Raw genomic sequence first — 144,179 nt, forward strand, 5'->3', positions numbered from 1 at the left:
TGGAATTTGCCTGCCGTCCAGAGAGAGCGCGAGATATTCGCAATTTGCGTGTTCAAAGCAGAAGGGATTCCAGCTGTATCCTCCCGAAAACGCAATTTGATTTACGACCGCCAATACTAGAGTTTTTGGTAAATTTCCGAGGAAAAGATTTTCTTGATTGCACACGCGGCTTCCTTGAGCTAAGGTGAAGGACTTGATCACCGTTCTCGTGAGTGGATAGATGGCGTTAGCCTTTAGCAGAGCGGCTGAGTGCCCCAGACGTACGGCCGGTGAAACTTCTACTTTTTTAACAAACAGAGAAGCTCCCAATATATTAAGTTTAAAGGTTGCATCATGCGCTCCCATCAAACAAAACTCATTTTTGGCTCTAATGAGTTTGACTCTTAAATCTACACCGTTCAACAAAAGCCTATCGCAAAAAAACAGGTCTGCGTGCAACGGCCCCAGCAATTCAAACTCTCTGGAGCGTGCTGAAACTGCCATTCCTTTCTGAAGTCCCTTGTTCTCTCCGTCCGCCGTAATAGCCTGCATTTTTCCCGCAGTATCGAGATAAAACAATCCTCCGGTGAACTGGCTCTGAAGAGAAGCTTTTGAGAAGGATAATAGACATTCCAATAGGGCTCTGTAAGGATGGGTTGCGCTCGATTGACTAATTAATCTATCTCCCAAGGTAACATCGCATTGTGAAAATATGGTATTGAGAGGATAGTTGATTAGCCCTACGCTGTCTTGTTTGGTGATGTTTAGTCGTAAGTAAAGCAGTACATTATTAAGATCTGTGTACTTTTGCGAATCGGACGGTATAAAAAATTCCAAGGGGCCCGTCTCTGAAATGGCTGCCAGGGGGCCGATTTCCACATAGCTAGCATCTTCGATAGACATTTGTGTGAAAGGGGCCGAAAACAAGTCCAGTTCAGGTTTGGTGCATTCCGGTGATAAATGATGTAACTGAGCCATTGTTTGGTTTGTACGTCCGTTGTAGGTTCCTTGTACGTTCGTTGCACGTCCGTGTGTTTTCTAAAAGATATCGGGTAAAATATTTTTTCTTCCCGCTCTTCTCCTTCTACGAGAGGTGCGAGCTTTAGCACTGCTTCTCCGTACTGAAGCTCTACGTCTCTTTACGGCTCCCTTTTTAATCCTTCTGCCGCGTCGTAGACCCGGGGGCCTCCTTCTAAAACCTTTAGACAGCACCATTAATCCGCCTCCTGTTTGTTCGTCGGAACTCTGAGAGGTTATCCTTTTTATAGCAGAAGTAGCCATCTCCGAAGCAATGTTTTTAGCAGCTTCTTTTAAGTGAGGTTTGGCTACATTGAAACCTTTTTTAGCTAAAGGCATGACAAATCTTAGCATGTGTTTTAGTATAGAGCCTATACCTCTTCCATACAGCACGGCAGAACCGCTGAAACCGGGCAGACTCCCTCCAGCCTGCGCCTGATAGTAATTTATCAGACGTCTGGGGTCTTGGTGGTGGAGTTGCATAGTTCTCATGTTTTTTTTTTTTGTTCCGCTTGACGTCTTCACAGAGAAAGAATAGGTTTTATCGGTCGAAAGTGGAGCTTCACAATGACCTTCCCGTAGGAAAAGTTGACGTATTTATTTTGATCCGTTTTGATTTCGATCCTTATGTTTTCTATGTGAGACTGGCTGATCGGTATGTAGTGAGGACAATCGTATTGAATGTTGACGATGTCGTCCTTTTATTTCTACGGTTCTCAAAAGAGGAACGTGGCTGTCGCCCACACGGTGGCATTCTACAATGTCGGAATACACAAATAAATGATAGACTCCGGCATTAATATCGCATGGATATTCTCCATCGGCACCCCCTGTATTCGTTATACGGGTTTTCATTCCTAGAATGTACTGCAGGGGTTGAGAGACTTGTAGGAAGAGATCGTCGCTCCCCTGAAAATGAACTTTGTTCTTTATCGGGCAATAGCCCACTCTAATGTTTAAGCTCTGCTTTTGAAATGTAGTGTTAAGTTCATCCAGCACGTTGTGAATGTTGGGGTAATGACCCGGGGTAATACCAATCTGTTTGGTCACATGATCCAGGCCGTCCGGTATCCCTGCCTTTAGCTTGGCTTTTAAGACGTAAAGCACCTCAAGCCCGCTTTCCCAACTTTCAATTAACCTCCAGGTTCTCGGGTAACTAATCTCGCACAAACCAACCTCCCATCGTTCTGTTCCAAAGTCTATAGGTTGAGAGAGATGCATTTTATTTTCTCCGAGCGTGTCCTTCAGCTTATACATGGGAGGGAAACGGGGTAGGGTCTGTTCCACCTCAAATACCTCATCGGAAAAGCTTTGTAGATACCCCTTAGAAAATATTCCTTGAACTTTAGAAATTCGAACAGTGTCCCCTTTTTGAAAATTGAATTTTGTGCCTTTTTTGATTTTGCCGGAGCTCTTATTCCCGTACAAATTATAAAATACCTCTAGAGCATTTTCTGCATTGACCTCAGCAGGTCTCATGCGAATACTCTTGTGATAACTGCTATTATAACTCGCTAACAAATCAGCCAGCACATCGATATAACGATGAGTGTTTTGTGCTGTAAAATACCGCCACATGCGAGTTTTTAGCGTTCTGTTAAATCTCTCCACGACCGAAGCCTTCAAATTCGAAGCGGTGGAAAAATGTTTAATCCCATGTTTCTCAACCAATTGAGCAAAATGCTTATTGAAAAATTCTCGACCGTCATCCGTCTGTAATTTCTCTGGGATTCCTGACTCTTTTAAAACAGATTCAAACGCCTTAGCCACCTCATCCCCTGATTTGGTTTTTAACATTCTGGCATAGGCCTTTTTACTAAATACATCAATAACCGTTAACATATATTTGACACCATCGTTGTCTTGTTTCAGCATTTGCATATCACATAAATCTGCTTGAAATTGATACAAGGGGCGAGGAACAAATACTCTGTTTCTGAGATAGCGGAGACGCATGGGCTTATGCAGAGTGTATGCATCCTGCTTTGATAACCAATCCTCAGCTTTTTCTTTGTCCACTTTTTGCCCTAATTTTTCCTGCACAACCTTCAATAAACGTTCCTTCCCTCCTAAAGATCCTGGATCTGAGGGGTTATAATAAGTCTCCATCACTTTTTCCCAACGTGGTAGCACATTCTTGTTTTCCTTATAACCATGTTGAAGGTCGAGTATAAAATGATGTAAGAAACAAAAGTCTTTTTTTTTATGATGCTGTCACACTTTATTATATATATATATAAAATGATTACACTTCAAACATTGAATATAGTTCACACTTTCATGCATAAATGATTGAAACAATGAATATGGTTCACTCTCTCATGCTTAAAAAAGTTGGTTTCAAAAACAGATCCAGACGTACAAACACTTCAGGAGTGCATCTGATGGCAATGTACTCATGTACAGGATCAGGCACTTCATTTACATTCACGCATTCACCTTGACTAAATTGAAAAACCACTACATCTACTAACACTTTATAAATATAAAAATATATATGCGTCCCATGTTAAGCTCCCCTAAAACATCAATCACCTTTTCCAAACTCCTCACCAACTCTATACCTCTTTGGGATTTCAAATATTCAATGTGTTTTCCCCACCCTCCTTCACAATTTCTCTCTATAAGAGCCAATGTATTTTTTAACCGTAGCACAGTATCATGTTCGTTATGCATATAGTCTAAAGGATGGTACACTGTAACATTATTGATCTTATCAGCTATCACAGTCTTTAACAAACAAGACATTCGATTTGTGACATAGAAACCAATAGCCCTACCCTCGCTGTCTGAAGGTTTTAGAAGAGACCCAGACCCCCCCATTTTCTAGAATAATCAGAATCAAAGTAGGGAGGGTTTATCGGGGCAATATTCTCTTTGTCCTCAAATTTATCTGCAGAAGTAGTTTTAGAAATGTCAGCGGCTGCGGCAATAGCAGCATCAAAGTCCTCGGTGGTAGCTGGAGGAGCTGGAGGAGAGGAGACAGTGGCGGGAGCAGCAGGGTGAGAAGAATCAGTCGTTGGAGCAGGAGTCTCGCAGCATTGCAAGTGATATGTAGATTCCCAGATAATCTTAATGGCTGGTGTATTTGCGTCACGGAAAAAACCTAGACGTTCCAAATTCTCTTGAATAACCGCATCAATGTCTTCAGCCTCGCGGAAATCGTACAGAAACCCTTCGATGATCCCTTGAAGCCGTTGTCGCTCGATGGTCATCCCCTGGTTTTTCAACAGTTTCTCCAGCGTTGGGAAGAAGCCCCAAAAGTCGGACATCAATTCTTCATGGTGATTATAGAAAAAAAAATTCGGTGCAGGGTAGAGGCAGGGGTGCCTGATCTGCAAAGGATGGTTTTGTTCACATCCTTCACAGTGTTCTCTGATATAGCGTTTAATCAGGCTGTTCAAAACGGTGATTACTGCTGCTTTGACGCTATCCAATATAGGTTGACTAAACACATGATTCAGCAGTAAATGAGTTAACAATTTGGAATCCTCCTTCTCGGCAGCAGCGGCTGCGGGACCGTCAGGAGATGTTGTAGGGGGTGAGTTGGAGGCCTGCATTTTATTTCTTCAGAGTAGAGTGGGTGAAGGAGGAGTTAAAACAGAGGATTTTATACTTAACTCCGCCTCTTTCCTCTCCAGATCCTCCTCCGAATTAAATATGCATCTTCTCACTTTGACCACCGAACGATGCATTTTACTTTTTCGAAAGAGGTGATGAATCCGATCTGAGTGCCTCATCATCATTTGACACCAAAGTATCAAAGGGATGTGTATGTCATTTTCTTTAGCCTTTTCCTTATCCTCACCCACTTGGCGAGAGAGTGTAATGAAAGACAGATGTGTTTCATTCTTCAGGCAGCAAAAACATCTGAAATACACGTTCTCATCATCTGTAGGTACAGAGCACCACGCCGCAGAGGTACTCTCTTCAGCCCCCGATTTAGCTTTCAAACAGTTACCGATAATCTCTTGACACGTTTTAAAGTCGTAAGATCTCAAAATGATGGGGTCCTTTGGAGGAGACCCCTCAATCTGTTCCGTCATAGTATACATACTCAGCTGCCCCAACTGGAAATAAAAGTCGTAGCCTAAAATGACATTACACCATCTCTCTTTTCCTCCTAACTCGTTGGGAGGAGGATCTTGATATCTGGAGGTAAAAATAGGCTTCGTTTTTTTCCTTGCTGGAGCGTTCGCCAAGCCTTCGTGAGGTTTAGAAATCCTGTTTTGAGGAGTGACTACTTCGCTAGACGGCCCCGCAACAACATCCATATCAATAATGAGCGCATCTTCATCACTGCCACTAGCATTGCCACTAGCACTGCTGCTAGCACTAGCACTGTCAGTACCGCTCATTCTCTCAGCCATGTTTACTCTTTCTCTCTAGCTAAAACATAGAAGACTGTATCTGCTCTTTTATCCTCTCACTATCCGACTCTCTATTTTTACAACCCATCGGCGCTTGATGGCCTAGAGTGTCTTAATGCTTAAGGAATGCCTGTGTTTGCAACATAGGCTACATGTATGTCATCCTACACCATCCCCTCCTATTGTGCTTGAACTTTCAACCGCATGCCATAAGGCTTAAAGGAGAATTTTAAAAAGGTTACCCGGACCCGATTGCATCTGCTCCTTTTATCCTCTCTGTGTTTACGACCCTCGTCCTTGATGGCCCAGCGTGACTTAATGCTTAAGGAATGCCTGTGTTTTCAACATACATGTGCACGTGCAAGTTCAACCCCTATCTGCTGTGCTTGTTTTTCACATTTTTTGATTCCTCCCATTTGTTTAATCACGCCCCCTCCACATCTCCCGTTTTTCAGTCATTTGCAGCCAAACCATCCGAGGGAGAAGACGTGCGACTATAGGAGCTCCAGGCTCTGAACTCAGACTCTCTCGCAGGCATCCCCAGGACTCTGCCTGCCTGCCTCTACCGCTACTAGGCCCAGGCTCTGAACTCAGACTCTCTCGCAGGCATCCCCAGGACTCTGCATGCCTGCCTCTACCGCTACTACTACTACTACTAGGCCCAGGCTCTGAACTCAGAGCCCTCGCAAGTCACGCACGCCACACAGGCTCCACACAAATTCTGTTCAACTCTGTTGCCTCACACTCAGGTTGTGCTTTACAGACTTTTATTTTAATTTCTATTTTATTTTTCAATAATACATTTTAAAAAAGTATTACTACTTTTTATACATTTTAAAAAAAGTTTAAACTTTTTAAGGTTTTAAGGTACCAGAGGGAAAGAGAGAGAGAGACACACAGAAAAAACAAAAAAACAAAGTTACATCAAAGTTCCAGAAAGTTCCAGACGTCCAAAAGTTCCCCTTCGCACGACGTCATAAGACACGCCTAGAGAAAGTAAGACCTCCCATCATGACGTCATAAGATACGCCTACCTCACGTGATCAAGAATGATCTGGAAGGTAACGCCCCTGGCCCCTAGCCCCGCCCCCTGAATCAGCACATTTTTGATTTAATTAAGACCATCCATCATCTTGACATAAGGTGGATTATATATCTCTCTTACAGTCTCACAAGCAGACTCCTTCAAATGCGCTGTTGACTGTCAAACACTTTGACGTCGCACTTTGCGCCATTAAAGGGAATGACAGAGGTCATTCTCATTTGTTTAAATGATGTACGCCCCAACCACACCCATGACTGATTAAGAAACCTAGGAACACCTTGTTGCGCCAAGCGCTCGACATTACATAACGAAAACACTCCCTATGTGCTGGACATCCTAATAAATTTGAATAAACTTTTGACTAGTGACTGTGCGCTTTAGACTGTCATGATAGTCAAGTCAAGTTTATTTATATAGCGCATTTCATACACAGAGGTCATTCAACATGCTTTACATAAACAAAAGCAAATAGTAATACAAAGTCAATAGTGAAAGAATAGTTTAAAAGATAATAATAATAATAATAATAATAATAATAATAAAAAAAAAAACGTCAAAAGCACAAGGTAAAATCATTTAAAAATAGAGAATGATTAAAAAGACAAAACAAAAGACACAAGGTAGAATAATTTTCAAGGCAGATTCAGAATTTGTTACTCAGTGCAGTTAGCAGAAAGCATCTGAGAACAGTTTGGTCTTAAGTCTAGATTTTTTCTTAAGTCTAGATTTCATGGCTACAGTTGGGGCCTTTTTAATGTCATCTGAAAGTTGTTTCCAGAGCTGAGCCGCATAGCAGCTAAAAGCTGCTTCGCCATGGTAAGTTCTAACAGCAGGTTTTACTAACAGGTTTTTCTCCTGAGACCTGAGAAGTCTGGAGGGTGTGTACTGCTGAAGCATGTCAGAGGTATTTAGGTCCTGCTCCATTTAGTGATTTATAAACAAGCAGTAGTGCTTTAAAGTCAATTATGTGACTTACTGGAAGCCAGTGTAGGGACTTGGAAAGAAAGAATTGGAGTAATGTGGTCAGTTCATTTAGTTTTTGTGAGAACCCTAGCTTCTGAATTTTGTATCACCTGAAGCTGTTTGATAGTCTTTTTTAGGTAGGCCTGTGAACAGTCCTTTGCAGTAATCAACCCTGCTGGAGATAAACGGATGAATGAGTTTTTCTAAATCATCTTTTGACATCAGCCCTCTAAGTTTGGCAATATTTTTGAGGTGGTAAAAAGCTGATTTAGTTATTGCTTTCATGTGGCTGTTGAAATTTAGATCACTGTCAATTAATACACTAAGGTTTTTAACAGTATCCTTTACTTTCAACCCTTTTGTGTCAAGGACAGTGGCAACCCTAAGTCTTTCTTCCTTTTTACCACACACATTCAAGATTCCAGGGGACCATAGTCATTTGGTGACAGAGCTAAGTAAATTTGTGTGTCATCTGCATAGCTATGATATGAAATCAAATTATTTTCGATGATTTGTCCAAGTTACATTACATTACATTACATTACATTACATTTGGCTGACACATGTTTAACCAAAGCGACTAACAACATGGTAAACAGTTTTAAAGCAAGTGGGAGAATATAGAGGTTGAATAATAATGGCCCCAAGATCGACCCCTGGGGAACACCTCAGGTCAAGGAAGTTGGTGTTGAGGTACAGTTTCCAATGGCAACAAAGAAACAAAGAAACTCCTTTCTTGTAGATATGATTTCAGCCAGTTGATAACTATGCCTGTAAATCCAACCCAGTGTTCTAGTCTAAAATATTGTGATCAACAGTGTCAAATGCTGCACTAGGGTCCAGTAGCACTAGGACTGAAGGTTTTACCTGAATCTGTACTGAGGTGTATGTCATCGTGATTTGCCCAAAAACCCGACAGAAAGTAATCAAAATACCCATTTGATGTTAGGAAGGTGGTTAGTTGATATAAGTACTTTTTCAATAATTTTGCCAATAAAAGGTAGATTAGATATGGGCCTGTAATTGTTTATGTCCAGGTTATTCTTCTTGAGAAGTGGTTTTACAACAGCTGTTTTCAGTGACTTAGGAAAAATGCCAGACAGCAGTGATGAATTTACCATGCGAAGGACATCTGCTGCTATAAGGTGAAAAACGGTTTTAAAGAAATTGGTTGGTAAATGTCTAAGCCACACATGGAATAGCTGAGATTCTGTACCATTTTTTTCAAATGTGTCGTAGTCTATCAAGCCAGGCGAGGGGAGGGAGGGGGGGTGAGACCAGGGGAATAAGCACAAACAGCACAATTTCCCGTATGCTGTCAATTCGCGGGACATCTCACATGGGAATGTGTAAAATGCGTGATTTCCGTGCAAACAAGTAGCCTAATGATGTGCTGGTAACGTTTGCAAAATAGCGATTTTTGAAAATGTTCATATGAAGAACAGGACCTTCAATATATGGCCACGAGATTGAGTGTAACATAAAACAATAAAACAATGATCGTTTAATTTTAGAATCCTTATTAATGCCAAAATAATGAGCCCTTGCTCTGTGCTTGTAGTTCTGTTAGGCTTCCTGGGGGAGTGGCTTGGGAGAGCAGCGAAGAGCGGTGAAAGGCAGGGACTTATGGGAGCTGTTAGCTTTCACCCACATGAGCAAAAAACACTTTTTTTGGCTTTTTCTCCTTTAAAAAGACACTGACTTCACATATGACTCCGCATTTCTACTACAGATGGGCTCCCCCTATTAAGTCAGGTTCTGCTCAAGGTTTCTTCCTGGAATATGGGAGTTTTTCCTTGCCACAGTTGCCATATGGCGTGCTTGTGGGGGGTAAGAGGGTTAAGGCTGCCAGTCTTATGACATGTCATTTTCTGTATTTTTGATATGTTGCTGAGTGGATCATAAACGGCCCCAGCAATGAAGAAAAGTGATTGATAATGACTGACTATTATTGTGTTACATGCTTCAAATGTAAAGCACTTTGAGCTGCATTCTGTGTATGAAAGGTGCTATACAAATAAAGCTTATTATTATTATTATTATTATTATTATTATTATTATTATTATTATTACATAAATGACCCAAATTAAATACACATGCATCTTCCCAGCGGTGAAACGTTCCTTTAAGTGTTGTTCTCATTGACGCCTGTAATAAGGAAACTCCATCGAGGACTTCTTCGAGGGTTCTTAATCGATTTAGGTTTGTAAAACTCACCCCGCCCCAACTCTATTAAATGTATTAATGTCTGACCTGTAGCAAGTTCACCAAGCTCCCGATCTCATTCCACAAGCCTTGATCACCCTCTCGCACGGTAATGTTTCATGTAGGGTTTATGTCTGTTCATACTGACTAACATTTATGTTAAATTATACATATATTTTCATATGTAAGTCGCACGACCAGCCAAACTATGAAAAAGAGTGCTACTTATAGTCCGGAAAATATGGTAGTCAACTTTTCTGTTTCAAAAACGTTTAGCAATCTATGATTGTCTGATTGCTAACATTAGCAAACTATTGGGGAAGCAAACTAGCCCAAAACCTCAAAGTTGGCCACTGCATGAAAAACAATATTTTCACCTGCGGTGTCCCAACTTAAGGCATATGCAGCACCAAAGTAAGCATAAATCAGCAGCATAGGAAACAATGGATTTGCGACACACAACAATTCCTATGCCTGCCACTATGAAGTTCAGCGGGGTTATCCATGATGCAAACAGGTAGGCAGTTTTATCACAGTAGTTCTTTTCAGCTGGATTGTAATTGGGCTGGTATATTGAATAGATCCACACACTGCCTGCAGACAGATAGACCATATTAATTATACAGAAACAATCATCATCTGTTGATATACACCAATGGAAATGTCTTCTATGCATAGATAATAGAACAGCTTAAGTTACAATATTAAATATGTCACCTTGTATCTTGTACATCTTGTGGATAACATCATAATGGATTTACATCATAATGGATTTACAATTTCTTACCGGCAATGACCCAACAAAGGAGGAAGAGGGAAATGATGAAGTGCCATACGCTGCAGATGCAGCAGATGCAAACATTCGGGACCTCATCTGCCAACCTGTCAACATCTTGTGAGATGTCGATGTCATGGCGGGGACGACAGGCCAAGAACACCAGGGACAAGGTGAATACCCCTGTCACCACCAGGTAGATAGGTATGTACCTCTGTATCGGACAGCTATCCAAGTACAGTGCACCTTAGGATGGGAACAGAGGGTGAGGCCATGTAGATTATGCACGTTTACATATTCAAATATTGCTTAGCAGCAACTGAAGTACTGTATTTTCCGGACTATAAAGTCACACTTTTTTTATAGTTTGGATGGTCCTGTGACTCAGGTGCAACATATATATATTTATATATATGTTTTTCCACTTGATGACACATTTTTTGACTGGTGCGACTTATACTCCGGTTCGACTAATGGCGGCCTTACATTGTACGATTTTGGTCTGTTTTCACAGTCGACGACTACATTTCCGAAGTCGGACAGAAATCATGGGAGTTGTACTGCAATTGCGGCACGCTCCCGTCAACTAGATCGTTAAGTGTAAGGTGCCAATCTTAGCGGTTTTAAATCAGTCGGAGTCAGTCTTTTTCTAGTTTTGCCATTACGACAATATCAAACATGTTTGATATTATCGCAAGTCTTTTGAGTCGTGGTTTATGCAAATAGTGATGTGAACAATTTCAAAACCAATAGTGACCTCTCTCCAACACCAAACAGGAAGGGGCAAAGTAGGCGACAGCTGTAGCCTATATGATTATTTGCTATTCTTATAATATTTGTCATTTCTTATACATATTTAGTTGGCTCTTCCACGTGACAGAACTCTATATCGGTTAGGGATGTCACGCATGAAACAATGCTGCAGAAACACTAAAATATTACTGAGTTTAGTAGGCTATCATTTCAGTTCCTGTTTATCTATTGCACGATGGGTAATAATTTAAAGGAATCTAGTTGCAGTCTTGTAAATAGTGACCCTGCAAGATCCCTAGTCATTGCAAAATCATAGTCTGTGACTTAAAACTCTACTACTTGTCTTTAGATGTGAGGGGGTCTGAGACTGTAGTCTTTCAAAAATCTTTTCCAAATCTTTCCAAAGTCTGTCAGTGCAAGGAGGGCTTTATAGTCCGGAAAATATGGTAAATTAATGAGACTTAAAGGCACTCACCAATTACAATCTCTGCAATGGATATTTGGAACACTAGAAGCTCAAGAGATACTGTTGGGGAACAGAACTTATAATTAAAGACATGTTGTATCTACCCATAATTCTGGAGGTTGAAACAAGAATGAATGAATGGTCTGAGAAAAATGCAACAGCAGGTGAAACCTTGTGGCCTACAGTACCTAGCACAGGTGTATTGATTACATGGCAGGTTAAACCTTGTGGCCTACAGTACCTAGCACAGGTGTACTGATTATATGGCCTACCTGACACAGGTGTATTGATTTACATGGCCTACCTAGCACAGGTGTACTGATTACATGGCAGGGGAAACCTTGTGACCTACCTAACACAGGTGTATTGATTACATGGCCTACCTAGCACAGGTGTACTAGTTACATGGCAGGTGAAACCTTGTGGCCTACCTGACACAGGTGTACTGATTATATGGCCTACCTAACACAGGTGTACTGGATAAATAGGAGATTATTCTTCCCAGTACAGCATCGGAATCCATGGTCTCTGATACTACAATGGTAAAAAAAAACACAAGTTGGGAACAAACAATGAAACCAGTAAGGAGAGGGCAACCAAACTTACTCTAAACATCACAAAAAGAATGTTCATTATTGACACAAGAAAACCAGAGTAGGAGTGACTATGTCAAGCCAGGTGTAAGTAATTCAGGATGTGTGCACGTTCTCGTTTCTGCTCCAAAGTGCCTACGGGTGGAATAAAAAAACCCGGAAAATAGTGTCATTTACACAAAGTGAACAACCGCTTTTGATATAGACTAACAATGTAACAAAGTAAAGTTGTTCTTTTTGGAATGGGGAATCATGGCTATTTCTGTAAAACAGCAGAAGTAGGCGTGGTAGACCAACTGAATGCAAATTTACGTATGCACCCACGTGTGAGTGCTTCCTTGTCTCGGCACGCAACGTCATTAAGAAAGCGCTTGCCACTGCAAAGATGCACATAGTATGATATACCTTAATATTATAATTGAAAATACCTTCGAAAACTTGCCCCTCCACTTCCAATCAACTACAGTAGGCTATTCATCAAACGTCTATCAATAAAATAAGCAAACAATGAGTACCTAGGCCTATGTTAATAATCATAAGGCTATCACAATTAAAATAACAACCATATGGTAGTAGGCAGACGATCTGTTTTGTTTTGCGAGAAAATACATTTAGCAAATAGCTCCTTAAAAATTAGCATGGAGGTCTGATGTGAATGACAGCTAGCTGAACCAATAAGACGACATAATTACCGTTACAATTAACTTAGCTTGGCTGTTAGCCTGGTCGGGACCAGGCTAGGTGCAGAGAATAAATCCCCATGGTAACTTGCCATCTCTTTTGTGAAACCAAGTCAAGGCTAAATTCATCCAGGATAACCTAAAAATCCCAGCTTAATCCCTTATCTAGGTTTTGTGAAATACCCCTCTGGTCTCTTGCCGCACAACACTTGCCACTACACCTCAGTCCAGCAGATGGTGGTAAACATAAACACATCAAAACATGAGTCAACCATCATGATTCTGCCTCTCTCCTCTCCTTAATATTTATGTTTAATGTACATTACCATCACATACATACAAATTCATCTGTATTTCACACTTATACAAGTTCTAACTAGATGTACCGCAGAGCGGTACAAAATATGACCGCCGCCCAGTCCAGCACATTTTTTCCACAAAAATAAATCCCGCTGAAAGGCATATATGATTCTAACTGTCTCACTAAATTGCATTATGCACACTCAATTCTCACTGGTATCTGCTAGACAACAAGTACCAAAACATGATTAGTTCATAGATTTCACTAGCCTGGTTTACGAATGCCCAGAGCCGTTTATTGGGCGCTACGAATGTCTATCAAATGCGTCTGTACGTAGCTCATAACTGCTTCAGTGTGTCATCGTCTTGCTGCCCTCCCTCCGTTCTGTGATTGGTCCCCTAACTGAGGCGAAAATTTTCTCCATGGAATCCAGGCTGCCTAGCAGCGTGAATAAAATCGCACGCGTAAGGCAGCATGGGAAAACCCAGGCTAAGATTTCACATGTAAAATTCATTTTATACAACCCCACCCCCATCTTGCCTGTTCATAATTCTGAGAAATTCTTGAATTGTGTGCATGTGTGCATGTACATGTTTATGTGTGTGGGTGTGTGTGTGTGTGTGTGTGCTTGTGTTGGTGCCTGCGTATGTGCCTGTGTGTGTGCAGGGCCGGCGGAAGGCAATCCTGCGCCCTGGGCGAAATAGGAATATGTCACCCCCATGTTCATAGACTGTGTGCCACTTTCGACTGTGTGCTACCTTCACAGAAGCCCCTGGCTGCAGCGTGCAGATCTGGGCTGGTTTCAATGTGGGGGAGCTCAACGTTGCTACTTTGCAGCGCTACTGGACCGCAAGGAAAAATAAAATAAAAATTGTGGGACAATTGCTACCAGGCCTCACGGAAAAAATGGTAGCCTACAATAAAGCAATTAGGCTTTTCACGTAACATAAACATATTATTATTACAGGCTATTATACAGAAATCGGACTACCTATTTAATATGATGATGCCATATGTTAGGTGTGCATTTAAACGTGACATTAGGAACGCACTTCGAGTGTCGCTGTCTCATATCACCCCCTCGATAGGACCATCTTATTGCGGGGAAACAAGCTCATTGCTCCCCTGATTCGGTGGCATGGTGAGATTCAGATTTTACCTTATTACATTGTCGTCCCTCTGCTACATCCCACTGCTAGCAACCTGACGATTCAGGCTGAAGATCAGCACCCATGCGCGGGAGAAAAGTTGTTCAACCTGTGCACTTTTCTGTATTCTGCAGCACTATGCTTTGAACGTCTCATTCATGACTGTAATATAACCGATATCACTGAAAATGAATATGAAAATGAAAATGAACTGCTCCCGCATTTAAACCGTCTATGTCTTTATTTGACAATCAATGTGTTTTCAATGTTGTAGCCTATAGCTCGCCACGCTGTGGCGCCCCTGGTAGTTTGGCGCCCTGGGCAATTGCCCAGAATGCCCATGCCTTCCGCCGGCCCTGTGTGTGTGCATGTGCATGCATGCGTACATATGTCTACTGTGTGAGTATGTGTCATACATATGATTACTGTGAATGTATGTGTGTGCGTGTGTATCTGTTTATGCACATGTGTGCATATGGAATGGGTTAACATGACCCCTGGAGGCAAACATACGCAAAAAATTGGTCATCCTAGGCCCTACGGTTCTCAAGATATTCACATAAAACTCTGTTGGTGTACGATCACTAAATGTACACATAAATTATTGTATTGTAAGGCCCCCCAAGAACGAAAGTTCACGAAACTTGGCATGCATTCGGAGGGTGTCATAATGATCGTACACTTTCAATTTCGTGCAGTTTTGACCATGTCAGCCAGAGATATTGTGATTAAAACACCTAATTTTTAGCTTTTTAATTGTTAACTAGGTGGCGCTATACATGAAACAAGTGGTAATGGGATGGGTTGACATGGCCCCTTAAGACCAACATACAAAAAAAAGGTGATCCTCCTAGGCCCTACGGTTCTCAAGATATTCACAGAAAACTGTCTCCGGCCACCTACAGGCCAGTTGGTGTACAGTAACATAAATTAATTTATTGTGTGGCCCCCCATGAATGGAATTCCACGAAACTTGGCGTGCATTCAGAGGGTGTCATAATGATCCCAAACTTCCAATTTCGTGCAGTTTTGACTATGTTAGGTCACAGATACCTGCGATTACAACACCTCATTTTTACTTTTTTGTGTTTAACTAGGTGGCGCTATACATGAAATGAGTGGTTATGGAATGGGTTGACATGGCCCCTTAAGATCAACATACCAAAAAAAGGTGGTCCTCCTAAACCCTACGGTTCTCGAGATATTCACAGAAAACTGTGTCTGCCCTACCCTCCTTTCGGGGGTCCAGTCCAGCGGGGGGGCTACAGATCAAAATGAAAAACGATGGTTCCATGCTATCCATGTGGGGTTACAATAAATTGTTTAACTCAAAGGGAGGTGGAAAATGAGTAATTCGCCAAATGGTGGAATATCCCTTTAAGTAATCTATACAAAAATGCTTTTCAATACACAAAACATAAAACCAAATTAAAATAATTGATTTTAACTCATTGAGTGCCAAAAACGTAATATTACGTTTTTCCTTCCCATGCGTTGAGTGCCAAAAACGTAATATTACGTTTTTAGCTTTTTTTTTAAATTACGAAACTAGACACTCTAATACACCTTATATGTGATTTTGGGAACTGTGATGAATAGAAATGAACTATATGACGATCGTGAAACTCATGAAAACGGACAATCTGGACATTTTATCTGGACATTTTATCATAACTCGGTTGCCGCTTTGGGTCGAATCAGTGACGCATGCACGTCAGGTCAAAACCAGGCCATTTTCGTGGGTCTATCACGAGGTGGCAGTCTCGCCAGGTCTCACTGATCACTTCCCGGAATGTTTACACGAGTAAGTAACAGGCAACACTTTATATTTCATGAAAGACGTTTATCTCCATTTCTAGAAAAAAACAGCGATTTTGATAAACTAGCCACTGTTTAGCTTGGGATTTCTCAGGAACGGAGGCGTGTAGAAATACACGGTTTGCACGCACTGAGAGCTTAAAGTCTTACCTTTTAATCGAGCTATTGTACGTGTTCATAGCTATAACACAGAATATGCTGTGGCTGTACACAAATCATCAGCAATGGTCTGGATTGCTGGCACTCTAGGACAAAGCTCCCAAAAACAGCTTGGCATTCAATGAGTTAAATATTCAAGTATCACATGAAACCAAATTAGCATTCAGGTCATGAAAAACGGAAGAAACTTCACAAGAATGAATAGCGGGAACAGCAGTTGGATAAACTTGTGTTCGTTCCATGGTTTGATGTCTAGACGCATCTCTTCAGCACATGTTACTGGCCTAGCCTTTGCCAACCTAACAGGGAAGTGAATCCCCTGATCTGTCTGCGGCTTGCTTGCCAGCCTTTCCCTGTCACGGTTCAAAGTTGCATGTCCTGTTTTTTGAATGCAGGCGACTGGCTACATTAAAAAAAAAAAAAAAACTCATCTTTCGTGCTCAACGTGCAGCTCAGGATGAAACTAGCTAACCCTGTTGACACCAGACCCTTCTCAGTTGTAACTACTGTAAGAGTGAGTCTGGGGAAGATTAATTCACAGCCCATTTCCAAAGGGCGTTCCCAAACGGACGGCAATCAAAATGCCCCCGTACGCAATAGGAAAGTAGGAAAGGCCAATTACCAATCAGAGCAACGAAAGAGACAGAGTGACGGGAACACACAATTTGCAACAGTTTACTGTCTGGTTGTAGGGAGAAGCAGGAAGAATTAAACACTTTTTTTAATTAAACTTAGGCTAATTTACAAAGATATCGTACCATACTGAAAGCAAATATTTTGTCACTAGCAACCTACATCTGGCTTCTGTCAAACACAATTGCATTTTCAGCTCTGAACAAACTGTTCACATTTAAACGAGCATTTTGTTTCATTCGTCCCCACTGGCCCACCGAGACATAATTATAACACAGGAATGGGGGACGAAAGACTGAAACATTCAGAGCAATTATGCCAGAATTGTTTCAAGGCAAACACTGAAGTGTAGCTTAATGCAGATAGTGGTCTGTAAATAATTTTCTTCCCATAAAAACTCTCGATGTTGCAATGTTTAAGCTAGCCTAGGCCTATTTCATTTTTTGAGCAAAACCAATGTGATAACAGCTTCAAACAAGTGGCAGCAGCCATTGTTGATATTTTCTTTAAAAAAATCTGGCTTCTTCGACAGGTGCTCTATCGTCAAGGTGTAAAGCCCGCCTCAACGGTTCTGATTGGTGCCTAGATCTAGGAAAATTGGAAATGGGCTTGAATGCTTGAATGGGCTCTTGGCCAGACGGCCATGCAAAGCAAATCTCAAATTTGCCGCAAGTTCGTCCAGGTTTTTCCCATGTTAAAAATGAGCAGTTTTTCAGCAGAAACATGCGGACCCGTCGAAAGTAATCTGTGATTTCACTCTTACATTTAAAAAAAGATACATTTTAAAAAAGAAGTAAATGTTTACAATATTTCAGTCAAGCTTTAGTTGGTTTACAACTGAACGTATGTAAAATGGAAAGTAGCCTAATGTAGGCTATTAAGTTTGATTCTCTGTGCTGCATGGGCAATAGATGCATATCGTAAATTAGGCCTATATGAAGTATTAAAATTATTGTTTAAAATAGTCTATGTTTGAAAAAATATTGAAGGGAATCAGAGGAGCCAGTTTAGTAGCTATGTCTTTGGCAAGTAGCCTATTACAGACACACAGGTGAAGAACAGTCAGCCTCAACCAGTAGGCTACTAGCACAACCAGACCCTTACAAAAAAATAACTGCATTGCTTCAAGTGTCAAACTGCATATTTCTGAGTATCAAACTGCATATTTCTGTATCAAAACCGCAGTTTGAGGAAATATTTACAGTTCTCATGCAGGTAATGCAGTATTTTGGACACAAAAAAAACTGCATTGTACTGCATAGTAGCCTACTGTAATTCACTACAGAAATGCAGTATTTTGGACATGAAAATACTAAGCTACTGCACTGTAGCTTGCTATAACTGAACTGTACTTTGAAAAAACTGCAGTTAGTTTTTGTAAGGGGTTATGTACAGCAAGCATCAAAAGCAAACAGCCCAGACCCTAAAACTGGGCCTTTACAGCTGTGAAGGTCCTTTATGGGGGAAAACACTATATTTGGTAACTTCTGTAGACATCCAAAATGGGGTGGAATGATTGTATTGGGAGCACTGAGGTGTCAGATGATATATAAAAAAATGGTTACATTTTGTCCCTTAGAGTTCAGGTAGGAGGACCCCTTAGCGCGGAGGTCATAATAATACGAATTCGGATAACAGTAGAGTGCATTTTCCACTGTAAAAATAGAACAACTTAAAGGTGCGATTTGTAGGATTGTTACCGAACGTTCTGCAGGCCATAATCAAAACACTGGTGAACGTTCTCCAGACTACCAGACGCGAGCCTCTTCTGGGTTGCCAGATGTAATGAAGACTTAGCTAACATTAGTTGACCTGCAGCTGCTTAACGTTTCTCCAACCATGACCCAGCTACACATTACGGAAACAGTGAAAACAAAAAATACCTCTCTAACCAACGTAACATATTTAGCTGAAGTTAGCGATGCAGACGAAGTTTAGCCTAGGCTACATGTTGTGGAGAAATATGGCCAGCTCTGCGTCAGACTTGATATTCTTTGTTTGACGAAGACGTCACCATCTCAGAAAGCTTCTCCGATGTCCACTTAATTTGTTTCTTGTTTTAATTTTGGAAATTTGCCTGCCTCTCGTAGGCGTTCATGACTACAACTGACAGCTGTTGACAGTTGGCCTTTGCTAATTTGGCAACCCAAATAGGACGACGCGCTAGCCCATTATTAATACGCTATTCTAGAATTAATCGTTCAAAACATAAACGAAAATTCCAAGAGATTCCGCCCCGTAACCCTTTTTTTCCATGGGTTTTACGGGTTAGAGTAATGTTGTCAAATAAGCCATTACTTCAATTTATCGTGTTTCCTTACTCTCTGACAACATATGGTGATCATTTTTGGAATGGTTACAGTTTATTTTCCATTATTTCATACATACTGGTCCTTTAAGTTACAATATTAAATATGTCATCTTGTATTACTCCTGTATTAATTCCTACATCTTATGTATGACATAATGGATTTACGTCATAATGGATTTACGTGTCCATTCGTATGCTGTAGGGTTGACTTGCAATTTCTTACCAGCAATGAACCAACAGCCAAGAGGAAGAGGGAGACCATGGAGTTCCGTACATTGCAGATGCACCATTCATCTGAGCTGGGCAGGGAGGTCAGAAACACCAGACAGGGTCGGTTCTCCCTATACGCACATTGCGTAGGGCTCCACAAGTTAATGAAGGCCCCCTCCCCCGTCTCCCCTTGAGTCAAGCTAGTAACAGACAGCCTAGCCTAGGCCTACCTAACAGGGAAGTGAATCTCCTGATCTGTCTGTGGCTTGCTTGCCAGCCTTTCCCGGTCACGGTTCAAAGTTGCATGTCCTGTTTTTTGAATGTGGGCGACTGGCTATATTTAAAAAAAAAACCTCATCTTTCGCACTCATGATAACGTACAGCTTGAAAGGGATGAAACTAGCAGTATATCAGCAGAAACATGTGAGAACCCGTCAAAACTAATCTGTGATTTCACTCTCCCCATACATTTAAAAAAAAGAAGTAAATGTTCACAAAATTTCAGTCAAGCTTTAGTTGATTTAGATACAACTGAACATATGCAAAATGGAAAGTAGCCTAATGTACAGTGGGCAGTGCTTCGACTTGGCCAGCTTCACTCGCGGTCCGCGCGTGGGATCACGCGGTGTCACGCACTTTAATTTGTATTTTCCCAGTGAGACGCTGCAACAACCCAAACAACCGGTAGATGGCTCAAGTGAGCAGGGTGTCTCGTAAAAAGAAATGGAGCCTGGAAAACCCTACACAGACTTCACTACAGACTTTAGCAGACTGGTTTAGAAATAATTTAATAGCCAGAAATATGCCTGCCCTGCCCTAATAAAGAAATATTTGGTTAACTGCGAGTGAATCCCGTTTGCAGCTGTAGAAGAAACGCAGGACAAATTAAACATTCTGGTTTTCTCTGAGTGCAACGATGATAGACAGACATCATTTGGACAAAATATAGAGCATATTAACCTCCGTTGCTCAGCCAAATGCCTTCCTGTTACGTCCTGTTATCACGGAGTTACAGGCGATAAACGATTTTTGATGGTCACAAGTTTACTTCATTAGCGGTTTATTTTTTTGATTATTAAAGTGTTTCATTTAAAGGTTTGACTTCGTGCTTATTCAGAGCATTTAGTGCTCTTCCCAATCCCAGACGTTCACATTGCATGTTTGTTTGTAATGGATGCAACCGTGAGATACGCTTGTCATAGGCGCCGATACCGTGGGTGCTCCGTCTCTCGGGCACCCACTGAAAACATTGAGCACCCACGTGTGCCAGCTTACAGTCCCGGCTAAATTTATATTAATTTAAAATCAAACATCGCAGTTTATGTTAAATTCAGCATCTCTCATGTGATTGGATATGTTGCTGTCAATTCCCTATACTAACCAACAATGAGAACGTCTCTTGTATGAAAATTCCTGACACTTCCCATCTGAAGAATTAACGCAAGGCTTTGTCGGGTCTTCAGCCCCGAATGTTTAAAATGTATATAGCCCTGAATATCATTTTAAAAGTAATAAGTAAGTCTGACAAAGCTTATTGTTTTGTGACACAGCTAAACACTGGTACCTCATAGAACGTCTATAACATAGCCTAGGTGGTCGCAACTCACAAAAGTAAAGCAGATAGAAAGAACTCACGCAAATCTAGCCTACAACACGCAGACAGCTTCATGCGCAGTGGAGAGAGCGCGCCCGCGGCAACAGGTGCTTTATGTTTTTTGGCTTCTGATGGTATCTTGCTAATTCACTGAACTGCATTAGGTGACACAAATGGTATTGCCTTTATCTTATAACTCCTTGTCTGAGCGACTACCAGGCCTATGGTTTTTAAAAGTCAGATGTTCCCTGACAAATACATTCGAAAATTAAGAATGTTTATTGACTTGAAAAATACTTTTAATAATTTTTTGCAAACTCCCTTCATTCAACCCTTGAAGACATCGCGGTCTGGTGCAGTGTTGCGTGGGTTTGGTCACAAGCGGCCCGCGGTCGCCCGATATTTTAATCAACCCGACCGCAACTCGGACCGCGAATATTAATTAGGACAACATTATACCCGACCCGCGATCCGACCCGCTTATTTACAAAATGTGTGCTTTTGGTTATAGCCTGCATGCAGTGTGACAGTAGGCCATTTCTGTAAAACGAACTAATTTATTTGCGAAACTTTATGCAGTAGAACTACACGCAGTAGGCATGCAGGACATAATGTTTGCGCAGGAGAGAGAATGAGAATAAGAGCGCAAGCACGCACGCAACCACCAAGGATTAGAACACTATAGGATACGATTTGAAGGCCATGGACATACATCTTTCTTTCGAAAACAGAAATGGTGAGGCAAGGTATAGGCAAGACTGAGATACATTGCTGGTCAAAACGTTAGCGTAAGAACTGGTTTATAATGCTGAATGAAGCACAAAGCACATCCACTGTTTAAAGTCACAAACACAACGAACTAAGGTAACTTTTATGCATGCGCGAACCTATACATACCGGTAGATTTATTCCTGCAGGCTGCCCGTTTTGGCTGTCATACTTTTAAATGGCTTCGCAAGAAGTAGGCCTACATAGACCATAACTTGTACTACTGTCATCTTCTTTAAGAACTTTTCCCAATATTTCCCATAGCCTATATCGCTTTTCCTGAAGGGGTGTCTTTATTATTTTAACTCGCGTCTTCAGCTTCTTTACTGTTGACTTTACTGTATTGATGCTTTACTGTATTGATGCTAATTTCGGGCAGACCGCGCAACACTGTGCGCTATGTAGATCGTTTCTCGTACCCTTTAATTTCTCAGAATTTAGGTCTACTAGGCCTACAATAACGTCATCACCAAATACATATTTTATTTTTAGTTGATCAACCACAAAGAGCATAGGCCTACTGTGCACAGTGCACTGACGACTGTAGTAGCCCAAGGTAACCAGTTGTTGTAGATGGCGTATGAAAAGCGACTTCAAACCGCCTAAAACAACTTGTTTGTGAATGTCTGACAACTGCTGCAGCGCATGCACGCACAAGGAAACCAGTAGGTGGAGAAACCAGAAGGCACACAACACCGGAACGATTTTAAAGCTATTTCGCATACTCAATGGTGCTATTTCACACGCATTATAGCGACCCCCACTCACCGGGGTTAGGTGGAAGGTGTTAATAGACGATTGGCGTAGCCTACAGTGGACTATGGCTGTCAAAATTGCTCAAAAATGACGTTCGAATATCCCCTCTAAAATAAACACATGTATTCGAATATATTGGAATATCTAGGCTATATTATTTGCGCATTATGTCAGTGACGTGCATCATGTCATCTGTTTTTAACTTTTTGTATGGTTATTGCTTGACAGGGGGGGATCCCAAGCAGCTTTCAGCCATAAGGCATTTCCTAATTCACCCGACACTGATATTCTAAATGTTGAAACTATTTCGGCATAGCATAAGCAGTTTAATTAAATGTAATGTTAGTTGTAAACAAACGGGCTATTTGGTGAGGCTTGGCCTCACAGATAGGCCTATTAACTGACCGCCAGATTCACGTTGGCTGGGGGGCAGGGGGGGCCCAAGGGTCTATGATATGTTAATTCGGCCCTGCCCCCAACGAACGCAACTTTCCACCTCTGAGACAGCTTAAAAGAAGTCTAGAGGACTCCTAACTCACTGACCTACTTACTGTAGGCTGCGCAAACCACAGGCCTTTTTTTGGGAAAGCCTGCATTCGAGGCAGGCCTTCTGTTTTTATATAATTTTATATAAATCCTGCGCTAACAGTAATCCTCCTACCCCCGCTACCATAGCTGTGGATAGTGTGGCATGCTCACGCTTTATGTTTCCTTCTTGCAAACTAGGCCTATAGCCCAACCATTTACAGTACGTCTTCAAAAAATAACAACTTGCCAGATATGCCTTCATATCTTTGGGCTTCATTCAGCATTTTGTTCTTCTACTCATACGCGTCGATTACGGGGGGGACGGGTGGGATATGTCCCCACCACTATTTAGAATTTGAATTTTGTCCCCACCTCTAAAAATGTGCAAACCAATTGCGACCGAAAAAATCCCCACATACTGAAATCATTGAGTCTAAACCATGCGATAGGCGCGCACAATGACATCCTCACAGCATGCACACCTGCCTAGATATGTGTGGATCGAGTGTTGCGTGGTTAAGGTTATTTAACATCCGCACCCACCCGACCCTCCAGTCATGTAATGCCTGCTAGAGTTGACTGTAGCTCGGAATGCAATCGGTTGCCATAGTAGGCTATCCTAAAATCCAGCGATAAAACAAAGCATGAACTCATGAGCGTCGGTCTGCCCTAGCCTATATGTATCCTCTGATTGTAATGTTTACAGATAGGCTATCTAGGTGATATTTGTAACATTTATTTTGTATTTGGCCTGTTATAAAATAATGTAGGCCTATTGAACAATTTAAACACATTGTGAACCCCAAAGTTGGAGACATGTATAGACATTGCTGCAAATTTAAAACTGGATTAGCCTACTCTGGAATGGCTAACTGGGAGTGCTTTAAACTTTAATTAAAACTTTAAACTTTAATTACACCTTTGTGTTCGGTAAGGTCTGCTGTTTATTCTGATATATGGTTTGTCATGTGTTGAGGGAAAGTTCGCGAAGCCAAGTAGCCTGGGTGTTCCCATGCTGCCTAAGATGAATGGGTAGGGAGACGGGTGCAGAAAATATGTTAGGCTACTTTTCTCGCGAACCGTTTACCACAACAACTAACCACCAACATCGTTTAAAAGCTGAGAAAAAGCTCTTTCGTGTGATTGATGTGATGTCTGTGATGAATAGGCAAGTAGTTCAGCAAATTTGGGTGGGACAGAAATACCTTACAGAGCAGCAGATCAGGGCTGACCATATTGGCTCTGATGTAGGCCTACATTGATTTAAATGCATTATCGCTTCACTACCCAACACGCGAACAAGAAAGAAAAGAAAAAAAGAAACCAATGAACTTATGTCGCGATTTCCGATAGGCCTAGAGAAAAGACAGCTATTGGTAACCTAACAAGTAGGATTTGCTTTGCCTACTCTGCTGTTTGGTTGTCCCAAACTTTGAGACGACCCATTAACTGTAAGAGTGACAGGATGCAATGCCTAATAATCTCACTGCCTACGGCATAACTGATACAGTGCGCCTAGGCCTACTGTTAAACACCTGAAAAATATTAAGCTGCTGTTTTCTTTTCATGACGAGCACTAGGCCTACGTTTGAATGATTTATGACTGAATGGAACGTTGCGTTTTTAAGCGCCAGAACTGCTTATCACGTCGTGTGACAAAGTTTACACCAACCATCATCTTCTAATGTAGTCATATGTAGGCTTCATTTGTGCGTGAAGCATGTTTCAATTAAGACAGTACACAAGCTATTTTTATTGTTGTATTGAATGATTTCATGAATGAATTGTACGCACAGTGCGTAGGCTACAGGATTACGGCTGGCGGCGCCACTGACCAAGGCCAGTAGCCTGTGAACCTCTGATTTTCAAAGGGGAATCACGGCCAACGCAGGGGGCAACTCTTCTCTTCAATTTCCCTTCCAAATTACTTGTTATTGTCTGAAGACATCTATCACAAGAATCTAATATTCTAAGCAACAGCAAAGCAGATGCAAGCTAACCAAAGTGCAGTCGGTTCTCCCGCATGGTTTTGGAAATCACACACCTGCTGCATCTGAAGGCCCACGCATAATAAGGCCTACGCCTATCACTCTAGGCTACACGCCCCTGTTGCACGTCACATTAAGCTGATGCTGCCTCCCCAAAATTCCGCATCATGTGAACAGATCAGCAGGCCTGCAAATTTTCACCTCGTTTTCAGACACACGTTGCGGCAAAAAGACGTCTCATTGTTTTGTTTTTTTTAAAAACCGGGTTGGGTCAGGTTCGGGTAGTTAATCAGTGCATATTGAGGGTCGAGTGGGTGCAGATTGACTCTCCTGACGGGTCGGGTGGGTGCGGATGTTAAAAAACCTTAACCGGTGCAAGTGTAGGCTAACACTACCGTTGAGCATATTAATGCAGCGTTGAATGGATGAATAGCTTACATAAGGGTACCCCGCACTTTTCAAAACACACTCAAGCTTATAGTTATTGTCCCCACCACTTCTAAAAACAAACTGACGCCCTTGCTTCTACTGGAAATGACTCTTCTAAATTTGGCACTTCACTGTAGAGCTTCATTTCTATCATTTCACGCGGGTTCGGGCTGGGCTCGGGCTTGCGCGGTAGGCTAAATGAGCGGTCAGGTGATGCGTTTCGGTTAGCTGCGAGAAAGATGCAAAAATGGATGATTAGGAGGTGAAACAGAGGCTGGCCTCTTGTGACAGGCGTTTTAGTTGCACCGGCAAAGAAAGCAAAGTCTGAGGTGTGGAAAAGTTTTGATCATGTGCATAATGAGAATAATGAGCCAGTGGTTATGTAAAATCCAAAGGATGCAACATTCTGTAGAACGACAGGGAATTCGTCGTTGATAAGGCATGTTGATCAAAGCTGTCAGTGCCCATCAGGATCACATCGTTTGTTAGGCTACAGCAACAAAATCAAACCCTGCAAAGGTGAAACAAATGATTACGGAGAAGAAGTGTGTCAGCTTAAGCTGTAAAGACATTAGGCCTTTTAATATCGTAAATGGCGAGGGGTTTGAAAAGCTGGAGCAAGAACTATTTAATGTCGGGACTGCGTATGGGAGGGGAGGGTTCCCGCAAACTTCCGAATGCTGAGAGGACTTGGGCTATTTTATTTCTTTGTTCCAACTTCCAAGTGGCCTAGGTTACGTTAGTCATGAGTAAATGATGTCAAATGTTACTCATTCTTGACAAAAGGCAAAAGAGCTGCGTGCGTGCGGACATTTGAATAATGTCGGGCTGTAAACGGGTTCGGGCTTTTAAAAAGCTGTCAGTCTCGTGCTCGGTCAGGGCTCGGGCTGATTTCTGTGGGGCTCGGGTCTTGTCGGGCCAAAATTTAAAGGCCGATTATAGCTCTACTTCACTGAGCAACAGTGGGTGGAGACCTTTAGATTCACAAGTCAGGGTTTGAAGAATTATGACGAATGATAGACCTGGCTGTTGCCCTGAGTACTCGTTGTCGGATGCCTATCCCAACAAACAAGCATCGCATCTATCTATCCATAAATTGCTGGAATGTCTGTCTGTCTGTCTGCGTGTCGTTGGTCCGTTCGATTTCAAACTTGGCAGGTGTCTTGCTACTGGCATGAGTAAGTGCAGTGCATAGTTTGACATTGTTTGGATAAGAAAAGCTAAATATATCGTTATATATCGGTAAAAGAAACACACGTTGGCTTTCTCCGCTCTACCATAGCCACCCTCTCACACAAAACTGCGCGCAGGACCAGAGAGAGGATAAGCGGATATTTGGCAGCACCAAATCACGGTTAAAATGCAAGATATTTGATTATCATCTCTGATCTCAACAATAAAGACTTCCTGTATGTTTACTTGCATAAAATGATTACGCGGATTTTGCAACAACAGGACAACAAACACGGGTATGTAGTTCTATTCAAAATTACATGAAAAGTATGTGCAATAAACTGATGCTTTGAATAGCCCAGGCTACATTGGACGTGAGACTTTGAATAAACAAACTACATTTCCGACTGCAAGGTCCCAAATTGAAACAAGCGATGGGCTAATGGTCCCGAATGTAACGTTTCAGAAGACGTGCCACACAGCTAGACAACAAGTGGCAGACAGAGAAACGTCACTTATGCTACCAAACGCTGCTTTTGAGTCACATCGTTGCAAATGTCAAACGATCACAAAATGGCTTCACTATCAGGAAAGTTAGGCTATGCAATAAGCTAGGCCTATAGCCTTAACTCAAAACATTTGTTATTCCATTCCGATCTGTAGAAATCACATGCAGTCATGCCTAAATTCTTCTTACTGCACATTAATTATAGGCTAATATATTATGATATTCAGTATACATTATTGAATGCTTAGCTGGAATTATGTTTTTCCCTATCATCCTATTGTTAAAGCAGGCATACGGGCATGTATCGGGCTACAGGTTTTCTACAGGAATGGCATGTTTGAACGGGCACTGCACTAGTTGTATAAACTTGCGATGTGTGCCAATCGAGTTGTTGGCGAAAACTTTAGCGTCAGCAAAACAGCTGTGCACCGTTGCGTGTATTCTGTTTTATTCTACGGAAACAAGCAAGAGAACACATCAAGTTGCCTAATGTTATAGGGAAGCGCCAGAGATTGCTGAGATTCTCTGAAGGTTACGTCACACGATGCGAATAAACCGTTTCCATCAACTTTATTCGCATTATACCTTATGCGCATCGAGAGTTAATCCACCCCCCTCTAGCGAATCAAATATAGATGCGCATTAGGATTTTTGATGCGCATTTCACGTGTTTCCAACCGGGATTTCTTATTCGAATATATTAAATGCGCATTAGGAAGTTGGATGGAAACACGCTGATAGTTGTCTAAGCCTCTATAGCGTAGCCTGTTAAAAATCAAGGCTACACATAATTCTGAACAGTTATTTCTCTACTGGCTCAATTATCACACCACTGTTTTGATTTGCGTAGTTGCGTTAACCCAACACTGACAATAATGTAGACAGCAAATTTCGATTTCGATTTTCGTTACCACCGTGTAGTCAAGCCTTAAGACATACCCAAGTAGCCTAAATCGAGGTAATGTTTAATTATGCATGATTTATTTTGTTATTGAATTCGTAGGCTGGGATTACTCTCGGCAAGTCTCCTGCTTTTTCAGAAGGGGGGCGGCAGGCAGAGCGATGTACAGTGGCAGAGCGACGCACAGTGGCTGAAAGTGGTACTAAAGCTTCACGCAGCTTCACGGCCTCCTAATGCGCGAATGAAGTGGTCATTTGAAAGCGATGCCCACTGTAGGCTATTAACTTTGATTCCCTGTGCTGAATGAGCAAAAGATGCATATTGTAAATTAGGCCGATATAAAGTATTACAATTATTGTTTAAAATCAGGGAATCAGGAGAGCCAGTTTAGTAGCTATAACTTTGGCAAGTAGCCTACTACAGACACACAGGTGAAGAACAGTCAGCCTCACCCAGTAGGCTACTAGCACAACCAGACCCTTACAAAAAAAAAATAACTGCATTTCTTCAAGTGTCAAACTGCAGATTTCTGTGTATCAAAACCACAGTTTTGGAGGAAAGTTGGTCATTCATAAATCTGAAGAATCTCCCACACATTCTCATACACAGAGGGCACTAACTTGAATGATGGAAAAAGTGTACAAGAATCCATAAGTAAAACATAAGTAGAACAAATGACAGATAACATCTAAGGGGTTCAAAGAGGTGCAAAACCCAGTTAATATAATATAATATAATATAATATATTAGCTGTCACACTGTTGTTGAGTGTTGATAACCCTATTTATTTAATTTTATTTAATGAAACAAACCTAACACAACATAAGAACAACTTGGTTTTTGCACATTTGTGAAGGTGGACTGAACTGTTCTTGCATCTGAACTTTTTGTGAGTTCCTTAAATGACATTCAGCAAAGTATAAGCAATTGAAACAGATATTACATCCAACACGCCTCAAGTTAAATGCAATGTTTACTCTAATTGTAGTGGTAAGTTTAGCAGTAAAATGTACCTCTTGTGCGATAACTTCAGGAGTTGATTGATCCGTAAGAACTCTTCTTCTCGTCACATTGTGATGTTGCTAATGCTAGGTGCTAACTGTTGCATCATCTCCTCCGACCTCCGAGTGTTTATTACCACGGACAGACAGCACATCACCTCACCTCGCCACTGATTGTGTGTGTGTGTGTGTGTGTGCACGTGCATGTGTGTGTGTTTATTACCACGGACAGACAGCACGTGTCTCACATCACACTGCCACTGATTCTAGAAGATTCTGAAACCGCTGTGGTGAAGCACTCTGTTTCCTGAACTTGTGAAACTGTTAAAGGAACAATTCACCGTTTTATAAAAAAGGGTTGCAAAGCACTGATGAAGCACTTGCAGTGAATCCTTCTCTCCTCAAAGCCACTTCCCACTTCTTCCTCACATCGTTGTCCTTGGGAAACCTTAAAAATTAAAATGGAAGATTTGATACACAAAAACATTTCACAAAGGAGGTCAAGCTTATTTTCTTCCTTCACATTTCTCAGAACCTCTCTTCAACAACAAAAATGTTGATGCATATATGTTGATAATGAACCAAAGTTGCTGAAATTGTGAATAAGCTTGTTTGTCATTTGACAATTATTTCCCAAGATATGCTCATGCGTTTTGTAAAATGCCCTATGGAAACTCCCCATAGGACTTTTGGTTATCCAAAATGCATACTGACAATCAAATGCTATATGAGCCCTTTTGTGTAAAAGCACAAGGAGGAGGGAATTCCATTCGAGGCAGGCCTTCTGTTGAAGAATTTTATATAAAGCCTGCGCTAACAGTAATCCTCCTGCCCCCGATACCACAGCTGTGGATAGTGTGGAATGTGTGTCTCAATTGTCCCCCGCTGACCACCTCACACATTTCTCTAGATTTTGCAACGACCTTACATGACACAATGCCATAAAATGCCAGTTTTTAGGACACAAAATAATGTTTGTAATGATACCAGTTAGGCCTACGTTCAACAGTAACATAAGTGTAATGAGCTATTCATTGTCGAAGGTGCATGGTGAAGTGAAATTCTTACTTTGGAAAACAAACATTTGCCGATATCATTGGATAGGGGATAGGCCTACTTGTTTATTTTTTACGTAGCCTACAATGGCCAGTTCAGACAAAGCAAAAATTACTCATTTTGAAACATTTGTATGGTTATATTGCTTGACTTAAATCCCAGAGAGTAGGCTACCGCACCCCACAGTGATGGGCCTAGCTCTCTTCAGAAAAGTTCCATTCACATGAACCAAAGTTTGGAGGTCAGTTAAATCTATATAATTACCGCTGCAAAATATATAATGACCGCTGTCAATGGCAACAGGTTTTGTGCTTTTGATTCACGTCTTTCATATCACTCCGCAAATAAGTCTGTTCGCTTATTGCAATGGAATTTCATTGAAAGTTAAAATCAGCTAGTAAGACATTGCCACGCAACATCTGAATCTGTATGGCGAACTTTTTATTTTGTCAGCAGAAGCCACGAAACGGTAGTAAAATCATTTTTTAAAGGCCCATTGTGTTAAGTTTCTTTTCTCATTTTGGCAAGTAGCCGTATAATAAGCGGGATAATGTATTGGCAAGTAGCCGTATAATGAGTGGGATAATGTTTTTGGCAAGTAGCCATAATAAGCGGGATAATGTCCGCTGGTAATTATCGGAAAATAAGTCCTGACAGGACGAACAGAACCCTGACGCGCAGAGGAATTACATTACAACACATAATGACCATGTACTATATTCAAAGAGGATTTACATCACAATACATAATGACCATGTACAGTGATGCCAGTAACGTGTTACTTAGTAACACGTTAGTCTATTTTGACCACTTTTTTCGGTAACGAGTGATCTAACGCGCTACTATTTATAAACCAGTAATCAGATTAAAGTTACTTTTCTAAGTCACTGTTACTATTTTTGTCATTTTCCTTAGTAAAAAGATATATTCTTTGCTTTCTTCTTGTCTCGGGGATTAACGTCATGTAGGCTATGCTCATGTTTTCAGCATGAGGACATCTCACGTGTAAAACCACGCAGCGACACAAACGTAAACAACAATGGAGGGAGAGAGAGATGCACGTTTTATCTATACAGTCATTATTTTGACTTTGTGTTAGCTAAACATGACAACATTAAGGTACGTTGTACATTCTGTGCTGGCGACAAAGTGCTGTCTAGCTAGACATCCCAAGTCTCCCGAAGTTTTGGGAGTCTCCCACATATTGATAGCGGCTTCCTGACGCCCGCAAATGACATAAAATCTCCCGGAACCTAGAGCGAACAAGAGCACGCAAGCCACACCGAACTTAAAATCGTGTGTGCATCTGAGTTTAACGCACACACATGGAGAGGGAGAGAGAGAGGAGTGGTGCGTTTGTGCCTGAAGCGCATCCGAGAGCATCCTGGTCTGTTTTGCTAAATCAACCAATCAGTTTTCAGTGTAAGTGCTTATATCTCTTTTCTCCCGAACTTAATTAATCAGTTCAGTCAGTGTATCTAGGAACAGGAGCGTCATGGCAGAGTCCGTGCTCTTCAAAAAGGAACATTTAAGACCCATTTCACACCAGACTACACAAAAGTGTACCCAATTCTCTTATAAGAGTAGCCTAAAACATAATGATAGTCTTGCACACTGCACTGTTTGTAACAGTGACTTTAGCATTGCTCACGGCGGGTTAAATGATTGCAAAAGACTTGTTGAGGTGAGTTTAACAAGTGTCATTTCATTTGCATATTATTCAGGCCTATACTAGATGGCTAGTTGCCAAGGCTTCATGAAAAGGCCAAACTACCAAAATCTACATATTTTACTATCACAATTTCTATCAATTGGCCTTCCTTATTTGGTGTACTGACTAGACTGAACAAACATCTGAATTTCAGTATCTAAGTAGGTTAGGTTGGGATGTCTGCTATACATTGTTGACATTACTGTTAAAATGCACTTACAGTACAGTGAGTATTGGCAAAACCGGTTATCATCATCACGAGCTAGGCTAAACACAGGAGAGTCCATTCAAAAGTGTGAAATCATACAGAAACACAAGTATCAAATCAAAGGTTAAGGTCCCTCTTTGTCATTTTCCCCTCACACCACTCACTCACTAATATCATCAAAGATTGGAAATATACTCAAAACTCAATTTGGCTCCTACACCACTACTGGCAATCCCCATTCACACACACACACACACAGGCTTTTGCTATGCCTGCAACAGAATCGTGGAGAATGACAGGAAGTGAGTGGGAGAGAGAGTCAGGGTGGGATCCGGAAAGGACCCCGGAATGGGAATCGAACCCGGGTCGCTGGCGTACAGTGCAGGTGCCCCAGCCAGTTGTGCCACGGACGGGGACACGCACACACTTTTAACAACAGTATCCATATAGTTACATATATAAGGGAGCAATACAATCCTAATAAAGATGTATTTTACAACAGATGGTGATTGATGTTGATACAGTGTCCACCCCAGTCCACATGGTTTCATACATGACAAAACAATACCAAATAGATACAACAGATCCTGACATTCACACAATGTCCACCCCAGTCCAGTCCACATGTCCATATGGTTTCATACATGACAAAACAATACCAAATAGATACAACAGATCCTGACATTCACACAATGTCCACCCCAGTCCATATGTCCATCTGTGCACATGTTGGAGCGTGACTGGTCCTCCTCTTCTCCATTCATCTCACTGCTGAGCTCCTCAGACCATATCCAGACGCTCCCCAATGCTGCTAGTTTGTGTGTGTGAGTGTGTGCTGCTGGTCTGTGTGTGTGTGTGTGTATGTATTTGGCTGGTGTGTGTGTGTGTCCTGCTGGTGTGTGTTGGATCCCACCCTCATGTCATGAGCTTCTGCACCACCATCCACCCTCAGGGCGCAACCATAATTTATACACTCTACAAAACATTATCTCCGATAATCCCATTGATCAAACCACCTGCAGGACAAAGGAGAGAAGAGGATCATCAATCAGTGTCCATGACAACCGTCTCCCAGTGAGCCAGACTGCATGAGAGACAGAGGGCTCTATTGTGACATCATTAACAGTACCATAACAAACACATTCACACATTTGACACACTGCAGCAGAAACAGGAAGTCCAACACCACTGGTCCAATCACAAGCACTTAGAGAGTGGCGTGGGACTCCACCAATAGGGATGGCTGCACATTCCCTTCATGGTGTTTGTGACCTGACTTGTGTTCAACAGTCCCTCACTGGCCTTGAACCTGTGACCTTGGGCATGGGAGCCTGAGACACACTAAGATCAATAGGATTTGGACTCTCACTGGCATTACAGCCTATTGGATTTGTGTTTACACTCAAACATTTGGCATCTCAGAAACAAGACACAGAATGACAGACAGAAAGAAAGACAAACATTAAAGAAATAAAGAAATGGATGACAAGAGGAAAAGGGAGGGGGGGGGGATGGGCTGAAGCAGAAGGACTAGGGCTGGGCGATAAAACGATAGCGATATGTATCGCAATAGACATGTAATCAATATCAATAAAAAATATGTTTGATAGAACATTCGATAATTAAAAGCAACACACACCTCCCGCCTTTCGTTGTCCATAAATAAATAGGCTAAATATATCTTGCATTTTAGCTAGTATGTGCAACTCTACCAGAGTAGGCGATAGAAGTAGGCCTACCTCAACACAGACTACCAATGAATCCTTGCCCCGTGCACTCTCTCTCTCTCTCTCAACAGCCGCATCCCTCCTCAGCATGCACATGTAATCCAAACATTCACAATCGCGCAAGACGACTGGCTAAATTGCTATTAAATCCGGTTAGCATCATTAGCACGCTGCACTAATTTGTTCAAAACTGTTGCATTCAAATTGACTGCTAAGTTCTAATCATCTCAATCCCGATGCAAATGGAAAAGTATTTTCCAAGACTCAAACGGGCCTGTCCCAAGGAGAAAAAGTATTAATTTGAAACTTAACCCTCTAGGCGCCACAGTCGACTATAGTCGACAAGATGCGGTACTGAATAAAACGGCCGATTTAGTCAAATAGGGTGTCATATTTCGTTCGACTTCCACTCCACTAGATGGCAGACATGTCATACGTCATCCTCGAAAAAAGGGCACGCTTTAAACAAAACTTTCGCGCTACAGCTGCAGTGAATCAGTGCGTGCAATACCGGAGCTAGTGTGCGTGTGAGCTACTTTATCAGAGCGATACTGTCAACGTCAGCGAGTATTTGCATTAGATTATCGTCTAATGGCATCAAAAAAGTTTACCTGAAATGAAGTGTTGGGTCTTCTATTCGCTGACCCTGATTCTGAAGGGGAATATCTGCCTTCAGAAAATAACGGTGATTCGTTTAGTGAGGCTTCAGATGCGTCCCTGCCTTGCAATGATGCAGCTGGACAAAGTGAGAGTTTACTCCCTAGTTTAGCTTACACCAAGCACAAACGTTGAATCGTTTGCCCAATGTCACTGGTGGGAATAATGTTTCACGGGTTCGGAGTGTTCATCGGGAAGTTAGCAGGGTGTTAGTGGTGTGGCGAACGAGGCTGGAGGTAGCCTAATGTCCGCGCTAGCTTCTGTCTTCTGAACGTGTGCCTCTCCACAATCGCGGCGACGGTAAGAGCCTTTGTCTAATGCCACTGGGTATGTTAGACGAGGTCGAAGTGCTCATAGGACAGTTAGGGGGTAACGTAGTGGCAGTGTGGGGAGTCGCAATGAGAATGACAGTAGGCCTAGTCCGAGCTGCGCAAATTCTCTCCAGTCGGCGCGCGCGAGGCATATCTAGCCATGCTGCTCGCATGGTGGAGGTGGTGACACGCTCTCTCCCTCTCCCACACACACACACACACACACACACACACACACACACATTAGGTCATGCATAGTCTATCACAAGATGATGGGAATGCCGGCCCTGTATGGATAGGGATAGGGAGTCATTATCTCTACAGCAAAAGGCCTGCTACATAAAAAAAAAAATGTCAGCCATTTATTAGTAATGATTTACACTGTTGATTTGCTATCTATTTCCCTGATCATTTAGGACATACACTATGTGTTCCTTTTTGTGTGTTCATGTCCTTGTGATGTCGTCCTCTTAGAATTATAAGGTTCTATCTGACATTTTTGTCAAAATTGAGTTATTGACGTATTCTTATTCTGTGACACCTTAAGAAGATGAGGTGAGGTGTTTCTTGTAGTTGTATGCATTTTTGGACATTATATCTAAAGAGGTTTGTTCCACTTATCAGTATAACTCTATGGAATTCAAAGACTTTGAAGCTCAATATCTCAGAACTACTCAGAACGTAGATAGAACCCTATAATTCTAAGGGGACGATGTGTGTGTCTTTGTCAGCTAAAAAAAAAAAAAAAAAAACATCAACAAAAACAACAAAAAGAAAAAAAATACTAACATTGTCTCTTGTCTTGTCTCGTCATCTCACTCCTGATCTGTGCCTTGCCGTGGCAAATGAGCTTTTGAACTAAACAGGTCTTGTCTACTTGTGTTTGTGTGTCATCTGAATAATATATATGTGCCCCATACATGGAATCAGAGTGCCTACTGTATGTAGTAAATGGAAAATCTCTACAGCAAAAGGCCAGTCTACCGCTACATGCATTTGGTTTGTTTCTGCCATTTATTAGTAATGATTTACACAGTTTGTTCACTACTTACTATTTACCTGAGCATTCAGTATTGTGCAATATAGTATACAGAAGGTGAGGGACATTTTGGGGGGAAAGAAGTGGTGCATTTTATCATTCAAACATGCGACTTTTCATGAAAATTCTATAATCCAAGATGGCCGCCACCATATGACGTCATAATATGCAAATTAGATATAAACATTTATTTTCTACATAAACTTTGGGTCATCCTTAATATTTCTCTAATTTACAGAAAGTCTCTATCTCTTATCACTTTTAAGATATAGCCTTTTGAAATGAAGATGTCAAAATTGATCGTTTCAGAAAAAAACCTCTGGCGCCTAAAGGGTTAAACACATGTAGGGAAACTGAACAGTCTAACCAGTAGACTATGATAAACAAATTAAGCTATACTTTGTTTACAATATTTCCAGGCTTCAACCAGTGCTGCTTTTCATTCAGACTTATGTGCATATTTATTTATTTGAGAGTTTTTCATGATTATGTTGCTATTTCTTTTCCCTGTTTGCTTTGATTGATAACTGAGGTGATTAAAATCAGAGGAAGGTTAAGTTTAAAATAAAAGTGTTTAAATGTAACTTTTTTTTCTTCTGGTCCTTATCTGAAATAAAAAAAAAATCAATAATTATCGATATCGACTGATATGAAATACTTATATCGTGATACAGTTTTCAGTCATATCGCCCATTCCTAAGAAGGACACAACCACACATATGAGGTGTGTGTGTGTGTGTGTGTGTGTGTGTGTGTGTGTGTGTGTGTGTGTGTGTGTGTGTGTGTGTGTGTGTGTGTGTGTGTGTGTGTGTGTGTGTGTGTGTGTGTGTGTGTGTGTGTGTGTGTGTGTGTGTGTGTGTATAAATGAGATGAATTCCTGAATTTCCCCTTGGGGATCAATAAAGTATCTATCTATCTATCTGAAGTGGTATGTTGGGCTGCTGGTGATGTGTTTATTGTAGGGCTGTCAATCGATTAAAAAAATGAATCTAATTAATTACATACTCTGTGATTTAAAAGTAAATGTTCAAATCAATGATCTAGTCAGCACATTTTCTTCTCTCTCCTTCATTTTACAGTCTAATGGTTACTGACTACAACGGCTCGGGGTCAAAGGTCATACGGAATCGATTAATCTGCTTCATTTTTTTTTTAACAGTTATTTTTTCTCAAATGAATTAATCGAAATGAATCAGTTATTTTGACAGCCCTAGTTTATTGGTGTGTGTGGGTGTGTGTGTGTGTGTGTGATGGGCTGCTGGTGATGCTGGTGGTGATGCTGCTGGTGATGCTGGTGACAGATGGATGGACGTGTAAAAGCCTGGAAAAACCAGCCCTGGCCACAAAATGTGAACACTTGTTTCAATCGTCCCGGCACAGACATGTGTCACAATAGCTTGTTTTGCTTTCCATATGAAAGTCTGGGATTGTGGAGAACACTAAATGGTCTACTGAATAAGCATTAAGTCGAACCTTTAAATGAAAAACACTCATTAATAATCGAAAAAATGTAACTGCTAATGAAGTTTACTTTTGCCCACCAAAACTTGTTTATCGCCTGTAACTCTGTGATAAAATGACATAGCAGGAAGATATTAGGCTGATAAAAGGGGATTAACATGATCTATGTTTTGACCGAAGGACGTCTGTCTATCATCATTACACTCGGAGAAAACTGGAATGTTTCATTCGTCCCGTGTTTCAATTGTCCCGGCTCTCCACTACAATACTATAGTGTCTGTTGTACAATACTAGTGTGTCTGTTGTACAATACTATAGTGTCTGTGCAATAACTTTAAAAAACAAACAGAAAACAGTGATTAAGGCATTTGTTGAGAAGGATGTTCTCTGCAGGATTCACAGGTAAACTATTTAATCGCTCTGATTGGTTAATTCTATCCAATTGTGTGCAGAGGCATTTTTTCCCCTGTATCGGTTGAAACACGTCCCATAATCACATCCCAATGCTTCGGTTCCAGACTCAAATTCTGAATAGAATCTATGTCAGGCTACAAAAGCAGAGGAACACAGAGAGAGGACAGAAAATGAAAGACAGGCATGTTGGGTCTAATAAAGACCTGAGTGACATGTTTAGATATTTACTCACTTTAGTTTCTCCAGTTTACAGTGTGGGTCCTTCACTAGAGCACAGAGCGGCTCTACAGCTGATGCACTAATATGGTGATTGTACCCCAGGTCCAGCTGTCTGAGATTTGAGGAGGGAGACTTAAGAGCAGAGGCCAGATAGGAACAGCTCTCATCGGTCAGATCACAGCTATACAGCCTGAAACAGAGTTAAACATCTGAATATTAATCACCAATCCTCTACACACACACACACACTAGTGTTGCACGGTGTATCGATACTAAAAAGGTATCGCGATGCCTTCACACAAAAAACGATACGATTTCAGACGTTTTTAGAATCGATACTTTATTAAAATAATAACGTTCTGTGTCTGTGTCAACTGCTGCTCTCACTGCTCCTTGCACGCATCTAGGCAAGTGGGCGTGTCTTTGCAGGCAGCTCTGAGTGAGTGAGTGGGCAGCCAACGTCAACATAGTTCTTTGCCGACAGTTCTAGGCCTTGTGGATAAAACAAAAGGTGCAGTGAAATCTGCAACTATTTCGGATACATCGCGAATAGTGAAGGCAAGCCATCAGGTACACAAAGTCATTTAAAAGCAGTAGGCTACGCATGGAACTTGGCTAAACACCTCGCAGACATATCCCAACATTTTTAAAGAGTTCAAAGAACGACAGGTTAACGATTATGCTATAGAAAACACGACTACATGGTTAGTGCCAAGTTCTTCTCTTATGTTTTAGTCTAGCCTGAGTGAAACGAGTATGGTTATCTGGGATAAAGCGAACCTTCCTTCATCCATGAATTTTGACGAGACATAACGAGCTGTAATCATTTTGACGAGACATAACGAGCTGTAATCATAGGGTGCTAACGTGATGAAAGCGCAATGTTCACGCCAGAATAACATTACCATAATTGTAAACAATCTATTTCATGTTCGGTCAGTAGCCTAATACTGGTAATATTTGTCATGGCATGTAGACTGCAATTTGTTCAATAATTATTGCCCAGATGTAGGATAGGCTACCCGAAATGCGCTAATTAAAGCCCACAGCATAATACCACCAAAGCGTGTTGAGTCCTAATAATAGCGGCTTGTTACAGTACGTGGTAGCAAATCATGTTATCAAAGAAATAGACGTAATGTAGGAATGCACACAGATATATTGCAACAGGTAATGGTGTAGGCCTATCTGACGAAGACCTGAGTTGTTGGAACGTCGTACTTGTACACTGGGCGCAAAGAAGACTATCCTCACATTTTCCCCTTTGCAACTGTCAAAGAAATCCCATGAACACGGGAAGGCCTAGGGTAGCCTATACTGTACATCAGATGGCCTAAAGATTAGGCCCCTCTGCATAGCATTCAGTGATTTGCATGCAGTAATTTTAACACTGACCTTGATCTAGCCTAGTTTGGCTATTTAAAGCTACTTTATTGCCAAAACACAACACAATGTAAATGAACTGTAACAAACAATAAAGGACTTAATCACACAAAGTAGGCCTACTATTTTACTCACTGCTCCAGGTTAATGTGTGCTTCAATGTGTGACCTGTGTGTTCACTAATTCACGGATGGGATACATGCAGAGACCAAATTCCTTGTATACCAAAGTATACTTGGCCATAAAACCTGATTTACATTACATTTTACACAATTCAAGCGAATTAGGTTGGTAATGTATGTAGTCTCAGAGTAGGTTACACTTTACGGTAAGTGTACATGAATTAATTCATGATTTATGTATTACTTCATTCATTAATATCTAATTAATCATCAGGAATTTACTGAGTTCATAGTTTGTCATTTGTCAAATGAACTATAACAAACAATAAAGGACTTAATCACACAAAGTAGGCCTACTTTTTTACTGACTATAAAAAAATAATAATTATGTAGGAAGTTTAGAAGTTTAGAACCCAGAATTGACCTACACACTACAAAAGTGCACCATATTTAACACAAATGACTCAATACACTTGGAGGAGGTATGAGTCCTTTCTTCTCCAGATATCTTAGGATTTCGCCGTAGTATCGTTTTAGTATCGAGCATCGTGATATTTATGGCAGGTATCGTATCGAAGTCATAATTTTGGTATCGTGACAACACTAACACACACACACACACTCACTCACTCACTCACTCACACTCTCTCCATCTCTCTCTCTTGCATAAACTCATGCTCATTCTCACAAACACACACACACAGACACCCTCCTTCACACACACAGACATACTCTCCTCCCCATCTCTAACACAAACACACACCATCCCTAGCACACACACAAACACACTCACACTTCTCTCACACAAACTCACTACATGAAGTGATGCTTACCATAGTTCCTCCAGTTTGCAGTTTTGATGACAAAGAGCAGAACATAAAAGTTCTACTCCTGAGTCCAGCAGTTTATTGTAACTCAGGTCCAGCACTCTGAGATTTGATGAGTGTGATGTCTTCAGTGCAGAGGCGAGATAGGAACAGCTCTTATCGGCCAGATTACACTCAACCAGCCTGAAACAGAGTTAAACATCTGAATATTAATCACCAATCCTCTACTCTCTCTCTCTCTCTCTCTCTCTCTCTCTCTCTCTCTCTCTCTCTCTCTCTCTCTCACACACACACACCACTCTCTCTTGAAAACACAGAGACACATTCTAACACTTTCTTTCTCACACATTGTACACACTCTTCTTCCTTACCCCTCCCTAACACAAACACACACTCTCACCACTCACTTTCATATATACACACACACACACACAAACAAATTATCCCCCCCCTCCTCACACACACACACACAACCTGCTGTCTATCACCTCCACCACCACCACAACACATTCACTCTCCAACACACACACATCCTCCATACACAAACTCACTACATGAAATGATGCTCACCATAGTTCCTCCAGTTTGCAGTTTTGATGACAAAGAGCTGAACATAAAAGTTCCACTCCTGAGTCCAGCAGCTTATTCTCACTCAGATGCAGCACTCTGATGTTTGATGAGCGTGATGTCTTCAGTGCAGAGGCGAGATAGGAACAGCTCTTATCGGTCAGATTACAGTTATCCAGCCTGAAAGAGAGTTAAACATCTGAATATTAATCCCAAATCTTCTACACACACACTCACACACATCATACATGGGTTACATTGCGTTCACCAGGGTCGGAGTGGAGCACATTTTACTTCTTCACATATTGTATAGTGTAGCCTACGCGAGCAAGGCAAGATAGCTTCTAAGATACCACATGTTTTCAAATTTTTTTTTTAATTATTACACCACTAAGAACAACAACAGAAACAATGACAGGTCCAGACACAACAAACAATAGGATAAATAACAAAATAAATACATTGAACAACAGAGAAATACATATATAGACAAAAACAAAAAGGGGAGAGGGTTATTGGAAACTATGGAATGTTTTTATTAAATAAATAAATGAAATATGAAATAAATAAATGAAATATGAAATAAATATTTAAAAGTTTAAATAAATAAATAAAAAGTTAAATAAATAAATAAAATGTGAAATAAATAAATAAACATTGACATTTACATTTACATTCCATATGCACGGTCATGCAATGTGCCATGAAATAAATAAATACGTCAGTCACCCATCAAGGCGGGACCTAACCACTGATTGCTGCCTGAAATAACACGAAGTGATCGATCCAGCTCTGAGTCAGACTGTACTGGCTTGCTACCTGTGAACCACACTGGACTAAGGACATAGCTCAGACTTGTATCATAACTCACGAAACATACAACAAGGATTTCATTCTAAATTCATACTTTTGGGAAGATATCAGGCGTGAAAGCGTTCTGTCATATGATGGGTCTGTTTGCTGAGGGTTGATAGACATGCTAGCCTATGTGCACATCTAGAGCTAGCGCTAACAGTTAGCACAAGCGTTAGCTAGTTATCGACATCTACAGAAAGCGAACTTCTATCTATGGCAAACGACTTTGCTATTGCTTCTATTTATAGTAGGGTGCCCAGACGTCCCAGTTAACTTCACTTGAGCTGAATTCACCTCATTTGTTATATGATACATAAACAATAAAGCTTGAGATGCCCATGCCGTGAACTCTTATTATGTGAGTGTCAGTGCCAGCTTGCTAGCAGCTACATTGCCCAAGCAGTGTCCACAACTTTCCAGAGACTTTTTAGTTCTCAGTATGAGGGTATAACTTAGCAGCCGACAAGGATTTTTGACAGCACTAGATGCTATGCTTTAACATCATGATAACTCACAGCCAAGAGTTAGCAACATAGAACACACAATCTTTCTGAATGAAAATGCCTAGGTTATGGCTGTTAGCAGTATCACTAGCTTTTAGCTTCTATCAATGACTTTATTCTGATCAGCCAATCATGCTCACAAAGTTTGATTTTTTTTTTTCGGGCAGCAACCAATCAGCGGCTAGGTCCCGCCTTGATGGGTGACTGACGTATTTATTTATTTCATGGCACATTGCAAGACCGTGCATATGGAATGTAAATGTCAATGTCAGTGTATATGGTTTTTACATGTAATCTTTTATTTATTTATGTATTTAAAAAATTTTTATTTATTTAACTATTTATTTAATCTTTTATTTATTTATTTCATATTTCATTTATTTATTTCAACTTTTAATTATTTATTTCATATTTCATTTATTTATTTAATTTTGGCACAAAAAACATTCCATAGGAAACAGGCGCAGTAATATGTCTTAAGTAAATGTTTAAAATATCCAAGTGGAATAAAAACAGAGCGCTTGGTTTCTTTTTGAAGGAGGTTCCAACACCAGGGGGCAGAGTAGCTAAAAGCCATATTCCCAAGTTTTGTAGCAACGTGTGGTATGGTGCACACTGCACAGTGTTATTGAGATTATAATTACTGTGATTCCAGATGAACAGGCTAGAGAGATACTATGGAGACAAAGCGACAAAATAATCTATATAGACCAGGGCCCAAATTCACAAAGCATTTTATCTTACCACCTAAATCACACTAAAATATTTTAGCTAGGAGTTGTCTCTTAAGTGATTCACAAAGCCTTTCAGACCTACTCTTAGTAAGGAAAAATGACAACTCCTAAACTAAGAGTGAGTCTTCGTTGCTATGGATGACGTCATTGCTCAAGCACAAGCTTGACTGAAGTAACCACCTTGATTGGCTGATGATTGTAGCCTTGATTGGCTGATGATTTTAGCCTTTAAATTCTTTGTGAATACGGGCCTTGCTCTATAAGCACCTTATGTCTGTTTGGAAGTGTTTTGAGAGCCTATTGAAGCATCTAAGAATAAAGTAATATCCACCACATCCAGTGTTTGTAAATATAACTGAACCTATTAAATGTAGCTGGATAATCATGATCGCATGTCTCTTATTGCCACATTACAATCATTTTAGCAACGTCAGTGTTTCCCCTAGATATTTTTCCAGCAGCAGTGCTGCTGATCGTAGGAAGCCCCCCGAAAAAAAAGAAATTGACAGATTGAGTTACAAATTATGTCTGCTAATAAACTTAAACATAAACACAAACAAACGTGATCTCCTGTGGAATCCCTGACTGCGTCTTCAATGTTAGCCTACTATTATTTGTTGACATTAAACCTGAACGAACGGCAGCTGTTCCTAAGTTTTTTTTTAATTGGGCAACTTTTTTTGCAGTGGCGCTTGAATTCCAGGAGCGGCGCTGCGCCGCTGCTGAATACATTGTTGGGGAAACACTGAATATTTTCATATTTTGGCTGTGTCTCCCAGTGCAGTCTCAAGAGCATGGAGGAGATTACAGAGATGTATGAGAGCTGGGCAGCAGGACCAGTATCTGCTCCTTTGTGTAAGAAGGAACAGTAGGAACCCTGCCAGAGCCCTACAAAATGACCTCCAGCAGGCCACTGGTGTGAATATCTCTGACCACACTGTCAGAAACAGACTTCATGAGGGTGGCCTGAGGGCCCAATGGCTTCTAGAGGGAACTGTGCTCAATGCCCAGCAACGTGGAGCTGAATTGGCCTTTGCCATAGAACATAAAAATGGCAGGTCTGCCACTGGCGCCCTGTGCTTTTCATCAGTCCATTCATTCCTATCACCCAGTCCATATCAGTATAGACATCCAGCATGATGTTTTTCCCCAGTCAAGTGATCATTCGGCAATCTAGAGTAATTCTGATTAATTGCCTTTGACGGCTGAGAGCTGTCCTGGTCATTCGAAAATCAGATGAGTTACCCTCATTTATTTGTGCTTTTCTTTCATGCCGGAAGGGAAAGGCTCATTGACTGCATTGTGGACGAGTGGAACAGGGTCTGGCTGAAGAGTTTTAGCCAACAAGTAATTAAGTGTGCTTGCTGAAAGCAGCACACTTATTGTTCTTTTTAAGTTTTCTTATTCCTGTAAGCCCAATTTTTCGTCAGCTCCTGCTCCTAGACCTTTTGGGATATCGCCACCGGTCCAACTCTGGAACGTCCGGCCGGAACCGGTGTAGTGTGGAAATTGAAAATGATGTCACTGACCCTTGTCATTCTTCCGCCATATTGGATTGAATAGAAAGCGAAACTAAAGTTTCACATGTCACAAATTTGGTCCGAACTTCACGAAACTTGACGTACATGATCCTTGGACCAAGCCTCACAAAAGTTACAGAAAGGATTTTTGATTTTCAGAAGCGGTTGCCCGTCACAGCTAAACGAAATCGGCGGCGAAGCTCCGAAACAGGAAGTTGTCCATATCTCAGGAATACTGTCACTTATCGATACCAAATTTTGTATATGAACTCGGGACTCCAATGTGAGGGTGTATAAGCTAAAAAAAAAGACAATATTCCAAAAGTTTCCAGCATTTGGCAAACCACCCACAGGTATTTGGTAACTCTCACCATCCACCTCTGCACCATTCACCTTCTATCACAATGCCTTCCAAGTATGCTCAATGTCTCTGGGTAGCCACAATGTCTCCAGGCAACCTTGCCCAATCATGAAATCCTTGCTCTGCCATGGGATAGTATGGACTTACGAACTGAAATAGCAAGGAGAACAGTAGCTATATATAGCTTACATAATAGAGTTGTTTTCACATTGACGGTATTCAAATTAAATTTTTCATTATTGCTAAATATCATGATGGGAGAGTATTATTAAAAATGTTACAAGTATGCAAATGCATATGTTTACGGGCATTTAGGTTTTACTGTGTTGTTTTGTTGTAAAGACATGCAAGGCATTCTGGGCCATAATGAACAGTGGTCGGCAGCACTCCATAGGCTACTTATTAATATGAATAGGTGTTTCTGTAAACCTAGGGACAATAAACAGCTATCTCTGTTACAAAAACGAGCTGGTAATCGCTCATTGAAGAGGGAACTATGATAAAAAGATTGTTTTCCTAAAAGCATGGAGTTGACGAAAGAATAAACAAGCAATGTCACGTTAATGTTAAATAGCCTAGAACGACATCTGAATGCTAGGTGGCAACCTTGTATTACATTTCACTAGTGTAGCCTACTTGAAATACGGTGTGAGATTCACAAGTAAGGAAGGTGCAAATATTATGTAATTTATCATGGGAAATTATTGGAAATGTTATTTCTTGTTTATTCTAATTGCAAACCACACACATCCATTCGGAATCACACGCACACATTTAATACTGAAAGAGTATCATTTCGTTTATTTGATGTTGCCTAGCAACACAGCCTTCAGAGCAAAGATTCTAGAACAGGGCTTCAGAGAGACACGTTTTGAGTTTGTGGCCAAGAACCTAAAATATCGGTTTCCATGTGCTGGATGGTGTGCGTCCTTTATGAAAGTAAGTGTTTTATACAGTTAACGTTACAGACATAATGAGTCATGTTGTAGTGGTCAACATAAATGTGCCCCTTCTGTTATTAGCATGCTAAGCGGAGAAGCATGCTAAGCAGAGATTTAGTATCATTAATTTCTTGTGTGGCTAGCTATAGGGAGGAGATGTATGTTGCTAATTGGGATTTATGTTGTTTAGCGTAATGCCATTTGATATGAGATGCTTGCACTCGTAACTTCGTCACGTGTAACTTTAGGTCTGCTATTTTTTTTTACTAACAGTAATTCATGAAGCACTTTAGATCTAAAAGTAGCACCTACGTCTGTGACAGCTTAAAAGAAGTGGCAAGGACTCCTAACGCGATGTTTTGAAATGCGTCTACTATTGTCTACAGGAGCTTCCAATCGCGAGGGAACTTGCATTGTAGGCATAACTAAGGGATGCAATAACACCACCAGCAACCAAAACTAGCCTACTCATTGTCAACATGTACATGAAATGTAATGTTTCATGTGAATCAAATTAAAATGTTTTCTTTGCAAACGTAGGCATAGGCGTATGGTGACAGATTAATTTAATAATGCTGCTGTGTGAATCACGGTAAGCGTGAATGAAGTGGCCACTTCTTAATGGGACCCACTGTATGGAAGTGGGCTAAGTAAAATAGAGATGTTTTAAATAAGATAAGGTTAATCAGAATTCTACGATATGCCCGCTTGACAACGGCAGAGATAGAACTGGCCTTTGGCCATAGCAACCATCCATTTAAAACGACTGGCCTTCGTAGCAACCAAAGATCTGAGCTGTGTTGCAATGTGAGGCAAAGTATAGAAAGGTGATGAAACATACAGAGACAGGTCAAGAAATATAGTGCAATGTAGACAGTAGTATACAGTTGATTTACAGACGGTGGTTTAGAGTAATATGAAGTATTCCTTTATTCTGAGATAGGCTACATCAATAGGCTCTCAAAACAACCCCAGGCTCACAAAACAATCCCAAACAGACATAAGGTCTTTATAGAGCAAATCTATATAGATTATTTGTTAAATAAACCAGTAAAACATAATTTGTGGGATGGAATATATAACATTCACACTCATAGCTCATATTTTTTTTTTAATAAATCAGTGAAAAAGTATCCTGACAAACAAGCAGCTTTTTAATGCCTTGGTCATATTTCATAATTTCAATTCCTCTGTAGGTTACCTGATAGCCCAGTTTGAGAGGCGCAAGACCCGTGACATTATTTATTTTTTGCAGCCAATCACTGCTGTCATTTTATTTTATTGATTTGATTTCATAGAAGCTAAATTCGAAGGCAGGCCAAAGGTAAAATCCAACGAATCGCATTCAACCCGCAAGCCAATAGTTGAATAGCCCTCTCCTAGAGCTTTTGAGATATTGCCACTGCTCCAACATTGAAAGGCACTGTTACAATGCCTGGATCAAGCCAGGTTCAGCATAGCGTATGCCACTGTCCACTCACGTTGCTGACCGGACCAGGGCAAGCACACTTTCGCAGTTCCCGCCGGAAATGCAGTCTAGTTGACGTTTGTTATTCTAAAAACCTATTGGTTGAATAATACACAAATGTTACAACATGTCCTGGACTACCCATTAATCAGGACAATCATCCTAATCTTGCTGTAACCACACACTGCTAAAGCCTTTATCTCAGTGCTGCCTGTTTGTACATACAACTCCATGATTTAGACGCGCACATAGCAAAACATATACGCCTGAAGTGTGAGCAAAAGCGTTAATACATCTGGCCCAGAGTATTATCATTCACAGGAAATAAAATGGGAAGGGAGAAAGTTCACATTACTAACCTCAGTGTCTCCTGTCTGATGCACTGCATTTCAGAAATACAGTATACACACATCACTGAATGTGAGATTAAATATCAGTATAATTCAGATGACAAAAATTGGTCATCACCAGAACAATCACTTTTACAATCTGGATGATGTTCCTCATGTCTTAATTAACCATATACCAGAGCAACTGATTTCACATGACTAACCTCAGTATGTCCAGTCTGCAGTTAGTGTGCTTCAGTCCAGCAGACAGCAGCTCCGTTCCAGAATCCTCTAGGGGATTATCGCTCAGGTCCAAGTCTCTCAGCAGTGAGTTTTCTGACTGGAGAGCTGATGATATTTCCTTACAGGAATCTCCACTGAGACCACAGTCCTCCAGGCTACAATGAGAGGACAAATATATAGCCTTGTTATTCCAACTCCTTGTTACATTACTTTACTTTACTTTTTACTTTATGGAAGCAATTTGTAGTTTTGCAGTGAGTTTGTTTTCACAATTTCCATAGAATAAAACTGAAGGTCAAAACGATGAGCACATTCTAAGTGTCTGCCGGAATTTGGACAAGAGAATGCCAAGAGTGTGAAAAGCTGCCATCACAGCAAAAGGTGGCAGCTTGGAAAAACCTAAAATATAAAATATTTTGCTTTATTACTTTTACATTGTTTGTGTGCTTAGTACATAATCTCGTGTGTAACATTTCATAGTTTTGATCCTTCAAGTTTGTTCTACTATGTAAAAACTAAGCCACAATTGAGTAGGCCTGTCCCTTCTCTGTTCCTATGAAAGATCATGAATGTAGCTCTGCTTAAGTCTCCAATACCACTAAATAAGGGATAATGTATAGAACGCCGGTCATTATTGGGAAAATAAGTCCCGACAGGGCGAACCGGACCCCGACGCGCAGTGGACTTATTATGACCGCAGCTAGCGAAACGGTCATATAGGGATTGTCAAAGTTTTTTTTTGACTGGTGTTCTATACATTATCCCGCTTATTACACGGCTACTTGTCATCTACTTCCTGAAATTTTGGTCAACGATACCCGGGACACCGAAACACCGGGACACATGAAATTTGGTGGGTATGTAGCCCCACTAGACTTTTACGGAAAAATTTTGTTTGGTACCCGGGGGCCACTCCCCCACCGTGCTGGGCCCCCCGAAACCCAAAAAATTCAGTTTTTCCTAAATAACTACCTGAACCGTGGCACTGAGGATGAAGAATTTTTTATGGTATGTTGGTCTCAAGGGCCCACATCAACCTGGCCCATAATCACTCATGAAAATGCAATATCATTCTGCTTTAATCGCCCCTATCTTCAGTTAAGATGTTCAGAACTGCACCAAATTTTATGTGTATGATTAACCTGGCATTCTCTGGGGGTATGCCAAGTTTCGTAGAATTTCATCCATGGGGGGGGTCTAAAACAATTTAGGTTATGTGTACATTTAGTGACTGTACACTCATTGGCCTGTAGATGGTGGTGCACACATATACACATGCACACACACACAGACACGCACATACTATCGGTATCGGCAATTAGAACAGCCGATACATAATTACAAATTCAGTAGGATTAAAGGAAAGCCAAATATTCATCATCATCATCATGGCTGCATTTCCAGTATTGGCGATAAGTAGTCGTTTGTCCACTAGATGGCGCATCGTTGCAGTGGGACGTAATTTTGTTGGAAGTTAAGAGGGTTGGAAAAACAATGGACGCCTCCTGCAAGGACTGTAGTTTACCGCAGAGAACGTCTGCCTAAGGCCTAGGATAGGACGATTTTCACATGAAATGTAATTCCCATTTCTTCTTGAAACCGAAATAAATCTGAGAATGTTTATCGGACATGCTTGGTTTTTACTGCAGGTACGTTAATCTTATAATATCAATAAGGACCTAGGTACAATAATGTTACCGTTAGCATTGGTTGAGTGATGGAGGCCAATTTGATTGCATTTGTAGAAAACTATAAATGCGGTTATACCAAGCAAATTGATAGCACTGTAATTGTATCTTTCGACTGTCATCTCATTCTGGCCTACTAACAAGCTAAGTAAGTTAGCCACAACGTTCCCTAATGATGGTTTTCTAATGGAAAATATACCTGAAAGATAACCTGTCTATGATGCAAACACCGGGCTGGGACATTTCTGCTTGCTAAATAGGTTTTTTTCTGCTGTTGATTTGGTCACAGTCCTTGGTGGTCCTGTCAGTGCTTTGTAAAGTGTTGCATTAAGACCACAAAAAGTCTCAAAACTTTCATTCATTCCCAAACACCCACTAGGCTACTTCAATACTCTATTTTCAAAATTAACGCACCCGTGATGATCTACATCTAAACCAAATATTTTAGAGCGCACTTTTGAGAGATGTATCCAAGGCAGGGCTGTACACAAAATCGTAATATTATTTGTTGCACGTGCTACAAAAATCATTCTGTGCAATGGATGATTTACCAACGTTACACTGGTCTGATACAGTTTTGCCTATGGCTATACATGTGTGAGACTGAGATGCCTGTTTTTTTTTTTTTAAGTGCGTGCAGGGTGTGAGAGGGGAATCAATGTGCTTTGATTCCAGCTTGGTAGTTGTAGTCTGTGAGATTAAAAAGCACGTGTGTGTGAATTATCCAAACAATGACACCTTCATTATGGCTTTCATTATGGCTGCTTTAGCAACAAACCTTAAGCTACTGTGTAGTGGGTCCCATTTAGAAGTGGCTACTTAATTCGCGCTTTCCGTGATTCACGGAGCTGCGTGAATTTTATTAGAACTTTTCGCCACGATGTGGCAGCTTAAGTCCGCTTGATACTGTAAGGCGTAAGCCATTGGTTTCCAAAGGAGATTTTATGTGTCGCCAGCATAGCCTATTGACAATTTATGTTGTAAATAGGCCTACCTTATAGCCTGGGAAAAACCCAGACGTACTTCCGGCAAATTCGAGATTCGCTCTAAAAGTCCGTCTGGCCAAGAACCCATTCTAGCCCATTTCCAATTTTCCTAGATCTAGGCACCAATCAGAACCCTTGAGGCGGGCTTTACACGATGACGATAGCGCACCCTGTTGAAGAAGCCGGGGCTTTAAAAAAAAAAATCATTGATGGTTGCTGCCGCTTGTTTGAAGCTGCTACAGTATCACGTTGGTTTAAGACAGGGAGTTAGACGTTTCTTAACTGCTTCTTTATGTTGGAATATGCAACATTGTACAAACATGTAAGGGCTACCTATGTGCTCTCTGCAACAGTGGTAGGCTACTGAAAACGGTTTCATATTTTGTTCATTTATAGGCCTACAGTAGCTGGACAGGTAGCCGACAGAAAACACATAGGCTACTTTTGAATTGGTGTGCTATGCGAGCATAACTCGAATGCTACACTTCAGCGTTTGCATTGAAACAATTCCGGCATAATTGCTTTGAACGTTTCAGTCACTCGTCCCCCATTCCTGCTTTATATGTCCCGGTCAGCCAGAAAGGACGAATGAAACAAAATGCTCGTTTGAACGTGAACGGTTTTGTTCAGAGCTGAAAATGCAATTGTGTTCGACAGAGGGCAGATGTAAGTTGCTAGTGACATATTAGCTTTCAGTGTGGCACGATGTCTTTGTAAATTAGTTAATTAAAAAGTGGTTAATTCTTCCTGCTTCTCCCTACAAACAGACAGTGTTGCAAATTGTGTGTTTTCGTCACTCTGTCTCTTTCGTTGCTCTGATTGGTTTTTGGCCTCTCCTATTGCGTCCGAGGCATTTTGATCGGCGTCCGTTTGGGAACGCCCTTTGGAAATGGGCTGTGAACGAACCTTCCCCAGACCCACTCTCAGTTATGACTGAGAAGGGTCTGGTTTTTACCGGGCTACCTACCTTAGAGCGTGGATATCTCAATCGGAAAATTAAACAATATCGGCCGCCTACCATGGACTAGGCTGGGTTATTTTTTGATTTCTTAAAAGATTGAGCTTGGTCTAGTGAAAGCCAGACTAGCCATGGACCTCAGTTACACAATGCAAGGGAACATGAATCAGCCTATATTTGCACAAACAATAACGGACAACAGCTCTTCAACTTGGCCCGTTCAAATGTGTATGAACAGTCTAGCGGCGCATTTCATGAAGGCCCATTTGGACATGTCAGTTATTTGCACCACTGGTTAGATGTAAAACTGCATTTCATTTCAGACTACTGGTACTTAATTTGTGCATTGACAATAAAGTATCACATGAACTAAAGATGACTAATATCTTATGTAGAAGAAGAAACATTCACAAAAAATCCATCCATCCAAAAATGACCTTTGTTTTTGATAGCTGTTGAAAACTGCATGGAACTGAGAGAGATGTTTTTGTTTATTAATAAATAAATAAATAAATAAAAATATAACATTATGCTGATACCTTCTGCTTTTCCCAAATACAATGTAGTCTACAGGTGTAAGTGACCTTTCATCAATCCAGTTGCAATGGATGAACTGTGATGAACTGCCCTACTTGTGATTGTTAAAAGGTTTATAACGGTTTATAACAATGCTACAACTTTTTTGGCTATTCTACAATCTATTCAACTTTGCAGCGCCAGTAGGCTACTTTCTGTGCAGCCGCACACAAACACACAGGCACGCCAAACAAGCATACACAAACGTTTCAAGAGTGGGGGATGGAGTAAAAGATGGAGATAAATTGATTAGTGTGATTTATTTTCGCGGAACGGATGTACAGGACTGAGCGGCGGTCATATTTTGTACCGCTATGCGGTACATCTAGTTTTTTTCCAGAGGTCCTTTCCTCGGAAACAATGACCTCTAGAACTTTGGGAAATCCCATTCAAGTCAATGGAGCATTCTACTTTCTTTGTGAAGAGCCGTGTAATAAGCGTTTATATCACCCCTCATATTCAGAGTTTATTCAACAGCTTCAGGTTGGTCAGAATTCAGCACTGACACCCACGACTGACACCACCACACACATTTTGTGATAAGTTACTCGGCACACATGCTTCACATATGCACTCCAGTATTATGCTGTGTGCACTTGGTGAGCTCTACTGCACACACAGGCTTCACATACTGTATGCACTCCAGTGCTGTCCTGTGTGCACTCGGTGACTGTCACTGGATGATTAAATATCAAATTCAGATGACAAAATTGGTCATCACCAGAACAATCTCTTTTACAATCTGGATGATGTTCCTCATGTCTTAGTTGACAAAGATTAAACTGAGTCAAATTCCTTGTTTGTTTTACGCAAACCTGGCCAATAAAGCTGGTCTCAGTTGACCATATAACAGACCAACAGATTTCACATGACTAACCTCAATTTCTCCAGTCTGCAGTTAGTGTGCTTCAGTCCAGCAGACAGCAGCTCCACTCCAGAATCCTTCAGGGGATTATGGCTCAGGTCCAAGTCTCTCAGCAGTGATTTTTCTGACTGGAGAGCTGATGATATTTCCTTACAGGAATCTCCACTGAGACCACACTCTTTCAGTCTACAACGAGAGGACAAATATAAAGCCTTGTTATTCCAACTCCATGTTACATTGGTTTACTTTACATTTTACTTTATGGACGCAGTTTGTAGTTTTGCAATGTACACTGGGAGTACAAATATACCCAGACAGTCAAAGGTTTAGGCCCGCCTAGTCAGTTATGATTTTTTTTCTTACATTTTCATATTGCAGAATAAAACTGGAGTACAAAAATACGAGCGAACACACATTCCAGGTATCTAACTGGAGTTGGGACAAGAAAATGACAAGAGTGTGAAAAGCTGCCATAAAACATTTTGCTTTGTTTACACTTTTTGTGCTAACTATAAAATCCCATGTGAGATATTTCATAGTTTTGACCCTTCAGTTGTGGTCTACTATGTAAAAATGAACCAACAATTTAGTAGACGTGTCCAAACATTGACATAGTGTTACATGAGATAACTTTTAGTTTAAAGATCAGTATGTTGTTTTGAGCTACAGTACAGCTCTCATGGCGTGATCTCCTTCTCTGTTGCTGTGAAAGATCATGAATGTAGCTCTGCTAAAGTCTCCAGTACCACTAAGTGTTTATATCACAAATCATATTCAAAGTCTATTCAATAACTCCTGGTTGTTCAGAATTTAGCTGCCAGCTTATAACTAAGACCCAGAGGTATGATCACATCACTCCAGGTTTAGTCTCACTGCAGTGGCTCCCAGTATGCTTAGACTTCAAGATTCTTCTAATTCTTTAAATCGAAATTACATCTCGATCTTGATCTTTGAACTCAAAGGTAGAATTGACGGTGTAGCCACATCCCCAATGTCACATCCAGCACACACACACACACACACACACACACACACACTCACACACACGTGCTGAACTGCGTCATCAACACTCTCATTTTAGGCTGCAGCCAGAGTAATTTATCCAAAAATGTCATTTATCTGTTAAAATGTCCATGTGATAGCACAGACTGGAGGGAGCAGACTTTTCTTATATCTTTTATAGGCTGCAGCCAATTAAAAAATATGCATCAACCGACCGAAATCTAAGAAATCTTGCTACTCTGAAATCATCGGTGTGGAAGTATTTTGTCATTCATTCACGTCAATTAGGGCTGTAACGATACACCAACCTCACGATTAATTTTGTATCACGATTTTTGACCCACGGTTTGATACAAACCTCAATTTTTCTTTTTTTGCTAGACATTTTATTTACTAACATTTCAATAGCCTACCTTAGAACACCAGAGGATTACAATATAATACAACATATATTATTTTGTATCCTGATATAAAAAGACAGAATAATAAATATTTATGACAGTGCACTTTATGGAGATTAGTCTATAGCCTAAGCCTACTATTTCTATTACAACTCCAGTGTTTCCCACAGAATTGGATTCAATTTGTGGCGGTAGCTGACTTGGACAACCGGGGGTTGGGGGATGGGGGGCTGTCACTTTAAGATGTTTGTGAGGGAACCCTTTGCAATTGTAACACAGTTGAAAGGCTGCTGATGTGTGGATGCAATTCATAACGTTTTCTACATAGTTAAAATAAAGGTTCGTACTTCAACTTGGGACAAGCACTTTTGAATTTTGGAAAACACTTTTCCATTTACATCGGGATTTTGCAAACATTCAGTGTCGGAGTCAATAAAATGAGCCTTTCAACGAAATTGACAAGCAGCTGTAAGTAGGCTAAGCATGCTAAATTCGACATCCAAACAGTATTCTAACGTTAGCTTTGAGATACTACTTGATTGCATAACTTAACTTAGTTTAGTCTCTTCAATGTAGCCTACTATGTTGTGATAAGACCTTAGCAGAGTTCACTTCATTGCAGCAGTTTTGAACAAATTTGCGCAGCATGGTGACGATGCTAAGCGGATTTAATAGCAATTTAGCCAGACGTCTTCTATGCAATGCTTCTATGTGGCAACAACAATCCTTCAACAATCATGAATATTTTGTTAAACGCACATGCAGAGGAGGGGCAGCGGGCTACGAGAGAGAGCGGGGCGGGGCAAGGAAAGGCTGCGTGAGTAAAAAGCGCAGCTCAATGGCAATGCAAGGATTTGACCTTATATTTAAATTAAATTAAATTAAACATAGAATATTCATCTGTGGCGGCCGATTTTTATTTCGTGGCGCCCCGCCACATATTAGTCAATGTATGGGAAACACTGAACTCTACCTCTTTAATTCAGCTGTCTGGTTGAAGCCTGGAAATATTGTAAATAAAATACCATAGTTGGCTAGCTTATCATAGTCTACTGATTGGACTGTTCAGTTTCCCCATGTGTGTTTAAGTTTCAAGGTAATACTTGTTCTCCTGGGAAAGGCCATTTTTGGAAACATTGGTATTGAGATGATCAGTTAACTTGAATGTAAGAGTTTTAAAAAATATGTGCAGCCTGCTAATGATGCTAAGCGGATTTAATAGCTAGGTCGTCTTCTATGCATCCTTGCTTTCACGATTGTGAATGTTTTATTTGGATTGTGTTGGCTGAGTCGCGAGCATTTATTGAGCGGGGTAAGGAGAGGGGGTTTACTTCTATACTGTTTGGTAAAGTTGGCAAGGAGAGGTATGCAATATGTAAGGGATAATGCCCGACGAGGTGTCCATTATCAGAAATAAATGGACGACGCGGAGGCGTGAACTGTCCAACGCAAAGCGGAGGACAGTTGGTTCCGCGAAGTCCATTTATTTCTGATAATGGACGCATCGAAGGGCATTATCCCGTTTATACCATGGTCACTTACGAAATAAATAAATATGAAATCAATTATTAACAGGGGAGAGCCGGGACGATTGAAACACGGGACGAATGAAACAATCCAGTTTTCTCCGAGTGTAATGATGATGGACCGACGTCCTTCGGTCAAAACATAGAGCATGTTAAACCTCCTTCTATCAACCAAATATCTTCCTGCTATGTAATTTTATCAGAGTTACTGGCGATAAACGAGTTTTGATGCGCAAAAGTAAACTTCATTAGCGGTTACATTTTTTTGAGTATCAATGAGTGTTTTTAATTTAAAGGTTTGACTTAATGCTTATTCAGTAGACCATTTGGTGTTCTCCACAATCCCAGACTTTCATATTGCATGCTTGTTTACATGGAAAGCAAAACAAGCTATAGTGACATATGTCTGTGTCGGGACGATTGGAACACGTGTTTCAATCGTCCCGACCAGGCTGTAACTCCATGTATTTTCATTAAATTCACAAATATCTGTGTTTAAACAATCATTTATGGAGGTGAGACATGGAAAAACAGTTTTAGGAAGATGAAAATACATTTGGGCCCACCAGGCAGGGGGTCGAGTTTTCCCATGTTATCCTATGGGGACTGATGGCCGGTGGGTCGTTAAGCCTATTTATTTGGATGTGCAGTGGCCTAACCCACATAAAAACCTAGTGAAACGACATTTTCAACAATATAAACATGATTTAAATGGGAAAGCTTACCGTTCTAGCTATAAACATGGCAGAATCATCCACAGGGCATGATATTTCAAAAAATGCTTCATACACGCTTCACGATGATGGCAATGAGTTGTTAACAGACATGCACAAAGATATATATGTATAGCCCTGCAACAATCTATCTAAAATAAAACCTTTTGGGAGTACCATTCATGATATGTAGTAAAATGTCAAAGTTGTTGAACGTTTATATGGCTTAAACCAGCGTTTCTCAAACTGTGGGTCGCGACCCACTACTGGGTCGAAGGGACGAAGCTGGCCTATCTTAGCGATACATTTGATATATCTTAGCGATACATTTCAGTTAAATGTCCAGTTACAAGGCAAAGACAAGCACCTACCTCACCTAGCAAATAAGATTACTGCATTCACCAAAACAACTTGAGTATGGGACTGGCGCCTCGATCGCGACAGTATTATGCCTTTGAGATTTCTGAGCGAAATCGCTGAAACGTCTGATTGGGAGGCACTCTTGTGATCCCATGTATTAAACAGTAGGCCTACATCACATCCCTGCAAAGTTTATTTCAAAAATATTTCCCAACCAGCAGTGCTCAGTATGACTGGATTATGGATCCATTTAATGCAGCATGTTGGCATTTCATTGAATATATTGTACAATGCTGTATAATGGCTGTATAATGCTGTATAATGGCTATGCTTCCTAATATGTTGCTGGAAAACAGAAATATGTGTGTTATGTATTTATTTATTATTATATCTGCAGCACCAGCTGATTTTAACTCTGTTGAAGAGGATATATTTAGAACTTGTCATTATTTCAATAAATTTGACAATTTGACCCCTTTAGAATCAGGGTCCGCGAATAGAAGACCCAACACTTCATTTCAGGTAAACTTTTTTGATGCCATTAGACGATAATCTAATGCAAATACTCGCTGATGTTGACAATATCGCTCTGACAAAGTGGCTCACACGCACACTAGCTCCGGTATTGCACGCACTGATTCAATGCGCTGTAGCTCAAAAGTTTTGTTTAAAGCGTGACCTTTTTCGGACTCGGGGATGACGTATGACATGTCTGCCATCTAGTGGAGTGGAGGTCGAACGAAATATGACACCCTATTTGACTAAATCGGCCGTTTTATTCAGTACCGCATCTTGTCGAGTAAACTCGACAGTGGCGCCTAGAGGGTTAAATAGGTGGATAGTTTAAAAGGTTTAATTATTTGCTAGGTAGATGAGGTTTAATATAGTTGGAATGACTGAACAGTTAAATAGGTGGATAGTTTAAAAGGTTTAATTATTTGCTAGGTAGATGAGGTTTAATATATTTGGAATGACTGGACAGTTAAATAGGTGAATAGTTTAAATGGTTAAATTATTTTCAAGGTAGATGAGGTTTAATATAGTTGGAATGACTGAACTAGGTAGATGAGGTTTAATATAGTTGGAATGACTGAACAGTTAAATAGGTGGATAGTTTAAAAGGTTAAATTATTTGCGAGGTAGGCCTAGATGAGGTTTATTATAGTTGGAATGACTGAACAGTTAAATAGGTGGATAGTTTAAAAGGTTTAATTATTTGCTAGGTAGATGAGGTTTAATATAGTTGGAATGACTGAACAGTTAAATAGGTGGATAGTTTAAAAGGTTTAATTATTTGCTAGGTAGATGAGGTTTAATATATTTGGAATGACTGGACAGTTAAATAGGTGAATAGTTTAAATGGTTAAATTATTTTCAAGGTAGATGAGGTTTAATATAGTTGGAATGACTGAACTAGGTAGATGAGGTTTAATATAGTTGGAATGACTGAACAGTTAAATAGGTGGATAGTTTAAAAGGTTAAATTATTTGCGAGGTAGGCCTAGATGAGGTTTATTATAGTTGGAATGACTGAACAGTTAAATAGGTGGATAGTTTAAATGGTTAAATGATTTGCTAGGTAAATGAGGTTTAATATAGTTGGAATGACTGAACAGTTAAATAGGTGGATAGTTTAAATGGTTAAATTATGTTGTGGACAGAGGAAACAGTTGAACAAGATGTGTAGTCTTAATAGAATGAGACTGTATGCTTAAAGCCTGAGAAACTGACAGTTGATGCAGGTGGCCGGAACACCTGGCCTATGATTCTAATTGCTTAAGTGCTCTATTATGATCGTCATCAGCCCATGTTAAGTCTATGGGGAAATTTTGAATAGTTTTTAATTAAGAGTTTAAAAAGTATAAAAGTTACAAAGATGAAAAATACAAAGCCCCCATGTCCTAAGTAAGACCTACGTAACATAGTTTGAATGAAGTTTCTACGTTAAACGGTTGAAGCTGCATTAAATGCGTTAGCGGAAGAATAAAATGCCTAGGAATAACAGTACAGTGCATTTTCATGCACTGTAAAAATAGTTTGCTAAGACATTTGGGGAAAATACCGCTCTCAACTGGATGTTTCTGCAGAGATGAGATGTGCTCTCTATCTGTTGTTAACATGTTGTGAACATTCTCCATTAAGTGTCACCACTAATGCGCTTTATTTTGAACACTGGACTTTAACTCAGCACACTCACACACACACACACACACACACACACACACAGTACAGTACACAAGTAACACACTGTGAGCACCTATGGGCTTGTGAGCTCCTTGGCGCTGCTGGCCCTTTATGTGCCTAATTGCTGGCCCTGCTCTCACCTGTCCCTTTATAGACACACATACACACACACACACACACACACACACACACACACACACACACACACACACACAAATTCTTAAATTGAAATGTGTGTTCTTCTCTGTTTTTGTCACAAAGCACACACACACACACTGAACAAATACAGACAAACACAGTGTGTTACTTACAGAGCTGAAGTGACTGCTAGCAGCACCTTCTGAAGAACTTCATCTGGACTGAGGAGTTCAGTCTGATCTTCCTCTGGTGTCTTTATGTACTTCTGCAGGTCAAACTCAGCCAGCTGCTCCTCTGACACCTTCAACTGAAATGTCTTAGTCTTCCACTGTCCTGGTAAGAGTGTCTCTACATTCAGAGTTTCTAAGGGGATTTTGTGCTCCACTACAGCGTGGTGATTCAGCTCATTCAGACAGTAGAACAGGTTGATCCTTTTGTGTTGGATCTTCTGATCTCTGATCTTCTGTTTGACATGCTGGACTGTTTGCTCTGAGCTATCTGATTGGCTACTGCTCTGTGGCAGTAGGTGCTTTAAGAGATTTTGATTGGACTCCAGTGAGAGGCCCAGAAGGAAGCGGAGGAAAAGGTCCAGATGTCCATTTTTACTCTGTATGGCCAGGTCCACTGCAGTCTTGTGCAAGTCATGAAGTGTTGCAGCTCTGAACAGAGCAGAGAGCTTAGAGGTCTGCTGTTGGTCAGGTATGTTTCTCTGTCTGTTGCTGAAGCAGAGGAACACATACAGAGCTGCAAGAAACTCTTGGATGCTCAGATGCACAAAGCTTAACACCTTCCCAGACTCCTCTCTGAAGATCTGAGTACACACTCCTGAGTACACTGATGCTTCTGTGATGTCAATGCCGCACTCTCTCAGGTCTTCCTCATAGAAGATCAGATTGCCTTTCTCCAGCTGTTGGAAAGCCAGTTTCCCCAGTTTGAAAATCACCTCTTCATCTGTCTCATTTCTCTCTGTGTACTTGACATTTTTTATGCCAGTCTGAATGATCAGGAAGTGTGTGTACATTTGAGTCAGAGTCCTTGGCATTTCTACTTTGTCTGATTTTTTTGATGTTTTCTCTACAACAGTGGCTGAAATCCAGCAGAAGACTGGAATGTGGCACATGATATAGAGGCTCCTGGATGACTTCAGGTGTGTGATGATTCTGCTGGCCAGGTTGTCATCACTGATTCTCTTCTTGAAGTACTCCTCTTTCTGTGAGTCATTGAATCCCCTTATTTCTGTCACCTGGTGCACATACTCAGAATGGATCTGATTGGCTGCTGCTGGTCGGGTGGTGATCCAGAGGAGAGCAGAAGGAAGCAGATTCCCCTTGATGAGGTTTGTCAGTAGCACGTCCACTGAGGCTGGCTTTGTCACATCACAACAGGTCGGGTTGGAGCAGAAATCTAGAGGAAGTCGAAACTCATCCAGACCATCAAAGATGAACATGACTCTGTGCTCTGAACTGGTGAAGACTCTGGGATCTTTGATTTCTGGGAAAAAGTGCTGAATAAGATCCACCAGACTAAGTTTCTTCTCCTTCATCAGGTTTAGCTCCCGGAAAGGAATAGAAAATATGAAGTGGACATCCTGATTGGCTTCTCCTTCAGCCCAGTCCAGAATGAACTTCTGCACTGAGACGGTTTTTCCGATCCCAGCGACTCCCTTTGTCAGCACTGTTCTGATGGGTTTGTCTTGCGTTGGTTTAAAGATGTCACTGCATTTGATTGGTGTGTCTTGTGTTGTTATTCTCCAGAATGCACTCTCTACCTGTCTGACCTCATGCTCATCATTGACCTCTCCTCTTCCCCCCTCTGTGATGTAGAGGTCTGTGTAGATCTCATGGAGGAGTCTGGTGTCTCCCTGCTGTGGGATTCCCTCAATCAGACACTGAAACTTCTTCTGCAGGTGGGATTTGTGGAACTGCTGCAATCTGTGTGCAAAAACCAAAACACATGATTTTTACATCAAACCATTCAGAAACACACATGCATACACACACATATGTACTTTATTGAGTCAGTGCGATTGTGATGTGGGTAAAACCCACACATTTACACATTCACACACACACAAACACACTGAATAACTATCAGCCTTTCAGACCACGAGATCATTTAAACCAGGGGTTCTCAATGTTTTTGGTTCCAAGGACCCCTTTTGGGGGAGAACATTTTCCAAGGACCCCTCATAACCGTAACAATTAAGCATGCCATTCTCTGAAGTTGTGGCCAGGTCCACTATCCCATGTTTTTTGGCAGATGTGCAACTTCGTCTTTTGTCAGTTTTGGATTTTGCATCACTTGACAACATGGACTGACTCAAACATTTCTAAACATTTATCAGCTAGCTGGCTAACAAATAAGCCAAGCTAAGCAGTAGTAGGAATGGTTCTTCATGACCTAAGTGAAATTAAATGTGGGTAGGAGCAAATAGACACAATTTGCTTGTTCTATTTCATTTCTTCTGACCGCTTTCAGCACCTGGATGTCCATCACATACGCATGTAGGTCGAGTGTTTGTACCAACAAAGTCACCTGTGACCGGGGTGACGTATGATGCGACGTCATGCACTTAAGGTGCTTTCACCCCGGAAGTGACCTCTTGGCATCTTCTCGTATGGACGTAGGTGTTTCGAGTCAGTCGCTAGGAGTCTTGTAACCCTTACGGGTTGGAGCTGCGTTTTCGCCCTCTTAAGACTGCGATTGCTGTACATTTCATCGAGGTAAGTGCTTGGGTTTCTAATTTGTTGACGCGTCCACGAGTGGTTTCGCTCTAGGTTGACGTCGAAGGAAATTTGCCCTCTCGTTAACTGTTAGCTGGCTTAGCCTAGGATATCGGTGGCCTCGCCGGCATTCCTAGGTGCCTCCGACCAGATTTTCGCAGGCTACTATCTGAACTTGTATTTGAACTCGAGACGGGGTTCAGTTATTTAATTTGGCTAACATTAGCCCAGCATTATTGCTGATCTTCTGTGCTTTGAATGACACTAGGTGTCTTGTATTTTGTGTTGGTTTAAATATAACTTAGCGATTGTGGATAGCGGTTACTCGCTTTCATTCTTCAAGTCAGCTTTATAATAGACAGCGTTTGTTGGCTGTTTGATTAAAATTTCAGTTTGTGTTTTTTCGCTTGTAACTGTAGTCATTCGTGCTGCAACGAGTGCATTTCGCTCTATGCGCAGCTGAACTGGGCTGAGTGCCCGTTGTCAATAGCGGTGACCTTGTTTATTTACTTAATTAACGTTACGGCATGTTTATGGTGTGCGCCGAGTGCTCGGCCTCCCTGGAGCCTGATGACGGTCACGACCGCTGCCCCCGTTGCCTTGGTGTAGACCACCTTAGACAAGGGCTGACGGAGAGGGCTTGTGTAGACTGTTGTTGTTTGAGTTTGGCTGCCCGCAGACTGGCCGGCCTAGAGGGAGCTGCAGGATCTCCATTGGCCTGTGCACAGGCGGATCCTGGCCAGTCCCCTAGATTACAGAGACGCAGGCAAGCAAGTGTGCTAGACCTACAGACGGGGAGTGCTCCTAAGCGCACTAAGTCAGACCCTTTGGCCCAGAAAGTGGACTTTTTGGCGGGGGAATTCGCTCAGATAAAGGCACTGCTGGAGGGTTTGCAGCGTCCTGATATGCAGCCAGCTAGCGGTTCCGCTACAAGTGCTTCAACACACGGCCCACCGCCCCCTGTACTGTCCCCAGCAGTAAGTGTCTCTGAGGATGATGTGCTTTCCATCAGAGCCTCAGAGAGTCTAAGGACGGTGGATGAGTGGGCTGAGGACGTGGCAGAGCTGGTATCTTACGGCTCCGACTCCAACTCCCTAGAGGATGGTGGTTCTCTGGGTAGCACTGCTGCTAGTCCGGCTCTAGGGCTAAAGCCAGCAATACAGTTAGCACTGGCACGTCTAGGGGTGGATGCACCACCCGCGGAGGCAGGTGCACAGAGTGCTTTTTTCATGCAGACCCCGACTGCAACTACATTGTGTGTCCCACCTTCAGCCCCCTTTATGGAAGAGCTACAGCGATGTTGGGCAGACCCAAGGCGTTTTTCCCATCTCCCTAGTGATTGTAGGGCACTAGCTAATATGCAGGGCGCATCCAGCTGTGGCCTCGACAAGATGCCTAGTATAGAACCCACATTGGCAGGCTTGATCCTCTCGCCTGATGAGGCGTTGAGACCAGACGTGCACTGCCCATGGCCACAATGTCGCCTGACGGACGACCTGCTCGGGAAGAGTTATGACGCGGCGGCACGGATGGCACGTATAGGAAATTCTATGTCCCATCTTGTTTTAGCCCTCTCCCAGATCCTCCCGTCTCCTGGGGTCGACCCATCAGCGCAAACCCTCAGTGAAGCCTCGTTGCGGGCATTTGCCTATATGTCAAGGGCGAGTGATTGGGCGAGTGATGTCTTCCTTCACACTCGCGCGGCGTCAGGTATGGCTCGCCCAGTCTTCACTGTCTGAGCCCAGCAGGAAGGTCCTCCGTTCTCTGCCGGTTGTACCAGGACAGCTGTTCGGACCTGCGGCGCAGCAGGCCCTGGAACGCGGTTTGCGGGCGACACAGGTCAGGCAACAATTTGCCAGTTTACGCCACACACCTGTTCACCGGCAGAGACCCTACTCAGGGACTGACAGGGCCCAAGTGATATCACGGCCTGTGTCTCAGTCAAGGCCACCTCCACCAGGGGGATTTCGCAGGCCCGTCACTAGACAGACCATTCGTCCGGCACAGCAGGACACAACATATGGCCGCCGCCCCTCCAGGAGCCAGAGGGGCCGAGCGGGCAGGCAGTGACGGCTCCGTCCCGGCGGTCGGTCGCTTCACCAGCCAACAGCTGTTGAGCTGGGAAGCGCTAACATCAGACCCCTGGGTGCTGGACACCCTATCAGAGGGCTACAGCATTCAGTTCAAACGCCGACCGCCAAGGTTCACAGGGGTCAAGATGACAACGGTAAGGGACGAGGCCAAGGCACTGGCCCTGCGTCAGGAGGTCAGGGCCCTTCTAGACAAAGGAGCAATAGAGCCCGTAGAGCCATGTTCACTGAACAGTGGCTTCTACTCCACGTACTTCATAATCCCAAAAAAAGGGGGTGGTCTTCGCCCCATATTAGATCTCAGGTCATTAAACAACTACCTCAAAACCTTAACATTTCATATGTTGCGCACAGCGGACGTCCTCCAGACCATCGGGAAAGACGTCTGGTTCACGAAAATAGATCTCAAGGATGCCTATTTTCACATACCAATTGCACCACATCACCAGCAGTTCCTGCGCTTTGCGTTCGAGGGAAGGGCCTACCAGTTCAGGGTCCTCCCCTTTGGAATATCACTGGCCCCTCGGATTTTCACCAGATTCGTGGCAGCAGCACTGGCACCACTACAGAAAACAGGTATGCTCATCCTCTCGTACCTGGACGATTGGTTGGTAGTGTCTCAGACAGAGTCAGATTCACTCAGGGACCTAGCTCTGTTGATATCTCATTCAGGCAGGTTAGGACTCATGATAAATCTCGAGAAGAGTATGTTGACACCCAGTCAGCGTCTAGTGTTCATTGGTATCCAGTTGGATTCTCGCAGGAGACAGGCAACCCCATCTCCCCAAAGGGTGAACGACATCCTCAGTCGGGTAGGACAGTTCAAGAGAGGCCAAGTGCGAACCTTCAGTTCCTTCCAGGTACTACTGGGCACGCTCACGGCAGCTGCTGCCGTTGTCCCCCTAGGCCTCCTCTCGTTGAGACCGCTCCAGATGTGGATCAACAGACTGGGGTTGGATCCGAGAGCCGACAGGCACAAGCTGGTGAGAGTCACTGCCAGGTGTATTCAGTGCATGCGACCGTGGAACAGCCGGGCATACTTGACTCAGGGGGTTCCCCTTGGTGCCATACCCTCCCGCAGGGAGGTCGTGACGACCGACGCTTCTTTGACAGGTTGGGGTGCTGTTTGGCAGTGCAGGGCTGTTTGCGGCTCGTGGGACCCCCAACAGCGGCGCCGACACATAAATGTGTTGGAGCTTCAGGCGGTTCTCCTTGCACTCAGGCACTTCTTTCCTGTGCTGTCGGGGAGGCATGTGCTTGTGAGGACCGACAACACAGCAGTGGTTTACCTCATAAACCACCAGGGGAGTACAAGGTCTCAGCCATCCCTGAGACTAGCTCGCCAGTTGCTGTCCTGGGCCTACCCCCGCTTGCTGAGCCTGAGGGCAATGCACATAGCGGGCATTCGGAACACGGCAGCAGACTTCTTGTCCCGACAGAGCCCTCATCCTGGGGAGTGGAGGCTACACCCAGAGGTGGTGCAGGCCATCTGGCAGCGGTACGGCAGAGCGGAGGTGGATCTTTTCGCCTCCCACGGCTCTACACACTGCCCCCTATGGTTTTCTCTGGAAGAGGCATCGAGCCCCTTAGGCCAGGATGCGCTGGCACACGAGTGCCCCGGCGGCTTTTGTACGCATTTCCCCCCCCTTCCACTGATCCCGTGCCATTCTCCACAGTGCTGCTGATAGCCCCCAGATGGCCCGGGAGGCTGTGGTTCCCAGTGTTGCACGGGCTGTTGGTCGGACGCCCTTGGCGCCTCCCCGTTCGTGCGGACCTCCTCTCACAACTGGGGGGTCAGATCTGGCACCCGAATCCAGCGCGCCTACAGTTATGGGTATGGCCACTGAGGGGCCTGAGCCTCTGCTAGATGCTTGCGACCCAGCAGTTGTTTATACCATCAACAACTCGCGGGCGGCTTCCACTAATGCGCTCTACGCGAACAGGTGGAAGCTCTTCGTGGAATGGTGCCGGGCCCGCGGGGAGGAGCCAACCAGTTGTCCAGTACCGACAATTCTCGGATTCTTGCAGTCTCGTTTCGACGGGGGCCTGGCTGCAGCCACCATCCGGGTTTATGCCGCGGCAATATCTGCCAGCCACAACAAGGTGGATGGCGTCACCGTGGGCTCCCACACACTGGTGACTTGTTCCCTGAGGGGGACACAGCGACTCAGGCCGCCACAGCGGGGCCAGACACCTTCCTGGGACCTACCATTGGTGTTAGAGGCGCTGTGCCGGCACCCATTTGAACCTCTTGAGAACACAGGGGATAAATGGGTATCATTGAAGACTGCCTTTCTGTTGGCCATGGCATCGGCAAAAAGGGTGGGGGAGTTACACGCTCTATCAATCAGCCGTGAGTGCCTCCAATGGGCCCCGGGAGAAACGGGGGTCACATTGTGGCCTAGCCCATCTTTTTTACCGAAGACTTTCTCCTCTTCGTTTGTAAATCAACCCCTCCATTTAGCCGCGTTTGATCCTCCAACTGGGGAGGATGAACAGCAGGGAAACACAGCCTTGCTGTGCCCAGTCCGGGCTCTAAGGGCATATATTCAGTCAACCACTGGATTCCGGCGGTCGGAATCACTTTTTGTCTGCCATTCAGGGCCAAGACGGGGCCAGGCATTGTCAAAACAACGACTGTCCAGGTGGATTGTCGAGGTTGTCTACAAGGCCTATGACCTACCAATCCCAGCCTCCGTCCGCGGCCACTCAACCCGGAGTGTGGCGACATCATGGGCGGCCCTAAGGGGGGTGCCACTGTCCGACATTTGTGCGGCGGCATCATGGGCATCATCTTGCACATTCGCTAGATTCTACAGAGTTAACGTGGCTGCAAGTAACCCGCTAGTCACCGCTACTCTCTTAAGCCATTAGGTGGTCAAAAAGGTAAGTTCTCCTCCTCGTGACCTTGTTGGTATGTGTCATCCAGGTGCTGAAAGCACCGCCTCTGGCGGTCAGAAGAAATGAAATAGAACGATGGTTACGTATGTAACTGCGGTTCTATGAATTTTGGATGACCGCCAGAGCTTGGCAGTCACTCGGAGGGGGGACGAGAAGATTGCCAAGAGGTCACTTCCGGGGTGAAAGCACCTTAAGTGCATGACGTCGCGTCATACGTCACCCCGGTCACAGGTGACTTTGTTGGTACAAACACTCGACCTTCATGCGTATGTGATGGACATCCAGGTGCTGAAAGCACCGCCTCTGGCGGTCATCCGAAATTCATAGAACCGCGGTTACATACGTAACCATCGTTTTATGGGTGAAAAGGGGCATCATCTGTAGATATTAATTTTTAAAACGATAAAACTCAACTTTATAATTTCAAGCAAATTATTTTGCGGACCCCCTGGCTATGGGTTGCGGACCCCACTTTGAGAACCACTGATTTAAACAAACAGGAGTTTTATATAAAATACAAAAACAATTTCCCTCATGATTCATATCTCATCTGAATGTCCTCATGTGATTACTGCTGAAGTGACTACATCACAATGTGCTTAGTGTTTATCTGAGTTCATCACACACACACAAACACTCCTCACCTGATAGCGCCACAGCTGGTGTGTTGTTTGTCAGAAAGACTGGTGTTACAGGCAGCAACCCTCTCAGATCTTACTCTAAAGAACAAGCAGAGAACAACCTCCATCACCACATTAACTCATTACATTAATCACACACAGACACACACACACACAGACACACACACGCACAAACACACACACACACACCGCAAGGTGACCACAATTGTGAGTGATGCAAGTCACCCCGCTCACAATTTGTTTGATCTACTGCCCTCTGGGAAGAGGTACAGAAGCCTGCGCTCCCGCACCACCAGACTCACCAACAGCTTCATACACCAGGCTGTTAGGATCCTGAACTCTCTCCCCCCTCCACCCTCAGCTACATAACATCCTGGACTTTTGGACCCACAATGGCTGCCTTGCACTACTCCACTTGCACTACTCCACTTGTACACTTGCACACTTTGCAACTTGTTGTTGTTGTCCTGTTGTCCTGAACACTTCTGAACACACTTCTGCTGCTCTTACATAACTTGCACCACTATGCCACTTGCATACTTAGCTCAAACAAAACTACCTCAGCCATTTATTGGCCTGACTTTTGCACTATTATATTGACTGTCTACTGTATGCACAATTGCACAATTTCAACCAAATTTTGCTGCTCTTATTTCTTCATTGTATGTGCCTTCTTATTTTTACTTTTTATATTGTTTACTTGAATGTTATGTTTGTCTGTGGACCTAATTGGTAAAATATGTCTTGTCTCCACCGTGGGATAGTAGGAAACGCAATTTCAATCTCTTTGTATGTCTTGACATGTGAAGAAATTGACAATAAAGCAGACTTTGACTTTGACACACACACACACACACACACACAGACACAGACACACACACACACACACAGACACACAGCTGGAGCATGATTAAAAGAGGCTGTATTAAAATTGTATGAGCTGGTGACGGAGGCTTACTGTTTACATGTTGGTTCTTGGTTCTTGTGAAAAAGAAAATGCAGATGCATTTGGAGTTCATGCTGGATTTGAATAAACACTATGTAGCGAAGGAAGAGAGCAGTGACCCCACCCGGTCTTGAACCCAGGTCTCCGGGGCACTTAACCTGCAGCTTGACCACAATGCCAAAGAGCCAGGCTCGTTGGTACAGTATGGCAGTCAGAGCACATACTCAACCGTAGTGACCGCAATGTGTCACACCCACACACATTACCTGGCTGGGCAGCAACAGACACAAACACACACAGACAAACACACATGCCATTATATATAACAATGACCAAAGTCATGATCTTACTGTCCAGTAGAAGAGTCTCCTCCTGTAAAGTTGATTGGTTCACCCATGGAGTCATCGCTCTTCATGGACTCATGAGGGGAGGGAGGCCTCCTGTTAGAGCTAGCGCCCTCCATCCTAGAGAAGAAGAGGAGAACTTCCATCAGGAAACATTCCTGTGTTTACGCACACAAACACATACACAAACACCTTACCCTAGATTTACTGTGGGAATCCATCCCGCAAGAGCCAAATGATTGGTCCACTCCAACATGTGCGGACAAGAATGCAGCGAATCCGAGCAAGCAACTATTGTGGAGTATAGAGCTCTGTCTACATTGTATCCGTTCATATTTCTCAGTCATAATAGCAAAGCAATGCAAACAACAGAAAGAAAATGAAATGGGGCATCCAAAAAGAGTTCTGGTCAGAACACTGCATTTCGCTGCACACACCACAGCTAACCACTAGCTTTGAGTTGTGTCCAATCATATGTGGTAAGTGACTTAAAGGGAAATCTGGAATATTGAACTGAATTAATGCATTGACATCCAAAAATCCTATCGCAAATCGCAATATCCTACAGAAAAAATCGCAATAAGATATTTTCCCCAAATCGTTCAGTCCTAATTCCCAGTGTGCTACATTTGCGTAAGTTAAACTCTGATGGTGACTTTTTCATGCAGAGAGCTGCATATACACACACAGACACACAACATCAACACAGCTGATAGGAAGTAACTGGTTACATATGACTCTCATCAAGTTCTAACTAATTCATACATTCTAACGACTACATTTTTGGGCAGTCGTGGCCTACTGGTTAGCGCTACGGACTTGCAATCGGAGGGTTGCCGGTTCGAACCCCGACCAGTGGGAACGGCTGAAGTGCCCTTGAGCAAGGCACCTAACCCCTCACTACTCCCCGAGTGCCGCTGTCGCAGCTCCAGTGTTTCCTCTAGATTTTTTTAGCAATGGGGGTAGGCCAGTCTGCAAACTCCCAGCTCTGCCCCACCAAATCAACACAATACACACAACAAAAGTGAAACTGGACCCTAATGACCTCTGACTAGTTCTACTTATTGTTAAGTTGCAATTTGAACGCCAGCCATGTAGGAGGACACGTCGGAAGGGTCATTTAAAAGGCAACTGGGACTACATTGTGCGTCTGCCCTAATTCTGATAGAGTTGGGGCAATCATTTTAGCATGGGGGGCCGCCATGGCAAAATCAACGTAGAGGAAACACTGAGCTCACTGCGTCGGGATTAGTGTGTGCTTCACCTCACTGTGCGTTCACTGTGTGCTGAGTGTGTTTCACTAATTCACGGATTGGGATGAATGCAGAGACCAAATTTCCCTCACGGGATCAAAAGAGTATACTACTTATACTTATACGATGCAAGCAATAAAAACCCCTGACTGACTGTGAAGCTCACCAATCAGGGGCTAGTTTCTAGAAAGCCTTGTTGGCTAACTTGCGTCACAACCTTGATAGTTCGCTCCGTCATTCTGGGATTTGGTGTTTCTAGAAGAGGTTGTTTGAACTCTCAATTGCAAACGAGGACGCAAAGTTTGGTCGTTTGAACTACTGGGCAGTTGCACTTGTGTCGTTCCATGGTAGGTCCAGTTGGTGTCCGGAGCGCCTAACCAAAAATCACAACCGCCTAACCAAAAATTACAAAGTGGATGTTTATCTTGTGACTCAATGATGGATCTATCCTGTAGCTTAATTTTCATTAAGAGACTGACTCCCCTGCTTGGCTCATTCTTGCTATTTATGTTAATTCAAGCATTGCCTTAGTTTTGGATAAGCTAGTATTATAATCTTCACAGACTCTTAAAATCAGCACAATGATAAATGGTGTAATAATAATACATTTTACTCAAAGCGCCTTTCAAGTCAACCAAGGACACTGTACAATAAGACAAGAGGACAGACATAAAAGCAACATAAAAGCATCAATCAGGGTAAGTATACAAGAGAACATAGACTGTACACTTAGTAAAACACACACATTCAGCAGGAGACAAACATTGCCAACAAAAGTAGAATAAAATAAAACAGTAATAGAGGAGCGAGTGGGATGGAGGAGGCATGGTTATGAGTAGGAAGGAAAAGCAAGAGTGAAAAGGTGAGTTTTTAACATGGATTTAAAGGTGGACAGTGAAGTGCTTTGACGTAGTGCAAGTGGGAGGGAGTTCCAGAGTTTGGGGCCAGCCACGCTAAAAGCCCTGTCACCCATGGAACGGAGATGTGCAGATGTGGGTAAGGAGGTGGGCATCAGTGGAGCTTAAAGCTGCAGTTGGCAATATTTTTTTAATCACATTCACTGAAACCGACACTATGCTCCGACAGAACAACATAAATCAGCCAGTTATAGAAAAAAACCCCGCACTTCTACCTCCACCTAGAGCCTGTTGTTTGTTTTGCAAAAATCCACAGCTCCCGGTTCTTCTGGTCCAATTAGAGCAGGGGCTGTGTGAGATCTGACTGTCAATCACAGTCTGGTGCGCACTGATGAGCACAAACTCGATGAGAGGGTGCTCGGTGGTACTGTAGAGGGGGAGGGGCATGAGAGTTGTAAACATTGTACATTTTGGTTAAGTCCCCTCAATCTGTCAGACTTGCCAACTGCAGCTATAAGGTGCAGGTTGGTTGGTAAGGGGCCAGGAGGCTTGAAAGATAAGAAGGTGCAAGATGATGTTGTGCTTTGAAGACAAGGATGATTTTGAATTGAATATGGTATTGTACAGGGAGCCAGTGTAGTAACGGTAGTGTGTAGGTGTAGTGGCTAAAGCAGGTGTCTTGTTCTCTCAGCATTGTAGGTTCCATTTTCTTATGAAGTGAGATTGTCCTCTTGCTTCTCACTACCTGCAGGTGAACTAGTGTGACACGTGGATTCAATTGCTTTTGACTGATGTCACATACTTATTGGTCTCTCGATGTAGAGTAACTATATGCATAAATATGTATGGTCAAAACCTATTGTTGTGTCTGGTAGGCCTACTCAGACGTGAAAAGGAGAGATAGGATGCAAACTCTGGTCGAGCGTACAGAACAGCGACGCGCTGCCGTTTAGCCACAAGATAGTCAACAAACCGAGCAATACCCTGATATTCGTGTAGGCTATATATCTTTTCCAACATAGATATTTAACACAAATAATGACAAATATTGGTCTGCTTAAGTTAACTGTTTTATATGCTTGCAATAGGTTTAGGTTCTTGCTGATGGCAATGACAATGCCAGCATTAATCTCTTGGTTTATATTAGAAAAATGTGACACAGGTACGATGTTTTCTGGAAACAGGTGTACCAATGTCATTATTTGGTCGCAAGTTCCGTTGTACAACTATTTTCCCCCACCACCAACATCGTTGCTAACTCATCACACACTGTGCACACCCACTAACCAGAAGTTGCAGTCATCGAGGATGAATATAATATAAAAGTCAGAAATGAGACAATTAACTTTTACAAGTTTATTTGTAGCTTTTGCAATTGGATAATTGCATTGGTTCATACTGTGATTACAATTGTGATTGTGATAAATGTGCAGCCTACTGGGAACGTTACCATTACTAGGGTTGCTAATTTGCAAGAATTTTCTTAATCGACTTTCACTAACGTCAATGAACAATAATCGATTATTCATCAAACCCGGATTTCAGTTTCACCTGTCGGCTCCTATCACCACATGCATTGTGATTGTTATTATTATTATCATTATGATCATTGCTACACACACAGCAGACCAGGGGGGTATTCCAAGTACGTGGTTTAGTGACAAACCAGGGTAAGTTAACACAGAGTAAGGGGTAAACCTCCTAATAGAAGAGCTGTATGGCTTCATTCTCCTAACAAAACAATGCCATAGGGCTCTTGTTGTAGGAGGTTTACCACTTACTCTGAGTTAACTTACCCAGAATTGTCACTAAAACACGTACTTGGAATACCCCCCTGATACATTCCTCAATAAACAGATATATGATTGTTGCGGCAACATAATTATTGATAATTTTACATGGTTTAAGGCTTGCACAACACAAAATGTTGCTTATGAGCTTGAAAAGGAAATAGAAAAGGCAGGACACGTAGGAAAACAAAGAAAAATAATATCAATAATGAAAACATGCCATGCCATTCAACTGTTTGAACCGTAAGCCTAGGCTATTTAGTCACAGCAATTTATTTATTAGCATTTACGTGGCTAAAGGGCGCACAACGGAACCCCCCCCCCCACTGACACACATCATTTTTTTTTTATAGCCTATCATTTAGTATCAAAAGTATTTGTTTTAAAATATTAATTGCTTAAAAATGACTGCTAATTTGATGCGGTTTAACAAATGTAGAAATAGTGCTGTACCTATGGCTGTGCCCTCTCACAGTTTTTCAATGGTCAGTAGTGGGAATTACTGTTGCCTTCATGATTTCCTTTTAAAAGTTTCTTATAAGAAGGAGATATCAATTATCAACAATGACAAGCCAGCTGGAACCTGCCGCTCTCTCTCCCTCTCGTGAGCGCAGACACGTTCCCAATAAATGGATCGCATAACGTTCACTTTAGATCTGCTGCAAAGGAGATAACTAAGAGTAGGCCTATCATCTGTATTTAACATGATGTTTTGACAATGACATTGTAAACGTTCTCTAAGGAGAGTGAAAAGCAGTTTGCAGTAAAGCTAACCAACGTCGTCTCTATCGCAGGAAAAAAATAGCGAGCAGCCTGATAACCAAATGAAATACTCGGCGGGCCAGATGAAAGTGCTTGGAGGGCCGGATCCAGCCCGCGGGCCGCAGTTTGCCACTCACTGGCAACATGGTGGTACTACAACATGCACTACCTCATCAGTTGCACTAGCATTATGCAGAGTCAAGGTAAATTATGGATGCTGGATAGGAATGCTTATAGTGCCACTCACTGGCAACATGGTGGTACTAAACATGCACTTCATCAGTTGCACTAGCATAATGCAGAGTCAAGGTATTATGGATGATTATGGATAATAATGAATGCTGGATAGGAATGTATGTTTCCATTCAGCTTTGGCAGGTATTACACTGCTCCCCACATGCTTATTACAACCATACTGTGTTCTGATGTTGGACTGAAAAGATGTAGTAGGCCTATGCAAATGAACAAATACACAAATAATAGATGCAAATATATTATTATTATTATTATTATTATTATTATTATTATAATTATTATTATTACTACTATTATTATTTGTCTGTTTTCTTACCTCTGAGGCTCACAGTCATGGTCCTCTTTTTCACACGAACTCATTTTAGCCAAACACACTCTGTTTACTGGGATCTCCTGATCTTACACTGGAGAATGAGAGAGAAGAACTCATTTTAGGCAAACACACTCTGTTTACTGGGATCTCCTGATCTTACACTGGAGAATGAGAGAGAAGAACTCATTTTAGCCAAACACACTCTGTTTACTGGGATCTCCTGATCTTACACTGGAGAATGAGAGAGAAGAACTCATTTTAGGCAAACACACTCTGTTTCCTGGGATCCCCTGATCTTACACTGGAGAATGAGAGAGAAGAATTCATTTTAGGCAAACACACTCTATTTCCTGGGATCCCCTGATCTTACACTGGAGAATGAGAGAGAAGAACTCATTTTAGGCAAACACACTCTGTTTCCTGGGATCTCCTGATCTTACACTGGCGAATGATAGAGACGGACCAACATAAACAAATCAGAGTAATGGGATACACATTGCACACATGCACATCTGTTCTGCACAGTAATCCATGGCTAAGAATGAACAAGTTGAATAAAGGTAAACAAAATGTTATCTTATGGCAAGGCCAGGCAAAACAGTTTTATTTATAGCACATTTCATACACAGGGCAACTCAATAGGCTTTTCAGTGTTGATTATGCTAAAAATAGAGATTGAAGCTGTGACAGAGTGAGGTAATATAACAAAAGAAAATGTTAAAGGACACAAACAATCAGACAGGGGTGAAAACATCAGCTCCTTGGTGGAGGTCATAACATATTATACTGGAAATGGAGAATCAGGCATGATGGCAAGTGAAAGAATAGCCTGGGCTTATAAAAATTGGGATAAAAATAAAGAACACAGACTACCTTATTTAAAGATTCCTCAGGAGCTAGGATTACTTCATTGATGTAGTATGTGATGAGATCAAACTCTCAATAGACTTGCTTAAAATGAGTTGAATATAGTAATATATTTAAAAACTATCAATCAAAAAATAATCAATCTATTAGTTTCCACACAATTCACCAGAAGTCATCATTTAAGGGGTTATTTTTCAAAATGTTCGGCACGGAGGAGCATGCCCCCGAATCCCTCTATCATTTGGGAGGCCCAAAAGTATTTCATGTTATGGCACCCAAATTCTCCAGCAGCATATAATTAGCGTTTTTGTAAACTGTGACCACCTATTTTTGAATGGCAAAGTATGTGAGACAGCAAGGGACAAGGATGTGTGTGTGCGTGTACTGTGTATGGTAGTGGGCCTATTTGGAAGCAAGTCCAGGGCCTTTTTTTAGTCCCAGACCGTCCCTGCTACCGGGCTGTTTTGGCATAAACAGTAAAGCCCCCTATTAGACATTCTCTGGTAAAGCGTATGTGGAGTGACGAAGACAAAGAAAACATGGCTGAGTTTGATGTGGGCGGGGCTTGATGTCCCGCATGCTGTAGGAATGGTGCATTCATGGCACTTCGGAATGACAAGTGTAAGCGCCAGTTTAATGTTTGAAAAATGTATTAATAACCTCAGGCCTATAGGGGGCAGTAGCAAGGAGAATAGGTGTGGCTGAGGCTGAGTAGGTTTAATTGGAACATGTGAAGGAGAAGGGTGAGAGCATGGAGATAGGAGCAACACTTTTTCTGACCGTCGAGGTGGTAGTTTATATATAGATAAATAAAAGCCCTACTCCTATTTAGTTATAGTTTATGGAAGAAAGGTACTGTAACTAATGGAAGTTTGGGAAAAATAAATGATTTTTCTGTTTGAAAAACTACTACACGAGTCTGAACATTGCTGAAGAAACATGCTTTACAACAAGGACCGCCCCCGTGGCTACTTTGTTTTTCCCACAGCAAGTGTTCATGTGCTTTGCCGTCGGAATGTGTGACAAACACGGATGCCACAACAAAGGTTAAAACATACACTCACTAATCCTAAATAAACAACTGTATTTGCTTAAAATATAGTGTAAGACGCTTGTAAAAGAAAGATATGCAGCTTTCAAGTGACAAAAACGGGGAGAACTGCCACTCTCGGAAATGTAGAATGAATGGAGGTCTATGGAGCTGTACCCCTCAGAATCCACTTTTCTCGGGATATGATTTTTCCCCAAGTAATTTGAATATTGCATTCGACAGGGGAGACAAAGAAAATACACTTGGTTAAGTATTATATTTTTTAAAGTCACTTAAGTGTTCTAAAAAGCCTTTCAAACGTGTCAGTGACATCATTCATTAGCACAATGCTAGCGTGTTATGGGCAACAACGACCCAACCTGTAAGAAATCAAAAGGACATAAGCACTCGTTCTTTCAACTTTTGACCTATAACCCATGTTGAAGTTACACAAACTACAATCAAATCTGAGATTTGTCAACGACAATCAGGTGAAAGAGACAAATTTAGCCGTCTAGCTCCATTGACTCCCATTCATTTTGCACTCATGGCGATCGCCCCCAGTGCAACTTTGGTGGAACTGCAACCAAAATTCGGTACAATGGGACTTCATACGGAGTGGCTCCCCGTAGACGGTAGTGCTGGGCGGTATACCGGTTCACACCGTATACCGGTGTATATTTTCGTTATGATATTAATTTTTAATATACCGCCATACCGGTGTATTTGATTACACAACGTTTGGAACGCTGCGCCGCACGACACTGTTTCAGACGGGACTTTTTTCACACGCACGCATGGTGCCACTGCGAGGCATAATGAGGTCAAACACAAAACATAATAAGTTTTTCCCCTGAAGTATGACCCTTTAAGGCTTAATTAGGTAAGGGGTTTATTTAAGGGTGTTGCACAGAATACCTTAAATTGTTTATTTAGTTAAGGAAAAACGTTAAGGGATACTGCATTGAAAGGGATTTACCGTCACGAAAATTCTATTGAGATTGTTCAACAGCTGTAACTAGCTGGCTAGTAGGTGATGTCGTTAGTTAGCAACCCACCGAACACAGTGAAGTTTAATGTTCTTATTAGTCATCTCACCTTAAGAATATTCGCAGAAATTATCCAGGTAGCAAGTAAAGCATGTTATAGACATGCACTGAGCAATACTAGCTGGCTAGTTAGAAATGATCCTGACTGTCATCACTCATCAGTGCACCAAAACAAACTTTTTTGTTAATGTTTTGCCTAGCGAACCGAACCGAACCGAAGCTCATGGCAGGCTAACAAGACATCCACATCCACATGAAGTTAACGTTAGCTTACCACTAACGTCATAGTCCGGTGGACAGAAAGGTGAACCCGGAAATGTTGAGTACACCAAAGTTTTATGATAGAAATATATAGTATGGGTCCCCAGCATGCAGAAACTGCCGGATGCTAATTTGCATATGTTGGGTAATTTGTGTAATTCAGCTAATTAGAATAAATTAGCATAATCGCCTATATTGATCATATTATAGGAGCTGCTTAGGCAAAATGGACAATGTTAGTATGTTTGTAGGGGTTACTGGAGATGCTGAGTCCATACCTGACATTTTCAAGATTGAAAATCACTATTTAAACATGGTTTGGTCACATTCTTACTCTCATTAAGCTGATTTTGCTGAGTTTTTGGGGCCGATTTAGACAGATTTTTGGAGGATAAAAATGTTCAGTGTTCAGGAATAATTTGGATCCTCAAGTATTTTCTGAATTCCACAATAATTTTGAAAATAGCTATTCACTGGCCCTCTGCTGTGACTCACAATTGAGTAACAAAGTGAAGAACTACAGTAGCCTCTACTACTCCTCTCTGTCCTCATCCGTTGTCCTGTCGTCATCTTCTCCAGATTCTTCATCCATGTCCTTCTGCTCTTTTTGCTGTGTTAATATATTGCAACATGTAACATCACTGCCTTTGCAGAAACAATAATTAGTACAGGCCAGGCCTGCAGTTGCACTTTCCAGATACATGTATACACAGCTGTGCAGTTACAGCTGATAACATCTAACAAATCAGGAGGAGCAACAGGACTTGAATCGAGGGTGGGCGAGTTCTTCTCGTTTCTTCATACCTGTCTTCTTACTCCATCCAAACGTGGTAATATCCATAGCCGGTGGATCAGGACGGTCTGGTGCTTTCCAAAGCAGCACCTGTAGATGGGCACGTTTTCCATAGAGGAGCAAGTTGCGTTCTGTAGGAGACCGTGTCTTCAGTGCTGGAGGAGCCGGGAGTGGGAGACCTCTCCGCCAGGGATGGATCACTGCAAGGGGTAAGAAAAAAAGAGCCCTTGCAAGGGGTACTAAAAAGCTTACAGAGGCCTTCAGTAGAGACCAGCCATCACCTGGGCCTGGCTACGGGAGGAGTGCTTGCCTGAAGAGGGTCTCGATGCAGTGGCCACGGCGGAGAAAGACTTAACGCGACCGGGAGAGCGGCCTGAGGAAGCAGCCTTGGAAGATGAGGTGGTGACGCCGGCCTGGGTGCTGACTTCACCGTGAGAAGACCTGGAGCCCCTGCCCCCGCCGGGCGGCTTTAGGCTGGAGTTGCCGGTGGCCCTGGCTGCGGAGCAGAGCAGAAGTGGAGCGGCAAGGAGGTGGAGCCGTTTGAGGCACGACGGTTGGGCAGCCTCGGTGGAAGGGCCCTCTGAAAAACTGAACTGTAAGCCTTTGGGTGCGTGTGGGAGGCACCATGCTGTGTGGGCGCCTGTTCGAGTTGGCCTGTTCGCTGGCGCTCTTAAAATACATTATACGGGGGAAAAAAAATAAGGGGAAAAAAAGTTTGTTGTGTGAAATCCGATGCCACGAGCCAGAGAGAAGGTCTAGGCCTTGGCGCGACCGTGGCGGAGTGGAGCGGCCGGGAGCAGCGGAGGACAGCTCTGCGACAAGGCAGCAGAGGAGGGATGCCAACGTCGGTAGCTGTAGCCTGATTGCGCAGCGTGGTCCGGCTGTGATGGAGCTGGAGTCTGCTGCCCCGACTGGCAAGACAGCGGAGCGTCGGAGGTGTGGTGCCGGTTACGGTGCTCAGTGCCGGGGGGTCTGTGGCAGTGGAGGCTAGGCCCCGCCAGGTGTTGGAGGAACATTGCTGTGGTGCACACTGCTAAAGTGCGACCTGAGGGCATTCGCTGGGGACGAGCGGCGACGGCCAGGTGACTGCCAGCACGCCCGCATTGGGCCTCTGGTGGTTGTGGTTCCTCGGGGTGAGTAGGGCTCTTGTGGTGTGTGCACCCCACCTGCTGTGTGGCAGTGCCAGAGACTTTGCTGGACTGAATGTGGGAACGCCCACTCCGAGGACGGCAATGGCTTGTTGGGGGAACTGTGTAGCGTACTGGACTGTGCTTGAAATTCCCACAATGTTTTGCGCTGGGGATTCTGGGAGAACTTTGGGGTTGTTAATATGTGTGCTTGTGCCTTTATGGTGTGGCGTCCAACCCTATGTGTGTAAGGTGCGAGTGTTCTTGACTTCCCTAGCGTGTGCTATGTTCTGTGCCTATGTCCCTGCTCCCGACCTTTAATAAAGCTTTTGATTAGACAACGCTGTCTCATCAATCGTTACACTATTAAATCTGCTTAGCATCATTAGCATGCTGCACATATTTGTTAAAGCTCTTGCATTCAAGTTGAATGATCATCTCAATACCAATGTTTCCCAAAAGGGCATGTCCCAAGGAGAACAATATTACCTTAAACACACATGAGGAAACTGAACAGTCCAATCAGTAGACTATGATAAGCTAGCCAACTATGCTACTTTGTTTACAATATTTCCAGGCTTCAACCAGACAGCTGAATGTGGTAGAGTTATAATAGAAATAGTAGGCCTAAGCTATAGGCTAATCTGCATAAAGTGTGCTGTCATAAATATCAGACATTCAGTATTCTCTCTTTTTATATCAGGATATAAAATAATACAGATATATTATATTGTAGTCTAGCCACCCCCCCCTCCAAAAAAAGAGGTTTGTATCAAACCGTGGGTCACAAATCACGATACGAATCGAATTGTTAAGTTGGTGTATTGTTACAGCCCTACTGTATATCGCTACAGCCCTATCCTCCAAAAATCTGTCTAAATTGGACCAAAAAACTCAGCAAAATCAGCTTAATGAGAGTAAAAACGTGACTAAACCAAGTTTAAATAGTGATTTTGAATCTTGAAAATGTCAGATATGGACTCAACATCTCCAGTAACCCCTAAAAACATACTAACATTGTCCATTTTGGCCAAGCAGCTCTTATAATATCATCAAGATAGGCGATTATGCTAATTTATGCTAATTAGCTCACTTACACAAATTGCCCAACATATGCAAATTAGCATCCGGCAGTTTCTACATGCTGGGAACCCATACTATATATTTCCATCATAAAACGTTGGTGTACTCAACATTTCCGGGTCCACAATGGGGCTCTATGGGCTGTCCACCGGACTATCATGTAAACCACACAATAACAATAAGGCATGTTTCTGATAAGTAAGCAGCAGAGAGGTTTTATTTTAAATTGTATAATTTTCAAAAAAGTATAATTATTGAAGTTGCACTACTTTTTGTATTGGTTTTATACAAGATGTTTGTGAAATTTGCACAGTAAAAGTTCTGTATTTTGACTGCAATTGTCTTTGCATTCTGATTAGATTCTTCATTAGAATCATGAGTGGCTCTTTGTAAACAGCATCATTTTCTGGGGCCATGCAAAACTGCATTACCACTAGTGTGGAGTTATTCTACATCATGACAGTAAAATAGACCATCCTTAGTCAATGTACTGCAGCAATTCCTCTCTCAACCTGTAGAAAATGCTGTGAACATCTGATTGTGCATGGGGGAAAACATACCGTCATATACCGTGAAACCGTAAGAATTTTGAAAAATACCGTGATATACATTTTTGGTCATACCGCCCAGCACTAGTAGACGGGCTCTGGATATAGGCTACTTGTAATTTTACGACACATATCCTCTTTTCTTCAATTAAATAAATGAGGCCACGATGCCGCTAACTTGAGTTAATGGAACGGCTTCAGTCCCAAGTGAAAGTAATTATACTCCAAACAAACAAACATGCCCAAATATGAAGAAAGCGATTTTTCTATATTCCTTTATCTTCCCCGCATTAAAGATTTCGAAGTAGCCTAGCCTACGCCATTGTAGCCTCCGTCTTCAGTCGGTAGAACCACATTCTCTGGTAATCCTACTGTAGGCCTATTACAGGATAGATAGGCTATAAAATGTGTTTGTAGGTTACGGAGACTTATCTCTGCTACACAATCTTACAACTTGTACTTGTACTTAAAGCGAGGATCGACAAACAGCCTATTTGAGAACAAGAACACTAGGCTACAGTGAAGCCTAACGTTCGCTTCGTGTCGACGCCGAGAGACAAACACTAGCCTACATTTTCCAGTTGTATTGTCCGTTATCGTATTACTATGAACGCCATTGCGTTGAAGCACCGGTTCGTTTACTATCCAAAGTTGATAAACTTACCAATTTCAAGATGCGTCATTGCCGAAATGGTCAACTGCTATTTCACAATACGGAAGCGACGACTTCTGTTTCAGTTTCGTTTCGTTAGGGGAGGCGACGTGACGCACGCTACAGTCCAGTCCAGCCTCCAAGGGTTTGGGTTGCTATGGGTAGTGTCGACTCCGCAGGGAAAATATCCAAAACATGATGATGATTTACCAGGGAACATGGTAAATGGCAAACAAAGTAGAAATTGTAGCGCCGAGGCTATTTGCCCCTTGTTGGACTTTCCTCTGTGTTCCCCTGTGTCTCCTGTTTTCCCGGTGTGTGTGTGTGCGCGCGAGAGAGAGAGGGTGTTTGTGTCTCCCTCTCTCTCCTGTGTCTTCAGGATGTAGTGGTAAAATAAGAGGTGGGTAAACTATGATTTCTGTAGTTACGTTGAGGTGGTAAAATAAGAGGTGGGTAATATGACTTCTGTGGTTATGTTGAGGTGGACTGTGCCATGCAGTATTTGACTTTTTTAAAAAGGCATTCAGAACATGTTTGATGATGTTGGAGATATTGTCCAATGTGTAACAGTGGTATTAAATGGTTGCTAGAGTGTACATGTTGTGAGTATTAATTATACAGTGTGATTTTTGAATGTTTAAAGTCCATTCATGTGGATCCTTGTTTTAGTATTTTTAGTATCTTTTACTGTTCTTTTTAGTCATGTGGATGTTATTTTCTCATCCTGTTTATGTTGTAGATGTGGTGTCTTAAGCTACTGGGACCTTGAATTTCACTTTGGGGATCAATATAGTATCTATCTATCTATCTATCTAGATAGATATTCAGAAATATTCAGGTGGATAAACTGTGTTTACTTGCGTTTCGCCTCCACTACATCCAGGGGCGGACTGGGACCACAAATTGGCCCTGTACGGTGTACGTTTTAGGACACCCTCAGCTGTCAGACATCAGATGAAAGGGCATCAGATCTCGGGAAACCGCTGTCAAGTTTACGGAATTGCACATCTTTCATATGGCGCTCTCTCTCTTTCCTTTTTCTTGCCCAACCTCCTCTTTTTCTGATTGACATCTCTTCTCATCTTGTTTTTTTGTTCCCCTTATTTCTTTCTTTCTTTCTATTCTACTTCGTTTAAAATATCTCTTTATGTCTTTCTTTGTATTTTACGTTATTTTTATATCTCTCTTTGAAAACAGTAGTTTGAAATGTGTTAACTGACAGAAATGTGTTAAAGTTCTTTCTCATCTTTTACTCCTCATATGTGAGTGTCCTTCAGCCCACACCTCTCCCTCTTTTACTCTTGCCATCCTTCTCTCTCTTTAATATTTGTCTTTTCTTTTTGTCTGACATTCTCTTTATCTTGTTTCTGACATGACAAATGTTTCAGTGTAAGGTCCCAAGGTCACAGGTTCAAGGCCAGTGAGTGACTGTTGAACACAAGTCAGGCCACAAACACCATGAAGGGAATGTGCAGCCATCCCTATTGGTGGAGTCTGTCACCACTCTCTAAGTGCTTGTGATTGGACCAGTGGTGTTGGACTTCCTGTTTCTGCTGCAGTGTGTCAAATGTGTGAATGTGTGTAAATGTTACGGCTACTGTTAGTGATGTCACAATAGAGACCTCTGTCTCTCATGCAGTCTGGCTCACTGGGAGACGGTTGTCATGGACACTGATTGATGATCCTCTTCTCTCCTTTATCCTGCAGATGGGGTAATGATTTGCGGCCAAATGTATTTTGTGCATCACAAAAGTAGTGTGTACATCAAAGTTTTGACCCACGTGATATGGAAGTGTTGAACTGTATGGGGTCTGTGGTGCAGAAGCTCATGGCATGAGGATGGGATCCAGCACACACACACACATACACACCATCTTATTCACACATACCACACACACACACACACACACACACACCATTGTATACACACATATCACACACACACACGCGTGCATACCAGTAACACAGGAAACAGGCTCTTCCTGAGGGGAGCTCAACAAACACAGATAGACACACACACACTCTCTCACACACACAGACATAAACACACCAGCAGCGCACACAGACACACACACATACACAAACACACACAAACACACACACGTACACACACACCAGTAACACAGGAAACAGGCTCTTCCTGAGGGGACAAACAAACACAGACACACACACACAGAGACATACACACACCAGCAGCGCACACACACACACTCACACACACACCAGCAGCGCACACACACACACACACACACACACCAGCAGCGCACACACAAACAGCACACAGGAAACAGCTTCTTCCTGAGTGGAGCTCAGCAGTGAGATGAATGGAGAATGGAGGCGTGTCCTGATCAGCCAGAGATGATTGACAGCATGCAGCATGGACTCCGCAGACAGAGGAGGACCAGTCACTCTCCAACATGTGCACAGATGGACATATGGACACCAGCAACACACACACACACACACACACACCAGTCACTCTCCAACATGTGCACAGATGGACATATGGACACCAGCAACACACACACACACACACACACACACACACCAGTCACTCTCCAACATGTGCACAGATGGACATATGGACACCAGCAACACACACACACACACACACACCAGTCACTCTCCAACATGTGCACAAATGGACATATGGACTGGGGTGGACATTGTGTGAATGTCAGGATCTGTTGTATCTATTTGGTATTGTTTTGTCATGTATGAAACCATATGGACATGTGGACTGGACTGGGGTGGACATTGTGTGAATGTCAGGATCTGTTGTATCTATTGATATTGTTTTGTCATGTATGAAACCATATGGACATGTGGACTGGACTGGGGTGGACATTGTGTGAATGTCAGGATCTGTTGTATCTATTGATATTGTTTTGTCATGTATGAAACCATATGGACATGTGGACTGGACTGGGGTGGACATTGTGTGAATGTCAGGATCTATTGTATCTATTTGGTATTGTTTTGTCATGTATGAAACCATATGGAAATGTGGACTGGTTGGACGCTTTATTAACATCTCTCACCATCTGTTGTACAATACGTCTTTATTAGATTTTTGTTTTACTTTAAAAAAAAAATGTATTTCTCCCGTATACTGTATGTGGTGATGGAGGCAAATTGAGTTTTTGAGTTGATTTCCATTATTTGATCGTATTAGTGTGTGAGTGTGTGTTGGTGGGTGAGAGAGAAAGAGAGAGAGCATGACCAATGAACATACCTATTTTTAAAATATAATTAATGTTTACTTAAGTTTTTAGTATGTTTTTCTTGTAAAATGTGTTTTGTTATCATATATCCTGTACATACATTGTCAATATGCCCCCACCCCACCCCCATCCCCAACACACACACAAAACAAAACACACTCACATCATCACTGTCATCACCTCACATACATACAGCACACTGCTTGCTACAGGAAGCCTCCTCTACATACTTGCTGCACACTGCCGCCCCCCTCCCTACATACACAGCACATTGTCTTCAGGATCTTCTCCAACACACATCCTCTACATACTTACAGCACACTGCCCCCACCTACCCACACACACACTACACACACAGTCACTGCTCCACTCCCCTCCCGCCCACACACACATCTTCACTGTCATCACTCACATACATCATACATACAGTACTCTGCTTGCAATAGTAAGTCCCTGCCCCCCCCCCCCTACATACACAGCACATTATTTCATCAGGAAGCTTCTCCAACACACATCCCCAACATCATACTTACAGCACACTGCCCCCCCCCCCCCCCCCAATACACAGCACATTGTCTCATGAGGAAGCTTCTCCAACACACATATTGCACACTGCCCTCTCCCCACATACACAGCACACTATCCCATCCCCCCTGTCATCTCCCCAACGCACACACCAAGACCCCTGGCAGTTGGGTTAGCCCCTTGAGCCGTGGATCAGCCCAAGGTTTCTTCCTTGGTAAGGGAGTTTATCCTTGCCCCCCCCCCCCCCATCCCAATCCTCCCCCACCTTTCTTATGCAGCCCTTGCCACTTAATCTACTAAACCTATTCTACCCCCCCCCCATTAATGCACAAATAGGCTGACACCAGACATAATTTCACTGCATTTCTTCCTTCCAGTAACTATATGCATGTGACAATAAACTTCCTTGTATCCTTGTAATATAACATGGAAATGACAGAGGAGTGTGTGTGAGGGTTTGTTTGTACTTCACAGAACAGTCACTAACAGTCAAAACAGAAAATATGTTGGAGTTGAACTGATTTCACTGCATAAATGTTTTATTTTTCATTTGAGTGTCAACATTGCATTGCATTGCATGTCTATATTTGTCTGACTGTTAGGTCACATGTGTGATGACATCAGCAACAGGTCCCGTCTCACTGTACAGTTCAAACTAGTGCGTCTGAGCCCACAGTGCAGTGTTATGGTGCCATCTAGTGGTCAACAGGAGAACATGTCCTGACAGGAGACTAGCAGCAGTTACACTGAGGCTTGTTTGTATAGAAGATGAATATCATCTTCCATACAAAATCTTCCTGGTCTTAGTGTCCAAGTGCCTTTGAGCATGACACTGAGGTGAACAGAATTAGATACAAAGATGATACAGTAATGTTGCACTGAGCATTTATACAGCTTCCACTTTCTGGGTGTCCACATCTCTGAGGACCTCTCTTGGACCCTCAACACCTCTACCCTGATCAAGAAGGCTCACCAGCATCTCTTCTTCCCGAGGACACTAAAGAAGGTTCACCTGTCTCCTCAGGAAACTTTCTTCTAACCCCATGTCTAAAACCGCAGCTTCAAACAAGCACTGTTCCGGTGTTCTATTGTCATCGTGTAAAGCCCGCCTCAACGGTTGTGATTGGTGCCTGGTTTAGGAAAATTGGAAATGGGCTTGGATGGGCACTTGAAAGTCTTGCGGGAGTCTCAGGTCATGTGAGGTAACAAATTGCTTTGCGGCATTACAAACATACATGCCAGGCACCGCCTAGCTATAAGAACAAGGTAGCGATGGAGTTTCTCAGACATTTGTCATTGTAGGAGTATCTACTCCGAAGCTGTAGGGCGAGCTCTGTAGAGAAAACTGCGAGCAACAAGCGAGAAACAGCAAAGAAATGGACAAAACTGCCCAGAACTGATCAGATCAGGATCTGCCCCTACCTGATCAGATCTGCCCCTACCTGATCAGATCAGCCCCTACCTGATCAGATCTGCCCCTACCTGATCAGATCAGGATCTGCCCCTACCTGATCAGATCAGGATCTGCCCCTACCTGATCAGATCAGGATCTGCCCCTACCTGATCAGATCTGCCCCTACCTGATCAGATCTGCCCCTACTTGATCAGATCAGGATCTGCCCCTACCTGATCAGATCAGGATCTGCCCCTACCTGATCAGATCTGCCCCTACTTGATCAGATCAGGATCTGCCCCTACCTGATCAGATCAGGATCTGCCCCTACCTGATCAGATCAGGATCTGCCCCTACCTGATCAGATCAGGATCTGAATGCTGGAATGTGGGTTCCTTTCTCATTATTGGGTATGAGGGTCTGCTGCTGTAGCCTGACTGCTCTTGATATTTCTCATTATTGGGTATGAGGGTCTGCTGCTGTAGCCTGCCTGCTCTTGATATTTCTCATTATTGGGTATGAGGGTCTGCTTACTCTTGATATTTCTCATTAGTGGGTATGAGGGTCTGACTGCTCTTGATATTTCTCATTATTGGGTATAAGGGTCTGCTGCTGTAGGCTGACTGCTCTTGATATTTCTCATTATTGAGTATTGAGAGAAAGTGGAATAGAACATTATGTCCAATATTCCAATATATGGTTTAATGTTCTGAATTATGTCTAATATTCCAATATGTGGTTTAATGTTCTGCATTTCTCATTAGTGGATCACTTTGATACTAAAAGTATGATTCTATGTAATGACTGTATGATATCTGTACTGTCCCTGTGTATATCTGTGTGTGACTGTGATAAGCAGGAATATTATGACTTTGCAGTGTTTCACTGTTCTGCATGGCTGCGTCAGTAGCTATCTGCTCTGGATTGCCAGGCTGCCACTAATCAGGGTCTGATTCAGTGTAGTCCATGTGAGATGGGATGACCAACGCCATCTCCCGTCAGCCTGGAAGGATACTTAAACCCTAACTATTTCCTTGTCTAGTTAGAGCAGCTGATGGATCTTTAGGTGAAGTCATGCTGTCTCTCCCTTGATGAGCATCATCGTAAATAAACTCTGTTCCTGATTTTTCATACTATTGGTCTGACTGGGTCTCTATTAAATCTATGGTATTAAAATTACCATCAGTATAAGGGTCTGCTGTAGCCTGACTGCTCTTGATATTTCTCATTATTGGGTATGAGGGTCTGCTGCTGTAGCCTGCCTGCTCTTGATATTTCTGTGTTAGAATCAACTGTGTATGTCCCCTGTTTTCTACAATGTTAAGTTGTAAGTGTTGTGTTTAATAAATAAAATCTCAACTGTATAGTCATCCAGTGTTTTTCCTGTTATGTTTAGTTACTGTACTAACATAATACTAGTGTTGCTTTAATTTAATTGAAACACAGAGATGAATCAGACAGTCAGTTTATTTCATAAAATGAAACATTGAACAAATGTGTTTTTTATTGTATAAGCATTCTTTTATTGTTATTGCTATTGGGATGGCCAAAAGTCGCTAAATATAGCAACAAATTCACTAAATTGACAAAATGGTGTGTGTGTGTGTATGCGTGTGTGTGAATGCTACATCCTCTTGTGGATGGACAGGTTGACGTTGCATTTACTGCAGAAGTGATGGGCGTCTTTGCAGCTGTCCACGAAGAATGGGATGACACAGCATCCACACACAAGCCTGATAGAAGGAGAGAGAGAGAGAGATGGGGGAAGAGAGAGAGGTGGAGAGAGAGATGGGGGGAGAAGAGAGAGATGGGGGAAGAGAGAGAGGTGGAGAGAGAGATGGGGGGAGTCAGTTATTTCAGACTGTTTGTTATTACTTCTGCTAACAGGTTAGGGGGTAGCACTTCTGCTAACAGGTTAGGGTTCTGCTAACAGGTTAGGGTTCTGCTAACAGGCTAGGGTTCTGCTAACAGGTTAGGGTTCTGCTAATAGTTTAGGGTTCTGATGTCTGGTTACAGCTGCAATATTTGGTAACATGGTTGACATATAACTGGACTTTATGAAAAGAAAAAGAAAAGGTCTGTGTTGCTCTGTTTCAGTCTTCATATAGATAGTATGACCTGACAAAGGCTCCACTGTGATAAGCCACTCTGGTTGGTGTGTACGTATGTGTGTGTGTGTGTGTTACCCAAACAGAAGGCAGAGTCCACATATCAGCCAGGCGAAGGCTCCGCTGTGATACACCACTCTGGTTTGGACCTTCTCTCCACAGTTCTGACACGTCGTCATGGTGGGAACATCACCAAGGTCCCCGGAACAAATAACAACCTGAGCTGAAGCACAAAGACTCATTTTCTAATGCATGCATGAATTGTCCTCGTCACACAGTGTCAAAGCGATCAGAGACATCCTTATTGTCCCTCCTTCTGGTGCTGTTTCTGGGTCATCTATTCTTAATAATACAATTTGTCATTGAGTTCAGCATGTTAACATATTTCCTCCTGCAGGTTAGCATGCCAAGTTAGCACTTTAACTTGGTACGTGTCTCCCGTTTTGTTAGCAGATCTATCCCAGCATGTTAGTGTAAGGCAGTGTATGTGTAGCGCCACTAGGTGTCACTGCAGGACCATGTATTATTTATATTTTCGTTAGTTTAACTCTGATTGTTCCTTTTGATACACCGTAGGGTTGATGCGTGTTTATGGTTATGGTTATGGTTATGGATTTAGCAGACGCCTTTGTCCAAAGCGACATATAAATACAAAACAACATAATAATATTTAAAAATGAACAGGGAACAGATTAAAATCTAGGTCAAATATAGTAAGGAGAATAGTTGTAGTACACAATAATATCAATTCAATCAATAGCCTAATAAAAAAAGCAATGTAAAAAAGGGGAAAGGCAATAATAAAACAATAATGTCAATTCAATCAATAATATAAAAACAATAACATGCTAAGACTACATTAAGGAGAATATCAATAATAAACAATAATGTCAAATTAATTAACAGCCCAATTAAAATAAAACAACATTATATAAACCATAACACATAAGCGCTTAAACAACTAAGTATATGTTGAATAGGAATGTCTTTAGACCCCTCTTAAACGACCCAAAACTACCACAGGAACGGAGAGCACTGGGCAGTTCATTCCACCAACATGGAACCACTGAAGAAAAGAGTCTGGAATTAGACCCAGTTTTTATGACTGGTCGACACAACATACGCTCACCAGAAGACCGCAGTGGGCGGTTGGGGATGTAAGGCTTGATTATTGAATTAAAATAACTAGGAGCAGATCTAGTTAGTGTCCTATAGGCCAAAGTGAGAGATTTAAATTTAATTCTGGCTACTATAGGGAGCCAATGGAGAGTAACTAGGAGAGGAGTTACATGTGTCCTCTTTGGCTGATTGAAGACCAGGCGTGCTCCAGCATTTTGAATCAGCTGTAATGATCTTGTTACACAAGCGGGTAAGCCAGCTAATAGTGAATTACAATAGTCCAGCTTAGAGATGACCATGGTCTGAACAAGAAGTTGTGTGGAATCTTGTGTCAGATAAGGTCTGATCTTCCTAATGTTGTAAAGCATAAACCGGCATGATTTTGCAATAGAAGCTATATGCTCAGAGAAGTTAAGTCGGTCATCAATTACAACGCCCAAGTTTCGTGCCGATCTAGTTGGGGTCAGTGAAGTTGAGTCAAGCTGGATGTTAATCTGTTGGGGAATAGCTGTTTTAGCTGGAAACACCAAAAACTCGGTTTTTGAGAGATTAAGCTGAAGGTGCCGATCTTTCATCCAGGCTGAAATATCCTTAAGGCATGCAGAAATCCGGTGGGAAACACTAGAGTCATCAGGTGGGAAAGACAGGTAAAGTTGAGTGTCGTCTGCATAACAGTGATAGTCAAATCCATGGGAGCGAATGGTATCACCTAAGGAAGTGGTGTAAATAGAGAAAAGCAAGGGTCCTAATACTGATCCCTGAGGCACACCTGTGGTGAGGGCATGAGACTTAGATACCTGTCCCTGCCAAGACACGTTGAAAGAACGCCCTTTAAGGTAAGATTCAAACCAGTCAAGAGCTTTTCCAGAAATTCCCAGTTCAGATAGTATAGATAGGAGAATGTCATGGTTAACAGTATCAAAGGCTGCAGATAAATCTAGTAGAATTAATACTGATGACTGAGCAGAGGTTTAGCCTAGAACGCCATCTTTTCTTTAGTATATGCCATCAACCTTATAGGTAAGTCACGTTATTTTCATGAGTTAATTAAATATAAAATATCTTGGGTAATACTACTTAGAAAGTTCGTTTTGTTGAGCTATTGTTTATACCTAGATATTGAAGACTTAAATGCTGAGTCATTTTGAGAAAAAGCACGTTTTATTTATGTTATAAGATCGAGTGTAATGTGGCCACTAATACAGTGCTAAGCTATGTGTTACTGTGCTAGTTAGTTAGTGTTTTGGTATGCGTTAGCACTTGAATGTAATATGGGGATTCATTAACGTTTGAATGTACAACTGTAGTGCATAAGGATTTTTTCATACTGGTTATAAAATGAGTATATGCCATCAACCTTATAGATGCTGTTTATGAAGCCCAGTAAACTACGGTCTGCCACAATCCCGAACCCTTCTGTGTCCGTGTCTCCCTTCATACCGGATGCACCCTCACGTTCACAATAATAACACAACGCAGAGTAGCAGTGGAGGTGCTGGAAGCCGGCGGCGTGCGCGGATGGAGAGCTAGAGGGCTACATTAGCATAAAATGTCTCTTCTGGCACGTTAGCATATCTCTCCCAGCACATTAACTTAGTCTCTACCTCCATGTTAGCATATCTCTCTCAGCATGTTAAATTAGAATGTCTCTACCTCCACGTTAGCATATCTCTCTCAGCATGTTAAATTAGAATGTCTCTACCTCCACGTTAGCATATCTCTCCCAGCATGTTAACTTAGCATGTCTCTACCTCCATGTTAGCATATCTCTCTCAGCACGTTAACTTAGAATGTCTCTACGTCCACGTTAGCATATATCTCTCAGCATGTTAACTTAGCATGTCCCTTCCAGGATGTTAGCATATCTCTCTCAGCATGTTAACTTAGCATGTCTCTACGTCCACGTTAGCATATCTGTTTCAGCACGTTAACTTAGAATGTCTCTACCTCCACGTTAGCATATCTCTCTCAGCATGTTAACTTAGCATGTCTCTAACTCCACGTTAGCATATTTCTCTCAGCATGTTAACTTAGAATGTCTCTACGTCCACGTTAGCATATCTCTCTCAGCATGTTAACTTAGCATGTCCCTTCCAGGATGTTAGCATATCTCTCTCAGCATGTTAACTTAGAATGTCTCTACGTCCACGTTAGCATATCTCTTTCAGCATGTTAACTTAGAATGTCTCTACCTCCATGTTAGCATATCTCTCTCAGCATGTTAACTTAGCATGTCCCTTCCAGGATGTTAGCATATCTCTCTCAGCATGTTAACTTAGAATGTATCTACGTCCACGTTAGCATATCTCTCTCAGCATGTTAACTTAGCATGTCCCTTCCAGGATGTTAGCATATCTCTCCCAGCATGTTAACTTAGCATGTCTCTCCAAAAACGTTAGCATATTTATCCCAACACGTCAATGTGTGATCAACAACAAATAAATGGTAACACACTTACTCTGCTGCGGTTGTATCTGCATTGGCTGTTGCTGGGCCATGGGACCTGTTAGGGAAGAGGAGGAGAAGGTTTACACCAGTGGTTCTCAACCCTCCCCCCCAGTTTTGCTTGAGCGCCCCCTCTGCTACCTCGTTCACAGCGCCCCCTCCAACACTGTCCGAACGCCCCCTGGCGGGCTGTACCGGCCCCGTTGAGAAACCCTAGTTTACGCTAACATGTCTCTGCCGGCACATTCGCATGTCTCTTCCAGCACATTAGCATATCTCTGCCGCTACATTAGCATGTCTCTCCCCAGTACATTAGCATATCTCTGCCGCAACATTAGCATGTCTCTCCCCAAACATTAGCATATCTCTGCCGCAACATTAGCATGTCTCTCCCAGCACATTTGCTTATAAAATTAGCATTACTAACCCATACCTCAAGAGGCATTATATCGAATTGAAGTTGAAGGAGGACAGTGGTTATGAATTTAATAGTGCGCCCAAGCAAAACAACAAACAAATGGTATAAACACACTTAGATAGATAGATAGATAGATAGATAGATAGATAGATAGATAGATAGATAGATACTTTATTGATCCCCAGGGGAAATTCAAGGTCTCAGCAGCATACATACAACACAAACACATTCTTTAACAACAGAAAGAGTAATTAAAGTATATAATCTAAAAACACAACTAAGCAGTAAGGACAGTAGAAGATAAAGAATATGCTAAATATACTAAAATACAAATTATACTAACACTTAATACAATATATAAAAATATACTAAAATACAAATTACAAAATACAAATTATACTAACACTTAATCTAAATCAATTCTAAAAACAGTATCCACATAGTGGTGATTAATAAATCAGAGGCGCTTGCAATGACTGAGGCAGGGACTGAGCCTGTGATTCTCTGTGCTTAGTAAGTAACACTTACCCTGCTGCGAGTACATCTGCATTGGCTGTGTATGGTACATGGGACCTGTTGAGGGAGGAAGAGGAGGAGGAGGAAGATGTTCACACTGAACAGGGCGCCTTGCACCACATCCAAGACTTATATTTGTGCACATACACACATACACACACACACATATACACACACACATGCACACACACACACACACACACATGCACACACATACACACGCACACACACACACATAGACGCTGTGCACACACACACACACACACACACGCATGCGCACACACACACATACACACACACACACACACACACGCATGCGCACACACACACACACACTGTGCACACACACACACGCAGTTACCTGGTTGCATCTGCATGGGTTGGACCATGGGAGCAGGGGAGTAGGGAGGAGGAGGAGGAGGAGGCTCGTTCTGACCCGGTGTGTTTTTGGAGGAACACTTTGACCTCTACAGGGGACATTGGGGGGCTGCCTGGGGTTGGAAGAGAGGGGGAAAGGAAAGACGTTAGAAAGGAGAGAGAGAGGGGGAAAGGGATGACAGTATAAAGGAGAGAGAGAGGGAACACAGACATTAGAAAGGAGAGAGAGAGGGGAAAGGTAAGACATTAGAGAGGAGAGAGAGGGGGAAAGGTAAGACATTAGAGAGGAGGTAGAGAGGGGGAAAGGTAAGACATTAGAGAGGAGAGAGAGGGGGGGGCTGCCTAGGGGAGAGAGGGAAGAAATGGGTCTATCCATTTGTATCGGAAATCTCCCGCCCGAGTTGGAAAGTGTAATGGGTCATTCACACTCGCCGTTCCCGCCCGAGTTGGAAAGTTAATGGGTCATTTACACTCGCCGTTCCGGCCCGAGTTGGAAAGTTAATGGGTCATTTACACTCGCCGTTCCCGCCCGAGTTGGAAAGTTAATGGGTCATTTACACTCGCCGTTCCCGCCCGAGTTGGAAAGTTAATGGGTCATTTACACTCGCCGTTCCCGCCCGAGTTGGAAAGTGTAATGGATCATTTACACTTGCCGTTCCCGCCCGAGTTGGAAAGTTAATGGGTCATTTACACTCGCCGTTCCCGCCCGAGTTGGAAAGTTAATGGGTCATTTACACTCGCCGTTCCCGCCCGAGTTGGAAAGTTAATGGGTCATTTACACTCGCCGTTCCCGCCCGAGTTGGAAAGTTAATGGGTCATTTACACTCGCCGTTCCCGGCCGAGTTGGAAAGTTAATGGGTCATTTACACTGGCCGTTCCCGCCCGAGTTGGAAAGTGTAATGGGTCATTTACACTGGCCGTTCCCGCCCGAGTTGGAAAGTTAATGGGTCATTTACACTCGCCGTTCCCGCCCGAGTTGGAAAGTTAATGGGTCATTTACACTCGCCGTTCCCGCCCGAGTTGGAAAGTTAATGGGTCATTTACACTCGCCGTTCCCGCCCGAGTTGGAAAGTTAATGGGTCATTTACACTCGCCGTTCCCGCCCGAGTTGGAAAGTTAATGGGTCATTTACACTCGCCGTTCCCGCCCGAGTTGGAAAGTTAATGGGTCATTTACACTCGCCGTTCCCGCCCGAGTTGGAAAGTTAATGGGTCATTTACACTCGCCGTTCCCGCCCGAGTTGGAAAGTTAATGGGTCATTTACACTCGCCGTTCCCGCCCGAGTTGGAAAGTTAATGGGTCATTTACACTCGCCGTTCCCGGCCGAGTTGGAAAGTTAATGGGTCATTTACACTGGCCGTTCCCGCCCGAGTTGGAAAGTGTAATGGATCATTTACACTTGCCGTTCCCGCCCGAGTTGGAAAGTTAATGGGTCATTTACACTCGCCGTTCCCGCCCGAGTTGGAAAGTTAATGGGTCATTTACACTCGCCGTTCCCGCCCGAGTTGGAAAGTGTAATGGGTCATTTACACTCGCCGTTTCCCGACCGGTAGCGGCACAAAGTGACGTAGATCTCGCTAGCATGCCAGGATTCTGGCCCGGCCGAGCCACGTCGTGCACCACTCTATGTTCTTCAGCCGAGTGCGACAGGAAGAAGATGGACGAGTTAGACATTCTAAAACAAGCTAGAAGCTAACTGCCCATGCTATCGCTGTTATAGGGCCAACAAGCTGAGCAACTAGTGAGCTTCTTTTTAAACGGAACCGCGTGTTTCCTTTGCTTTACAGTGGGAACCGGGTGATAAGCGGGATAACGGCCTTCGAGGTGTGTCCAGTTATACGGAATTAATGGACTCGGGTAATGGACTCGGGAGTAGTCGGCGGCCGTTATCCCTTACATAACAACAGCTTTGGCAACCCTGTTCCCATACAGTCATGATGATAATTTGAATTTCAGAGAGAGAGAGAGAGAGAGAGAGAGAGAGAGAGAGAATGTATTATGTACATAGCATGTGTTTTGCACAGAAAGTATGTATGTGTGTGTGTGTGTGTGTGTGTGTGTGTGTCTGTGTGTTTGTGTTTGTGTGTGTGTGTGTGTGTACGTATGTATGTACAGTTATATGCCAGGGTGGGTTTAGGACAGGAAATGTGTGTGTGTGTGTGTGTGTGTGTGTGCGCATGTCTGTGTGTGTGCGCGTGTCTGTGTGTGTGTGTGTGTGTGTGCGCATGTCTGTGTGTGTGTGTGCGCATGTCTGTGTGTGTGTGTGCGCGTGCACAGGCTCATGTGTGTTTTGGACAGAAGGAATGTTTACCTGCATTCTTGTTCTCCTCCATCATGTCTATGATCTGCTTTGTGTCTTTCTTCACTGATAAGAGAGCTGTTATGCAAACACACACACAGACACACACATACAGACACAAACACACACACACGCACACACACACACATACACACACACAAATACACATACATACACACACACGCACACACACACAGACAAACACACACACATACACACACACACACATACACACACACATTGTGGTTAATGTTTGTTAAACAGTACATTTACCATATTTCTATATTAAATTACCATCTTTATTTCCCAAACAGTTGTACATATACTGTATTTAATTCCATATCTACAAACAAATGTATTGAGTGTAGATTAATACATTCTCTCTTTCTCTCTCACACACACACACACACACACACACACACATTCAATACATCATCACATACATAAAATTGTTCAATATACTTTTATCCAGATTAAATTTTATTTACATTATCATGCAGTCTTATTGAAATGTAAACATGCATGTGCATACACATTTAGGTTTGTATACGTATTTGTATGTCTGTCTAACTAAATGCAACTCATGTAAATGTAAAATATAGCTGTATATATGTTTTTGTGTGTGTGTGTAAATATATCTTTCTGTATGTGCATGTGTGTATCTGTCACACGGAGAAAAAGCTTTTCATCAACTAGTCAGCAGTAGAAATGAACAGAAGGCCGCCATTTCCCTTAATGTTGGCTATTAAAGCGCATTATTTAATCTCGCGCATGTTTTAACAGCTGCAGGAAATAAAGGCTTCATGTGTTTGTGTAAATATACATGCGTGTGTGTGTGTGTGTGTGTGTGTGTGTGCAAATAAAACTCACTCTCCTTCATCTCCTCCAGGACCTTGATGTCTGTGACTCTGTCGCCCTCGTCCTCCCTCTTCCTCCTGTCCTCGCTGAAGGTCTGCTGCAGGACCGTGGCGTCCATGTTCAGCGAGAGCACGAGCGACATCGACTCCTGACTCAAACGCTGCACTGCAAAAAATGAAATCTAACCAAGTGTTATTAATCTTATATTAAGATTAAAAAATCTATTTGGTATTGTTTTTAGTATGAAAAGACTTACCTAGCGCCCTCTCAAAAGAACATTTTGACTTAATTTAAGAAGATTTTGACTTATTTTAAGGAGTCTTATCAAGACAAATTTGCTCAACGCACTGGCAGCCAAATTTGCTTGTTTTTAGGACACATTTGCTTAACGCACTGGCAGCCAAATTTGCTTGTTTTCAGGATGAGATGTCTTAAAATAAGTCAAACTTTTTTTAAATTAAGTCAAATGTTTTCACAAGGAAGCGCTAGGTAAGTCTCTTTATACTGAAAACAATACCAACTAGTTTTTTTTATCTTGATATAAGATTAATAACACTTGGTGAGATTTTGTTAGATAAGCAGTTTTTGCAGTGTGGTTCAGCTGCTCAAATTCGCTGTCCAGATGCAGCACGTTTTTGAAGACGCGCTTGATCCAGCCCTCATCCTCCAGCTGCCTCAACAGCTTCAACATGTCGCTCAGAACCTAGACATATAGAGTTCACTAACAGAACACCTAGACATATAGAGTTCACTAACAGAACCTAGACATATAGAGTTCACTAACAGAACCTACACATATAGAGTTCACTAACAGAACCTAGACATATAGAGTTCACTAACAGAACCTAGACATATAGAGTTTACTAACAGTTTATTATTAGCAGAATATAAAGACTTAAAGGGGTGATAGAATGATGATATAGGGTATTTTGTGCTGGTCCTTAAGGTCTCTGAATAGGGTGTGTAACATTGGTTGGGCTGAAAATGGCATATGTGCTGTTCTATGTGCCCTAATGCAAGCCTGGTTGAAAGCCCTAGAATGAAACGAGAGGTTTTCTTCCTTGTATGGTATGCTCATGAATATTTAGATGAACTGCGTGCTGATTGGTTGGTTTACAACGAGCGAAGCCCCCGAGCAAAGACACAAACATGGCCGACAGCACTCACTGAAACAGCCAAGGTGGAAATACTATGGAGACATAGGTGTTGAACAGCATATTTGACCCTGAATCAGAGGAAGAATCTGAAATAGAGGAGCAACCAGTCGCCCATAGATTGGAAATGACTACTTCAGAGTGGTAAGTTTTGTCATTTACTTTTTGCCACACGTAGCCCAGTTAGCTAGCTGTAATACTAGTGCACGTTAGTGTCGTAGACTAAGCTAAACATTAGGTTCATTTTTAGCATTGTAAGCAACAGAAGTTATTTATTTGCACACAAACAAATGTTTTACAACTTGTACCCTTGTGCAATTTTTGTCGAGATGTCCAGTTAGAAGCTAGCTGAAAAGTTCGTAGCCAGTCGTGGGCAGTTCAGGCTATGCTGTAGTGAAAGGAGTGCTGCTTGCAAGGAAAGTAGCTGCTACTCGTTTTAGTCAGTAAGTATATTCTCCTGCTGAATAGGTAATCTGATTAGGAGTTACATACATTATTGTAGTGGTAATATGCGATCTTACAACAGGACGTCCAGTTAGCTGGGCAGGAGCTCTGTGCAGTTCGTAGGCTATAACGTTATGGCTGAAGTGAAACGAGTAGCCTACTGCTCACGTCAATGAAAATATTACGTTTGTGTCAGTAAGTCTAATGTACTCGTGTAACTATCCTGCTGATTAAGTCATCTGATTATCGAGATTTTTACCTTCTTTCCATGTAGTAATGTATGATCTTACAACGGGACGTCCAGTTAGCTGGGCAGGAGCTCTGTGCAGTTTGTAGCCTATGGCTGAAGTGAAACGAGGTCAACGAAAATATTACTAGGCCTACTCTCGTTTGTGTCAATTCAAAAACACTTTTATTTATCCCCATTTACATACCATGGAGTAGAGTACAATAATCAAAAATCCTATAAATATCACTGTTTAAAATACAGTAGGTACAGTCAGTAGGTCTAATGTAATCTTGTAACTATCCTATTGACATCTGATTGAGATTATTACCTTCTTTCCATGTAGTAGCCTAATATGTGATCTTACAACTCTGGTAACTAAAACTGGAGACATTTACTTAAGCTACTTTGTGCTTCCTGCTCATTCAAAATTACGAAATAACAGCAGGGAAATTATGTTTGTTTTTACAGGTTATGAGAATGGCCCAGGTTCCTGAGGAGCTGACCTGAATGACCATCATGGCCTCGATCCGTTGTGCCTCTATATTTATTCTTTGCAAAATGCAATGAATATTATTTACAGAGCTGACCATGGCCGTTTGAGAATCAGAGGGATGGAAAGGTGAGGACAATTTGAAGTGTTAGCAGTTACAGTATATAAATAAAATATTTTTAACCAATACACATTCATTATTGGTTCAGCATATTGCAAAAACAGTTTGATCAACACCACAAAATGACAAACTTTTTTTTTTTTTTTTTCAACAATCGTCCAGTGATACTCTAATGTAAAAGATTTTTTATAGTAAAAAATTTGCTTTTCCACCCTGTTCTCGTTGCAGGCAATGAAGTGACTTGGCCTACAGGTCTTTTGTGAGCAGGTGCTGGGGTTTCCTTAGAAAAGAATTGTCCGTGTCATGATCCCCTCGTGTGTGGTGCTACGTATATGGAAGGAGCGTCCGGATACTTCAGGACAGTACGTTGGATTCAGACCCCTTGTCGACTGAACCGTGACTCATGTTCAGCAACAGCATCCTCCATGGAAGGTCTGTCATGCTGAGCACACCAGTCTTGGGGCACAGGAATCCGCTGGACGGCATCCCAATCAGGAAGAGGGTCTTTGATGATCTCGAAGAGGACAAGAAAGAGGACTTATATTGGATACTGTAATACAGTGCATTGTAGGCTGTATACTGTACAATAAACAAATTATATGGCCCTGAACATTGTGCTTTGTTTACAGTACTGATGATGATTGACACCAGTAGCATCAGGTCTAAGACAGCCTGTTGTGTGTGAATCAATAAGTTATTTTTAGTGCCTATACTGTTGCACATTTTGATTTGTTGTTTGTGATAAAAAAAAAAAGTATATTTTATTAAACTTACAAATTTTTGGCAAGTCTGTACATAGTTTCTCCTTGGCTGTCTTCTGTTGTGGGGACTCAGCATTCTCATTGAAGTGCATGGCTGCAAGATAAAAACCTAAACCAAACAACAGAAATGTTGTAACACAAGTGAAAGTCACTTTTGCATGCACACACCAAGCTGTTAACTCACAGCAAAAGCATTTGCTAATATTCTAAGCCCCACAAGATGCCACACTTGGAGCATCTGTTTGGCATGCTGTGTTTGTCATGTTGTCATTCTTGTAATGTTCTAAAACTAGATGTACCGCAGAGCGGTACAAAATATGACCGCCGCCCAGTCCAGCACATTTTTTCCACAAAAATAAATCACGCTGAAAGGCCTATATGATTCTAACTGTCTCACTAAATTGCATTATCCACACGTACTCAATTCTCACTGATATCTGCTAGACAACAAGTACCAAAACATGATTAGTTCATAGATTTCACATGTAAAATTCATTTTATACAACCCCACCTCCATCTTGCCTGTTCATAATTCTGAGAAATTCTTGAATTGTGTGCATGTACATGTTTATGTTATGTGTGTGGGTGTGTGTGTGTGTGTGTGTGTGCGCGTGCTTGTGTGTGTGCCTGCGTATGTGCCTGTGCATGCAAGCGTACATATGTCTACTGTGTGAGTATGTGTCATACGTATGATTACTGTGAATGTATGTGTGTGTGTGTGTATCTGTTTGTGCACATGTGTGTACATGAAATGGGTTAACATGACCCCTGGAGGCAAACATATGGAAAAAAATGGTCATCCTAGTCCCTACGGTTCTCAAGATATTCACAGAGAACTGTGTCTGCCCTACCCTCCTTTCGGGGGTCCAGTCCAGCGGGGGGGCTACAGATCAAAACGAAAAATGACGGTTCCATGCTATCCATGTGGGGGTACATGCCCACCAAGTTTTGTGTACCCCGGTCTTTCAGTGTCCCGGGAATCATTGTTGGTGTACGTCACTAAATTTACACATAAATTATTTTATTGTAAGGCCCCCCATGAACGAAAGTACACAAAACTTGGCATGCATTCGGAGGGTGTCATAATGATCCTACACTTTTAATTTCGTGCAGTTTTGACCTTGTCAGCCAGAGATATTGTGATGAAAACACCTAATTTTTTGCTTTTTAATTTTTAACTAGGTGGCGCTATACATGAAATAAGTGGTAATGGGATGGGTTGACATGCCCCGTTAAGACCAACATACATAAAAAAGGTGGACCTCCTAGGCCCTACGGTTCTCGAGATATTCACAGAAAACTGTCTCCGGCCACCTACAGGCCAGTTGGTGTATAGTAACATAAATTAATTTATTGTGTGGCCCCCCATGAACGGAATTCCACAAAATTTGGCGTGCATACAGAGGGTGTCATAATGATCATACACTTCCAATTTCGTGCAGTTTTGACTATGTTAGGTCATAGATACCTTCAATTACAACACCTCATTTTTACTTTTTTGTGTTTAACTAGGTGGCGCTATACATGAAATGAGTGGTTATGGAATGGGTTGACATGGCCCCTTGAGATCAACATACAAAAAAAAATGGTCCTCCTAAACCCTACGGTTCTCGAGATATTCACAGAAAAATGTGTCTGCCCTACCCTCCTTTCGGGGGTCCAGTCCAGCGGGGGGGCTACAGATCAAAACGAAAAACGATGGTTCCATGCTATCCATGTGGGGTTACATGCCCACCAAGTTTCGTGTACCCCGGTCTTTCAGTGTCCCGGGACTCATTGACGGAAATTTGGGCATGCGAAAAAAAAAAAAAAAAAAAAAAAAAAAAATCTGACTAAACCTATATGACCGCCGCTTCGCTGCGCGGCGGTCATAATAAGAACGTGCAAATAAATCCATTGTATTTAGACAACACAGTTTTCACTAACTAACTAGATATCATTTGAATTGATAACGTGAAGTTGTTTCCACTTCTGACGTCAAAAACGTATGTGGGTTATATTATAACTTAGCAACCAAACTATCGTGTTACTCAGCTTCAGTTAGCTATCTTGCTATAACCTGTCAGAGATCTCGACAAACATGCATAGTAAAATGTAGGTTAACATGACAACGCAGGTTTTATCCGAATGGCACACAGGAAAATTAAATAGCCTTGCCAATGAACTAAATCACACATTCTAATTGCTAGATACACGTTAGCATAACTGCTTAGCGACAAAATAATACTTACAGCATGCGGTTGTGATGACCTTACGGTCGGAACAGCCCCTCGTTTCAGTAACAGCAGCTTAGCAAATCCATCTTTAAACTGTCCAAGGTTTTGAAAACTGCCTTCGGTGAAATGTTGCAAATTAATAACGGAGTGTCGAACTTTGCAGGGATCTTCTGGTAGAAAAACATTATCCATGCCCCTCGAACTTCGAATCCTTGGGAAGACTATGGAGTCTCCGCTTTCTTTGTAGCCTAAGTTTCAGCCTGGAACACTGCATTTACGACCGTGGCTCATTTTCGATATCCTTGAAGAACTGTGCTTTATAATTCCTGTGGATGTAAACGAGCAGGCAGCTAAACTAGTGTTTGTCTCATCTTCGCTCTCCATTCACGTTCCTGGGCTCAGAGCACCAGTGGGCTGGTCTGTATGTAAATTTTGAGGCGTGACAAATGTACAGGCCAGAGCCAAATAAGGTACCACCTGCGAGTTTGCGTAAACTCGCAGCTTCTTTTGGATTCGCCCGTTTTATGGCGGGAGTTTCGAATTGTGAGATTTGCATAGGAAGGAGCTGTCGATGGGGTTTTGAAGTTCTCTGTATCTCCATTTCACCCACTGAACTATCGCTATTCATCTATGACAAGGTAAACTCGGTTTTGCATTCTATGACCCCTTTAACCTGACTTGACTTGAGTTTACTAACAGTATTGTAAACGTGCTCATTACCAACCATTTCTTTCGAAAATTCTTAAAACAACAATGTTTTTTAATACTTCAAAATAACATTTGCTAAATGAACCTTACATTTTTCAGTAGCCATAGGTGTGTAGATTTGAACAAAATCTAGTTTGGTTTGTACCGGGGCTTTTACTGCCTGAAATATCCGATTTTGTTTACCACGCCTGAAATATCCGATTTTGTTTACCACGCTCGGAGTTTAGTGCTGGGCTGTGTGAGCACTTCAGCCGTGCCTACTAGTCGGGGTTCGAACCGGCAACCCTCCGGTTACAAGTCCGAAGCGCTAACCAGTAGGCCACGGCTGCCCCCAAAATCCCAATTAGGCAAGGTATTGAAAAAATTGACAAGTCAGGGCTGCCAGGTCAGCTTAAGTTGTGGTGTCTGCAGTTTGGTGTATTGCCTCGGCTAATGTGGAAATTGACAGTTTATGAAGTTCCTCTGTCAAAGGTAGAAAGGATGGAAAAAATGAGCAACTCAGAAAATGTCAGAAAATGATGAGTCCCACGCTGCTTAAGCAGTGTAGCCTTGTATGGGAAGGGCATAGTAGAGTTGCTAATATCTAGTCTGACAGAGGAATTTAAGTGTGCTAAGGCTAGATTGGAAATGACTCTTACTCAGTCCAAGGACCCAGTGGTGAGGAGAGTTGCACCCACAGTTAATGCAGGGAGGAAGTGGAACCCAGAACAGGCAGCTAAGCAAGCTCAATCAACATTGAGGCATAGGGATATACATGTAATGGACGGGGGGGTCTAGGTGTGGAAGTCAGTAAACCTAAATAATCTGAAACAATATAGTTGCCTCCAGCCTAGAAATCTAGACGCACCCTAGCGGCAGCAAATTATATTTGCTTCCAGGGCTAGTCTAGCAACTCTCCCTTGGCTTGTGAGCTCGAAAAATTAAGCTTCTATCAGGCCAATCAAATCGTGTATAGAGTCGTTAGGCGGGCTTAACATAATGATTGATGGCAGAGTTGCAACGGTTTGGCTTGAATTCCCTGCTACTTGAAAACAAAGATGGATGTTGCTGTTGGCCAACAGTGTCAGGATTGTGCAGGAGGACCCAAGTGCAAGACTCCAATAGGCAGAATTACAGACAAAAACACGATTTATTTTAGCACAAACTTAACAATTCGACTTACTTACTTACATACATACTATATGGGCTTTGACAAGACAAACAGAGAGGAGCCAACAGGGAACAGAGAAACAGGAGGGTAGAAATACACATACCAATTAACAGAAAGACAGAGGACTGGACAAAACCAACGAGACAGGAAGCATGACCAAATAAGGAGATGGGGCGGAGACAAAGACAGGTGACAGGCAGGTAAACACAAAGCACATGGGGAACAGGCAAGACCAAAACACAGGACACTACACAAAATGACCACCAGGGTGGCACAAACTCAGCAGACAGGGCCAGATCCTGACAAACAGTGTGACACAAGTTAAAGGAGAATTCCGGTGTGATTTTGACCTAAAGTGTTTTGAAACATGACGCCGAGTGTGAACCTATGTCTCATAGCCCATCTCGGCTTGTCCCCTGCACTCCGAAATCTGGCGCTAGTTAGCCGATGCTACCAACAAGCCAGGCAATGCTGGTACCTCGGGCATCGGCCTAGCCATGCAAATAAATCACTGTTTTACACCATTTACAAGGCTCAACATATCCCCACACTTCATTGGTATACTTTCCAGGGCCCTGACATTTAAAACGAGACATTGAGAACTTTGAAAAAGCACTGGTAGTTTACTTACAAGACGATTTATACAGACAGTGTCTTCACGAAGTTTAGCGTTTGCAGCCATCTTGAATTTAGTCACGATAAGTCGAGCGACGAGCACGAATGAACAGGATAAGGGATCATATTGCAAAAATAATCCCGTGGAAATGCATGCATTCAAGTTGCTGCTTAAATTATGTATTGACGATATACATGACAACGAAGAGCACCTTACAACAAATGGCATAAATGTTTTACTACTCAGTGACGTGAATCTTGCATCTATAGCCTAATGTTGTTGACGGAAGACGTGCTGTAGGCTACACGTGAAGAAGGAGTGGCCAGGTGTGCATACTATATAGCCTACTGATTGCAGCTTCAGATGGCATTACGAAGGATAAGAGAAAAGGAAGAGAAGACAGAATGGTTCGCGTTTGTGCTTTTCCAGGTTGCGGCAAGCAGATGAGAAGCTATGTTCCAGAAAGTTTTCACAGGCTACCTCTACACGAGTCAACTTGGAAGCAGTGGCTTGTTGTTTTGCAAGTCGATGTCGAGACACCTATCCATATACTAAAACAGAAGGATTACCGTGTATGTAGTGTAGTGCACATTTTGATCCAGACGACTTCATTATAAGAGGCTCTAAACCCTCGACAACGAATGCGTCTGAAGAAATCTGCCATCCCGAAAGCGACACAACTTTCTCCGGAGGTATGAATTTATTTGGTTATTAGACTGTAAATTGTGTGAACCATGTTAGCATGTATAAATCGTGTGCAGCACTGAACATTGTGTTTGCTACAAATTCACGTAGTTTTGTATTCCAGAAAGAGAAATGAGCCTGGAGAGGGACGGAGTGGTGTGGTTTGTTCTGATATTTTTGATAAATACGTTACAATATAAAACTTGCCATGTAAGCTAACCTGGCTGACCGTGATTGGGGTCCGCTAAGGTGTTTGGGGGATGGGTTTGCTATGCTGCATTCAGTTGCATTGTTATGCGTAATGGTCTAAAGTATTAGCGGGGGGTGGGTGTTGGGGAGTACATTCCTCACAGTTTGAAGTGTTAGAACTTTTCAGGTAGTTAGAGTACCTAAAAGTAGCAAGTGATGGTCAATGAACAGAGTGGGGCCACTTTGGATGGATTGCAAAACAGATGGATGGATTGCAAAACAGAACCTATAAACCAATGAATAAATAAACTTACTTTGTGTGTATGTATTTTCTTAGGCCAGTACCTCTGACGACCCGGCAATGTTTCCCTCTGAAATGGCTGCTGCCCCCCAGTCCACGCCTAAAAAACCCCATAGACAACTGCAACACAGGAGGTCTGATTGGTCCACTAGCCTCAGTTTTACCATTTCAAGCCCCAAACAGCCATCAGTAAGGCCACGAACTAGGCCATCAGCATCTGGACAATACACTGCACGACCTGCATCATGGCAATACCCACAGGTAAGCCATGTATTGTGTTGACAGTCAGCCAGTGTTCACATTTCACTGTAATGTCTGCAACACCGTGGTCACCATTGAAGTATCAATGTGGAATTTTTTTTATCAATTTGAAGGAAAGGACTGAAACACCCTCATCATTGTTGAGTCCCTCGAGGGAAGCCAGTGGTGTGACACAACAGCCCTCAGTAAGGCCACGAACTAGGCCATCATCATCTGGACAATACACTCCCAGACCCGCATCATGGCAATACCCACAGGTAAGCCATGTATTGTGTTGACAGTCAGCCGGAGTTCACATGGACCATAGAATAGTCTAGAATAGTATCTACTTTTTGGCTCCCCTTATCCAGCACTGGCCTTGGATCTCCCCCAGAAGATAACTGCAATGAGACATTCTTTGTATCCCTTCACCCCACCTGCAAACAGACTATGAACTCTATACACATACACACACACACACACACACACATCTTTACACACGTACACCCCCTACTCCCCATCCCATGCATTCGCCGCCCCCCCCCGTTGTCTTCCATGTGTCTATGTGCCTATGTTGCTGAGGCTCCCCATAGGAGCATAGTATGGGGGTGCTACTACTACTACTACTTTTCACTGTAATGTCTGCAACACCTTGGTCACCACTGAAGTAGCTATGTGTCATTTTTTTTATAAATTTGAAGGAAAGGACTGAAACACCCCCCTCATTGTGGAGTCCCTCGAGGGAAGCCAGTGGAGTGACACAATCAGTGAGTTGAATTTTTAATTTCATATATGGTTCTGGTGATAATGTGCTACACTGATGCTCCATTTAGAAGTAAATGTGTAATCATTTCCAACAATGACATTATTCATCTGTCCTTTGATCAACAGGAAGATGTAGAGGAAGGTGTTGCAGGTGCTTCAGACACATCTGTGCAAGATATGAGCATTAGCTTTGGGGAAGTGGATTTGGACCCCAAAGACACCAGTTTTGTGCTCCTGAGTGACACCACCTCATCCAGCCCAAGCTCTGGCTCTGTCTCCAGCTCTGGCAGCACAAATGGATGGGCAGGAAGAAAGTGGCTAGTTGATGAGGCCAAGCTGATGGAGCTTTTTAGAACATGCACTCAGTGTGGTGTGGCCATTGAGGAAAAACGAGTAGCCACACGTGCCAGCCAGATCGATCAGAATACACTGGACGTGTTTGAAGGGACACACCGGGGAATGGGCATCATGCACTGACCAAAGGAATATGGCCCGCAACAACCTCTTGGCATGTGCTGCAACATTTTTCACCGGAGCCACCTACTCGGACATCAAAGAATGGGCAGAACTAATCAACCTGCAGCTACCAGGCAAGACTCAGTTTTACGCCGTTCAATCCAAATACCTCATCCCTGTAATAAATCATGCATACAAGGGACAACAACAAAAAATTCTGGAGAGGATTTCTCAACTTTCTGCTTCGGGGCAAAAACTGGAAATGTGTGGTGATGCGAGGTGTGATAGCCCTGGTAAGCATTGTTATTCGTCAGATTTTGGTTGACTTTCAAATATACACAATTCCTTTTTTTTTCCAAAATCACAAACATGTTTGTTTTTCCAAAAGGCTACAGCTGCAAGTACAGCACCTATTCTTTTCAAGATGATGCAACAAAAGAAATTCTTCATTTTGAACTTTTTACAGGTAAACAAGCATTGATGTCGTTGTTATGTGAAATAAGCGTACAGTTGCTGTCAAGGCAATAAGTTGGGACTATGTACATGCACATGTGAAATAACAAACTGGTATTTTTACTATGTTATTAGGTTATTAGGTTACAGAAGCATCGAGTTCCGTTGCAATGGAGGCAATGGGCTTTCAGAGAGGCCTAAATCACCTCCTCGATCTCAGGCTGGACATTGGGGTGATGGCGACCGACAGATCGCCATCAATAAGAAAACTAATGAGGGAAAGCTATGGCAACATTCGTCACGAATATGACCCTTGGCATGTGAACAAGAGTATGCATCATATTTACTAGATATCCACACGTGTGTGACTGGTTGTTGCTGGTGAAATAGAAGCTCATATTGTTTTTGAACTCTCCATAGGTCTCAAGAAGAAACTGGTGTCTGTCTCTAATAAAAAAAATTACAGAGAGCTTCGTCCATGGCTGAGGTCTATCAGCAATCACTTATACTGGGCATGCAGTTCCAGCCATGGTGATGAACAGGTAACCATGAAATTATGAATCATTATTTTATGACGCACATTAGGAAAAAAAAATTTTTTAGTTAAAAAATGTATAACCCAAGACAGTGTTGACACATGAACTCACAAAAGTATTCTCCATAATTTCTAAGGGTTGTATTTTATGTCGTTTTTCAGGAGTGTGTGCAACGGTGGACATCTGTTCTTCACCATATTCGTGGCATCCACAGATGGGAAGAGAATGGGCGGGAGTACCAATGTGCTCATCCACCTCTCTCAGAGGGGGATCAGGAGAAAAAAAGGTGGCTGGAACATGACTCCCCAGCTTTCCGTGCTCTCAAAGAGTTGGTTGAGGAAAAAACCCTCCTGCGTGACCAGAGACAGATGGCTCTGTTCGAGCACACTGGTATGCCTTCACAGTCATTGAAATTAGTTTCTTAGAATTGCATTATCTTTGTTATTAAAAAGAGGAAGCGAACAGCTGTTTATTATCTAGTCACGCTGTTGTCATTTGTAACCTCAGACAGCATAAGACTGTCAGCATTCCTGATAAATCTTAACTTTTCAACACCAGCTATTATCACTTTACATGACTGATATTGATTGATATATTTCAATTGGACATATTTTGCAGGATCTCTTGAAGTCTTTCACAACGTCACCCTGAAGTACGCACCAAAGCGACTTCACTTTACATACGACTCAATGAGAGCCCGCACAGAATTGGCCATCATAGATCACAATATCAATATTGGAAGGGAACAAAAAACAACACTTGAGGGTAAGGTGCGTCCAAATTTTGTGTGTTCTGAACAGTACAGTAATTAGTAGAATAACTAACTTGATTTCGGACTTATTTTACCATGACACACATAGCTAAACAGTGTTATAGTAGCCTACATAATCAACGACTTATTTTGTCTGTGGGATAGGAAAACCACAGTACAAGTACATGTACACAAAGACGACACAGCAGTGGGTGGCTAAGCCAGTGTATGAGCCCACCTCTCAGGACTTTAGAAAAGACCTGATGGAGGACGTCTTAAAGTTGAGGGAGGAGAAAAGCCTGGAACCTTGGCCCCGTCCTCCTCCTCGCCCAAGAAGGTTGCTGCAAAATATTGCACCAGTGCCGAGGCCAGACCCGTCTGAGTTGGTGGCCCAAAGGCTGTCGCGGTTCAAGCAACTCTGACTTTTAGTGACATTTCTTTTGTTCTTTTAGAGTATCGTTTTCTTTGTATTTTTTATTTATAATGTACATAGTTTGTTTTTCCTTTTGTGTTTATTTCATGTTCTATGTGTGGTCTACATCTTTGTTGTTTGTCTGTAAATAAATATTGTAGTTTGGAATGAAAACAAACAAAATGTGTTGATTTTATATTGTTATTTCAAATGAGTATGAACAATATTACCCCCTCACATTGCAATACAAATAATATCAACAAAGTAACACATTTTAGTAATTGGTAACTAGATGATCCTGGAAGCGTCTTCTGCCTCCTGGAATCCATGGTATACTCCACTGGTAGAGGGGTATTTTTTTCTTATTGCTGTAACCACACAGCTTGGCAGAACTTGTCTTTCCCCTCGTCCCAGTTTCTCTCCTTGAAGCACCCACTCAAGGAAAACCCGGTAAGCCACAAGTCTGCACTGTCTGGGAGGGGAGGGGGGGGGGAGAGGCAAGAAAAGGTGACACTTCGGTCATTATCATTGTTATATCATATCATTATCATAATCAAGTAACTTAGCTGCCAATTCAAACTACAAATACAGTAACTATTGGATTGATCAAAAGCAATAAAACCCAAGTGTGCAGAGTACTTACTCCGTAGATAAATGTCCATCTTGCCCTTCCGGCGTGGGTCTTCGTGTCCAGTTTAATTTTGGGACATGGAAAAAGGCTTCCAATACCCACAAGTCCAGAAGGGAAGAAAGGCCTTGCGCTAATGTCACGCAGCGTGCGTCTTGAGTGCGATGGTGCAAAAGGTCCCACTCTTTGCAACAAAAACACTCCATATCGGTAGGCATTATCTCACAGCATCGGCAGGAACACCACCATTTCCCCATGATACGAGGCTGTGTTGTGGCTGTGCTTACAGCTGCTTGCTCCGCACGCTGTCTCTCAATCTCTCTCCTTTCACGGCGCTCACGCAGCTCTTCCTCCGTATATTCAGGCTCAAATAAATAAGGACGACCATCAAACTCAAATGTTTCCTCCTTGTCTTCAAAGTCTTCATAAAACTCCGTAGCTTCATCATCCGACATCCTTGCAATAGCCTAGTTGCCAACTGTTTGCACTAACTCCAGTCCACAACTAAAGCGAGTTTTCACGTGACTTATCAGCTGTAGTTTCGCTCCTGCTCGTCGCTCGACTTATCGTGACTAAATTCAAGATGGCTGCAAACGCTAAACTTCGTGAAGACACTGTCTGTATAAATCGTCTTGTAAGTAAACTACTAAGTTCTCAATGTCTCGTTTTAAATGTCAGGGCCTTGGAAAGTATACCAATGAAGTGTGGGGATATGTTGAGCCTTGTAAATGGTGTAAAACAGTGATTTATTTGCATGGCTAGGCCGATGCCCGAGGTACCAGCATTGCCTGGCTTGTTGGTAGCATCGGCTAACTAGCGCCAGATTTCGGAGTGCAGGGGACAAGCAGAGATGGGCTATGAGACATAGGTTCACACTCGGCGTCATGTTTCAAAACACTTTAGGTCAAAATCACACCGGAATTCTCCTTTAAGCTTGTTTTAAGATGGCAAACGTTTGAACTAGCCAACTAGCTCCGCTGGTGGGAAAACGCATGGGACTCAGCGCTGTCCTATTGCGTGCAGAGGGAATTTGAAAGACAACCGATTATCCCGCCCCTCGGACTGAGCACTGCGAACGGTGAGTGCCCAGACCCTACATTTTAATGTGGGCCTGGCTCGTCAGGCTAAGTAAACCCTTGTGGAGCAAGGCTTCTGCAGGAGAAGGGGGAGTGTCTTCTGGGGGGTGTCTCCAGGACGCTGGTTTCACTGTTAAGCCTTCATGAGGTGTCGTGGGCCTAACTTAACGAAACATCGGTGATGAGGGTGCACCCTTGATAACACCAATGACATGCCGCATACTACAGTATATACTGCTGTTGGATGGGCCATTTGTCTTGTGCTTGTGACCATTGGTTGGTGGTTAGCATGCTTTTTTTAAAGTTAATTTGGGCAGGGGCTTCTGAATGTGTTTTTACCTTGGATCTTGGCAAAAGGGATTATAACAACTAATCCTGTGTATTCATGTAATACTGCTTTTAGCTGCTTTGCGGCTCAGCTCTGGTTTTGCCCTTCTATGCTTTTATTTGCTATTACTGTTTGCTTTTGTTTATGTAAAGCACATTGAATGACCTCTGTGTATGTAAATAAACTTGACTTGACTTGAGTTTACTAACAGTATATTATTAGCAGAATATAAAAACTTGACTTGACTTGACTTGAGTATATTAACAGTGTATTATTAGCAGAATTGAAAAAGTGAATTAGCAGTAACATGTTGTTCAGAACCTACTGTATATAGATAGATAGGTATAGATTGCAGTATATTAAGTTACAATATTAAATATGTCACCTTGTATCTTGTACATCTTATGGGTAACATCATAATGGATTTACATCATAATGGATTTACAATTTCTTACCAGCAATGACCCAACAAAGGAGAAAAAAGGGAGACCATGGAATGCCATATGTTGCAGATGCAGCAGATGCCAACATTCTGGACCTCATCTGCCAACCTGTCAGCATCTTGTGAGATGCTGCTGCTGCTGCTGTTATGGCAGGGCAGACAGGCCAAAAGCACCAGGGACAAGGTGAATACTCCTGTCACCACCAGGTAGACAGGTATTTTCTTCTGTATCGGACAGCTATCCAGGTACAGCGCACCTTAGGATGGGAACAGAGAGTGACGCCATGTGAAGATCATGCACCTTTACATATTTAAATACTGGTTAGCAGCAACTGAAGTAAATTAATTGACTTAAAGGTAATCACCCATTACAATCTCCGCAATGGATATGGGAAACACTAGAAGCTTAAGAGATACTGTTGGGGAACAGAATTTATAATTAAAGACATGTTGTATCTACCCATAACTCTGCAAGTTGAAACAAGAATGTATTAAAGGTCTGAGAAAAAATGCAACAGCAGGTGAAACCTTGTGGCCTACCTAGCACAGGTGTATTGATTACATGGCAGGTGAAACCTTGTGGCCTACCTAACACAGGTGTACTGTTTACATGGCCTACCTAGCACAGGTGTACTGTTTACATGGCCTACTAGCACAGGTGTACTGATTATATGGCAGGTGAAATCTTGTGGCCTACCTGACACAGGTGTATTGATTACATGGCCTACCTAGCACAGGTGTACTAGTTACATGGCAGGTGAAACCTTGTGGCCTACCTGACACAGGTGTGCTGATTATATGGCCTACCTAGCACAGGTGTGCTGATTACATGGCCTACCTAGCACAGGTGTGCTGATTACATGGCCTACCTAGCACAGGTGTGCTGATTATATGGCCTACCTAGCACAGGTGTACTGTTTACATGGCCTACCTAGCACAGGTGTGCTGGATAAACAGGAGATTTTTCTTCCCAGTACAGCATCGGAATCCATGGTCTCTGATACTACAATGCTAAAAAAACAAACAAGGAAACTAGTAAGGAGAGGGCAACCAAACTTACTCTAAACATCACAAAAAGAAAGTCACAAAACTTCATTCTTGACACAAGACAACCAGGTATCTTGCCGCACAACACTTGCCGCTACACCTCAGTCCAGCAGATGGTGGTAAACATAAACACATCAAAACATGAGTCAACCATCATGATTCTGCCTCTCTCCTCTCCTTAATGTTTATAACCATCATGATTCTGCCTCTCTCCTCTCCTTAATGTTTATGTTTAAAGGGATATTCCACCATTTGGGGAAAAACATCTCCATCTCCCCTTGAGTTAAACAATTAAGTTTTACCTTTCCCCGGTTCATCCAGCTGTTCTCTGAGTCACACTTTTAGCTCCAGCTCATTGAATCAGATTAGACCGTTAGCTTATAGCAGAGATGCTAACGGTCTAATCTGATTCAATGAGCTGGAGCTAAAAGTGCTACTGAGTGTAAATGAGTGTATTTCCCCAAATGGTGGAGTATCGCTTTAATGTACATTACCATCACATACATGCAAATACATCTGTATGTCACACTTATACAAGTTGTAATAGCATTAGCATAGTAATAGCATTAGCATAGTAATAGCATTACAGTGCATACAGAAAGTATTCACAGTGTTTCACTTTTCCCACATTTTGTTATGTATCAGAATCGTCTTTAAATGGGTTCAATTGTTTTTTTCTCATCAATCTACACACGATACTCCAACACTCCACAACAAGTGGTGCACAAAACAGGTACTTTGAGTTTTGTAAATTTATAAAAAGTAAAAGACTGAAAATATCCATTATTGATAATACTTATGAATACTTTTGACTCTGATGAAGACACGTTGAAACGTTCATGTTGAAACGTTAGTCACCAGCACCAGTAAAAAAAAAACTCGCATTAACTAACCATGTGCTCCTGTCTTTTTTCTGGGTTCAGTCTTATGAAGACTCTCCGCAATGGAGATCAGGAGTTCCTTTGAGAGGATGAGAGAAGCGTAAAGAAGGACAAACATCAGTGCAGCACTCCACCAATCAGGCCTTTATGGTAGAGTGGACAGATTTACCCAACCAATTTACCCAACCAATCAGGCCTTTATGGTAGAGTGGACAGATTTACCCAACCAATTTACCCAACCAATCAGGCCTTTATGGTAGAGTGGCCAGATGGAAGCTATTTTATTCTGGGAGTTTCCCAAAAAGCGCTTGAACGACTCTCAGACCATGTGTGTGTGCAGCATGCGTGTGTGTGTGTGTGTGTGTGTGTGTTGATACTGTGTAATTCCTTTATTTAACCCTTCCACAGTTCTAATAATTATTATGACCGCCGCGCAGCGAAGCGGCGGTCATATAGGTTTAGTCAGAATTCTTTTTTTTTTCTTTTCTTTTTCGCATGCCCAAATTTCCATCAATGAGTCCCGGGACACTGAAAGACCGGGGTACACAAAACTTGGTGGGCATGTACCCCCACATGGATAGCATGGAACCGTCATTTTTCGTTTTTATCTGTAGCCCCCCCGCTGGACTGGACCCCCCGAAAGGAGGGTAGGGCAGACACAGTTTTCTGTGAATATCTCGAGAACCGTAGGGTTTAGGAGGACCATTTTTTTTTTGTATGTTGATCTCAAGGGGCCATGTCAACCCATTCCATAACCAGTCATTTCATGTATAGCACCACCTAGTTAAACACAAAAAAGTAAAAATGAGGTGTTGTAATTGAAGGTATCTGTGACCTAACATAGTCAAAACTGCACGAAATTGGAAGTGTAGGATCAATATGACACCCTCTGTATGCACGCCAAATTTTGTGGAATTCCGTTCATGGGGGACCACACAATAAATTAATTTATGTTACTATACACCAACTGGCCTGTAGGTGGCCGGAGACAGTTTTCTGTGAATATCTCGAGAACCGTAGGGCCTAGGAGGTCCACCTTTTTTATGCATGTCGGTCTTAAGGGGGCATGTCAACCCATCCCATTACCACTTATTTCATGTATAGCACCACCTAGTTAAAAATTAAAAAGCAAAAGATTAGGTGTTTTCATCACAATATCTCTGGCTGACAAGGTCAAAACTGCACGAAATTAAAAGTGTAGGATCATAATGACACCCTCCGTATGCATGCCAAGTTTTGTGTAATTTCGTTCATGGGGGGCCTTACAATAAAATAATGTATGTGTACATTTAGTGACGTACACCAACAAGGATTCCCGGGACACTGAAAGACCGGGGTACACAAAACTTAGTGGGCATGTAACCCCACATGGATAGCATGGAACCGTCGTTTTTCGTTTTGATCTGTATCCCCCCCGCTGGACTGGACCCCCGAAAGGAGGGTAGGGCAGACACAGTTCTCTGTGAATATCTTCAGAACTGTAGGGACTAGGATGACCATTTTTTTCCGTATGTTTGCCTCCAGGGGTCATGTTAACCCATTTCATGTACACACAAACAGATACACACACACACACATACATTCACAGTAATCATACGTATGACACATACTCACACAGTAGACATATGTACGCTTGCACAGGCACATACACAGGCACATACACAGGCACACACACAAGCACGCACGCACGCACACACACACACACAAACACACACACACACACACACACATAACATAAACATGAACATGCACACAATTCAAGAATTTCTCAGAATTATGAACAGGCAAGATGGAGGTGGGGTTGTATAAAATGAATTTTACATGTGAAATCTATGAACTAATCATGTTTTGGTACTTGTTGTCTAGCAGATATCAGTGAGAATTGAGTGTGGATAATGCAATTTAGTGAGACAGTTAGAATCATATAGGCCTTTCAGCGTGATTTATTTTTGTGGAAAAAATGTGCTGGACTGGGCGACGGTCATATTTTGTACCGCTCTGCGGTACATGTAGTTTAAGACAGATTCTATCTCACAATTGTATTGCCATTGTGTGCAAACTACAGTATAGGGATAAGCTTGAAGGGTTATGCACAGAGTGGAAGATCATTTTGCTTGCTACTGCTTCTAGGAGACTGAAACTATAGGCACCATGTTTATGGTGCTGCATGAACTTAAAGGACAATTCCGGTGCAAAATGAACCTAGGGTTTAATAACACGTGTGTACTGAGTGTGTGCCAGCAGCCAGACCAATGGATACCTTGTCTTAGCTGAATTACTGAAGCTAAGCAGGTGTGGGCCTGGTTGGTACTTGGATGGGAGACCTCTTTGGAAAACTAGGTTGCTGCTGGAAGTGGTGTTGGTGGGTGAAAAAAAAACGCATCTTTAAATGTAATAATGTGTGTGCTCGAGATGTCAGGTGATTCACACATTTTTTTCTCTTTCCCCTAGGCATTTATGAGGGGAAAAAAAAATATTTGGTAACTTCCATAGACATCCGAAATGGGATGGGACAGTTGAATTAGCACTGGGGTGTCAGGTGCGGCTATAAAAAAAATGGTTACATTTTGGCCCTCAGAGTTAAGGTAGGAAGGCCCCTTAGCAGGATTCTGCCCCATGGAGGTCTAAACCAACACTGAGCACAACTGTAATTTGATTTTGACTGTCCGTCAGTGCAGCAAAAGTTTAACATGTCTTCACACTTTTTGATGCGTCTCAGCACTGCATTCAATGCAAGCGTTCGTGAGAACTATTACTCATTTGCAAAGTAAATGAAAACATGGAAATAACTGAACACTGAACCCAAACTGGATGACCATGTGGCTGAGAAATTCGGACCTTGCTGATCAGGGACACATAAATACATGGACTTGTGACACAATTACAGTGTGTGTGTGCGTGTGCGTGTGTGTGTGTGTATGTGTTTATTACCACGGACAGACAGCACATGTCTCACATCACACTGCCGCTGTTTGACTCTATACAGTAGATGACTTGAGGGAAATAGCACACATATGTCTGCACAGCAGATAATATCACATTTGAAAGTTATGGTTATGCAAGCACAGGTGAGAAAGAGTATGTATTCTGTATAAGTAAATATATAATATACACTGACAAGTGTTACTAGACTAGACGTCAACTAGACAGTCTAGTGATGTAAATATATAATATACACTGACAAGTGTTACTAGACTAGACGCCAACTAGACAGTCTAGTGATGTAAATATATAATATACACTGACAAGTGTTACTAGACTATATAAATATATAATATACACTGACAAGTGTTACTAGACTATATAAATATATAATATACACTGACAAGTGTTACTAGACTAGACGTCAACTAGACAGTCTAGAGTACGTATTCTGTATAAGTAAATATATAATATACACTGACAAGTGTTACTAGACTATATAAATATATAATATACACTGACAAGTGTTACTAGACTATATAAATATATAATATACACTGACAAGTGTTACTAGACTATATAAATATATAATATACACTGACAAGTGTTACTAGACTATATAAATATATAATATACACTGACAAGTGTTACTAGACTAGACGTCAACTAGACAGTCTAGAGTACGTATTCTGTATAAGTAAATATATAATATACACTGACAAGTGTTACCCAGATAGCAAAGGGGCGTTGAGGGGCGTTGAATCCACGTTCGTTTGAAGCGGCGGAGGTTGATTCAACGTGGATTCAACGCCCCTGTGCTATCAGGGTACTAGACTAGACATCAACTAGACAGTCTAGTGATGTAAGGGCTTTTGGATTGAAACTGAAACCAGGCTAGTGCTGCAAGAGGACTGAAACCGTTGTGGTGAAGTGGCGTGTGCCTCTAGGCTGCTGAGAGGCACGTAAGCGTCCATCTTGTGTGCATCTGGTCACGTACACTTTACACTTTTCACCTCTGAAACACCGTCATTCTGCACTTTGACTTCATCATTAAGATTAGATGAACATGATGTGTGTAAGTGAATGTGTGTTTGTTCTGTGTACGGTAATATCAGTAGTCACACTGTTTTTGAGTTAATGACTTAATAAAAACAAACTAGCATAACATAAAATCAACTCTTCTGTAGTTCCTTAAATTACATACAGCAAAGTATAAACAATTAAAACAGCTGTTATATCAAACACACTTCGAGAGAAATGCAATGTCTAATATGCACTACAATGTGTAGTCCAATGAGAATGGTAATGGTAAGTGTAACAGTGCAAATTACCTGTGATAACTTTAGAAGTTGATGACCAGTGGCAACTCTTCCCTCGACAGTCTTTGTTTTGATGCTGCTACTGCTAAGTACTAACTGATTGTGATGTTGCTAATGCTAGATGCTAACTGTTTGTGAGGTTGGTAATGCTAAGTGTATGTTGCTAATGCTAAGTACTAACTGTTTGTGCGCCATCTCTTCTGTCAGCACAACTAGTGAAAAGCTAGTGCTGAAACTCCCCCACGTCTGGTCACGTATGCTACTGTTTTGGAAAGACTGAAACTGTTGTGGAACTAAGTCTCTAAGTGGATGAGACTTAACCCTCCTGTTGTGATCGCGGGCAAATGTGATCGATTGACAATTATTTTCACTCAAAAATATTGTTAACTTATTCTGACTACCATGAGAATCCATGAATTTGGTAACACCGGGCATCTGAACACAGAAAACAAATCATTTCATAACAATTTGAGTGTTTTATTTAACTCTAGAACACCCATGTGTATTCCCGGTCAAAAAATGACCGGCCATTAGAAATGAATGGGTGAGAAAATGGTCAGTGTACTGTTATGTGTGCAACTGTACATTGAAACACACACACAAACACATCCTCACTCCCCCTCTTTGCTTCTATGCCAGCCCCCACTGGAACCTTTTCCCAATAGTATCTCCCCTTTCTGACTTGCATGAGCTCAGGTCAATGTAACATTAAGGTAAAACCATATAGGGTGCCTCTTAATGCTGTCTAGTTCTTCTTCATTGAAGTACCCCCCACCCACACACACGCATGCACACATGCGCACACACACACACGTGTTTATTACCACAGACAGACAGCACGTGTCTCACATCACACTGCCACTGATTCTAGAAGATTCTGAAACCGCTGTGGTGAAGCACTCTGAACACTGTTTCCTGACCCTGTGCGACTGTTAAGAGCGTTCCCACATTTAGACACACCCATACAGTCACACAGGTCAGCACTGATTATTAGAAACTGCACACAGTACCAGTAAAATTGTGAGATTTGAGAATGTTCTAAATAATTATAATTGCAGAGTATTGCTTGGTTAAGCAGGCAGAGAGTGGAGGAGCTTTTAGCTGGCTGCTGCTACAGGTAGACTAAAGTGTTGTGTAGATCATCTGCTGCTACAGGTAGACTAAAGTGTTGTGTAGTTTAGCTGCTGCTACAGGTAGACTAAAGTGTTGTGTAGTTTATCTGCTGCTACAGGTAGACTAAAGTGTTGTGTAGTTTATCTGCTGCTACAGGTAGACTAAAGTGTTGTGTAGATCATCTGCTGCTACAGGTAGACTAAAGTGTTGTGTAGTTTAGCTGCTGCTACAGGTAGACTAAAGTGTTGTGTAGTTTAGCTGCTGCTACAGGTAGACTAAAGTGTTGTGTAGATCATCTGCTGCTACAGGTAGACTAAAGTGTTGTGTAGTTTAGCTGCTGCTACAGGTAGACTAAAGTGTTGTGTAGATCATCTGCTGCTACAGGTAGACTAAAGTGTTGTGTAGTTTATCTGCTGCTACAGGCTACAGGTAGACTAAAGTGTTGTGTAGTTTAGCTGCTGCTACAGGTAGACTAAAGTGTTGTGTAGTTTAGCTGCTGCTACAGGTAGACTAAAGTGTTGTGTAGTTTAGCTGCTGCTACAGGTAGACTAAAGTGTTGTGTAGATCATCTGCTGCTACAGGTAGACTAAAGTGTTGTGTAGTTTAGCTGCTGCTACAGGTAGACTAAAGTGTTGTGTAGATCATCTGCTGCTACAGGTAGACTAAAGTGTTGTGTAGTTTATCTGCTGCTACAGGCTACAGGTAGACTAAAGTGTTGTGTAGTTTATCTGCTGCTACAGGTAGACTAAAGTGTTGTGTAGATCATCTGCTGCTACAGGTAGACTAAAGTGTTGTGTAGTTTAGCTGCTGCTACAGGTAGACTAAAGTGTTGTGTAGTTTAGCTGCTGCTACAGGTAGACTAAAGTGTTGTGTAGTTTAGCTGCTGCTACAGGTAGACTAAAGTGTTGTGTAGATCATCTGCTGCTACAGGTAGACTAAAGTGTTGTGTAGTTTAGCTGCTGCTACAGGTAGACTAAAGTATTGTGCAGATCATCTGCTGCTACAGGTAGACTAAAGTGTTGTGTAGATCATCTGCTGCTACAGGTAGACTAAAGTGTTGTGCAGATCATCTGCTGCTACAGGTAGACTAAAGTGTTGTGCAGATCATCTGCTGCTACAGGTAGACTAAAGTGTTGTGCAGATCATCTAAGCTAATGACCGTTAACAGACAGGTTAAGTTGTTGGCTGACTAGGACACTATAGTGGGCAGCCGTGGCCTACTGGTTAGCGCTTCGGACTTGTAACCGGAAGGTTGCCGGTTCAAACCCCAACTAGTAGGCACGGCTGAAGGCAAGGCACCTAACCCCTCACTGCTCCCCGAGCGCCGCTGTTGTTGCAGGCAGCTCACTGCGTCGGGATTAGTGTGTGTTTCACTACTATTTTCACACGATGAGTTTAGGCAATGCCAGAGCCAAGATGTAGCGGTTTACGTCATAAACCTGGCAGGAAAGTTCAGAGCGGAGCAGTCAGTTTAAACAGTAAGCCGGTAAGAAAAACTATGGTCAAAACATTAGGCAATTAGGCTACTGTACCCCGGAATACAAAAATAAACTTCAGAAAGACAGAAAGTTTGTTGTACTGTATTCATAGAGTCTCAATGACCGAATCAGTAGATGTTGTCAGTTGAGTTAATTCAATTAATTTATTGTAGGCTAGTAGCCTAGGCAAATATGAAATGGAGATGTAACGTGGCTACCGGCGGGATTTCAAACTTGCATGTTTCATGCATTTTAGAGCAAAAAATAACATGGGATTGATGTGTTCTCCATTTGAGGAACGTAATCAATTGCGGACGTGCACAGACATAGTAGGCCTAGGTTAGGCTACTTTCACTTTCTAGAGTGCACATTCATTACGTAAGATGTGTCATACCAAAAATTGCGCATTCATTACGTAAGATGTCATACCAAAACAACGATCAAACATTATCAAATGTATCATGATGTGTTGTCACAAAGACTTACTCCAATTAGAAAAATTGATGTCTATAAGGAAAATGCGATTTCAGTTTGTAAAATGTACCCCCCCCAACTGAATTAGTCCCTCTATGTGAAGCACTGAAGGGGAAAATTCCCCCCCATTTTCAAAAATGTTAAGCCCTGGATTAAACTTAGCTTCATGTGTTCCACTGAACATTATAATCAGTGGGTTCACAATGTGTGGGGCTGTGCTAAACCTGACCATAAGGCTACTTTGGCCAGAGTTCAAAGTAAAAATGTATTGAGACAAGGTAGCATCCCATCAGGGTTATCTCAGCATAGTATACTAGCCTATTATATAACAACCATAACTCATAAAAAACGCTTAATTAACCTAGTGCATGCTGATCAGATAGGCTATGACATAGACCCCTCTTGAAAGACCCAAAGTGCCAGTCAGAAATACCTTGAGTCTCTTTAAAGTCATTTTTAAAGTCTCAATGTGTCTATTAGTTTACACAGAATGCACTAGAAGTCATTATTTAAGGGGTTATTTTTCAAAAGTATAACAAAAGTATATATCCATAAATCCCTCTCTATTTTTTCCCATTTAATACGTGAACAAAATGAAAACTAATTTTGAACCTGGCTTTATCCTATGCTCAGATTTTGTTTTTAAAAATGTATTCAAATAAGTGTATATTTCATGAGGGACGTGTACAGGGCAGGGCTAAAGTTGCCCAGGCAATTTCCCGTCAGCACTCTTTGACTGAGGTGCCCCTTCCAAAAAAAAAAATATAGGCCTATATTATTTTCAGGGATTAAAGCTATCCGTTGCTAAGTTCTCCATCAATTTATAGAGGCCATGGTATCATTGTAGATCCCCAAGGGAAAATGTGTCTTCTTAGTTGTACAAAAAATGAACTGTTGCTTTTATTTCGTTGGCTCTGTACTTGTAGTCTGTGCAATGACAATAAAGTTTAATTTGTTCTAATCTAATCCTGTTTTTTTAATGAAATAAATTCCAATCCTTCCAAAAAGTACAACACATATTAAACATGTTATCCAAATCAAAACCAATATTGGGTTTTCAAGATCTGATTCAATCCAATAGCCAAAATTCACTCAGATCACTTTTGAACAACCTGTTGTTATGGTGTGTTCCAATTGTACTCCTACATCATATTCCCAGTTACAAACAAGAAGTTGCAATTGGAACGCCCCTAAAAATGTGATTCTTACTTGCCAGCTTGTTTGAGCCCTGGGTAGCCTACCTTAAATTTAACTTTTCGCTGCACCAATTAACAGTAAGTGCTCTATCTAAAATATTTAAACCATCCACTTGACCCTGCATTGAAGATCATTAAAATAGAGCCCCGAAGTTGACCAAGAACAGGGATAGAAAATCATTGTGAGATCATGATAGATCACTAAAAGGTGAAAACAAGGAGAAACCAAACATTGAAGGGAATCACATTTATTCTGAGAAACAAAAATACCTCATGAAGACAAATATTTTTTTTTTCAAAAAGACAAGTGCCACAATTATTGCCCCTCAAAATGTCTGTGTATGTCCCTGAATGAACTGATGCCTAATTGGCACATTTAAATTAAATTACAGAATGTTATTGTTAATGTTACTAATAAACTAGGGAAGTTTCGTAGTGATATCTGCTAGTTAAAAACCCTGTTCACCTGTAATGCAATGCATTAAAAGGGCAATGCAAGGGACGCAACACACAACAATGAACAATAAGGCTGCTAATATGTAGATCAGTGTGGTCATCCAAAATGCAAACAGGTAGACAGTCTTATCACAGTGGGGCCCTGCAGCTGGATTGTAGTTGGGCTCGTATATTGAATAGATCCACACGCTGCCTGCAGACAGACAGACAGACCATCTTAATTATACAGAAACACTCATCATCTGTTGATATAAACCAATAGTGAAAATGCAATCTATGCATAGAAAATAAAACAACTTGAGTTACAACATTAAATATGTCATCTTGTATCACTCCTTACTCTTACATCTTATGTATGACATCATAATAGATTTACATCATCATGGATTTACATCATCATTGCTGTAGGGTTGACTTGCGATTTCTTACCAGCGATGAGAAAACAGAAGTTGAAGAGGGAGATGACGGAGAGCCATACGGTCCAGATGCGGCGGATCCGCTCGTTACCTTCATACAGTGATGAAGGCAGGAAGGTCTGGAGCACAAAGGACAAGGCGATGACCCCTGTCACCACCAGGTAGATAGGTATGTACCTCTGTAGCGGACAGCTATCCAGGTACAGCGCACCTTGGGATGGGAACAGAGAGTGAGGCCATGTGAAGATCATGCACCTTTACATATTCAAATATTGGCTAGCAGCAACTGAAGTAAATTAATTAAATAGATAGATAGATAGATAGATATATAGATAGATAGATAGATAGATAGATAGATACTTTATCGATCCCCAGGGGAAATTCAACTAATTTAAATAAAATGTCAACTAATTTAAATAATTCAACTAATTAAATAGGCACTCACCAATTACAATCTCTGCAATGGGTATTGGAAGCCCTAGAAACTGAGCAGACACTGTAGGGGAACAGAACTTATAATTAAAGACATGTTGTATCTACCCAGAAGTTGAAACGAGAATGAATGAAAGGTCTGATAAAAATGCAACAGCAAGTGAAACCTTGTGACCTACCCACCTACAACAGGTTTACTGCATAAGAAGGAGAGTTGGGTTTGCAGGACAGTCCTGGCATCCATCGTCTACAATCAATATCTATACTGCAAAAATACAGGATGGTACAAACAAGGATCAAGCACACTACACTACAGTGTGGCATGGGAATCACTTGTGATTAAGCACACTACAACATAGCAAAGTATCACTACAGTGTGGCATGGGGTGCACTTGTGATTAAGCACACTACAACATCGCAAAGTATCACTACAGTGTGGCATGGGGATCACTTGTGATTATATTAAGCACACTACAATGTCACAAAGTATCACTACAGTGTGGCATGGGGATCACATGTGATTAAGCACACTAGCCTACAACATCGCAAAGTATCTCTCAAACGACAGAGAACTTCAGAGGGGGCTCAGGTGCAAAACACAGTTAATATAATATAATATGATATAATATTATACAGTTTCACATTATATATTATATTAGTAGTTACACTGTGACTTAATAAAAACAACCTAGCATAACATAAAATACAGCAAATTATAAGCAATTAAAACAGAGGTTACATCAAACACTTCAAGAGAAATGTGATATCTAATATGCACTACAATGTGTAGTCCAATGAGAATGGTAATGGTAAGTGTAACAGTACAAATTACCTGCGATAACTTTAGAAGTTGATGACCTGTGGCAACTCTTCCCTCGACACTCTTTGTTGTGATGCTGCTAACTGTTTGTGCGTCATCTCTTCCGTCAGCACAACTGGTGAAAAGCTGAAACTCCCCCACGTCTGGTCACGTAAATGTAAACATCATGCTACTGCTTCGGAAAGACTGAAACTGTTGTGGTTAAGTGTTCTAAGTCTCTAAGTGGATGAGACTCAACAGTTGAAGAATAGGCCTCGTGTATCTCACCATGTACACTTTTTACCTCTAAACTACCATCAGTTTGCAGGTTTCACTTCCTGTCATCAGAACATCACTAAAGAATCTTTGTGTTGATATATACTGTACAATGTCCTATTTGACATCAACTGGCTAGTTTACTGAAATATTATGTTTAAACAATTTCAGAATGGTACTGCCTCTGCTTTGGTGTGTGTGTGTGTGTGTGTGTGTGTGTGTGTGTGTGTGTGTGTGTGTGCGCTCAAAAAGCAAACCTGATAAATGAAACAAAAGTAACAACCGCACAATCATCATGTCAAAACAAAATTACAAGCACCATGTCAAAGTAAAAGTCCTGCCCATGATTCCCATTACAAATTGCAGCTACTGAATGCTGATCCTAATCTGAATGACCATGTGGCAGATATATATGATGACCTTTGATAGGAGGCACACACACAGATGCACAGACACACAGATGGACCCAATCACCACAGACACACAAATTTACAGACACACAGATGGACCCAATCACCACAGACACACAGATGGACCTAATCACCACAGACACACACATTTACAGACACACAGATGGACCTAATCACCACAGATGGACCTAATTATCACAGACACACAGATGGACCTAATCACCACAGACAGACAGCATGGACCTAATCACCACAGATGGACCTAATCACCACAGACAGACAGCATGGACCTAATCACCACAGACAGACAGCATGGACCTAATCACCACAGACAGACAGCATGGACCTAATCAACACAGATGGACCTAATCACCACAGACAGACAGCATGGACCTAATCAACACAGACAGACAGCATGGACCTAATCACCACAGACAGACAGCATGGACCTAATCAACACAGATGGACCTAATCACTACAGACACACTGATGGACCCAATCACCACAGACAGACAGCATGGACCTAATCACCACAGACACACAGCATGTCTCTCACATCAGACTGCCGCTACTTCTAGATTCTAAAACTGCTGTGGTGAAGGGGTGTATGTCAGCTGACGCTGTGAGACTGTTAAGAGCGTTCCCACATTTAGACACACCCATAGTCACACATGTCAGCACTGATTATTAGAAACTGCACACCGTGGTGAAATTTCCTAATCCATTCTACTATTTGTAATTTTACCATTTCTACGGTCATGAACAAACAATCAACATTTTTAACAAAAACAATATTTGCAGTTGCTATGCACACCGTGGTGAAATTGTGAGATAGGATATGTTCTAAATAAGTATAAGTACAGAAATATAACATCATCAGCCAGCACATCAGATATATAGATATATAGATATATAGATAGATACTTTATTGATCCCATGGGGAAATTTAAGGTCTCAGTAGCATACAGACAACACACACACACACATTCACTAACAGCAGAAAAAAGTAATTAAAAGTAATTAAAAGTATATAATATAAAAAAACACAACTAAGCAATAAGGACAGTAGAAGATAAATAATATACAAAATATACTAAAATACAAATTATACTAAATAACACTTAGGGCTGTATTTTGGGTCACCAGCGCATGGCGTAAAGTTCGTTATTCACCGGCGCGAAGTTGAATTCGTTATTTTGCACCTTTATTTTTTAAGCATTGCGCCCAGGGGTGTGGCAATTAACAACCTAGGGAGGGACCTGGCGCGTTGTCTAAAAATCGCTATCATACACCACCTAAACCTGGTCAGAAGTCAATGGCGAGTTGTTCATATGCTATTTTAAGAGCGCATGTCAACAGTCATATTGGCAGGTGCACGCACCATCCTTCTATCATTCATGAACGCACACCAGCGCACGTCCATGCAAAGCATTACAAATTGCACGATTACAATGGTAAACATAATTAGAATAAAGATATTACGAAATACTGTACATCTCATGATGAGTAGTTATTCACCATCATTTGCAAATTGGTAATGACGGTTAAAAGTGATTAGGGGAGAGGCGAGAGACAAGTATGGAGCACAGCTGAAGACGCACTGTCACGAGATATAAGCAACTCCTCTGCAGGATAAATGTTGTTTTATTCAGTCATTTGAGCAACATTAGGGTAAGTGTTGCTTTTTCCAGCCTATGTTTTCGATGGTAACCCATTGTCAGTCAATAGTGAAAGTAACTGCATATAACTGTCTTGTCGTTGACTGACTCCTTGGTGAAGTTAGTTTCACTCTGCCAATGAGTTCAAATAATAGACGAGTGCAAATGCGTGAAGGCTATGCTAGGTTTTAGTAAAGCATGGTTTAAGAATGACTATTCCATACGGTCTTGCAAGCAGCCTCCTTCAAATGCGCCGTTGAATGCCAAAATACCGATGCATTTATTTGACATATCGCGCGTTGCGCCGTTAAAGGGAATGACAGATGTCATTCTCATTGGTTTAAAATGATGTTACGCCCCAAACACACCCATATGACTGATTAAAAGACCTAGGAACACCTTGTTACGCCATGCGCTCCACTTTTGAGAACGAAACCCCTCCCAATGTGAACTGGACATCCTACTAAATTTGAATAGACTTTTGACGAGTGACGATGCACTTTAGAATGTCATGATAGGGCCCTTTATCTAATTTCTAATCTAATTCTAAAAACAGTATCCACTTGCAATGACTAAGGCAGGGACTGAGCCTGTGATTCTCTGTGCATAGTAAGGTAAGGTGCTCTGTGTGAGTGAGTGTCATGGTGATGGTGCAAATGAGTAAGTCCAACTGTGCAACAGTGCAAGAATAAAGTCTATAAATATATAACTATATTAAGAAAAGGTATAAGTGTGGCCACAGTTCGGCTGTGGCATGGATGGAGGGGTTATGTCATACATCAGCTGTGAGTGATGCGTGTGTGTGTGTATGCTTCACCTATTTGTCGCTAAATTTGACTGGTTGCTAGGCTACATGTGTGAGAACATCAGCAACTGGTTCCATCTCACTGTACAATTCAAACTAGACTGCATTTCCGGCGGGAACTGCGAAAGTGTGCTTGCCCTGGTCCGGTCACCAACGTGAGCAGACAGTGACATACACTATGCTGAACCTGGCTTGATCCAAGCATTCTAACAGTGCCTTTCAGTGTTGGAGCAGTAGCAATACCTCAAAAGGTCTATTCAACTATTGCCTTGCGGGGTGAATGCGGCTCGTTGGATTTTACCTGTGGCCTGCCTTCGAATTTAGCTTCTATGACTAAGATCAAATCAATAAAATAAAACAACAGCAGTGATTGGCTGCAAAAATAAAATGTCACGCATCTTGCACCTCTCAAACTGGGCTATCAGGTAACCTAGAGAAAAGGCATTAAAATGCTGCTTGTTTGTCAGGATACTTTTTCACTGATTTATTTTAATATATTCCATCCCCTAATTACAGTGCATGAAAATGCACTGTACTGTTCTTCCTAGGCAACTTCTTCTTCTTATTATTATTATTATTATTCCGCTTACCACTTTTTCTAGACGCAATTTCTCTTGAACAGTTTAACTTAGAAACTTCATTCAAACTTTGTAACGTAGGTCTTCAAACAGATCGGGTTGCTATCTCTTTTCAACTTTGAAACTTTTATACTTCTTAAACTATTAAAGAAAAACTTTTAAAAAATCCCCATAGACTTAACATTGCCGATTATGACATCATAATACGGCCATTAAGCAATTAGAATCCTATGGCAGGCCACGTGGATCTCAACTGCCACTGTTAAACAATTTAACCCTTTAAACTACTGAACTTTTTAACTGTTTAGCCATTGTAACTGTTACTTGTCATCAACTATGACTCCTACCCACTGTAGCTAGTTAGCATGGTGAGCATAGTTAGCATGCTAGCAAGTTAGCATGCTAGCATGTTAGCATGCTAGTTAGCATTTTTAGCAAAATTACTAAAAATGATTAGCTAAGTTAGCTAAGTCATATGGTTAGCATAGTTAGCATGCTAGCATGCTAGTTAACATTTTTAGCAAAACTGCTAAAAATGATTAGCTAAGTCACATGGTTAACATAGTTAGCATGCTAGCAAGTTAGCATGCTAGCATGTTAGCATGCTAGTTAGCATTTTTAGCAAAACTGCTAAAAATGATTAGCTAAGTCACATGGTTAACATAGTTAGCATGCTAGCAAGCTAGTTAGCATTTTTAGCAAAATTACTAAAAATGATTAGCTAAGTTAGCTAAGTCACATGGTTAACATAGTTAGCATGCTAGCATGTTAGCATGCTAGTTAGCATTTTTAGCAAAACTGCTAAGCTAAGTTAGCTAAGTCACATGGTTAGCGTAGTTAGCATGCTAACATGCTAGTTAGCATTTTTAGTAAAACTGCTAAAAATGATTAGCTAAGTCACATGGTTAACATAGTTAGCATGCTAGTTAGCATTTTTAGCAAAATTACTTAAAAATGATTAGCTAAGTTAGCTAAGTCACATGGTTAGCATAGTTAGCATGCTAGCATGCTAGTTAGCATTTTTAGCAAAACTGCTAAAAATGATTAGCTAAGTTAGCTAAGTAACATGGTTAGCATAGTTAGCATGCTAGTTAGCATTTTTAGCAAAACTGTTAAAATGATTAGCTAGGTTAGCTAAGTAACATGGTTAGCATAGTTAACATGCTAACATTGTTAGCATAGTTAGCATGTTTAATAAAACTGCTAGAAAATGTTAGTTAAGTTAGCTAAGTAACATGGTTAGCATGCTAGCACTGCTATAAAACATTAGCTAAGTAGCATGGTTAAAATAATTAAAAATCTTAGCATAACTGCTAGCAAACATTAGAGCCGTTCAAACTTTCAGTTATCGTCAAACATCTACCTATGCACAGCCATTAAACTATTTGAATATCAACATTCATTAAACTGCTAGAAAACGTTAGCTAAGTAGCATGGTTAGCAGGTTAGCATTGCTAGCACTGCTATAAAACATTAGCTAAGTAGCATGGTTAGCATAGTTAAAAATCTTAGCATAACTGCTAGCGAACATTAGAGCCATTCCAACTTTCAGTTATCGTCAAATATCTACCTATGCACAGCCATTAAACTATTTGAATATCAACATTCATTCAACTTCCAGTCTGTCAACAACTTTTAAACTATTTACCTTCAACTTTTAAACGGTCTACTTTTAAACTATCATTAAACTATCTATTAAACTAGCTGTCTATCAACAACTTTTAAACTATCTACTGTCTATCAACAACTTTTAAACTATCTACAGTCTACTTTTAAACTATCAACTTTTATTAAGCTATGCAACCACCATGTCTATCCTAGCATCACCGTAGTAACCATCTCTTTATTATCTGTTTTAACTATACATGATATTTTACATCACAACTTTAGCATTTTCATGCACTGGTAATTCCTTGGAATTGCATTTCTAGTTCTGTTTTACTGGTTTATTTGACAAATAATCTATATGGATTTGCTCTATAAAGACCTTATGTCTGTTTGGAATTGTTTTGAGAGCCTATTGATGTACTGTATCTCAGAATAAAGGAATGTCCACAACATTAGTGATGTTTTTGTGTGTGTGTGTGAATGTATTTTACTTAACTCATTGAATGTAGCTGGATACTCATGAACGCATGTCTAATAGCCACAATAGGAGTAATTTTAGCAACATCGTATTTTGTGTGGCCCATAACGACCCAGTGGATCATGAAAACGTGTTAAAAAATGCACATTCCTTGCTTGTTGTTGGTACATTTTAATCCCATTCAGATTGCCACTTATCTGTGATGTAGGAGTTCAGTATAGGTTTAAGGTCTGGGGCAGGGATTTGACATTCTGTGACTTCTTCATTGAGGGCTTGCTTGGCAACACTGTCCGCTTTCTCATTTCCACTCAGACCAACATGGCCTGGGACCCAGCAAAAAACTACACTCAAGTTGTGGTTCTTTAGACGTTCTAGTTGATCAAGCTCAGGTTTGGTTGTACTTTTTGCGTGACATTAAAGCCTACTGGAAAGATTTTTAATTGCAATTTAATTGAATGCAATTTACTTTTATGATTAAATAAAATTAATTTATCCCTCTCACCCATAGTTTTCTATTTATTTACAAATGTACATAGGCCTATTGTAATTACATTTATACATAGTTATTCTACTGATCTTCATACTATTCATCCTGCACATAGACTTATTCTTACTACTCTTATAATGTTGTTTCTGCACTACAATGACACTGTTTCCACACTGCACATAGCTGTATGTTATGTACATATCTGTTATATATTTGTCATATTGAATATCCAGATTTATTCTGTTTTATTATATTCTGTTAATACACTGCATATATCTATATTATTATTTCTACTATTATAATGTTACTGCTACATCTACATACATTATTCTACTTATTGTATGAGATAACTGCTAATACACTGCACATATTTATATTTAATTCATATTACTCTAAACCACCTTCTGTAAATCAACTGTATACTACTGTCTACATTGCACTATATGTCTTGACCTGTCTCTGTATATTTCATCACCTTTCTATACTTTGCATCACATTGCATGCATACTGTAGCTACACGAATCACAGCTAAGATCCTTGGTTGCTATGAAGGCCAGTCGTTCTAAATGGATGGTTGCTATGGCCAAAGGCCAGTTATGTCTGCCGTTGTCAAGCGGGCATATCCTAACTTTATCTTATTTTAAACATCTCTATTTTACTTAGCTGCTAGCCTACTTCCATACAGTGAGTCCCATTAAGAAGTGGCCACTTCATTCGTGCTTACCGTGATTCACACAGCAGCATTATTAAATTAATCTCTCACCATATGCCTATGCCTACGTTTGCAAAGAGGAGAATCTTTTAATTTGATTCACAATGAAACGTTACATTTAATGTACATGTAAACAATGAGTAGGCTAGTTTTGGTTGTTGTTGGTGGTGTTACTGCATCCTTTATGCCTACAATGCAAAATTGTTATAATAATAATAATAATAAGCTTTATTTGTATAGCACCTTTCATACACAGAATGCAGCTCAAAGTGCTTTACATTTGAAGCATGTAACAAAATAATAGTCAGTCAGTCATTATCAATCACATTTCTTCATTGCTGGGGCCGTTTATGATCCACTCAGCAACATATCAAAAATATAGAAAATGACATGTCATAAGACTGGCAGCCTTAACCCTCTTACCCCCCACAAGCACGCCATATGGCAACTGTGGCAAGGAAAAACTCCCATATTCCAGGAAGAAACCTTGAGCAGAACCTGACTTAATAGGGGGAGCCCATCTGCTTCTGGCTGGCTGCGCCCTCCAATAGCAGCAGATGTAGAATAATCTGAAAAAGTAGTCTACAGGATAAGACGAGTTAACTAAAAGCTTTCCTGTACAGGTATGTTTTCAGATCTTTTTTAAAAATATTTACTGAACTCGCCTGCTTGATGTACAGAGGCAGGGTGTTCCATAGTTTGGGGGCATAATGGATAAAAGCAGCTTCTCCACTTTGTTTGTGGAGCACTTTGGGTACGATTAAAAGATTAGAATTGGATGATCTAAGTTTCCTTTGTGGTTGATAAGATATTAAAAGCTCAGAGATATATGAAGGTGCTGTGCCATTCAGAGCTTTGTAAGTAATTAACATAACCTTAAAATCAATTCTATAGGAAATAGGGAGCCAGTGCAGTTCAGCCAACACAGGGGTGATGTGTTCTCTCTTCTTAGTCTTAGTTAAAAGTCTAGCCGCAGAGTTCTGTATGAGTGCCAATTTCTTTAGATGTTTTTTGGGAAGACCAGTGAAAAGTGCATTGCAGTAGTCTAACCTGCTAGTGATAAAGGCGTGAATTAGTTTTTCTGCATCTTGTTGAGTTAAAAAGGGCCGCACTTTGGCAATGTTTCTCAAGTGGAAATAGGCTGTTTGAGTAACTTTACTGATATGGGGCTTAAAACTTAACTCTGCATCTAAGATGACACCGAGGCTTGTTACTTTTGGTTTGACCTGGTGTGCCAAGTTCCCCAGATTACTAAGAACAATATCTCGCTTTAGTTTTGGTCCCACCAAAAGTACCTCTGTTTTGTCATCATTTAGTTTCAGAAAATTTTTGCTCATCCACTGATTAATGGAGGTTAGGCATGCAGTGAGGGAGCAAAGGCCATCTGGGTTAGTTGGCTCCACAGAAATATACAATTGGGTATCATCTGCGTAGCTATGGAAGTTTACATTATGCTGACTTATGACATTTCCCAATGGAAGCATATATAGGGAAAATAGCAGGGGACCAAGGCAGCTCCCCTGGGCCACACCAAAAGGCAAGTCATGTTTTTCAGATACATGATCTCCTAGACTGATATAAAAATCTCTGCCAGTAATGTAGGTTTGAAACCAGTTTAGAGCATTATCAGAGAGACCCACCCACTTCGCAAGGCGGTGAATTAGGATGCTATGATCAATGGTGTCAAATGCCGCACTCAAATCCAGAAGAATAAGGATTGAGACTTTGTTTGAGTCAGTAGCCAGTCTGAGATCATTGACTATTTTTACTAGAGCCGTTTCTGTGCTGTGATTTGATCTAAAACCTGATTGGAATTTTTCAAGGATACTGTTTTCGTTGAGGAAGGTATTTAACTGATTACAAACAACTTTTTCAAGTACTTTGCTCAGGAACGGTAGATTTGATATAGGCCTGTAGTTGCTCAGATTGGTATGGTCAAGATTTGACTTTTTAAGTAAAGGTTTCACAACAGCGGTTTTAAAAGCAGTTGGAAATATACCTGTTTCTAATGAGGTATTTATTACCTTGAGAATAAAGGGAGCTAAGCTATCATATAGTTTTTTGAGGAATCTAGTAGGGATTGGATCTAAAACACATGTTGAGGAGCCGGTTTGAGTTATAATTTTACCAAGCTCAGATTGAGTAATAGTGCTAAAGGACCTTAATTTTGGGGGGCTGTTTTTGGGTGTACTATCAAACATATTACTTGTATTACCAATAGCCTCCCTTATAGAAATTACTTTGTTTTCGAAGAAGTCTGCAAATTCTTCGCATCTTAGAGAGGATGCCTGACTGAGTGTATCAAAAGGTGTTTGATGCAATAGCCTATCAATGGTAGAGAACAACACCCTAGAGTTTCCACTGTTTTCAGCAATTACCTTAGAGAAGTGGTTCCTTCTCTCATTCCGAATAGCTCTATTATAATTTGCTATTTTTTCTTTTAGAATGGCACGGTGAACCTGTAACTTAGTTTTTCTCCATGTTCTCTCAGCTTTTCTACATGATCTTTTTAGATCATGGATATTTTCGTTCATCCAAGGTGTCAGTTTGCTACAGGGCCTTTTTTTAGTCTTTAAGGGTGCCACTCTATCAAGCATAGCGCCTAATTCATGATTGAGAGCCTCTACCATTTGATCAATGGGATGATGTAAAATATCTAAATTTATGGAGTCTATAAGAGCTATGAACTGCTGTTCTGCTCTAATGTCCAAGAGTCGCGATTTGATTGCAATTTCGGGATGAATTTTTGGAGTATGTAGTACTATATTAAGATACACAATAATGATCAGACATATTTATATCATTTACTGATAAGTCTGTGACTTCTATCCCTCTAGAAATGACTAGATCGAGGGTGTTGCCAAGGTTGTGGGTGGGTCCTGTAACATGCTGCTTTAGCTCTAAACTGTCCAACACATTATGGAACTTACTGGCTTTAGCATCAGTTGTCTTATTGACATGAATATTAAAGTCGCCATTTACAATTATCCGATCATAGCTAGTGATGATGAGCGACATAAGTTCAGAAAACTGGTCGAGAAAGCCAGCCCATAGTTTAGGAGGGCGGTATAAGGTTAATAGAAGTACAGCTGGGTCAGCCTTCAGAGTGAGGGCAATGTACTCAAAGGAAGCGAATTCACCAAAGTTGACTCTAGTGCAACTATATTTGTTTGAGAGAATGGAGGCAATTCCACCACCTCGTTTGCCTTGTCTAATTGAGTGGAAGAAATTATAATTTGGGGGACAAGTTTCAACAAGAACAGCTTCGCTGTCTGAAGTCAGCCAGGTTTCAACAAGAAACAGAAAATCCAATTGTTTTTCACTAATAAAATCATTGATTGCAAAGGTTTTGGTAGTAAGTGCACCTATATTCAGTAAACCCATGTTAGCTGAAAATGCCTCTGGCTTTTGAGGAATATGCTGAGGTATGGAAAGAATATTTGTTAGGTTTCTAGTTTTAAATTTGTCTTTTCTTTTTACTATACGTTTGGTAGAAATCAACGTTGGAATAGAACTATAAGCATAAGTCATGCTATTGCATGAAGCAGCTTGATCTATGGTAGTAGTATTGTATGTTACCCTGCAGAAAACATTCTCAGACCCATCCACATGTATAATGCCATTCGAATCAATACCTGGGGGGCGTGAATCTGTAATATTTTCTACAGAATGTCAATGCCTCAGTGTGGACGCTATGTTGTCAGAGAGTAGCCTGGCTCCATGTTGGTTTGGGTGGAGACCATCACGCTTCAGCATACTGGGCCTCTCCCAGAACAAGCCCCAGTTGTTGACATAGGGGATGCTTAGGGAAGCGCAGTAGCGTTTGAGCCAGGTGTGGAGATCGAACAGTCTGGACCATCTCTCAGCACCTTTTCTGTAGGTAGGGAGAGGCCCAGAGATGACAAAGCGTTTTTCTGTGCCCATCAGGGTGGTGATGAGAGTTTTGTAGTTTTCCTGCAGTGCTACTGACTGCTTATCTCTGATGTCGTTTGTGCCCACGTGTACGATGATGTTGTTGACCTTGGTGTGGCAGGCCAGGATGCTTGGGAGTTTCTGCTGGATGTCAAGGACCTTGGCACCAGGGAAGCAGTAGACCTTGGAGGGACCGCTACATGATGGGGGAATGCAGAGGTCTCTAACCATGGAACTGCCGATGACCAGGGTGGAGGTTGATGAGGTCCGGGGAGGTGGGGGTCGGGGGGGCGCCGACTTTGAGGAGGGACCAGGATGGTTGTCTCGGGGCAGGAGGGGCTCCTCATCCTCGGTCAGAATGGCGTAGCGGTTTTCCAGTCGTATAGGTTGGGCTGGGCCTGAGTGCCGTCCGGACCGTCTGCCGTGCTTGTGATGCTTGCTTCTACGCCATGGCTCAGGCTGATGTGGAGTGGAGCTGGCCAGCAGAGCAGGCTTGGTTCTCAGCAGAGGCCGGGGAGAGGCAACAGGGACAGAAGTTGCATTAGTGCATGGCATGGTTAAAGTATTGGAGGACAGAGTGAAATCAGGGCATCTGGCATTAGTATGTGTAAGAGAGGTAACGTTACTTACGGAGAGAATGGTGTCGAGGAACTGTTCATCCTTCTCAATCTGATGGAGGGTCGCTATTCTGGCTTCGAGTTCCACTATCTTTTCGCTGAGAAGGACGCAGGAGTCGCAGCCTGGTGCACAGCTGAGGGGAGGCATCGTGTCGCGGCGAGGGCTCGTCGGTGTCAACTTTCTTTTAAACGTTTGTTTGCTAGTTGGCTAGCAACAGCGATATCGTGCAGTTCCTTGATAACTCGAACACAGGTAGCGGGTGAGTAATCTGAGATTACTCACTTTTATATTGAGTCACTAGTTTTGAGAGACGTTAGAAGGAATTTGATGCTTTCTTCTTCCAGATAGCGTTTCCTTGGCCCGGTATTATTTGCAGCCCTTGATGCTGGCTTAATCGTTTCACGTTAACGTTTGACAGAAAAGTTTGGCGATCAAGGTTATAGAGTCCGATAATCCAAAGCCTCGAGCAACAACAGTTTATGGAACAGTTTGTTCACGAGATATAATCGGTAGCCAGTAAATCCGTAGAAAGTAGATAGTAACAAGGAGATTTTAAGATAGATAAGTTTGGAAGTTTAGGTAGTTACATACGGAGCACGCCGACCGGACCGGAACCCTCGTGATTGTTCCTAGACGCATTTCAAAACATGGTGACGTGAAATGCCTCCACAAAACATTGTTTGTGAATCGGTCTTATTAGGAGTCCTCGCTTAAGCTGTCACAGATTCAGGCGCTACTTTTAGGGCTAAAATGATTCCTGGATTACTCTTAGTAAAAAAAAATAGGAGTCCTAAAGTTACGAGTCACGAAGTTACGAGTACAAGCATCTCATATCAAATGACCATGGCATTACGCTAAGCAACATAAATCCCAATTAGCAACATACATCTCCTCCCTATAGCTAGCCACACAAGAAATTAATGATACTTAATCTCTGCTTAGCATGCTTCTCCGCTTAGCATTCTAATAACAGAAGGGTCACATTTATGTTGACCACTACAACATGACTCATGTCTGTAACTCTATAAAACACTTACCTTCATAAAGGACGCACACCATCCAGCACAGTTCTACACATGGAAACCGATATTTTGGGCACTTGTTTGGCCACGAACTCGTCACTCTGAAACTGGACTACTGTAGGCTGCACCCATAGATATATACACTAGATGTCGCCTTGACTACTGCTGTTCATTGGAACGAATACGTCAATGGAGACGACATCTTGCTTCAGTGATCCATTCCTTTATAATGCATTAGCGTCAATCTGGGCAAAGATCTAGCGAAAATAAAATCACCATAAACCGTCAAAATCTCAAGCAATTATCTAGTTTTTTGGGTTGTTCCAACTGACAGGCATGTATTTATGGTCGAGTCTAGAGAAAACTAAGCTTAAGACGATAATAAAGATACATTTTACCCGTCTAGCCCCAGACTCCCATTCATTCTGCACTAGCTAGCGGCGGCCCCTAGAGGAACAATGAGTAAACTGCAACCAGGTTCGATACAATGAAAGTAAACAGGCTCTTCGTAGACAGGCTCTGGTTGAGGCCACATACATACCCCTCGTCTCGTTTACTCATGTAAGTTGTAATCTCACCAGAAGTTGCTGTAGATCTGTAGAACATTTACCTCTGCTACTACATAGGCTACGCCAGTCGTTACTTTTATAATCATGGGTCAGTGCCATGGGCAAACGAGATGTAGCTGAATTCATAAATGACAAAGCCATGAGAAAGGTGATTTTCTTACGTTTCAACAACAAAGAAGCCGATCTGCCATCATTGTGAGAAGTTCCCAAATTTGTCGCTAATCGCTAAAAAGGTTTTCTATCGCTGGGGATGGCCAAACGTCGCTAAATAGGTAACGCTGACAATACAGGAGAACTAGTTTAGCGCTTCAGATCCCTGTACAAAGATGGCGGCGGTGTTGACGCATGCTGAGAAGCAGAAGGCGACATCTAGTGTATATATCTATGGGCTGCACCCACCAGGGTTGCTAGGGGCAACATCAAATAAACGAAATTAGGGTCTTTCAGTATTAAATGTGTACGTGTGATTACGAATGGATGTGTGTGGTTTGCAATTAGAAAAAACAAGAAATAACATTTCCAATAATTTCCCATGATATATTACATAATATTTGCACCTTCCTTCCTCGTGAAGCTCACATAATTCTAATGATGTCACCGTATGTATGTGAAATGTAATACAACGTTGCCACCTAGCGTATGTATTTAACATTAACGTGACATGTCCGGCTTGTACTGTCGTCAAATCCATGCTGTGAGGAAAACAATGTTTTTATCATAGTTTCCTCTTCAGTGAGCGATTACCTGGTCGTTTTTGTAACAGAGATGGCTGTTTATTGTCCCTAGGTTTACAGAAACACCTATTCATATTAATACGTCATATTCATATTAATAAATCAAGTTAACGCTGCCGACCAGTGTTTGTCTATTACATGGCCCAGAATGCCTTGCATGTCTTTACAACAAAACAACACAGTAAAACCTAAATGCCCGTAAACATATGCATTTGCATACTTGTAACATTTTTAATAATACTCTCCCATCATGATATTTAACAATAATGAAAAATGTAATTTGAATACCGTCAATGTGAAAACAACTCTATTATGTAAGCTATATATAGCTACTGTTCTCCTTCCTATTTCAGTTTGAAGTCCATACTATCCCATGGCAGAGCAAGGATTTCATGATTGGGCAAGGTTGCCTGGAGACATTGTGGCTGCCCAGAGACATTGAGCATACTTGGAAGGCATTGTGATAGAAGGTGAATGGTGAGAGTTACCAAATACCTGTGGGTGGTATGCAAAATGATGGAAACTTTTGGAATATTTCTTTTTTTTTTTTTAGCTTATGCACCCTCACATTGGAGTCCCCAGTTCATATACAAAATTTGGTATCGATATGTGACAGTGTTCCTGAGATATGGACGACTTCCTGTTTCGGAGCTTTGCCGCCGATTTTCGTTTGGCTGTGATGGGCAAACGCTTTCAAAAATCAAAAATCCTTCCGGTAACTTTTGTGAGGCTTGGTCCAAGGATAATGTACGTCAAGTTTCGTGGCGTTCGGATCAAATTTGTGACCTGTGAAAATATGGCGGAAGAACGGCACGCCCACCTGACGTCATCTTCGCGACCAACTTACACCGGTACTGACCGGACGTTTTAAAGTTGGAACGGTGTCTCTGTCTCAAAGGGCCTAGGCGCTAGAGCTGACAAAAAATTAGGGAGACGGGAAAAATAATAAAACTTAAGAAGAACAATAAGTGTGCTGCTTTGCAGCAAGCACACTTAACTAGTCAGTCTGAGCCCACATTGCCAGAGCCTTATATAGAGATGTGTATGTTTTGTGTCACAACACATAATGACAATGTTCTATATTCAAAGAGTAATTACATCACAATACATAATGACAATGTACTATAATCAAAGAGGAATTACATCACAATACATAATGACAATGTACTATATTGAAAGAGGAATTATATTACATTATACAACAATTGGGTTCTATGGAACTATTAATTTGTTTCTGATTGGCCGAGAGACGTTCCATGAGTTGGAATATCCCTGGACATTTCAACTCAGATTTTGCACCAACATTTATTCACCATGAATAGAGTGAGTGGTTCTGCAATGTAGGCTATGTTTTCGTTTTTTTGCAGTACCATGTCCCTTACATGACATAGCCCAGCGTCCTTGTAACATGCATGCAGCAACGCTAGATACAGTATGAATGTGATTTCAGCCGACTTTCAACATTTCTTTCAATGAAGACACGAAAAAACACAAAGACCCGTAACAAAGGATCTGGAATGTTGGTTACCTAGCAACCAAGATGCTGTCTATTGAAAAGGGAACTATTTTTTGATGCGTAAGAACAATGTCGAAATTAACATTTTTAAACAATAATGGGATGTTTTCAGATTATTTAGTTTGTGGTAGAATTGTTGTATAAAAGCAATATAGCACTCGTGATCGTGGGATTGGTCATGGATATTCCCACGGCTGTTGTTGCCTGTTGTTGCCTACGGCTGAACAACACCCGTGGGAATATCCATGACCAATCCCACTCTCACTCGTGCTATATTGCTTAAATACATGACAATGTACTATATTCAAAGAGGAATTACATCACAATACATAATGACAATGTACTATATTCAAAGAGTAATTACATCACAATACATAATGACAATGTACTATAATCAAAGAGGAATTACATCACAATACATAATGACCATGTACTATAATCAAAGAGGAATTACATCACAATACATAATGACCATGTACTATATTCAAAGTACCGGTATGTACACACCGTTTTAGAAAACAGCAATTTATAAGAGCAAACATATTCATTAAATATAATTGAAGTAAATATAATTACATTATATATTATACTGTGGTGCAGCAGGCTACAGCGCCCGTACCATGTACAGGTCCTTCCTGTCACTCTCCACTGTCCTGTCCAAATAAAGCCAAAAAAGCCCAACAAATATACTTATATACCGGTATATAGTTATGGTTATGGATTTAGCAGACACCTTTGTCCAAAGCGACACATAAATACAAAACAACATAATATTTAAAATTGAACAGGGAACAGATTAGAATGTTGGTCAAATATAATAAGGAGAATACACTATGTGCAAAATTATTAGGCAAGTTGTATTTCTGAAGATTAATTGTATAGTTGAACAAATACAATGATGTCAGTCAATCAAAAATGTTAATGAACCTCAAACCTGAATATTTAACAAAGGGAAAGTGAGTTTTGGCTTTCTCAGGAGAAAATCTATGTGTGCAGAATTATTAGGCAACTATTGGTGTGCAGATTTATTATGCAACTAAATAAGAAACTAAAATTTTCCCACCCCACTTGTTTATTTTCATTTCTAAGAGTAAGAATAAACAAAATAAACAACTCAAAATGTACAAATAAACACTTCTGACATGTCATGAAATATTCAGCGACCAATATAGCCACCCTTCTTTTCAATAACTGTCATGATCCTTCCATCCATGAAGTCTGTTAATTTTTTGATCTGTTGATGATGAACATTTTGTCCAGCAGCAACCACAGCTTCCCAAATGCTGTTCAAAGGGGTACTGTCTTCCCTCACTGTAAATCTCACATTTAAGAAGGGTCCTCAATGGGTTTAGGTCAGGTGAAGAAGGGGGCCATGTCATTATTCTGACATCTTTAGTCTTTGCTGGCTAGCCACTCAATGGAGTACTTGGATGCATGTGATGGAGCATTGTCCTGCATAAAAAACATGGCCTTCTTGAAGGATGTAGTTTTTTCTGTACCACTGCTTGAAGAAAGTATCTTCTGAAAACTGTCAGTAGTTTTGGGAGTTGATTTTAAGTCCATCTTCAACCCTAAAAGGTCCAACTAGCTCATCCTTAACAATAGCAGCCCATACCAGTACCCCACCTCCACCTTGCTGGCGTCTGACTAAGTGGAGCTCTGTGCCCATTAGTGATCCAGCCACGGGCCCATCTGTCTGGTCCGTCAAGAGTCACTCTCATTTCATCTGTCCATAAAACCGTTAAAAAATCTGTCTTCAGATATTTCTTGGCCCAGTCTTGACATTAAACGTATGAGTCTTAAGTGGTGGTCGTGTTTCAGCCTTTCTTACCTGGGCCATGTCTCTGAACACTGAACACCTTGCACTTCTGGACACTGCAGGTAGTTTCCATTTCTGGAATAAGGTAGCACTGGAGGTCAATGGGTTCCTGGTAACTTCATGTTTAATTATTCTCAAGTCTCTAGCAGTTATTCTGCATCTTTCTTTCTCCACACGTTTCTTGCAACCCTTTTGACTATTTGCAACAAAACGTTTGATTATTTGGTGATCACGCCTCAATACCTTTGCTTCTTCAAGAGTGCTGCATCCCTGTGAAAGGTATTTTAACATTTTTGACTTTTCAGAGTCCGTTAAATCTCTTTTTTGGCCCATTTTGTCTGAGGTAGAGAAGCTGCCTAATAATTATGCACACCTTGATATAGGGTGTTGATCACTTTAGGCCGCACCCTCCCTCATTACACAAATACACATCATCTGATGATGCATAAATCCAATTAGCAGTCAGGTTTATATAGCTTGGAGTTGGAAATATGCATAAAAATGATGATAAGGTAAAAATACTCGCTTGCCTAATAATTGTGCACACGGTGTAGTAATAATAAACAACAATATCAATTCAATCAATAGCCTAATAAAATAAGCAATGAAAATGAGGGGAAAGGCAATAATAAAACAATAATGTCCATTCAATCAATAATATAAAAACAATGACATGGTAAGACTACATTAAGGAGAATATCAATAATAAACAGTAATGTCAAATAAATTAACAGCGTAATGTAAATAAAACAATATCATACAAACCATAACACATAAGTGCTTAAACAACTAAGTACATGTTGCATAGGAATGTCTTTAGACCCCTCTTAAAGGAGAATTCCGGTGTGATTTTGACCTAAAGTGTTTTGAAACATGATACCGAGTGTGAACGTATGTCTCATAGCCCATCTCGGCTTGTCCCCTGCACTCCGAAATCTGGCGCTAGTTAGCCGATGCTACCAACAAGGCGGTCAATGGTGGTGCCTCGGCATCGGCATAGCCATGCAAATAAATCACTGTTTTACACCATTTAAGAGGCTCAATGTATCTCCACACTTCATTGGTAGACTTCCAATGGCCCTGACATTTAAAACGAGACATTGAGAACTTTGAAAAAGCACTGGTAGTTTACTTACAAGACGATTTATACAGACAGTATCTTCTCAAAGTTTACCGTTTGCATCCATCTTGAATTTAGTCACGATAAGTCGAGCGACGAGTAAGAATGAACAGGTATGATAAGGGATCAGATTCCAAAAATAATTCTGTGGAAATGCATGGATTACAGTTTCTTCTAGTAGCAGCAACTGGAATCCATGCATTTCCATGGAATTATTTTTAAACTTCGAGAAGATACTGTCTGTATAAATCGTCTTGTAAGTAAACTACCAGTGCTTTTTCAAAGTTCTCAATGTCTCGTTTTAAATGTCAGGGCCCTTGGAAGTCTACCAATGAAGTGTGGAGATACATTGAGCCTCGTAAATGGTGTAAAACAGTGATTTATTTGCATGGCTATGCCGATGCCGAGGCACCACCATTGTCCGCCTTGTTGGTAGCATCGGCTAACTAGCGCCAGATTTCGGAGTGCAGGGGACAAGCCGAGATGGGCTATGAGACATACGTTCACACTCGGTATCATGTTTCAAAACACTTTAGGTCAAAATCACACCGGAATTCTCCTTTAAACGACCCAAAACTACCTCAGGAACGGAGAGCACTGGGCAACTCATTCCACCAACATGGAACCACTGAGGAATAGAGTCTGGAATTAGACCTAGTTTTTATGACTGGTCGACATAACAGACGCTCATCAGAAGGCCGCAGTGGGCGGTTGGGGATGTAAGGCTTGATTATTGAATTAAAATAACTAATAGCAAATCCAGTCAGTGTCCTATAGGCCAAAGTGAGAGATTTAAATTGAATTCAGGCTACTATAGGGAGCCAATGGAGAGTAACTAGGAGAGGAGTTACATGTGTCCTCTTTGACTGATTGAGGACCTGGCGTGCTCCAGCATTCTGAATCAGCTGTATTGATCGTATTACACAAGCGGGTAAGCCAGCTAATAGTGAATTACAACAGTCCAGCTTAGAGATGACCATGGTCTGAACAAGAAGTTGTGTGGAATCTTGTGTCAGATAAGATCTGATCTTTCTAATGTTGTAAAGCAGTGGTCTCCAACACGGTGCCCGCGGGCACCAGGTAGCCCGCGGGACGGCTATGAGGCGCCCCCAGCGCACCTTCTAAAAATAGCCAACAGGTCGCCTGCAGATCACGCTCTAAAAACACGCTCTATTGTGAAGTTTTCAATCGATATTTAAGTCTAGACCAGAACCATTTTAAGAATGTATGTAGCCATACATCTGTAACATTAAATTGATATTGGTGATATCTTACAAATTGTAGCTGCGTTAAATTTTAGCCTTTGGCTCCAAATCCGTTTCCCATTCAGTCTTTAAACAACAACAGAAGCGGAGCGCATACACGCTGCTCGCACGCATAGACAGTAAAGGGGGGAAAACTAGCTCGTCTGGTGTAGCCAATGGAAGCATATCTTTGCAAAAGTTCTGTGGCCATTCCATGTTCGTCAAATACGGTTCTT

At 41.8% G+C, this 144,179-nt stretch overlaps 2 protein-coding genes and 2 long non-coding RNA genes across 7 annotated transcripts; 1 reads left to right on the plus strand and 3 right to left on the minus strand.

Moving 5' to 3' along the window:
- Nucleotides 1-6,971: 6,971 nt before the first annotated feature.
- On the minus strand, nucleotides 6,972-29,250 carry LOC143121517 (transmembrane protein 272-like). Of its 3 annotated transcripts, none has more exons than XM_076281922.1 (5): nucleotides 29,086-29,250; nucleotides 12,037-12,108; nucleotides 11,584-11,634; nucleotides 10,368-10,601; nucleotides 6,972-10,174 (listed from the first exon to the last, which is right to left on the minus strand). In XM_076281922.1, exons 2-5 carry the CDS (start codon nucleotides 12,095-12,097, stop codon nucleotides 9,954-9,956), a joined length of 567 nt encoding a protein of 188 aa, XP_076138037.1. In that variant the 5' UTR covers nucleotides 12,098-12,108; nucleotides 29,086-29,250; the 3' UTR covers nucleotides 6,972-9,953. The 3 variants fall into 3 exon arrangements, with proteins under 3 accessions (XP_076138037.1, XP_076138046.1, XP_076138028.1); XM_076281931.1 differs by lacking the exon at nucleotides 29,086-29,250 and adding an exon at nucleotides 19,441-19,603 and having other exon boundaries at nucleotides 6,972-10,170; XM_076281913.1 differs by lacking the exon at nucleotides 29,086-29,250 and adding an exon at nucleotides 19,441-19,603.
- A 95-nt stretch (nucleotides 29,251-29,345) lies between these two features.
- Nucleotides 29,346-81,471, minus strand: LOC143121457 (NACHT, LRR and PYD domains-containing protein 3-like). 2 transcript variants are annotated; one of them, XM_076281826.1, is made up of 11 exons: nucleotides 81,424-81,471; nucleotides 74,005-74,092; nucleotides 68,778-68,891; nucleotides 67,485-67,559; nucleotides 59,300-61,057; nucleotides 52,815-52,988; nucleotides 47,711-47,884; nucleotides 40,779-40,955; nucleotides 40,215-40,391; nucleotides 37,890-38,066; nucleotides 29,346-29,521 (listed from the first exon to the last, which is right to left on the minus strand). In XM_076281826.1, the coding sequence occupies exons 2-11, from the start codon at nucleotides 74,046-74,048 to the stop codon at nucleotides 29,419-29,421; spliced, it is 2,973 nt and encodes a 990-aa protein (XP_076137941.1). In that variant the 5' UTR covers nucleotides 74,049-74,092; nucleotides 81,424-81,471; the 3' UTR covers nucleotides 29,346-29,418. The 2 variants fall into 2 exon arrangements, with proteins under 2 accessions (XP_076137941.1, XP_076137945.1); XM_076281830.1 differs by lacking the exon at nucleotides 29,346-29,521 and adding an exon at nucleotides 31,815-33,064.
- Nucleotides 81,472-88,002: 6,531 nt separating this feature from the next.
- LOC143121548 (uncharacterized) lies at nucleotides 88,003-88,877 on the minus strand. The gene is made up of 2 exons (XR_012986507.1): nucleotides 88,740-88,877; nucleotides 88,003-88,286 (listed from the first exon to the last, which is right to left on the minus strand). It is a non-coding gene; the product is annotated as an uncharacterized LOC143121548 (long non-coding RNA).
- A 16,929-nt stretch (nucleotides 88,878-105,806) lies between these two features.
- On the plus strand, nucleotides 105,807-106,960 carry LOC143121564 (uncharacterized). The gene is made up of 4 exons (XR_012986511.1): nucleotides 105,807-106,018; nucleotides 106,132-106,275; nucleotides 106,699-106,764; nucleotides 106,889-106,960. It is a non-coding gene; the product is annotated as an uncharacterized LOC143121564 (long non-coding RNA).
- Nucleotides 106,961-144,179: the final 37,219 nt, after the last annotated feature.

Source organism: Alosa pseudoharengus, unplaced genomic scaffold (genome assembly GCF_046254945.1).
Source record: "Alosa pseudoharengus isolate Yale_2024_CS ecotype anadromous, Long Island Sound unplaced genomic scaffold, YU_APseudo_1.1 YU_APseudo_1.1_scf_1, whole genome shotgun sequence".
Lineage (NCBI taxonomy): Eukaryota > Metazoa > Chordata > Actinopteri > Clupeiformes > Clupeidae > Alosa > Alosa pseudoharengus.

What these genes read in the sequence shown, in the direction of transcription:
- LOC143121517 (XM_076281913.1), bottom strand. Translation starts at nt 19,507, where the DNA reads ATGGTGCATCTGCAATGTACGGAACTCCATGGTCTCCCTCTTCCTCTT. An exon ending in CATTGCAGAGATTGTAATTG is followed by an intron (nt 10,602 to 11,583) that starts GTGAGTGCCTTT and finishes TCCCATCCTAAG; the next exon opens with GTGCACTGTACTTGGATAGC. An exon ending in CCTTTGTTGGGTCATTGCCG is followed by an intron (nt 10,175 to 10,367) that starts GTAAGAAATTGT and finishes ATCTGTCTGCAG; the next exon opens with GCAGTGTGTGGATCTATTCA.
- LOC143121457 (XM_076281826.1), bottom strand. Translation starts at nt 74,048, where the DNA reads ATGAGTTCGTGTGAAAAAGAGGACCATGACTGTGAGCCTCAGAG. An exon ending in ACCAGCTGTGGCGCTATCAG is followed by an intron (nt 61,058 to 67,484) that starts GTGAGGAGTGTT and finishes TTTTGCACACAG; the next exon opens with ATTGCAGCAGTTCCACAAAT. An exon ending in CTAGCAGTCACTTCAGCTCT is followed by an intron (nt 52,989 to 59,299) that starts GTAAGTAACACA and finishes CTCTCGTTGTAG; the next exon opens with ACTGAAAGAGTGTGGTCTCA.